At 38.3% G+C, this 144179-nt stretch overlaps 4 protein-coding genes across 7 annotated transcripts; 3 read left to right on the top strand and 1 right to left on the bottom strand.

The window, feature by feature from the left end:
* The first annotated feature begins 28110 nt into the window (after positions 1–28110).
* LOC131701533 (uncharacterized) lies at positions 28111–31043 on the top strand. Its single transcript, XM_059000111.1, has 6 exons — positions 28111–28225; positions 28679–28829; positions 29609–29724; positions 29846–29881; positions 29977–30055; positions 30278–31043. The coding sequence occupies exons 2-6, from the start codon at positions 28729–28731 to the stop codon at positions 30576–30578; spliced, it is 633 nt and encodes a 210-aa protein (XP_058856094.1). The 5' UTR covers positions 28111–28225; positions 28679–28728; the 3' UTR covers positions 30579–31043.
* Positions 31044–41912: 10869 nt separating this feature from the next.
* Positions 41913–102606, bottom strand: LOC117408535 (FRAS1-related extracellular matrix protein 1-like). 3 transcript variants are annotated; one of them, XM_059000101.1, is made up of 37 exons: positions 85000–85197; positions 81531–82027; positions 79775–79869; positions 78989–79299; positions 78394–78590; positions 77990–78313; positions 77648–77756; positions 77219–77350; positions 75865–76209; positions 75121–75263; positions 71969–72165; positions 71447–71537; positions 70693–70860; positions 70121–70329; positions 69620–69713; positions 67385–67637; positions 65256–65450; positions 64611–64796; positions 62884–63080; positions 62420–62645; positions 61970–62114; positions 61476–61617; positions 60783–60978; positions 54322–54586; positions 53474–53888; positions 52171–52372; positions 51381–51525; positions 50841–50970; positions 50206–50278; positions 49628–49777; positions 49062–49294; positions 48363–48410; positions 47233–47403; positions 46708–46839; positions 46364–46479; positions 45252–45337; positions 41913–44376 (listed from the first exon to the last, which is right to left on the bottom strand). In XM_059000101.1, the coding sequence occupies exons 2-37, from the start codon at positions 81762–81764 to the stop codon at positions 44174–44176; spliced, it is 6558 nt and encodes a 2185-aa protein (XP_058856084.1). In that variant the 5' UTR covers positions 81765–82027; positions 85000–85197; the 3' UTR covers positions 41913–44173. The 3 variants fall into 3 exon arrangements, with proteins under 3 accessions (XP_058856084.1, XP_033869495.3, XP_058856076.1); XM_034013604.3 differs by lacking the exons at positions 41913–44376; positions 45252–45337; positions 46364–46479; ... (24 more) ...; positions 75121–75263; positions 85000–85197 and adding an exon at positions 102469–102606 and having other exon boundaries at positions 75669–76209; XM_059000093.1 differs by lacking the exons at positions 41913–44376; positions 45252–45337; positions 46364–46479; ... (24 more) ...; positions 75121–75263; positions 85000–85197 and adding an exon at positions 82951–83125 and having other exon boundaries at positions 75669–76209.
* Positions 102607–115819: 13213 nt separating this feature from the next.
* On the top strand, positions 115820–122908 carry LOC117409128 (growth/differentiation factor 6-B-like). 2 transcript variants are annotated; one of them, XM_034014767.3, is made up of 4 exons: positions 115820–116144; positions 116876–117491; positions 118515–118607; positions 119809–122908. In XM_034014767.3, the coding sequence occupies exons 1-4, from the start codon at positions 115865–115867 to the stop codon at positions 119939–119941; spliced, it is 1122 nt and encodes a 373-aa protein (XP_033870658.2). In that variant the 5' UTR covers positions 115820–115864; the 3' UTR covers positions 119942–122908. The 2 variants fall into 2 exon arrangements, with proteins under 2 accessions (XP_033870658.2, XP_058856064.1); XM_059000081.1 differs by lacking the exon at positions 118515–118607.
* A 14456-nt stretch (positions 122909–137364) lies between these two features.
* On the top strand, positions 137365–143146 carry LOC131701526 (zinc finger protein 446-like). The gene is made up of 2 exons (XM_059000064.1): positions 137365–139088; positions 142889–143146. The coding sequence occupies exons 1-2, from the start codon at positions 138083–138085 to the stop codon at positions 142894–142896; spliced, it is 1014 nt and encodes a 337-aa protein (XP_058856047.1). The 5' UTR covers positions 137365–138082; the 3' UTR covers positions 142897–143146.
* Positions 143147–144179: the final 1033 nt, after the last annotated feature.

Genomic DNA, 144179 nt, shown 5'->3' with positions numbered 1-144179 from the left:
TATATATATATATATATATATATATATATATATATATATATATATATATATTTGCATGCCCCGGTAGCTAAATGCTTAGTTACGGCTCTGGGCAAAACCAAAGCCCATGGCCAGTATACAATATTTTTTTCTGTATGCATTCTTTTCTGTTGAGCACTACTGACACCGTTGAAACGGTGAGTCTTAGGTCGCCTGCGGATACATTAGTCCAATCAATGCGTCTGAACCTGGGGTGTAATCTCAAGGTAACTGCTCACTGTTAACAGGTTTGAAGACGTTAATTCACGTTTTAAATAATACAGTGTCCCCTTCAGACTTGTTAAAGGAGAGTTCAGAAATAACATTCAAAACTATGCGCGAGTAAATACCATCCTAACTCCTAACATCCAAAAAAAAAAAAAGAAAAAAAATAACATTTTATGCCCCTGTAGCTGCGATGTGTAGTCTTGCATGCCCCTGTAGCTGTGATATGGAGTCTTTCCATCCACCTCCGTTTGCTTCAACCGGAGGCGCATGCAATTTTTATATATATATATATATATATATATATATATATATATATATATATATATATATATATATATATATATATATATATATTTGCATGCCCCGGTAGCTAAATGCTTAGTTACGGCTCTGGGCAAAACCAAAGCCCATGGCCAGTATACAATATTTTTCTGTATGCATTCTTTTCTGTTGAGCACTTCTGACACCGTTGAAAATACAATCCTAACTACTAACATCCAAAAATAAAAAAGAAAAAAAGAAAAAAAATAACATTTTATGCCCCTGTAGCTGCGATGTGTAGTCTTGCATGCCCCTGTAGCTGTGATATGGAGTCTTTCCATCCACCTCCGTTTGCTTCAACCGGAGGCGCATGCAATTTATATATATATATATATATATATATATATATATATATATATATATATATATATATATATATATATATATATATATTTGCATGCCCCGGTAGCTAAATGCTTAGTTACGGCTCTGGGCAAAACCAAAGCCCATGGCCAGTATACAATATTTTTTTCTGTATGCATTCTTTTCTGTTGAGGACTACTGACACCGTTGAAACGGTGAGTCTTAGGTCGCCTGCGGATACATTAGTCCAATCAATGCGTCTGAACCTGGGGTGTAATCCCAAGGTAACTGCTCACTGTTAACAGGTTTGAAGACGTTAATTCACGTTTTAAATAATACAGTGTCCCCTTCAGACTTGTTAAAGGAGAGTTTCAGAAATAACATTCAAAACTATGCGCGAGTAAATACCATCCTAACTCCTAACATCCAAAAAAAAAAAGGAAAAAAAGGAAAAAAAATAACATTTTATGCCCTGTAGCTGCGATATGGAGTCTTGCATGCCCCTGTAGTTGTGATATGGAGTCTTTCCATCCACCTCCGTTTGCTTCAACCGGAGGCGCATGCAATTTATATATATATATATATATATATATATATATATATATATATATATATATATATATATTTGCATGCCCCGGTAGCTAAATGCTTAGTTACGGCTCTGGGCAAAACCAAAGCCCATGGCCAGTATACAATATTTTTTTCTGTATGCATTCTTTTCTGTTGAGCACTACTGACACCGTTGAAACGGTGAGTCTTAGGTCGCCTGCGGATACATTAGTCCAATCAATGCGTCTGAACCTGGGGTGTAATCTCAAGGTAACTGCTCACTGTTAACAGGTTTGAAGACGTTAATTCACGTTTTAAATAATACAGTGTCCCCTTCAGACTTGTTAAAGGAGAGTTCAGAAATAACATTCAAAACTATGCGCGAGTAAATACCATCCTAACTCCTAACATCCAAAAAAAAAAAAAGAAAAAAAAAAACATTTTATGCCCCTGTAGCTGCGATGTGTAGTCTTGCATGCCCCTGTAGCTGTGATATGGAGTCTTTCCATCCACCTCCGTTTGCTTCAACCGGAGGCGCATGCAATTTTTATATATATATATATATATATATATATATATATATATATATATATATATATATATATATATATATATATTTGCATGCCCCGGTAGCTAAATGCTTAGTTACGGCTCTGGGCAAAACCAAAGCCCATGGCCAGTATACAATATTTTTCTGTATGCATTCTTTTCTGTTGAGCACTTCTGACACCGTTGAAAATACAATCCTAACTACTAACATCCAAAAATAAAAAAGAAAAAAAGAAAAAAAATAACATTTTATGCCCCTGTAGCTGCGATGTGTAGTCTTGCATGCCCCTGTAGCTGTGATATGGAGTCTTTCCATCCACCTCCGTTTGCTTCAACCGGAGGCGCATGCAATTTATATATATATATATATATATATATATATATATATATATATATATATATATATATATATATATATATATATATATTTGCATGCCCCGGTAGCTAAATGCTTAGTTACGGCTCTGGGCAAAACCAAAGCCCATGGCCAGTATACTATATTTTTTCTGTATGCATTCTTTTCTGTTGAGGACTACTGACACCGTTGAAACGGTGAGTCATAGGTCGCCTGCGGATACATTAGTCCAATCAATGCATCTGAACCTGGGGTGTAATCCCAAGGTAACTGCTCACTGTTAACAGGTCTGAAGACGTTAATTCACGTTTTAAGTAATACAGTGTTCCCTTCAGACATGTTAAAGGAGAGTTTCGGAAATAACATTCAAAACTATGCGCGAGTAAATACTATCCTAACTACTAACATCCAAAAAGAAAAAAGAAAAAAAGAAAAAAAATAACATTTTTTGCCCCTGTAGCTGCGATGTGGAATCTTGCATGCCCCTGTAGCTGCGATATGGAGTCTTTCCATCCACCTCCGTTTGCTTCAACCGGAGGCGCATGCAATTTATATATATATATATATATATATATATATATATATATATATATATATATATATATATATATATATATATATATATATATATTTGCATGCCCCGGTAGCTAAATGCTTAGTTACGGCTCTGGGCAAAACCAAAGCCCATGGCCAGTATACAATATTTTTTCTGTATGCATTCTTTTCTGTTGAGGAATACTGACACCGTTGAAACGGTGAGTCTTAGGTCGCCTGCGGATACATTAGTCCAATCAATGCGTCTGAACCTGGGGTGTAATCCCAAGGTAACTGCTCACTGTTAACAGGTTTGAAGACGTTAATTCACGTTTTAAATAATACAGTGTCCCCTTCAGACTTGTTAAAGGAGAGTTTCAGAAATAACATTCAAAACTATGCGCGAGTAAATACCATCCTAACTCCTAACATCCAAAAAAAAAAAAAGGAAAAAAAATAACATTTTATGCCCCGGTAGCTGCGATATGGAGTCTTGCATGCCCCTGTAGTTGTGATATGGAGTCTTTCCATCCACCTCCGTTTGCTTCAACCGGAGGCGCATGCAATTTTATATATATATATATATATATATATATATATATATATATATATATATATATATATATATATATATATATATATATATATATATTTGCATGCCCCGGTAGCTAAATGCTTAGTTACGGCTCTGGGCAAAACCAAAGCCCATGGCCAGTATACAATATTTTTCTGTATGCATTCTTTTCTGTTGAGCACTTCTGACACCGTTGAAAATACAATCCTAACTACTAACATCCAAAAATAAAAAAGAAAAAAAGAAAAAAAATAACATTTTATGCCCCTGTAGCTGCGATGTGTAGTCTTGCATGCCCCTGTAGCTGTGATATGGAGTCTTTCCATCCACCTCCGTTTGCTTCAACCGGAGGCGCATGCAATTTATATATATATATATATATATATATATATATATATATATATATATATATATATATATATATATATATATATATATATTTGCATGCCCCGGTAGCTAAATGCTTAGTTACGGCTCTGGGCAAAACCAAAGCCCATGGCCAGTATACTATATTTTTTCTGTATGCATTCTTTTCTGTTGAGGACTACTGACACCGTTGAAACGGTGAGTCATAGGTCGCCTGCGGATACATTAGTCCAATCAATGCATCTGAACCTGGGGTGTAATCCCAAGGTAACTGCTCACTGTTAACAGGTCTGAAGACGTTAATTCACGTTTTAAGTAATACAGTGTTCCCTTCAGACATGTTAAAGGAGAGTTTCGGAAATAACATTCAAAACTATGCGCGAGTAAATACTATCCTAACTACTAACATCCAAAAAGAAAAAAGAAAAAAAGAAAAAAAATAACATTTTATGCCCCTGTAGCTGCGATGTGGAATCTTGCATGCCCCTGTAGCTGCGATATGGAGTCTTTCCATCCACCTCCGTTTGCTTCAACCGGAGGCGCATGCAATTTATATATATATATATATATATATATATATATATATATTTGCATGCCCCGGTAGCTAAATGCTTAGTTACGGCTCTGGGCAAAACCAAAGCCCATGGCCAGTATACAATATTTTTTCTGTATGCATTCTTTTCTGTTGAGGAATACTGACACCGTTGAAACGGTGAGTCTTAGGTCGCCTGCGGATACATTAGTCCAATCAATACGTCTGAACCTGGGGTGTAATCCCAAGGTAACTGCTCACTGTTAACAGGTTTGAAGACGTTAATTCACGTTTTAAATAATACAGTGTCCCCTTCAGACTTGTTAAAGGAGAGTTTCAGAAATAACATTCAAAACTATGCGCGAGTAAATACCATCCTAACTCCTAACATCCAAAAAAAAAAAAAGGAAAAAAAATAACATTTTATGCCCCGGTAGCTGCGATATGGAGTCTTGCATGCCCCTGTAGTTGTGATATGGAGTCTTTCCATCCACCTCCGTTTGCTTCAACCGGAGGCGCATGCAATTTATATATATATATATATATATATATATATATATATATATATATATATTTGCATGCCCCGGTAGCTAAATGCTTAGTTACGGCTCTGGGCAAAACCAAAGCCCATGGCCAGTATACAATATTTTTTTCTGTATGCATTCTTTTCTGTTGAGGACTACTGACACCGTTGAAACGGTGAGTCTTAGGTCGTCTGCGGCTACATTAGTCCAATCAATGCGTCTGAACCTGGGGTGTAATCCCAAGGTAACTGCTCACTGTTAACAGGTTTGAAGACGTTAATTCACGTTTTAAATAATACAGTGTTTGCTTCAACCGGAGGCGCATGCAATTTATATATATATATATATATATATATATATATATATATATATATATATATATATATATATATATATATATGTATATTTGCATGCCCCGGTAGCTAAATGCTTAGTTACGGCTTGGGCAAATCAAAGCCCATGGCCAGTATACAATATTTTTCTGTATGCATTCTTTTCTGTTGAGCACTACTGACACCGTTGAAAATACCATCCTAACTACTAACATCCAAAAATAAAAAAGAAAAAAAGAAAAAAAATAACATTTTATGCCCCTGTAGCTGCGATGTGGAGTCTTGCATGCCCCTGTAGCTGCGATATGGAGTCTTTCCATCCACCTCCGTTTGCTTCAACCGGAGGCGCATGCAATTTATATATAAGGGCGTCTTCTAAGAAATAAATAAATAATATATATTTGCATGCCCCGGTAGCTAAATGCTTAGTTACGGCTCTGGGCAAAACCAAAGCCCATGGCCAGTATACAATATTTTTCTGTATGCATTCTTTTCTGTTGAGGACTACTGACACCGTTGAAACGGTGAGTCTTAGGTCGCCTGCGGATACATTAGTCCAATCAATGCGTCTGAACCTGGGGTGTAATCCCAAGGTAACTGCTCACTGTTAACAGGTTTGAAGACGTTAATTCACGTTTTAAATAATACAGTGTCCCCTTCAGACTTGTTAAAGGAGAGTTTCAGAAATAACATTCAAAACTATGCGCGAGTAAATACCATCCTAACTCCTAACATCCAAAAAAAAAAAGGAAAAAAAGAACATTTTATGCCCGGTAGCTGCGATATGGAGTCTTGCATGCCCCTGTAGTTGTGATATGGAGTCTTTCCATCCACCTCCGTTTGCTTCAACCGGAGGCGCATGCAATTTATATATATATATATATATATATATATATATATATATATATATATTTGCATGCCCCTGTAGCTAAATGCTCAGTTACGGCTCTGGGCAAAACCAAAGCCCATGGCCAGTATACAATATTTTTCTGTATGCATTCTTTTCTGTTGAGGACTACTGACACCGTTGAAACGGTGAGTCTTAGGTCGCCTGCGGATACATTAGTCCAATCAATGCGTCTGAACCTGGGGTGTAATCCCAAGGTAACTGCTCACTGTTAACAGGTTTGAAGACGTTAATTCACGTTTTAAATAATACAGTGTCCCCTTCAGACTTGTTAAAGGAGAGTTTCAGAAATAACATTCAAAACTATGCGCGAGTAAATACCATTCTAACTCCTAACATCCAAAAAAAAAAAAGGAAAAAAAGAACATTTTATGCCCTGTAGCTGCGATATGGAGTCTTGCATGCCCCTGTAGTTCTGATATGGAGTCTTTCCATCCACCTCCGTTTGCTTCAACCGGAGGCGCATGCAATTTATATATATATATACATATATATATATATATATATATATATATATATATATATATATATATATATATATATATATATATATTTGCATGCCCCGGTAGCTAAATGCTTAGTTACGGCTCTGGGCAAATCAAAGCCCATGGCCAGTATACAATATTTTTCTGTATGCATTCTTTTCTGTTGAGCACTTCTGACAGCGTTGAAAATACCATCCTAACTACTAACATCCAAAAATAAAAAAGAAAAAAAGAAAAAAAAATAACATTTTATGCCCCTGTAGCTGCGATGTGTAGTCTTGCATGCCCCTGTAGCTGTGATATGGAGTCTTTACATCCACCTCCGTTTGCTTCAACCGGAGGCGCATGCAATTTATATATATATATATATATATATATATATATATATATATATATATATATATATATATTTGCGTGCCCCGGTAGCTAAATGCTTAGTTACGGCTCTGGGCAAAACCAAAGCCCATGGCCAGTATACAATATTTTTCTGTATGCATTCTTTTCTGTTGAGCACTTCTGACACCGTTGAAAATACAATCCTAACTACTAACATCCAAAAATAAAAAAGAAAAAAAGAAAAAAAATAACATTTTATGCCCCTGTAGCTGCGATGTGGAATCGTGCATGCCCCTGTAGCTGCGATATGGAGTCTTTCCATCCACCTCCGTTTGCTTCAAGCGGAGGATTATGCAATTTATATATATATATATATATATATATATATATATATATATATATATATATATATATATATATATATTTGCATGCCCCGGTAGCTAAATGCTTAGTTACGGCTCTGGGCAAAACCAAAGCCCATGGCCAGTATACAATATTTTTCTGTATGCATTCTTTTCTGTTGAGGACTACTGACACCGTTGAAACGGTGAGTCTTAGGTCGCCTGCGGATACATTAGTCCAATCAATGCGTCTGAACCTGGGGTGTAATCCCAAGGTAACTGCTCACTGTTAACAGGTTTGAAGACGTTAATTCACGTTTTAAATAATACAGTGTCCCCTTCAGACTTGTTAAAGGAGAGTTTCAGAAATAACATTCAAAACTATGCGCGAGTAAATACCATCCTAACTCCTAACATCCAAAAAAAAAAAGGAAAAAAAGAACATTTTATGCCCGGTAGCTGCGATATGGAGTCTTGCATGCCCCTGTAGTTGTGATATGGAGTCTTTCCATCCACCTCCGTTTGCTTCAACCGGAGGCGCATGCAATTTATATATATATATATATATATATATATATATATATATATATATATATATATTTGCATGCCCCGGTAGCTAAATGCTCAGTTACGGCTCTGGGCAAAACCAAAGCCCATGGCCAGTATACAATATTTTTCTGTATGCATTCTTTTCTGTTGAGGACTACTGACACCGTTGAAACGGTGAGTCTTAGGTCGCCTGCGGATACATTAGTCCAATCAATGCGTCTGAACCTGGGGTGTAATCCCAAGGTAACTGCTCACTGTTAACAGGTTTGAAGACGTTAATTCACGTTTTAAATAATACAGTGTCCCCTTCAGACTTGTTAAAGGAGAGTTTCAGAAATAACATTCAAAACTATGCGCGAGTAAATACCATTCTAACTCCTAACATCCAAAAAAAAAAAAGGAAAAAAAGAAAATAAATAACATTTTATGCCCCGGTAGCTGCGATATGGAGTCTTGCATGCCCCTGTAGTTGTGATATGGAGTCTTTCCATCCACCTCCGTTTGCTTCAACCGGAGGCGCATGCAATTTATATATATATATATATATATATATATATATATATATATATATATATATATATATATATATATATATATATATATATTTGCATGCCCCGGTAGCTAAATGCTTAGTTACGGCTCTGGGCAAATCAAAGCCCATGGCCAGTATACAATATTTTTTCTGTATGCATTCTTTTCTGTTGAGCACTTCTGACAGCGTTGAAAATACCATCCTAACTACTAACATCCAAAAATAAAAAAAGAAAAAAAGAAAAAAAAATAACATTTTATGCCCCTGTAGCTGCGATGTGTAGTCTTGCATGCCCCTGTAGCTGTGATATGGAGTCTTTCCATCCACCTCCGTTTGCTTCAACCGGAGGCGCATGCAATTTATATATATATATATATATATATATATATATATATATATATATATATATATATATATATATATATATATATTTGCATGCCCCGGTAGCTAAATGCTTAGTTACGGCTCTGGGCAAAACCAAAGCCCATGGCCAGTATACAATATTTTTCTGTATGCATCTTTTCTGTTGAGCACTACTGACACCGTTGAAACGGTGAGTCTTAGGTCGCCTGCGGATACATTAGTCCAATCAATGCGTCTGAACCTGGGGTGTAATCCCAAGGTAACTGCTCACTGTTAATAGGTTTGAAGACGTTAATTCACGTTTTAAATAATACAGTGTCCCCTTCAGACTTGTTAAAGGAGAGTTTCAGAAATAACATTCAAAACTATGCGCGAGTAAATACCATCCTAACTCCTAACATCCAAAAAAAAAAAAAAAAAAAGGAAAAAAAATAACATTTTATGCCCCGGTAGCTGCGATATGGAGTCTTGCATGCCAAAGGTAGTTGTGATATGGAGTCTTTCCATCCACCTCCGTTTGCTTCAACCGGAGGCGCATGCAATTTATATATATATATATATATATATATATATATATATATATATATATATATATATATATATATATATATATATATATATATTTGCATGCCCCGGTAGCTAAATGCTTAGTTACGGCTCTGGGCAAAACCAAAGCCCATGGCCAGTATACAAAATTTTTCTGTATGCATTCTTTTCTGTTGAGCACTACTGACACCGTTGAAACGCTGAGTCTTGTCGCCTGCGGATACATTAGTCCAATGAATGCGTCTGAACCTGGGGTGTAATCCCAAGGTAACTGCTCACTGTTAAGAGGTCTGAAGACGTTAATTCACGTTTTAAATAATACAGTGTCCCCTTCAGACTTGTTAAAGGAGAGTTTCAGAAATAACATTCAAAACTATGCGCGAGTAAATACCATCCTAAATCCTAACATCCAAAAAAAAAAAAGAAAAAGAAAAAAATAACAATATATATATATATATATATATATATATATATATATATATATATATATATATATATATGCTTGCCCCGTTATGTGAACCTTGTTTTAACTGCTTGAAATATTGCTACCTGTTAATATGTGAATGGAATTGTTTTATTATATCAGTGCCGTTTGAAACTAGGTGTTGGTATTGGAAGTTTACAATAAACAAACGCTTGCTAAAATGTATCTGATTTTCTTGGTGACCTTGTTCCTACATTTTTAGATCTGTTATCTGAATAAAAAGAACCTAAAGGATATTCTGTAATTTGTTCGGTGCCTTATCGCACTGAACTGGCGTAGTCAGGCTACATTAGTACTTTCACATTCAACACTTGCTATATCCTGTGATATTTTGGAATTAAAGACAGGTTTGTGGTGCGTTTGTACACTTCCGTGACCTTGCAGGTGTTACATGCCTTTTCCTCCTTACTTCGAGTCTCGGATATCGATTTTGCCACTGTGAATGCAATAGTTGAACATTTGTCTGCTTGACTTAGTTTCTTAGTTTTCTCTGATAATATATGATGGCGCGTTTGAAATTGTGGGTACATTAATCATTAGAAACTTGATTATAGTGCATCGCTGTATAGCGTTTATAAGCTTAGGGTGTGTACTGCCTCGACCAGCAGCCCAGGTGATAGGCTCTCAAACCAAGCATGTTTGAAGCAATTATTCAGACTCATTTTCATTAAGTGTACAAGAATACTTTTTTTCTGAATGAATGAACAGTGAGACTGGAGGTCAAGTAAAAACTGCAGTTCCAACCACATAACAATTACATAAAAATTGTTTAAAACAAAGGGTAAACTTGTACTTTTTGTCATAAGAAAACAGCAGTACTATAAAAAAAAATCATAGTAACACAATTTGACAACCATTCATTTTTCACAGGGAAGTCTTTGTCAATGTTTTCTGTCTTTCCCGTAGGTACTTGTTAGATCCATAGGAACATTCTAAACTGAAGATCAAATGCTTCTTAGACTGAAAGTTGTAAGTTTCATAAATTACTGAAACTTTCTAGTAGGATAATGGCAACACATAGGATATTTTATCTAAATATTATTATTATTATTATTATTATTATTATTATTATTATTATTATTATTATTATTATTACCATTTACCATTGTTACCATTTAACTTTATATTACACAGACTGTGTAATATACACAGGCTGGCATTTTATGGTGAAAAAATGTCTAATCCAGCAGGTTTATAATTATTAGGGTGGCTCTGCCACTGTTCACATAGTTTTATGTAAATTAAATGGTGGGACTGTCTCCAATTTATAATGTTTTAAATATTAAATGGGATGTAATAAATACATGTTTTTGGAGAACTGAAGGAATTAACCTTGCATTCTGTTTATTGTTTATTACCATAGTCTTGGTTGGACAAATATTGGGGATGAAAAACTCATTGAATTACTTGAGCCCCTAAGGAAGAACCAAACACGTAAGCAGATGTGGTAAGTTAAAATTTTAAAAAGACCATCTTGAGTAATATTTACAGCAGATACAATGGTATTCTCAACATATTTTAAGCAAAATGTACTGACTGAGAAGTGGCTGGGTGACAGAAAGTGGTAAATTAAAACAAACTGCTCAAAGCCTACAACTTAACTCCAATATCAACCTGATAAAGACATATTACTATGACTATAGCCTTGCAAATACTATACCTAGCAGCAAAAAGTGTAATCTCCCACATTACCAGGGACTGTTTTCTGGAAATGGAAGCAGACCAATTAAGGATTTTAACCAGCACACAATTCCATAGAATAGACATATCTGGAAGGGATAGACCAAGTGGTAGCCTAGATATATATGTGTGTTTTGAGAAGGAAGAGTGTGTTTTTTTTTCTATATTTTATTGAACCTCAAACTAAAACTGTAAATTTGAATTGTAACTGTAGATACATGTTCCCTGTTGGTTGGAGAGTGTGTTTTACTGCTATTTAAAAAACGATATAATAGAGACTTTTTTAATGATCTTAGGAATATATTAGGCATGTCATTTGAACTATAGTAAATTAAATCAATCTAAAATATGTACATTTCTAATTTTCTCTTTTTAGGGAGCCCAGGAGTGGATACGAGATAGATATAGATAGATAGAGTGCATGTTTTACTATCTTGTGGCCACAAGATAGTAAGTCATGCATCTTGTTTGTCCTTCTATTTGGGAATAGACTATTAATTCCTTCCTTGCTTGTAAACAGTGTATCAGCCAATTGTGTTAGTTTCGCAAATGTGCCTTTTTATATGTCAATTTAGAACTATTTTAACAGTAGAATACTTTAATATTTTTTTCTATCTTTTAACAGGATTGAAGGAAATAGCATCAGTTATAAAAGCCTTTTTAAATGTATTGAACTTTGTTCAAATAATACCTCTTTGAAAACAAGTGTAAGTACTGTGTAAATATTTTATTTGTACAGTTTTGAAACACAGTAGATTTTTATTCTGCTGGCTGTTATTTCTGGATTAAATGGGAAACTTAATATTAATTATAGTATTTAATTCTTAAAACAGAGTCCCAATACCATCTCAACAAAGAGTGAGCCTGCAGTTAAAGTTAAAATAAAATCTGTACAAGTAAATGCTATAGAGAAAAGGGTTGTTAGGCTGTTTTATGTTAAGAGGACAAATAAATATTTTTAGAGTCTTGTTTATTTAACACCTTTTAATTTACAGTATATCATTTTAGGTTTTGTAAACAGCCTATGTGTGAGATTCAAGGATGCCACACAATGTATTGTGCGATGTGTTTTTTTTTTTTTTAATTTGTGGCAAAAACATGTTTTGCCCTTGTTAGCGATCGCAAGTCATAACAGCAATGCACTGCTATATTTAGCAAATTAAACCTTTATTTTGACCTCACTGGAATAAGGTTGTCTGTACTGAAGTCTACATTTGACCCTGAGGTTAAGGGCCACACACATGCAAGTAGTTTCAGAGTTGAATCCTCTCTGAGGCCAAAGCTCATTTCATGGGCATCCCAGAACACCTAATCTTTGGCAACAGGCCTGGCCCTTTTAAGTATAGATGATTTGTAATTATTGCATTAACCATGCTATGATGTATAATCCGCTTGTGGTCCGTTTTGCCCTCCCAAAAATGTTCATGTAAGAACACATATCATGGGGCTATAAGTAGATAAAAGAATGAATATTGAGGGTATATTGTATTGTTTTTAATGTATATTGGGATTGTATAGTGCTATTTGGAATATTGTAAATGAAGAAGCAGAAAAGCTGAAGAGGGACTCCCCTGAGAATTTCTTCATCATCAGCTTCAGTGATGACAGTCTGTGGCAGGGATGGGGCAAGAGGATCCTGCAGAGGTGTGAAGAGAGCAATGATGAGAAGCTTGTCAATATTCTAGTCAAACTATACAACCCTGGTTATAACTTCAGCATTGGTTGGGTGCAGCAGTGACACACAACACTAGGGCAGCTGATAAGAACCAGGAGAAAGCATTGGAATTATGAGGATATAAAAAAGAAACTGGAAAAGCTTGAAAAAAAATTGAATTTCTGATCTTTACTTTGTTATCAACTCCCCCAACACACACACTTCTAGTTAAGTGCTGCTACTATAATGATCATGCTTATATTGATTAATAGTTAAACTTTCTGTTAAAATATAATTCTTTAGGAATCGGTTTACTCTATTTTACCATTTTATGTACTTTATCAGAAAATGGCCCTTACTATAACTGCAGTTCGTTTCATTGGCCTTTTACTTTATTTGATTCTGAAGCTCTTTGGAGATGGCTTTGCCATAAAAAGCACAACATAAACGTAATTTAATTGATTGATATTTCTCAAACACAGTTCTAGCTGTAGGATGTTTCTCCTTTATAATGTGCTTGCTATTATGTCACTGTGACTGAAATTGGGTGCTTGTATTCACTTTACATCAGGTTATATTACATATTCCAACTCAGTTATATTGTAGGATGCAAAACAGAAATTAAGATACACAGATGTTTTGAATTGGGTACAACTTTGTGAAACAATGTACCCTAATCTCTTTCCATGTTACCAAAACATTTAGATACAGTATCTCAAAATAAACTGTAAGTAATTTCAAGGTATCTCTAAATGACTTCCTGTGAAAATGCTCTATGTTTTGAATGGACTTCCTGTCCCCTTAGAGATATCCCTAAATGATGTTTGATTTAATGATTTTGAGATATCTTAAAATGATTTAAAGATACTGTATATCTGAAAATGCTAAATGAAAAAGCTCAATTTAAAAGATAAGTGAAAATAATTTTGCGATGCGGTACCTTTAAATATTTGAAGATACCTTAAAATATTTAGACATGTTTGGAAACGATTTAGAGATATCTTAAAATATATCGAGATATCTCTAAATGATAACTTGGCTTGCCATAGGCTTCCAATAGCTATCAATCCGTGACCGCAGAAACGCAGTTTAAAACTGTAAAACGCAGTTTGTAACTGTAAAATGGGGGAAAAAATACTACGGTTCTAATTTACACTTACAAATCTGCTTTCCGCTCGCTCGACACTTTTGAGAGTGAAATTGCTATCAAAAATACGAGCGCGCAGAAATGCAGTTTGTAACTGTAAAATGAAAAAAATACAACCTCTCAATTTTTTTTTTCAATTACGGTTCTATTCTGCGCGCGCTCGAGTCCCTTTTCACATTTACAGTTTTTTCTGCGCACGCTCGAAACTCAGTCTACGCTTACAAATCTTTTTGAGAGTGATTTCACGCTCCAAAAAAAAAAAAAAACTGCAAATGTGTAGCTCAGGCAGCCTAGTTAGTTGATTGTCTGCACTGTCGATCGGTCATTTATTGGTCATATTTAGTGATTTAATAACTATACGTTTAGCATCTATGTACATGTGTTAAAACTAGACAAAGCGCCACTATGCACACGTAAAGAAAACATTACATATAAAACCTTATGTAAAAAAAGATCGAAATAGGATTGTTTGTACCAGAGGCTGTGAAGCGTCCGTCGCTGATTCCTCCGCCAAGGGCTGTGTACGGTAGCTGTGATGAACAGTGACCGGTCGACAGTGCAAGTGTTTGCTGGGTGGGTGATACTTCAGGAGCAAGTTGGTTGCTATCATATTCAACGGCTTAAAATAAAACAACTTGCTAAGACACTGAAGTGATACTGTACTAAAACAGTAGCTTAATATCTGTATTCACTTGTTTGTTTCCACATTCTGCTGAATGGTTAATCTATGCAGCTGATGACTGCAATGAATTCAGTATGTTTATATTTTACAAATGTTGTGTCTCGAATTGGTGACTGTACCTGTGATTGTGTGCAGTTGTAACATGTGAAATAGCATGCTGCTGTAGCAGGACTACTTGATAAGGGGATTGTAATCTGTTTTCTCCTAGGTAACCAGGCTTCTTTCAAATGTTTTGTTGTACGTTGCTTTATTGCACATGTCGTTTTTTTTAATTGATTTAGTGGTGTCTTAATTAGATAATTGCCCTGGTTATTTAAATTGTTCCTTTGTTTGCGATGGGGAGAGGAAGTAGCATTAATAAGGCCTTACAGGGCATGCGACATTAAAGGAACACCGATATAGAACTGGAGTGCATGAGAATGGGTTATGTATGGAATGTAGTGGAAAGGAAACAGTGGAGCATCTGAGGGATTGCAATATTTCCAATATTTTTTTTGAAATGGTACAGGTGATAGAAAAATAGAAAAAGGTATTATTGGGTGTATTGCAAAATATATTAGGAAGACTCAAGAATATTTAACATACAGAGATTTTAAAAGGTTAAGTGTTCACAGCAGTTTTAATAGCCAAATCTGAACAGTAGGTGGTGACAATAAGTTTTGCTAGAAACTTGGTGACCATTAACAGAACAGAAGAAGAAACAGGAGAGAAGAAGGGACGGTAGGTGTGGGACTTGGTATTCGGTGTGCCGCTATAGAGGGGAGTGCTCGGAAGACGCATTTTGTCGGTGTCCTGCGGTGTTAAAGCCAGGTGAGTATAATTCTAAAAGTAAAGTGTTTGGCATTTGGAAATCTTGCATATTGAATAAAGCTCCAAGACATGTGGTTACTTCCCGGTCTCAGGTTGTGTTTTTGTTGGATCAAAGCATTAAAGCGGCAGGTTAAGAGCCCCATACCTTCTGTTTGCTTATTATTACTAAACGCTGTGTCCTTCTCCTCTCATCTGGTTTAAAACGGGGAAAGCCTTTTTATTTGATTTCGCTGGCCAGCAATTACGGTTGGGGAGGCATTTCTTCTTTGTCAAAGTAGGTCAGTCAGTTTGGGGCTTGCCTTCAGTGCACTGTAAAGGCCTGGTCTCGCAGGCGACAACAAGGTGGCCACACACTGGCGACATTTCTCCCACTTAGGACGGTGTTCTATTTTTCAGGCAACACGAGGGCAACATTTTCAATAACCGCCAATTAAATTTGATAGTAGTGTCACATGATAAGGCTCGACCATAACGTCAGACCGTGTATATGATGCATTCTGATTCCTGCATTTCATCCAATTAATTGTATGTAGTCTATAGATATGCATTACAGTGTGTATGTGGATAAGCGAATGTTAATGTCCACAATTACAATACATATTTAAACTATGAATACTATTCTACAATAATAAAATACACGTGTAGCATATTTTTTAAAATAGTTTTTTTTATTAATTTGCTGTGTATGCAGTTATTTAATTAAATAATAATAATTATTAAATTTGGCATGGTTTTGTTTGTAGAAGGTGGGTGTTACTAACTGGTGCGGGTGAGGACAACAGCCACCTAACTGACCTGCTAGTTAGTTAAGAACATAAAGTTTACAAACGAGATGAGGCCAATCTTGCTTGTTTGATTGTTAGTAGCTTATTGATCCCAGAATCTCATCAAGCAGCTTCTTGAAGGATCCCAGGGTGTCAGCTTCAACAACATTACTGGGGAGTCGGTTCCAGACCCTCAAAATTCTTTGTGTAAAAAAGTGCCTTCTATTTTCTGTTCTGAATGCCCCTTTATCTAATCTCTATTTGTGACCCCCGGTCCTTGTTTCTTTTTTCAGGTCAAAAAAGTCCCCTGGGTCGACATTGTCTGTACCGTTTAGAACTTGGAATTCAGATCACTGCGAAGTCTTCTTTGTTCAAGACTGAACAGATTCAATTCTTTTAGCCTGTCTGCATACGACATGCCTTTTAAACCCGGGATAATTCTGGTCGCACTTCTTTGCACTCTTTCTAGAGTAGCAATATCCTTTTTGTAACGAGGTGACCAGAACTGAACACAATATTCTAGATGAGGTCTTGCTAATGTATTGTAAAGTTTTAACATTACTTCCCTTGATTTAAATTCAACACTTTTCACAATATATCCGAGCATCTTGTTGGCCTTTTTTATAGCTTCCCCACATTGTCTAGATCAAGACATTTCTGAGTCAACATAAACTCCTAGGTCTTTTTCATAGATTCCTTCTTCAATTTCAGTATCTCCCATATGATATTTATAATGCACATTATTATTGCCTGCGTGCAGTACCTTACACTTTTCTCTATTAAATGTTATTTGCCATGTGTCTGCCCAGTTCTGAATGCTGTCTAGATCATTTTGAATGACCTTTGCTGCTGGAACAGTGTTTGCCACTCCTCCTATTTATGTGTTGTCTGCAAATTTAACAAGTTTGCTTACTATACCAGAATCTCTCTCTCTCTCTCTCTCTCTCTCTCTCTCTCTCTCTCTCTCTCTCTCTCTCTCTCTCTCTCTCTCTCGATTTGTATGTACAAATAATGTGATATCTTTTAACAATTATAAGTCGTCCTGGATAAGGGTGTCTGCTAAGAAATAAATAATAAATACAAATATAACTGGGTTTATATAATGTGTGTCAGTCTGCCAGTCTATTAAATTAATCATTAAATTAATCCTTAATCCTTGGGGACCCCTGTATACTACTGCTGACTTTTCAAATACAGTTGCTCTCCTGTGTGTGTTTATTAACTATTTGGTTTTGTTGAAGAATCCTTGCTGGGGAGATCTGTTTCTATCTATCCACCATCGGTCAATGAGAAATGCAATTGTTGCTAGGCCCTTGTCTAAGGACCCTTCCTGTTGAATACAGTGTATTTTTTAGCTGCCTTTATTTAAATGTTAAACCTTTAGGTAGAGTTCGGGGGGCGAGAGCTAGGGCTTTTCTAATTTCAGCCTGTCAATCATCATTAATCTCTATGTCAATCATCATCGAAATCCTATTTAAAGCTTAGTCACATCTATCTCCCTTTTCAAATGTTTTGCTTTTCCCTCCTCCTCCTTTTGTACCATGTGCCTCTGTCATCAGTCCCCGCTGGGGGGCAAGTGATCTCACTGCCCAACCTTGGGTCAGGCTATGTCACTATGTCACCCCCGGCCACACCTATCCTCTCGCAGCTCATGCGCTATTACTTAACTAAAATCAGAGGCTCATTCTTTCTTCATACTATTTGCTCAGGTTTTAGCCTGCTGTGTGCTTAGCGCTCAATGTCCCAACTAACCTTTCTACTTTCTACCTATTTCCAGATTCCCTGAGGGAGCTCTCTGCTCCCATCGCAAGCAGCTCTCCAATAAACAGGGTAACTACTTTTCTGTCCGTTCAATTTTCAGGTTTGCATCCACTACCTATTCCACCCTCAAGGGATTCAGGTTTGCATCCGCTACCTATCCTCAAGGGGTGCTGGGTACAGTCTTGGAGGCCACACCTCTCCTCATATAGCAAGACAACCTCTTTTATATTTTCTGTAGAGGTCTCTCTACCAACTCAAACTACAAACTAACAAACTATTCTTATAGCCTGGGCTCCTACCCGTGAACTGACTTTCTCTTATTAAAACTGTGATAGATTGTATTGTTTATTTGAACTGATTTTTATGTAACTGTGTGATTATTGTAATAAAACATTTTGGACTCTGCCTCTGCCACTCTGTTACTATCTCTGGTCACTTTACCTCTATTCAGCGAACCTGTTGTGTTTCCTGAAAAACGGACAAGGGTTGGAACTGGCCAAATGAAGTCAAAATGTTATAAGTTCAGGAGGCTCCCGAGTGGCACATCCAGTAAAGGTGCTCCATGTGGAGTGCAGGATGTGGCCTATAGTCTGGACATTGCGAGTTCGAGTCCAGGCTTTTCCTTTGCCGACCGAGGACGGGAGGGAGGGTTAGGTCAGCCAGGGTGTCCTCGGCTCACCCCGCACCAGCGACCCCTGTAGTTTGGCCTGGCGCCCGCGGGCTTGCCTGTAAGCTTCCTGAGAGCTGTGTTGCTGCCACCTGGTCTGAATGCCAACTCCACTTTGTTGCATTCACATTTTCATTCATTTAAGGGCTGCGCAAACTGATCTAATCAATACTATACAGCGCATTCTCAGCCACTGTCCAGACGGGAAGAAAAAAAACAACTAAGAAGCCTAAATACTACTAATACTGTATGAGCGAAATGCTATTGTTGTTTGTGTGTGTGTGTGTATATGTCTGGAAGTTCTTGGGAGAGGTATAACTTTTTTTTTTTTGCGATCGTGCCTTTCAAAAGCTGTATATTTAGTAAAAGTCAAGAACTGACAACGGTGTATCTTTTCACACATGTAGAGTAATATAAAAGTGAAAATCATCCAATTGACTGCTTTGGCACCTGTGTGTGTATATATACAGTGCCTTGCATAAGTATTCACCCCCCTTGGACTTTTCCACATTTTGTAGTGTTACAACCTGGAATTAAAATGGATTTAATTGGGATTTTTACCATTTGATTTACACAACATACTTAACACTTTGAAGGTGCAAAATATTTTTTATTGTGACACAAAGGTTAATTAAACAAAAAAAAGACATTTGTTGGTTGCATAAGTATTCACCCCCCTGAGTCAATACTTGGTAGAAGCACCTTTGACAGCAATTACAGCTGTGAGTCTTTTTGGGTAAGTCTCTATCAGCTTTGCACATCTGGGTCCTGCAATTTTTGCCCATTCTTCTTGGCAAAATTGCTCAAGCTCTGTCAAGTTGGATGGGGACCGTTGGTGAACAGCAATTTTCAAGTCTTGCCACAGATTCTCAATCGGATTGATGTCTGGGCTTTGACTGGGCCATTCTAAGACATTCAGGTTCTTGTTTTTAAACCACTCCAGTGTAGCTTTGGCTGTGTGTTTAAGGTCATTGTGCTGCTGGAAGGTGAACCTCCGCCCCAGTCCCAGGTCTCTTGCAGACTGAAACAGGTTTTCCTCTAGAATTTCCCTGTATTTGGCTCCATCCATCTTGCCCTCAATCCTGACCAGTTTCCCAGTCCCTGCCAATGAAAAGCATCCCCATAACATGATGCTGCCACCACCATGCTTCACCGTGGGGATGGTGTTCTCAGGGTGATGAGCAGTGTGGCTTTGCGCCACAGATAGCGTTTTGCGCTAAGGCTAAAAAGTTAAATTTTGGTCTCATCAGACCAGAGAACCTTTTTCCACATGTTTGCTGTGTCTCCCACATGCCTTTTGGCAAAATCCAAACAGGATTTGATATGGGTTTTGTTAATGGCTTTCTTCTCGCCACTCTTCCATAAAGCCCAGCTTTGTGGAGCGTCCGGGTTATAGTTGTCCCATGGACGGTTTCTCCCATCTCAGCTGTGGATCTCTCCAGCTCCTTCAGAGTTACCATTGGCCTCTTGGTTGCTTCTCTGACTAATGCCCTCCTCACCTGGTCATTGAGTTTTGGTGGACGGCCTTCTTTAGGCAATGATGACGATGATGATGATGATGATGACCTCAGAATAGAATGTTCATTCCAAATGGCTCCAAAGTGCCTAGTTAAGGGAGCAAAATCCTAATTTACTATCCATGATACTTTTACTTGCATTAGTAAAGGAATAGTATATTGCATTGGCTGCATCAAATGTAACAAGCTATATATTGGTAAAACAAAACGACGCTTGGCTGATCGCTTCGTGGAACATCTGAGAAGTATACGAATTAACACCTCTACCTTTCCCGTCGCCAGACATTTTAACAGAAATGACCACACTATAGAAGACATCACAATTTGTGGGATGGTTCAATGCTATGGAACTAATGCTGTCAGGAAACAAAAGGAATGTGAACTTATTTTCAAACTAGGTACTTTGGAGCCATTTGGAATGAACATTCTATTCTGAGGTCATCATCATCATCATCATCATCAACATTCTGGATTTTTTTTTAAAAGACTACTTGTTTGTTTTTTTATCAACTTCTTAAAGCAGTGTGCGCGTTAAGTAAGTGAGCCGCTCAGAGTGAGAACGCTCAGAAAGCACACTGAGCAGATTTAAATGATTTAACGCTCTGCTCCACGAGAGCGCTGAGCGACTTTTAAAAATGGTGAATAATAATTATTAATAGGTGATGGTAGATGAAATGACCCCGTGTGGTTACTGTCCCCTGCTGTACCTCGCTGAGTTCGGAGCTCTGTTTGGACTGAACCTCATATCTGGCTGTGTTTTATACCGACAATACCGATGTTAATAATGAGAATTATGAATAATATTAATACTACAAGCCTAATAATAATACACTAATAACTATAAAACAGCTCTACATTTAAAAAAAAAATGAAATTAAATGATACAAATTTGAAAACAACAATTTTTACCATCTTATTTAGCCAATTTAATACATAACTTCATAAGTCGAAACCAGTTCATCGTTCTTGACAAACGAATTTGTCAATCCTGCCTGTCATCTCCACTTGTTTCCTGCAGGTGTCCATTCCGTCCGCTCACTCTGATCACTGATGAAAAATGCTCAGGAGCGCTCTGAGCGGCTCAGCGGGAGTGGAACTGAGCGAGTCGTTAAGTTGATTTTTTTACTGAGCCGCTCACTTACTTAACGCACCCACTGTTTTTTTGTATTCGGCCGATGAAGGACTTGTAGTCCGAAACGTCCTGATAATTGATTTGTAATCAATTATTCTACCTTTTTAAGTACCTGAAATATCCTTTTCTCTTTTTTCTTTTATTATATATATATATATATTTATTTGCAGAAAATGACAACTGGTCAAAATAACAAAAAAGATGCAGTGTTGTCAGACTTCGAATAATGCAAAGAAAATAAGCTCATACTCATTTTTAAACAACACAATACTAATGTTTTAACTTAGGAAGAGTTCAGAAATCAATATTTGGTGGAATAACCCTGATTTTTCAAGCACAGCTTTCATGCGTCTTGGCATGCTCTCCACAAGTCTTTCACATTGATGTTGGGTGACTTTATGCCACTCCTGGCGCAAAAATTCAAGCAGCTCGGCTTTGTTTGATGGCTTGTGACCATCCATCTTCCTCTTGATCACATTCCAGAGGTTTTCAATGGGGTTCAGGTCTGGAGATTGGGCTGGCCATGACAGGGTCTTGATTTATTATTATTATTATTTATTTCTTAGCAGACGCCCTTATCCAGGACGACTTACAACTGTTACAAGATATCACATTATACGTTATTTCACATTATACAGATATCACATTATTTTTACATACAATTACCCATTTATACAGTTGGGTTTTTACTGGAGCAATCTAGGTAAAGTACCTTGCTCAAGGGTACAACAGCAGTGTCCCCCACTGGGGATTGAACCCACAACCCTCCGGTCAAGAGTCCAGAGCCCTAACCACTCTTCCACACTGCTGCCCTGGTGATCTGGTGGTCCTCCATCACACCTTGATTGACCTGGCTGTGTGGCATGGAGCATTGTCCTGCTGGAAAAACCAATCCTCAGAGTTGGGGAATATTGTCAGAGCAGAAGGAAGCAAGTTTTCTTCCAGGACAACCTTGTACTTGGCTTGGCTTGGCTTGAGGGGGGAGGAGAAAATATGTGCTGCAGGACTACATTTCCCAGAATTCCACAGGGTTACCATTTTAAAGTGAAGCACCTGAGGCTGATTAAGGCAGGGGAAACCCTATAGAGTAGGCGGATGGAGAAAGGCCATGTGCAGAGCAGACCTGTGTAAACAAGAAAAGGTTCTGCGTGAACATAGGGTGAACCTATTTGTGTGTGAAACAACTGGGTTTTGACTGGTAAACAGCTTAGCTGTCTGGTGTTAGTTAAAAGCTTGCAAAGTACAGTTTAGTACTCCACGTATTTTGTGTTTTGCTAGTTTATTTTCTGTAATTCATAAAAGTGCATGAAAGTGCCTAAAAAGTACTGTTCTGTGTCTTGGTCTGCTTTTAAAAGGGTGCAATGAATTTGAGCCGTCAGGCTTTGTTACTATATATACAGTGTATATATATAGTTGTAGGCAAAAGTTTACATACCCCAATGGGAATTGATCATTTCTAGAAATTTCTCAAAAACAAATAATTGCAGGAAAAATCTTTTGTAGCAAAAGTTTTTGCTTTTGTGGATGAGGAACAAGTTACAAGATTTCTACAATTATTTATTTTAGCAATTATTTTTTGCAAAATTCAAAGAATGCTAATTCAAAAGTATTCATACCCTGACAAGGGAAATGAAATTAATAGCTAGTTGAGGTACCTTTAGCAATAATAACCTATTTTAAACAATTAGGATATTTGTCAATGAGCTTTTGGCATTATTCATTAGTGATTTTTGACCATTCTTCAACAAAGCATTGTTCCAGTTCATTCAAATTTCGAGGACTTCTCTTGTGCACAGCCTTCAACTCATACCAAAGATTCACAATCGGATTTAGATTGGGACTTTGACTAGACCATTCCAGAACCTTGATTTTATTCTTCTTTAACAATTCTGAAGTAGATTTTGATGTGTGCTTTGGACTTTCTCCAAACGTAACGACTATCAGCATGACCAAATAGCTCGATTTTTGTTTCATCACTCCACAAAACATTTGACCAGAACTCATATCCATCATTTAAATGCCGTTTTGCAAACTTTAAGTGATTGTCCTTGTGACGTTTTCCTAAGAGTGGCTTTTTCTTTGGCCTGCGACTACTGAGACATTCACCATGCAATACTTGACCTATGGTTGAAATGGAAATCCCAGTCCCACCTGCAGCCAATTCACTTTGAATATCTTTGGCAGTCAATCTCGGATTGTTATTAACCTTCCTCACAATTCTTCTTCTTGTTCTTGGTGAAAGAACCTTCTTTCTTCCAGACCGAGGGAGCATTGTGACAGTACCATGAGTCTTGTACTTCTTGATAATAGAAACAATATTTGAAATTGTGATACTGAAATGCTTGGAACTATCCTTCTCCAGCTTTATGACAATAACTCATTTTCTTCAGATAGATCTTTACTTTGTCCCATATTGACTTACTGGTAATGACAGCAATCATCCTATGCCTAACCCTTTTATACTTTCTAAGAATGTTCACCTACAATCCAGCATTTTCTAGACTTTTCTAGAATTAGGTTCTTCATTATCATATTGAAATTTCTAGCACCTTGTAGACAATACTATCATAGCATCAAAGGGTTTGAATTAGCATTTTTGGAGTTTTGCAAAAAAAAAAAAAAAATCTATTTCTTGTAACTTTTTTTGATAATCTACAAAAATACATTTTTCCTAAAATTCTTTGTTTGAGATTCTCTAAAATGAATAAAAACACCATAATGGTACAACACTGGCAAGAAGCAGCTTGTTTAGAGGAGTTAGATTGTGGTTCTTTGCAGTTCTGTGTTTGTTTTATACTTAATTCTTCTAATGCTTTCAGAAAGTATGCTTTCAGTCATTGCCCTTTAGTCAGTCTTCCTGAGCTATAATGGATCTTGAACATGTGCAATAGAAAAGTGTTAAAAATACAGCTTAGTGTCCGATACATCAGCTTAGTGTCCAATACGAATAAATCATACGATAAATATAGAAAATGCATCTGCACCTTGGACTTTGGTATGTACTACATCAGTACGTTGTTATAAAGTGGAAAGGTGTGTCATTTTTTTCACAGTCTCTTGCGTTGGCTGACCTAGAAAGACAACCCAGTGCCCTCGGCAGGTTCTTATTTTTTGAGTATATAGATTCACTGGCTTCTAAGCAACTACAGAAGAGCAAACACGATTGGAAGTCTTCACTCCATAGCAAATATCATAGGTATCACAATGAGGATTTTGTTCTGTTTAGCTATCCTTCTGCACGCTGCTACCTGTTCACTATATGACATTGGTAAGATCGTCTATCTGTCTCTGTCTGTCTGTCTACTATATAGTGAGATTGTATTTATACCTTCAAGGGACAGAATATCTGTCTTTTTTTAAAACCTATTATACAATAATGTGCCAATTTATTAGAACACCTCGATTTGTCATTTATATCCTTAAATACCTACCTGCATGAAAACCTCTTTGTGTGAGACTTAGTAATTAGTGATGTAGAAACAATAGGCACTCTTGTGAAAATGCTAGATCACTTTGTGCTTTAATAGGCATCTTGAACAACTTTAAAAAAGTAACATGCATTTTACCATTTGTGTATGTGTGTTCCTTTTTATCTTATTATTTTTTAATGAATTCCACACATGGCCTATCATCAATTAAATCAGACAATTGCTAATTTGCTTATTTGACAATTTTCCAAGATTATCAGTTACAGTGGTTTGGATTTCATATGCACAACAAATCAAAACAACAGAAGCAATGGGGTGTTCTAATACATTTTCACACTACTGTAGCAATCTATTTTGATTAACTGGTATCAAACATTTACACAAGAGACACAGGATTTAAAGGGTTATCTGCTGTTCAGTTTAGTTTATTCACTTTTGGGCCTGCAGGGCCAGCACAGGTACAGCTCAATAGTGAAAGCATCGTGAATACAAAGAGACATCTAAATAAATATATTAGAAAAATAAAAACACATGATCACAGTTTCATTATAGCTTAAACAATTTCAAGCACAGATGCCACTGAACTGCAAATTTAAAGCCAGAGAGGCATGGCAATATATTTTAGTCTCGTCAAGGGTTGGTTTCGAAAACCCAAGTGTAAAGCAATACAGAGCTTCTCCACCTCCCTTTAATCCACATTGCTCCAGGATTATTTAGTACTGTACATGTTGGCTTGTTCTTTATTTCCATTAAGACATCTTTCTTTTTTTTCACCAGTTATTTCAGGGGTTTTTGAGTCCAGTATCACTACATTTAATTACACTCAATCCAGAGAGTACTGTCTGTCGCAGAATGCAGCTTTAGCAACCTTAGAGCAGGTGACCAGTGCTCAGAACACCAGCTTCCAGACCTGCAGGTAACGTATGCACTGAGAGTGTGGTTAGAATTGAACACATTCAGTACCATATAAATTTTCAGAATGTTTAATTTAATTTCTTACTTTTTAATTTGTCATTTTGTGTCATTCTCTGCTGTTTATGTTTGCACTGCTTATTAAATATTCTACTTCGAAAAGCTGAACTTCTGAAATGCAGCAAGTTTTCTAAATGGCCACTGGGGGTGTGTGTAAGTCATTTCAGCCACACCTCTGCAACTGATCTGTAAAGTCAATGGAAAAACATCTTTCACAAGGAACTGGAAATTAGAGATGCACACCACCCTAGTGGGTCAGAGTTCTCACTTCAGAAATTCAGCTTTTAGACAATGCTTGAAAAAAGCTGTGATAGTAATCCTGAAAAATAGTAATCTAAGCAGAAAAAAACTATAGAGAGTGATAGAGGTTATAGTAGGATATTAAAATGGAAATAATTGAAGTACTTACAAATGATTCAACCTCTTACATTGGGGTCTGTTTCACCTTGATTACACTATGTAACACAATTTTTGTTCCTGGGTAGTAAGTGTTATTTCCTAATTACTTCTGCCTCAAAAGCATAGAAAATGGCTGTTATTCCCCACAAACTTTGCTTTTGTGACCAGGACAGTGATATTTTGAAATTTACCTATTTTCAATGAGAAAACGGGCGAATTTGTGTCTCTTCGTTCACATAAAGTAAAAAAAAAAACAACATATGAATCCAAATTAACATGTATTTATACTAAAGTAATACAAAAATGACTACAAAAGATTTAGAAGTGAGTAGTTTTTCAAGATTTACGATTATACTGTAAATCACTTTCACGAATCAGCCCCCAAATGTAGTCTCCCATCATGTTCTCGTTATACTGTCCTTGGTAGTGGCGTTCAAAGTCCAGTATATCCTGGTGGAAGCGCTCGCCTTGCTCCTCCGAGTACGCTCCCATGTTCTCCTTGAATTTATCAAGATGAGCATCAAGGATATGGACTTTGAGGGACATCCTACAGCCCATTGTGCCGTAGTTCTTCACCAGAGTCTCAACCAGCTCCACATAGTTTTTGGCCTTGTGATTTCCCAGGAAGCCCCGAACCACTGCGACAAAGCTGTTCCAAGCCGCTTTCTCCTTACTAGTGAGCTTCTTGGGGAATTCATTGCACTCCAGGATCTTCTTTATCTGTGGTCCGACGAAGACACCGGCTTTGACCTTTGCCTCAGACAGCTTAGGGAAGAAGTCTTGAAGGTACTTGAAGGCAGCCGACTCCTTATCTAGAGCTCTGACAAATTGTTTCATAAGGCCCAATTTGATGTGCAGTGGTGGCATCAGCACCTTCCGGGGGTCCACCAGTGGCTCCCACTTGACGTTGTTCCTCCCCACAGAGAACTCGGTCCGCTGTGGCCAGTCCCGCCTGTGGTAGTGCGCCTTGGAGTCCCTACTGTCCCAAAGGCAAAGATAGCAGGGAAACTTGGTAAAACCGCCTTGGAGACCCATCAGGAATGCCACCATTTTGAAGTCTCTTATGACCTTGATGCCATCTCAGAAAAATGCAGATATGTATCCACTTAGGCAGCTGGAACTAAACTGAACTGGTGGGCTTAAGGCCCCTGTATTTAAACTACTATTTATATTACTGGAAAGTTCTAGAAAGTTCTAGAAGTTACTCCAAGTTTACTCAGCACTGAATCTATCTGAAATGTTCTGGAAAATAGGTAAATTTCAAAATATCATTGTCCTGGTCACAAAAGCAAAGTTTGTTGGGAATAATAGCCATTTTCTATACTTTTGAGGCATAAGCAATTAGGAAATAACACTTAATACCCAGGAACCAAAAAAAAAAAAAAATAAATTGTTACACGGTGTTACCATTATCAAATACATTATCTTGGTTGAGTCAATTGAAAATAACCCATAATCTGCACAACCCACATACCAATACATTGAATTCCGTTTACATTGCAATCGAATATCAATAAAAAAACAAAAAAAACAACATGTGTTTTGAAGGATCCTTCCACATTACAATTTGAATACATTGCTCTGTACTTGTAATATTCTCATATCATGTAAACCTAATTTTTAAAGCATCAGAGATTTTATACTACAATCTATTTCTGAACCACATTCAGTTTGACTTTTTTTATGGAAGTAAATGCTTTGGCTCACCCTTCATTTTCATGATGTAACTTTTCGATGGCAGGTATGGATGGGTGGAAGAGCAGTGAATTCTTCTTGCCCGTACCACAGCGATCAAGACTTGTGGCAACAGTAATATAGGCATCATTAAAAAAGGGCCCTGTGGATACTACACTGCACCCAGTGCCTACTGCTACAAAACCAATGGTAACCATCTCGGGTCTCTTGAGTTCGAGAGCTAGTGTGTTCTAGTGGAAATGCCTGGTTATTTGATTTATAAGCTGGTTAATTTAGTTTGTGTGCTTTACTGTACTGCTACACATGTACATCTTTGTAAAACACTTTCTTAAAAACAATTCTTTGTTATGTACAATACAGTAAATACCACAAAACACTAAAACAAATATTGCAAAGCTGATTGAGATTGGCGTGGTAAGATGTACAATAATACAATGTTGCTTGGTCTCTGCTCAGTTCCTTTACAAGTCTTTCATTTCCCAAAAAGATTTCTGTGCATCTTCCTGATCTAGTTAACTGTACAACCAGTTCCATGTATAACGCCTATTCAGAATTAAAACATAACAGCAAAGGATATGACAATACTGAAGAGGTTTTGGAATACAGTGGTAAAAATCAGTTCGGCTCTGTTTCTTCACACAGTGTCTTTTACAGATGTATACGTGGTCTATCCTCCATTTGGGAACAGTACCATGACATACAGTGAAGCTATGCAATGGTGTTTATCCCTTGGTGATAGCTTGGCATCAAAGAAACAACTGAGTAGTACATCCACACCCATCCCTGACGGCATGTAAGTAATAAAACTGCTTTTCATTGCGTGCGGGGCAGGGTGGGGTGGGGTGGGGTGGGGGTAGGGGGGCAGAGAAACTCCCTAAGGGCCTTATTATCTCAATGGCACTCTGCAGTGCTGACAAACCTTTTCTTTGGAACTAGACTGACACCTAAAAAATCTACAAAAACAATATACCACTATTTGTTTTATTTTTTGTCTTGATCTAAATCAGGGTTGGCCAAAGCTGGCCCTTCCACTCCTGGTCTTTGTTCCAGCTCTGTTCTAAATTGTTTAAACCCTTAAGGTACACTGGGATTTGAGCGGCTGTTGAAACAGTTTCTTCTTAAAATACATTTGAGAGTGACTCAAGTGACACAGGGAGGAAACTGACAATTTGGATGACCAGATCCAACCTGTCAGTACATTTTAAACCATGTTTCATGCGCCTCATTGCAAAAAAAAAAAAAAAGTTAGCATAATTTTATTCGTGGGACACATACTTCCTTTGTACCTTAAAGGGTTAATTGAACCAATTAAAGCTAGATCCAGACCCTGAAGTAGTTTACTATATAATTTTACCTGTTAAACCTGGAGTGGAACGGTCCTCGAGGACAGTGATTTGACACCCCTGATTTAAACAGTGGAGGATCTCATCCTTGAAGCTGGTCTATTACAGTCCAGCATACTTGTATTATATGATGTTAATCAGGAGGGAGGGAATCTGTGTGACATCAGTGGTATTAATATAGAGTTGAAGGTCGATCCCTCAGTATACTGCATTGTCTTTCTCCTTACAGACCTGCGTGGAGCAAAGACAAGGACGTGGTTCAGTTCTCCAGTGGAAAGCTGACAGTTACTCCATGTGTCAACAAACCCAGCCAGCTTGCTTCAGCCTACTGCTTCAACCCAAATAGTAAGATTTATTTGTAATACTTTCAAGAACTATAACAAATCCTACAGGATATGATATGAACTGTTTAATAGTTGCATAAAACAATTGGATTTTGAATCTTTTTTTCTTTTCTTTTTGGCAGTCACAGACTTTATTCCAGTAATCAAGGATGACAAATGTAAGCAGTCACTCCCCACTCAAATATAATACATTATACTCTCAATGTGATTTGCCTATCTGAAATGAACTTTTTTTATATTGTTTATATTTTAGTGTGGCTCAAGATTGCCATAGTTTGCATTATCTCCTCTATATTTATCATCTTACTCATGGCTGTCACCTTCATGAAAGGGTAAGAAAATTAAGCACTTTTTTGTGTCTCTGTGTTATTTTTCAATTTTAAACACACTGATAAATGCACCAGTTACTTTTCTTGTAAGGTATGAATTTGATTGTAGAATCTACTGCATTAAGTTACATAAGATATAGAAATTGATATAAGATAATACTCCTATACTGTATGTATAACAGTCAGTAACTAATTGTATTTTTTTTTGTTTTGTTTTGTTTCCAGGAATAAGTGCATCTGCTGTGTCAAACGTAAAAAGCCAGCGGAAGACTCTACCCTAGAGAGAGGCCAAGGCTTTGACACAGTCAGAGGACTGCATCGTGATAGGATTCCATCATACCAGATCAGTGGCGCAAGAACCAAGCCACCTGTATTGAGTAAGGCCTTAAACACTGGCTACAGCTCTCATTACTCTAACCATGGCTTTGAATCCACACCCGAGGCCAGTAAGCAGAACTTTGCCAAAACTTATGTGGACCATGACCGTTATGAGTACAGCAATGCTGCCTTTGATAATACTTATTAAGACATCAAATCTGACTTGACTCCGCGGTTAAGCAGTGATGACTGACACAAATCAGCGACCTCTGGAATTGAATGGACTTCCCCCCACTGTATTTTTTTTTAATGTGTTCTACATAAAAAAATAGTCAAAATGATTTTTTTTAGTTTGTTTTAGTATTTCAAAAAATTATTTTAGTATTTTAAACCCTCTTGATTAAATCTGAAAAATGGTGCTGCTGTTCTTATAGCAGCCAAGTAATAAATAACAAAAAAATATGATTACTACAGACTTTGTGCATTAAATAAATAAATAAATAAATAAATAAATAAATAAATAAATAAATAAATAAAAAGTTGTTGTTTGGTATTTTTTAAAAGCAACTAAAATGGAACGGGGTTCCAGGTTTTGCTATGAGTTTAGTCAAGCATATTGTATGGAAATAACGAGCTAAGGTGTGTCTGGGCAAGCTCATAAAAAACTGCAATGGCTCAGAATTCCATGTAATTGTAACCTTAATTCCACCCAACGTTTATGTTTGCTATGACTGTACAGGAAATGTGTGGAGTTTTATTACTAGGGTGTTAAAAACAAAATGTACTTAACAGACTATTAAGCTTTTTGGTTTTAGTTATTAATAATAATAATAATAATAATAATAATAATAATAATAATAATAATAATAATAATAATAATAATAAAAGTAGGTGTTTAAATATTGTAGGTGAAATTGGTATGTATATTTGGTAAGTTTTACTCGAGGAGCTGAACCTGAGGGTGGTGTGCGTGTGTGTGACACCATAAAGATAGCAAAGCTATGTTCAAAACTGGAATCAGTTATAACTTGTTTAAAAGGCTAGTATATGGTAATAGAAATAGTTTAGAGTTTACATGCTGCTATTTGTTATATAATTTATTGTTTTTTTGTCTTTTGTAAATGTTAGGCAATAAGGACTAAAATCTGTAAATTGTTTCATACCTTATTTCCTGTGGTTTAATTTCTGTTCCTGGGTGTGTCAGAGAACCTTTACCCAAGTCCTTCAAAACACAGCTACTGAAGAAAGGAATGATGTACAGTACTTGTGTCATTCAATCCTTGTTAAACTACTGGTCATAGCAGTAAATACCACAAAACACCAGCAAATGCTGTTATGCACAGTTTTATAGGCAAATGCTATGCAATGTCACTTCTATACATGCTGCATCTGCCGTTAGACACAGAAGTGACAGATAATTCCTTTAGGTCAGGCGAGGTCAAAGTTGTCTCTTCCATTCCTGGTCTTTGTTCCAACCCAAATTGTTTAATTGAACCTGCATCCAGACCAGGGCCGGATTAAAGGACATGGGGGCCCTACGTTAACCCATATTTTGGGGGCCCTATGCACATGGCGAATGGTGTTATTGGCATATTGGTTAATCCGGCCCTGCGTTGGGGACAGAGAGAGTGAGCGGAGCAGAGCGAGCCAATTATATATGGAGCGGGGGGAGCGGAGCGGCGTAGTTGCTGGAGTGGAGCGTGGTGCAGACATTTCCAGCCTGCTCTTTCACAGCACTGAGAAGAACTGAGCACGGTTTTGCTCCAAAACGAGTTTGCACCAAAAATGTAAAGAAGAAGGTGACAAATACAGATGCAGTCACTGTAAAGTATTTTCCATCATGCCTTTGCATGGTAACCATTAATTTTCCAGTTTCAAACCAAAATTAGGCACTTTTATGTTTTGCAGACTTGAGAATTGCATTTAAAAAAAAAGCTTTTATATTCAATGATTCGTGTTGCACTTTATAATTCATTATGGAGGGAAAAATATCTATTCTCCCGATTGTGGAGCTGCCATATAAAAATGTAAGTCAGTGTGTCCATCTGTCTGCAGTTATTACAAAGCCTATACTGTTTTTTACCGTTCTATATACTGTATGAACTATATAACTTATCTGAACACTTTATGTAGGCTTTTTTCTTTGCTGATCATAGCTGGGCATGAGGCTTGTTAAGCTGTGTATGCTTTTATTGCCTTGTACCATATGACAGAAATCACATGCGAGAGATAATAATTTAATCTCACTGTTGTTAATGATCATTTTAATTAACATTCAAACATCTGTTGGAACATACAACAAAAAATGATGCAATATGGATCACAGACATAAAAAAGCTTCTGTCCCAGACAGTAAAGTACAAATGCATTAGCAAGTTCATAATATAACTTAATGTTATATGGGTATGCCAAAGTGGCTAACAGTGTGCAGGTGCAAGTGATCAATGAACAGACAGACAATTATAATCCAGGTGCAAAGTAGTTTAATGCGTTTGTATGTCCAGTGCTGACGGCAGAACAAACAGTAAACAATAATGATGGTAAGTAATACAGTGGTGTGTATTACGGACTGTAATCCCCGGGTTTGTCCCGAAATAATAGTCCTGTTTATTGTACACCCACACGAAACACAAAACACATACACAAGTCGATAGTGCGTGAATTAGTGCTCGTGGTGACAATACAGTTATTTGTGATACAAGTATTGTGCTGTTCCGGGTTTGCGCTGGACTCTGGCAACAGCTCCAGAATGTGTTAGCTGTCTAATAATAACAAGTAATACTTAGACAAAACAAACAAACACTCATGATACGGATATTATATATATTGTGTGACCCTGAGCAAGTCACTTAACCTCCTTGTGCTCCTTCTTTCGGGCGAGACGTAGTTGTAAGTGACTCTGCAGCTGATGCATAGTTCACACACCCTAGTCTCTGTAAGTCGCCTTAGATAAAGGCGCCTGCTAAATAAACAAACAAATTATATATATATATATATATATATATATATATATATATATATATATATATATATATATATATATATATATAATTTGCATGCCCCGGTAGCTAAATGCTTAGTTACGGCTCTGGGCAAAACCAAAGCCCATGGCCATTATACAATATTTTTCTGTATGCATTCTTTGCTGTTGAGCACTACTGACACCGTTGAAACGGTGAGTCTTAGGTCGCCTGCGGATACATTAGTCCAATCAATGCGTCTGAACCTGGGGTGTAACCCCAAGGTAACTGCTCACTGTTAACACGTTTGAAGACGTTAATTCACGTTTTAAATAATACAGTGTCCCCTTCAGACTTGTTAAAGGAGAGTTTCAGAAATAACATTCAAAACTATGCGCGAGTAAATACCATCCTAACTCCTAACATCGAAAAAAAAAAAAAAAGAAAAAAAAGAAAAAAAATAACATTTTATGCCCCGGTAGCTGCGATATGGAGTCTTGCATGCCCCTGTAGTTGTGATATGGAGTCTTTCCATCCACCTCCGTTTGCTTCAACCGGAGGCGCATGCAATTTATATATATATATATATATATATATATATATATATATATATATATATATATATATATATATATATATATATATATAATTTGCATGCCCCGGTAGCTAAATGCTTAGTTACGGCTCTGGGCAAAACCAAAGCCCATGGCCATTATACAATATTTTTCTGTATGCATTCTTTGCTGTTGAGCACTACTGACACCGTTGAAACGGTGAGTCTTAGGTCGCCTGCGGATACATTAGTCCAATCAATGCGTCTGAACCTGGGGTGTAATCCCAAGGTAACTGCTCACTGTTAACAGGTTTGAAGACGTTAATTCACGTTTTAAGTAATACAGTGTCCCCTTCAGACTTGTTAAAGGAGAGATTCGGAAATAACATTCAAAACTATGCGCGAGTAAATACCATCCTAACTCCTAACATCCAAAAATAAAAAAGAAAAAAAGAAAAAAAAATAACATTTTATGCCCCTGTAGCTGCGACATGGAGTCTTGCATGCCCCTGTAGCTGCGATATGGAGTCTTTCCATCCACCTCCGTTTGCTTCAACCGGAGGCGAATGCAATTTATATATATATATATATATATATATATATATATATATATATATATATATATATATATATATATATATATATATATATTGTAATGGAGTGGGCTTTCTTATTTTAAGATATACAGGCTTTAGGACCCTGGGGATTAGGAGAGGACACTCCATCTTGGTAACACTGAAGTAACAGGAGGCCATTTTGCTAAAGGCCTCCTAATTGGGTCAAATTATTTGTTAATTGTTTTGGCAGTGGGTCTGATTGGGGTAAATTAGAGCCAGCTGCCCACACTTATGACTGTGGGGCATATAAACCTCACAGTTGGTTAAATCGGGGCTGTCAGGTTGGAGAAGGCAGTCAAGTAAAGTGAGTACTGGGTGTACTGGATTGTATGTTTGGGTCGGTAAGCAGCTTAGCTGCCCGACGCTCAGTCAGGGACTGTATTGAGTTTAGGAAGTACTCCTGAGAGGAGTTAGGTTTTGTTTTGCTTATTGTGTTTGGCTGTACTTGCAAGTAAAGATACAGGCACTGTCCTGTTTAACTGAGAACAAAGTGTGAAACTGCTTTATTTTGTATCAGAATACGGGGCTGGTAAGAGCGGACACCTGGAACAGTAAATACAGAGGGGTGACTTTATCACTATATATATATATATATATATATATATATATATATATATATATATATATATATATATATATATATATATATATATATATTTGCATGCCCGGTAGCTAAATGCTTAGTTACGGCTCTGGGCAAAACCAAAGCCCATGGCCAGTATACAATATTTTTCTGTATGCATTCTTTTCTGTTGAGCACTACTGACACCGTTGAAACGGTGAGTCTTAGGTCGCCTGCGGATACATTAGTCCAATCAATGCGTCTGAACCTGGGGTGTAATCCCAAGGTAACTGCTCACTGTTAACAGGTTTGAAGACGTTAATTCACGTTTTAAATAATACAGTGTCCCCTTCAGACTTGTTAAAGGAGAGTTTCAGAAATAACATTCAAAACTATGCGCGAGTAAATACCATCCTAACTCCTAACGTCCCAAAAAAAAAAAGAAAAAAAGAAAAAAAAATAACATTTTATGCCCCTGTAGCTGCGATATGGAGTCTTGCATGCCCCTGTAGCTGCGATATGGAGTCTTTCCATCCACCTCCGTTTGCTTCAACCGGTGGCGCATGCAATTTATATATATGCTCTGGGCAAAACCAAAGCCCATGGCCAGTATACAATATTTTTCTGTATGCATTCTTTTCTGTTGAGCACTACTGACACCGTTGAAACGGTGAGTCTTAGGTCGCCTGCGGATACATTAGTTCAATCAATGCGTCTGAACCTGGTGTGTAATCCCAAGGTAACTACTCACTGTTAACACGTTTTAAGTAATACAGTGTCCCCTTCAGACATGTTAAAGGAGAGATTCGGAAATAACATTCAAAACTATGCGCGAGTAAATACACCCTAACTCCTAACATCCAAAAAAAATAAATAATAATAAAAAAATAAATAACAATAATAATTATATATATATCTATATATCTATATATATATATATATATATATATATATATATATATATATATATATATATATATATATATATATATATATATATATATATATATTGCATGCCCCGGTAGCTAAATGCTTAGTTACGGCTCTGGGCAAAACCAAAGCCCATGGCGAGTATATATTTTTCTGTATGCATTCTTTTCTGTTGAGCACTACTGACACCGTTGAAACGGTGAGTCTTAGGTCGTCTGCGGATACATTAGTTCAATCAATGCGTCTGAACCTGGGGTGTAATCCCAAGGTAACTACTCACTGTTAACAGGTTTTAAGTAATACAGTGTCCCCTACAGACATGTTAAAGGAGAGATTCGGAAATAACATTCAAAACTATGCGCGAGTAAATACACCCTAACTCCTAACATCCAAAAAAAAAAAAAAAAGAAAAAAAATAACAATAATAATTATGTGTGTGTAGGATGTGTAATATCTATAAGCCTTGTGAATCTATTAATCATGAGGTAGTTGCCTTGATAATAGGACATACATATACAGTTGCGTGGTTACTCACCTAAATAGACCTATTTGACATGGTAATCAGTTTCAGTTAAAGTGCCCTAGTGCTATATAATAGTAAGAATCCTAAAGGATTTTTTGTCAAACCATTCGAGAATTCTATGTCTTGCATCTAGCCCATAGGCCAAAAGCTCTGGAACTCTTATCAAGTGAATGGGATGAAAGCAGTGGCTTAGACCAATCAATTCAACTTTGTTTATTCCATTTTCAGGGCTGTACTAGCAAAATATCAGCGGCCATCACTCATAGGTCTGCTTTAGATAACAGTAGGATAACTAATTAAAGAGTTTCAGTGTCCGTACTATTTGTTACTATTGTAATACATGTTTTTATTGGCATACCAGTTCCCTTGTCTGGATTAGCAGCTTGCATGTTAAATGGAGTTATCGCTCCCTGGCTGTGATAGCGGTCTGCAGTTTTAAATGGAGTTACTTTTCCATGTGTTCCATAACACCGTCTTGTTAACTTAATTGTTTACTTCAATATCTGGTGTACAGTGTACATTATGTCTTTTGTTGGGTGGTGAAAAGGCATCCATTTTGCAGAGAAGCCAACCTTTGTGATGCTAAATTATTGGATTTTGTAAATAATTATTTCTATTTAGGTCTACTCCATTGAAATGCATCAAATTAAAAAGGGTTGCGTTTTTTGTCAGTGCTCTCCCAGTAGATGTGATTATAAAAACCGTAAGCAATTAGCTAGAAACAGGCTTTTACTGACGGTTGTTTTTTTTCTGAACAATGTCTCCCCACTTGCCCTTCTGCCTTTAAACAAAATGTTTTACATGTTCATCAGTAGATATGCACATGCACCAGACACATACATGAAGCTAAATACAGCTGAACCATTGCAAGTAGATGAAGAAAAATACATAATAGTTAGAAATACACATTTCCTAACTAAACTATCAAAGACATGTAAATCCTGAGGTAACACCTTATTTTCATCATTGTGAGGTAACATTTATTAACACTGCTCCCTGCATACTAGATTTGATTTTAAGCTTCCAATCAACAATTAAGTCGGCAGCATTTTCCTCATCAAGGCATGATAATCATTGTTAATTAGCGTCATATTTGTTCTTTAAAAAATGCTGCAGTCTGTCTATGTGTATTCCTGGTGGTTGCATTTTGCAATCCTAAAAAAAAAAACTTCAGCTTTTTTCTAATAATATTTATGTTTTTAGCACTTTGTAAGTTTATGAAATTAGATCATACAGTAAATATATGGCGATAAATATTGGGCAAGGAACATTGTAATGCCCATATGTTCAGCTTTATTGTAGGAGACGGTTGTTTATCTGGATGTAGACAAATTTTACTATTTTCGTGCACTTGCCTAGCCTATCAGGCCTACAAACAAAACACAAATTTAAATATAAATATGGCTCAAAACTTTTAAAAAGGAATTTCTAATGCTTTGCTGCATACTGTCAAAACCAAAAAAGCAAAGTAACAACACGTTTTAGAAATACTAAGTTTTATTTATTGTTAAAATTTGAAACAATACTTTTTTTTTTTAACCTGAAAAAAAAGTTTATTGTCAGGTACATTTTTTCTACTGTTAATGACATCTACTCCTCATGAAGACACTGCTATTTTTATAGCAGCTTTTAAAAGGCACCAAATTACAAAACTAAAACTGTGTAATTATTTAATGCTAACACTGTATAAAATGCCCACAACCATCAGTGATGTCTAACATAGTTTGTTGTTTGTTTTGTTGGTTGTAACTCATTATTTGACTGTTTCTTTAAAGCTTTCTTTTTAAAAAAAATCAGTAAGGATTGTTATTCATAAAACTTTTCTCAGATTTTTTTAAAGAGGGTTTGGAGATTACGCTCCTGTTTCAAATCGCTCTCTGCTTTGAGAAAGTTTAGAAACACAGTGAAAACACGTCTAACTAAAGTGAGAGTTTAGTTAATTGAGAGAACATCAAAGCTAACAGTGATTTTAAATGCTGCATTTCCATGTTGTGTTTATTATGAAGATGCAGGTGCTAGTTACACCAGCCAATAAGATGTTACATAAGCAGCCCCTATTTAACAGCAGGATGCTAAAGTATTTTCTTAGGCTAAAGGCATTAATTGCTAGTCTGAAGCAAATGGATGTGGTTTCTTTGTTGTAGCATACTAATTAAAGGAGAAGAACATTGACAGTATACTGTGTTACAATTTAGAAGACATTCCAGTGGGGAATACACACAAATGTGACGCTTTCAAACAACAAACAGAAAATCACACTTTCTATCAAATTTAAATAAATACTTTTTGGGGGAGGGGGGGGGGTACTTCGATTGGGTGGTGATAAGAAAAAACAACTTTAACTGTAAGCAGATCATTTTGTTGTGTCTTTTAGTACAAAAGACATAACAGAACTAAACAAACAAATTGCTGTACCTTAAATGTAAATGTTGTAACCAATTTTAAAAGGGAACACAACAATATATTTTAGGAAACCACAGCCCCATGTCACAAAATCCCAAACAGCCAGTAACAGTCTCCACATAGCACATCTGAGCCCCATGTCAATCAATCAAGTTTATTTATTTATTTTTTGGGATTGTATGGGGTCATTTGAGTCTCTGTCCTAATTCATCAGACAGACAGACTCAATGGGTTTTAAATGTGCAAATGCAGGTTTAGGGTAAGAATATTTATGTTCATGAGCTATAGGAAATCATGTGTTTCACAAGCAACCAGTGGACTTGTATTATTCTGTTGTGTGTATATATAGACAAAAACAGCTAGGAATAGAAGGACATTTAACTTCTTGCAGTGTGGAATAGTGATTCATAAATACATATGTGTACTTTGATTGTTTCTTATACTCCCTATACTATTAAGTTTCCATCAACCCTTTGGTAGACACCGACAGCCTGGGTCTGTCTCTATTGTCTATTTTGGAGAATTTCTTTATTATATATTACAACATTAAGGTCTGGGAAATAATTGCATTCAGTATATTCTGCTTTCCTCAAGCTTTTATATATATATATATATATATATATATATATATAAAAAAATATCCTGTGCATGCAACTTATAGCAAAGTACATTTTAAATAAAGACATGGAAATTCAAGCATGGAATGATGGGAACTCAGCAAGATTCATACCAATAACAGATTCATTCAGTGAAACATTTTTTTAAAAGCACAAAATTGAAAATACAAGATAAAGGGAAAACAGACATTTCTCTATTTAAGAAAAAAAAAAAACATGGATAAAAAATATTAGCATCACAATAATATATGTCTCTTCTTGGTATATTATTGGGTGATTATATTTTATTTATATTTTATTTTTTTGACTGATTTTATTTATTTTTGTTCTATTGGGAACCTATGGAATAAACAGTTTATTCCATAGACTAAACCCACAAGCTTATCGTTCAATCCAAATTGAATTACATTATATATATATATATATATATATATATATATATATATATATATATATATATATATATACAGTGCCTTGCGAAAGTATTCGGCCCCCTTGAACTTTGCGACCTTTTGCCACATTTCAGGCTTCAAACATAAAGATATGAAACTGTAATTTTTTGTGAAGAATCAACAACAAGTGGGACACTATCATGAAGTGGAACGAAATTTATTGGATATTTCAAACTTTTTTAACAAATAAAAAACTGAAAAATTGGGTGTGCAAAATTATTCAGCCCCCTTAAGTTAATACTTTGTAGCGCCACCTTTTGCTGCGATTACAGCTGTAAGTCGCTTGGGGTATGTCTCTATCAGTTTTGCACATCGAGAGACTGAAATTTTTGCCCATTCCTCCTTGCAAAACAGCTCGAGCTCAGTGAGGTTGGATGGAGAGCATTTGTGAACAGCAGTTTTCAGTTCTTTCCACAGATTCTCGATTGGATTCAGGTCTGGACTTTGACTTGGCCATTCTAACACCTGGATATGTTTATTTGTGAACCATTCCATTGTAGATTTTGCTTTATGTTTTGGATCATTGTCTTGTTGGAAGACAAATCTCCGTCCCAGTCTCAGGTCTTTTGCAGACTCCATCAGGTTTTCTTCCAGAATGGTCCTGTATTTGGCTCCATCCATCTTCCCATCAATTTTAACCATCTTCCCTGTCCCTGCTGAAGAAAAGCAGGCCCAAACCATGATGCTGCCACCACCATGTTTGACAGTGGGGATGGTGTGTTCAGGGTGATGAGCTGTGTTGCTTTTACGCCAAACATAACGTTTTGCATTGTTGCCAAAAAGTTCGATTTTGGTTTCATCTGACCAGAGCACCTTCTTCCACATGTTTGGTGTGTCTCCCAGGTGGCTTGTGGCAAACTGTAAACGACACTTTTTATGGATATCTTTAAGAAATGGCTTTCTTCTTGCCACTCTTCCATAAAGGCCAGATTTGTGCAGTATACGACTGATTGTTGTCCTATGGACAGAGTCTCCCACCTCAGCTGTAGATCTCTGCAGTTCATCCAGAGTGATCATGGGCCTCTTGGCTGCATCTCTGATCAGTCTTCTCCTTGTATGAGCTGAAAGTTTAGAGGGACGGCCAGGTCTTGGTAGATTTGCAGTGGTCTGATACTCCTTCCATTTCAATATTATCGCTTGCATAGTGCTCCTTGGGATGTTTAAAGCTTGGGAAATCTTTTTGTATCCAAAAACTTCTCCACAACAGTATCTCGGACCTGCCTGGTGTGTTCCTTGTTCTTCATGATGCTCTCTGCGCTTTAAACGGACCTCTGAGACTATCACAGTGCAGGTGCATTTATACGGAGACTTGATTACACACAGGTGGATTCTATTTATCATCATTAGTCATTTAGGTCAACATTGGATCATTCAGAGATCCTCACTGAACTTCTGGAGAGAGTTTGCTGCACTGAAAGTAAAGGGGCTGAATAATTTTGCACGCCCAATTTTTCAGTTTTTTATTTGTTAAAAAAGTTTGAAATATCCAATAAATTTCGTTCTACTTCATGATTGTGTCCCACTTGTTGTTGATTCTTCACAAAAAATTACAGTTTCATATCTTTATGTTTGAAGCCTGAAATGTGGCAAAAGGTCGCAAAGTTCAAGGGGGCCGAATACTTTCGCAAGGCAGTGTATATATATATATATATATATATATATATATATATATATATATATATTATACCCTAAAAGACCATAAAGCCTAACTTTTCCCTGGTCCTTAAGTACAAATACATATTGCATGATTAAAGTTAGGTTGTCTCCCTCTAATCTAATGAAGGGTTATCATTAGCTTACGTATGTATATAATCAAATTTATAAGTGACTGTTCATTTGACTACTTTAAACTACTTTACCTATTACATAAAAAAAACACCAGAAACTAGTAAGAAAAATGTATATAAAAACAATATTAACACATCTTAAAATATTTTAGGTTTAATTACATTTCTATTACATTCTTAAACATTAATACAGTACATAACTGTAATATAAAAGTAACATACAACTTTGATAAATGGACAAACACATATAACAGACATTAAGCCAGTAGTTTTGCTGCGCAGCAAAGTTTACCCCATTTGATAAGAAACAATTTACAAATTAACCTTACAAGCAAACGCTTAGTAAACTGGGAACATCATCTCTGGCAAAACCTGATGAAAATGTTATTAATTTAGCACCATGTTCAGTTTCTAAGAGAAAAATTTAAAGGCAATATCATTTAAACAAACAATTGCTCTGGAAATACCCGGTTCTAACAAATATTTTACATATTCAGTTTCTTTAACCACAGTATACTGCCATAGGATAGTATTGTTGAGATAATGTACACATTTAATTTTTATTGGGTCCTAGTAACATTAGAAAGGCAGCAAGAATAGGCATTAAAAATGACAAAAAAGCTGTATTATTATTTTTTAAATTCAGAGATAAAAAAGCACATCTTCATGAGCCATCTGGTTTAGGTAATGTCTTGTGACATGAATGAGGATGGCATTCAATGAGAAATGTGTCTTTGCCACTCATTTGTTAGTGAGCCATCCTCACTTGTTTGATATTGTGTGTTATTATGTACTGAGGCATGCAGTATTTGCAGTTTATCTGCAAATCGGACATCACACTGTCCTGTCCTGTTTTTCTCTTCCCTTTTGTTTTTTTAACATTGACATTAAGCATTCTCATATACCCTGTGTATAATATCAAGCCTATGGGACAATGCTAATCTACATTTCCAGTCAAAAAGGATGATCTGGCAAAAGGACCATGGTAAGTTTCCAAAGAGATTTGTCCACTTCCAATGTGAAATAGTGTCTGTTCCAGAGGTGGACCAGATAGAGAACAGAGCTCTGCTTAACGACCAAACAACATAGTCATAGTCCAGCCACTCAATGTCTTTAGGTGCCATGACAATGCATATGCAGATCCGGATACTATCTTTATGGACTGTTCTGGGTCCTTCACCATTCTAGATTTGTAGTAGAAAAACTTCTTTGGAAACTTACCATGGTCCTTTGATACCAAGCATTAAAACTTAATAAATTACCATAATTCAATTACATACATACCTTTGTAATATATTGTCAAAACAAATGGTCTATACCAGGGGTCTCCAATCCTGATCCTGAAGAGCTACAGGGTCTTCTGGTTTTCGTTTCAACCAAGCTCTCAGTTACTTAATTGAACGAATTATTGGCTTAATTAGTCAAGACAAACATGTGTTCTTGATCTTTAGCCATTGCTGACCTAAAGACACCTAAAAAACCTGCAGGATTGGGGCTCTCCAAGACCAGTGTTGGAGACCCCTGAACTACAGTAACCACTCTGGTGAAAACACTATTTATATTTCTTGTGTTAAGTAACATTATGATGTTTGACAGACCAGAATTATCAGATTGAATTAATTTATCACAACAGTTGTAGTCATCATAAGGATAAAACCAGTGTTTCAGTACAACTTTGTAAGATGATAGGTATGCATGTGCAATTACAAATGTGACATATTTGTTTATTGTGAAATGAAGTTTATTTTGTTTCTATCTCATTCTTGTCATGTCCTTTATGAATAGCAGAGCTGTTTACTAAATGCACTGTTAGTACATCATAAATGCCCTCAACTGCAAAGTATTTTAAAATTTCTGTTGTTGTAACTTGCAATGCTTTTAAATCACAAAACCTAAAGCAGGACTGGACAGTCACCCTTGACACCAGGTTATAACAGTTATGAAGGCACCAGAATCACCAGCATACAAACACACTAGTTACACAAAGCTCTTCTTTTAGCATTGTGTGCTTGATTAAAAATAAATACATGTAGAATAAAATATGTACAATAAGCAGTTGTTATTTTATAACAAAATATTCTAGTTACCTTTAACCAAGCAGACCATTAAATAAAGTATAAACCCATTTCCTTTTTCTAAAGGGTGGCACTGGACACTTATGGATACTGCTATACACAGTACAAAAAGTATTCAAATTACAGACCGAAAGAAGGTTCTTCTTTGAGTACAGAATTAGTAACCCCATTCAAAATATCATACAGTTTATAACAATAATCACAGATAACCCAATAACTTAAAGGGGTGCCTGTTTTATTAACAAACCTTCACGTTTTATACTAGAAACCTGTATTGTATACTTAATGTCCTTCTTTTTGTGTCTCACAGATGGTCAGGTTTCCTCATGTTTTCACATAGCAGACATAGTTATGACTTTTTCCTTTTCTGCAATCTTTCACTTGCCACTTCCCTCTTCTCTGCACTAACACACAGTTCTTTCCAGCCTTCCTTGATGCCCGTGGGGGTCCTTTCCTCCAGTTTGTGAAGGACACTGGCTCTCCACCAAGCCACTCCCATTTCCCTGCCTTCACTCTGTCATTCAGGCCTGTGGGATACGTGAAAGCATTCATTATTGATATTACCCACAATTCATCTTATTGGTGCCAACTCCTGGACATTGTATTCATTCAAATAATTCTCAATAACAGTCTTTATTATGTTTTGATAGGTGGTTATATAATCTCTTATATTTCAGTTACAAACCACTTGTAAAAACATACATTTTAGGGATTAGATGATGCAGTGTGTTCTCTATCATTGTATGCTGGGTTTGTTTTCAGCTTACACCATATTTAAACATATTTTACAAGCTTTTCCAGCAAAATATGTCCTTTTTCAACAGCTTTCAAGAGAAGAATTTCTGAACTGAGGTGGTTAAAAATGACCACGGGTGTGCAGCTATAATTTCTGTCCCCTCACATTTTTGATGAGATTTTCCATATACTGCCTCAGTGTTGTCACGTGAGAATAAAATACAGCTGCACACTCCTAGTGGTCATTTCTAAAACTTCTTCACAGCAGTTATTCATTAGAATTGGTTGAAAAAGGCCATTTTTGCTATAAGCCTGATGATGTCAGCAAATACAGCAATACAGACTGATAGAGCACACACATGATAGGGTATTAAACAGGTACAAAATGTAAATATCAGCAAAATGTTGAAGCTATAAAAGTATCCCTTTAATGAACTAGGTGATTACCACTGGATGCCTGGGTTCGAAAGTGGCTCACTTTGTCACTGCTTATGCAAGCCATTTTTCTGCTCATAAAATGCTGAAATTGGCAGCAAATAAATTATGGATGGGATCTCGTGAATTTTAATGCATGACAGCATCTTTCAGAAAAATGTTTTGGTTTCATAATAATGTTCCGACTGACACAATATCTATTACACTCTACTCTATTTTCTGAAATTCATACCAATCCAAAATGGCTTCCTTCCGCTGAAATCCCACAGCCACGTCATATCAGGTTTTGAGAGGACACTAACCAGATTGCCACGATGTCTGTCCAAAGATAAACAGAAAATAAAGTTTACTAATTCAGGCAGGAGACCTCCACCAAAGATTGATTTGACAGAATCTTTATTGCGTTTGACAGAAGGACCAAGAGAACGTAATATAATTTTTGGCCCGTATCCTTGTCCATTGAGCTCTAGAGCTGCCAGTATACTGGCTGACGGATGTAACGGTTATTGATTAATGACAGTCATGCCAGCGGCAGGACCAGTAGCACTCTGGACCACCTTCCCCATGTAATGCTGAAGTGTTTATAATGATTATAAGCAGTTATTGCCAGCGGCAAGGCAAGTGGCACTTTGGGCGACGTTACCTCCCCTCGTGAGCTGGCTGAGCTGCTGAGGTGGATGCATGAGTATGATAGCTATTGCCAGCAGCAGGGCAAGTGGCACTTTGATGATTTATGGCAGCTTACAGTCAGTGGGCAGCAAGAGGCACCCTGGACAAGGCACATTGCAAGGTGGAGGCAGGGGAGGAGAACCAAACAAAGAAACAACAAGGAGGCATGGGCAAAGGACTCTTTATAGGAACATTCTGATTGCGTATGTGATTAGAGGCGGATCCTCCTTTCAGAAACATAACATAGTTTCCATTAAAATAATGAGTTACCATGAATTGTATGCTTTTGTACAATGCTGGGTCCTGCATTACATGCCAATATATTCAATAACTTAATACAACAAATGTCCATGCAAAGATTGATCAAAATCAGGCAAACTGTTCCCATGATACACTGTTTCAACACAATTTGATAAGCAGTTTTGAAGGTATGTAAAACATCTAAGTATGATAAAACCATTAACCAAACAATCACTAGCCAGAAATATGTAGGGCACCATGACCCTGATTCTGATACTCATGAATTAAAAACAGTGCTATTGCATCTCTGTTGCTGGAGATATACATCTGCCAGTGGGGATAATATAATACACAATCAAGGAACAAACCAAGAGTATCAGATTTTCAGATGCATATATTATATTATTTGCATGAGCAATGCAATGTTGCCTTTACATTTCCTTGCAAGCTCTTGCAGCTGAATTCCATGTTGATTTGTGGTCAGTGCTGATGTAGTAGCAATGGGTTCCATGGTAGATCCATCCAGGAGGACATTTTTTAGCATTGATGTCCTGAAATGAAAGAAAAGTCAATTTCTCTAAGTAGTATTTCTAGGGGAATGCATGAGAATGAACTGCCCCATATTTTTTTTAAACTAAAAACAATCCCATCAGTTTAATTTAACTAATCATCTCAATTGAATAATCTGTCAAGCTGTTCATGAAGCATGTTTCCATGGTGTATGAAAAGAAGGCAACAAGAAGGCAAGACATAGTCATTTAATGCAGAAAGGGAATTACATCACTGGTTGGCTTCCATGGTTTCCAAGAAATCCCATCACAATGAAACAGTTTTTGGGCACTTTGGTCAAAATGAAGAAGGCGTTTCAGGTCAGGTGTGCAGGGCTTAGGAAAGGATCTGCTGTAGTCATCCTACAAAGAAATCCCAAATCAGCTTTACTCTGTGTGCCAGAGTGTAATCAGTAATACATTTCTGTTCTAAAATCGCTTTTACCAAGTTCAAAATATCCTTGATACGCCACTGTCCATAAGTAACTACACTTGATGTGTGTATTTGTTTATTTGTACTATTGTGATAACATTTTAATGTCAAAATATGAAAAGATTACCTCTGTGGTACCAGTCTAACAAAGGCTCAGACCAATGTAGCTGCCATTGTGTGACCACTGTCCCTTAGTACAAGACGATTACCATAAAGGATTTGGTAAGGCATGATAATAAGAGTTTGCAATACAGAAGTAATGCAAAGTATAGGAGTAGATTTTGCAGTTTCATTCATGCTTAAAATTACTTGTATTTCAGTACCTGTTTTGTGGAGTGGACAGTGGCTCTGTCAGAATGCAGGAGCTCAGTGGATCTAGGAGAACCAACAGGATACCTCTGCTGCCCTCTACTGGTAACCAGTACCTTGGCTCTTTTGCCAGAGTTAGATGGAGAGCTATCATCCTCCACTCTGAGCGACATGATCCCATGGTACTGAATACAAAGAGGAAGCATTCAAGGGAGGACAATACAGTTAGAGCGATGATAGTGAATTAAGTGAGACGAGACAATAATACAGGAATAGTTACTTGGGGGCAGCAGAAATGATCTTGGTTGCAAATATATTTCAGAATGTGCCTTCAGATCTATGTGCACATCTGCAACAATGCTTGTTTACTGTTCCCACAACAATCCATATATTGCAATCAGAGCACCGACATTGCTGCAGGAATGAGCATGATCTGGATACAGTAAGATGCTCATAAGATACATTTTCTTTCTCCTGGCCAACTTCACTGTGATATAGTGAAAACACAGGAGTCAGTTATAACTGTAAACTGTAACTGCACTTTATTGTTGTTTTTCATACACTCTCTTAGCCGTCTCTCTCTATCTCCATTCGACCGGAAAACACTAACAACCTGGCTTACGACAGTCTCCTGAATCTCACGACACTCCTTAAAGGCGTAGCTTCAATTTATTAACTAAACAGAGGAACCCTGAACATAACATTCACAACGTTCTGAGATGAATCAGCTACTAGGAACCGAACAAGCTTAGATGGGCTAAATGGCCTTCTCTTGTTCGTGCTTTTTTAAATGCTCTTATGTTCTTATGAGCACTGCAAAATGAAAGATGAATTTCCAGCTAATTTATGACCCATGATGTGTGAATAAAAATATGGGCCAAAGCAAGAAAATCTTCTATTTTAATTTTAGATTGTATTTTATTTTTAACTCTTTATTTAAAACACCTGATGATTAATGTTTTAGTTAATTGTGTTGAACCCCGATCTAATTTAAATATGGTTTTGTATTGTACATTGTAATGTATCTTTAAAGACAATAATGCCCTCAGACAGGGCATGGAAAATTTGCAGTAATTAGAATTAACCTTTAGCCATGATCATGAATAATATATAAAAATAGTATAACCCAATGAAATTAACTTACTGTAAACACTACATCTGTCCCATTTCGTTCAACATATGAAGGATGGACCTGTTAGGAAGAAAGAAGTACTTCAGGAAGATGCTAAATAATGGAGTCAAAGAAAACATTTGTAATCATTTCCAGGTGAATTAAGTTGAGTAAATATAACTTTTTTTAACTTAAAAGCTATGGTCTTTACTAATATAGTACTCCAAAATTCCTCGTTTTATCAAAAGTTATTATTATTATTATTTTTAATCAATTTTCACCCACAATTTGGCCCTCTCAAACAACAACAAAATCCATTATAATTCATTAGCAACAGCTGGTGGAATTAGATGTAGGCTTAAATAATGCATTTGTTGTAATATTATATTACAGGTTTTACCATTTTTTCTTAAAAGCTGTGAGTATTTGAAGTTATGGTTGATAAAACAGCATAAACATGTACATTCTGGTTTCCTCACAGTCCAATTTTAGAAATATGCAAGCTTCTACAGCTTTATTAATATCTTGAACATTTCCCAGTTCATACTCAATATCTCCCCACCCCCATGTTTACCTAAAAAATACAATCGTTATATTGATTTTGACCATTTTTATAAAAGAATATCTCATCCTGAAATACAGTAGGAATTGTTAACTTTTGCAGTCACCCAAAACGTTTTTGAAAAACACACACATTATGCTTAATGCCATCAATTGTTGTTAGTTCCTTACCGTTTTCCCATTTCCAATGACCCTGAGTCTTTTCTTTGGTGGAGGTGGGTTGTATTCCTGTGATACATCGCCTCTTGTCCACCCAGTGCCCTCTACAGGGGTAAGTGAGATTTTCTCCACTTGGATTACACCATGGCTGGGGGGAGGATACTCAGCAGTGACTGGGGACGGCTGACCTCTTAGTCGAGGGACAGCTGGGACCTGGCCAGTGTTTTTACTGTTACTACACTGACCTGTGTGCAAAAAACAAGATCCACTGGTTCAAAACACATTCACATACTGATTTTATTGTTACCCTATAACCCAGCTCCAAAAAGTACAGTACTTCCAAATTAAAATACATTTCTGATTATTTTATTTCTCCCTAAATAAAGATGGCTGATTGTGCTGAACTACAGTACATAATGGAAATGAATTACACTATCTAAAAATATAGGATAAAATATGGTGGTATTTAGATCTGTCACTGTTTCAATCAACTGCATAGAAACCCCATCGTCCTCTATACCGAGCACAGACGGTTGCAGTACGAGTGATTTCACAGGTGTCTTCACATCAATTCATACCTTTCCTTGAGTCAGTGATTCTCACCACTAATTTCGTCTTGCTTCCTAGCACAGTGTTAACAGGGGAGTTGAGAACCACCTCAAACACCTCCTCAGCTTCTTCCAGTCTGTGACTTGTAATCCCTATGTTCCAAGTCCTGGTCGAAACCCCTGGGAATGAAAGAAAAATACATTGACTCTCAGCCACATCATCCCAGCAGTACCTGTATAGATAAAAAGACACTGGAGGTCACTGTAAATGACACCTGTCAGCACTTTCTGTGTTTATCGTGGGAGAATCTGCTAGATTGCAGCAGCAGATTATCTTAAAATTCAAAGACTTTTTTTTAGATTTGTATGACATTTGAAGGAACATCTTTGAATGAACATCTAAACAGACCAATCCCACTGCCAAGCCAATTGACTCTTTACACCCATGTTGGCAAGCTGGAGAACAAAGGCCAGCCCTGCAGGAGTCCACTCTGAGCTCAGCAGGCGCCTAAGAAGAAAGACTCTTTTGCTGACTTTGCCTCCCAGATCCAGTCCGGTATTTGACAAATCTACTCTAGAAATGAAAGTGAAACACATTAATAACATACCAGGATCAAACTGGATCAAACTGGAGGGGCTGAGAGTAAAATCCTTCCCGACAGAAGCAGAGATCTCATTGACCTAAATAATAAAATATAAACACAACAAGATTAACAAACAAGAAGCTTTATTTTCTCTGCCCATTTACAGTACATACAGCCATGCTTGCAATGTGTTTAAGGCCTGTACGTGAGCTATGTGAAAATTACAATAAGTGTAAGCAAATTTAATTGAAGTTGAGATCTCTGAAGTCAAGATGGAAAGTTATATCTGTGGATATGATTGCTCTTGTTAATGATAACCTGTAGTTACACTAGTTATCCACTAGAGGAAGAGTCACACTGTCTGCATTCGCCGTGCAATTTCTGTAAGAATCTGAAGGTAATGTACATTTTTATAAAGTAACCGCTTCGAATTTACATTCATTTCATGGAGGCCTCTTATTTTATATTGTGTGTCTTTGTCAAGCACTGTTTATTTTACCTGTAAAATTAATGCTAAGCAATTATGAAGCTCATTTCAATTGTATGTTGATGCAAATATCAATTAGTTGTCACATTAGTTTTGCATTAAGATAACAAATTGCACTGAATTGAAAAGATTTATTCTCTTGAACTGTAAGACAACTAGGATTAGCATTTACCTTGATTCCAATGAAAGAAGACTCCATCGCATAGCCCTCTCTAGTGATTGGCAATGAAAGTGTCCCTACATCTTCACACACCACATACTCAGACTGGGAGAACTCGATTCGAGACCACTTCAGTTCAAGCCTGCAGAAAATTCAGTAGAATTTAATGTGAACAAAAAAGAATATACAATGTATATTTTATTATTGTTAATAATTAGTTAAACATACTAATTTTAGGATGCCGTCCACCTAGCCTCCAAAACCTGCCTTCATACTGCAGCAACAACACGATGATAATGTGATTTTAAATTAAATTTATGTTAGTTTTATTGCTCTTAAAACGTTGTAGACTGAAGTCTCTTTGTCCACGGAGCAGGGATAACACAAGCAGTAACAGTGTTTGCTTACTCTGTCCTGGACGAATACTACCTGGAATCTCTATTGGTGACTGCCTGCAAATGGGCTCAAAAGCCAATCGTAAGTGATTGTTTGGTAATTTTCATTTTGATTAATAAATAAATAAATAAATAAATAAAAATGAAAGTGTCTTACATTTGTGGAATTCCAGTATTTCCTGTTGGGTCTGAGACCAAAAACTCCAGGCTGTCAGACAGGGCCTCCAGAGATGGATTGATGACATAAAGAATATGTCTTCTGTTTAAATCCTTCTGAGTAAACCTCTGTCGAACAAAGTCTCCTTGAAACCAATAACACTTAAAATTACTGTCACACTTCTTAATATTTCATCATACTTCCTTTATGAAACTCATTTATATCATTCTTAATTTGTTAATGGTTAGTTGTTTTTTTTTATATATAAATTTAGTCGTTGCCAATTATTTTTATTATTTTCTCCCAATTTAGAATGGCCAATTATTTTTTAAGCTCAGCTCACCGCTACCACCCCTGCGCTGACTCGGGAGGGCGAAGACAAACACACACTGTCCTCCGAAACATGTGCCGTCAGCCGACCTCTTTTTTTCACACTGCAGACTCACCATGCAGCCACCCAGGAGCTACAGCGTCAGAGGACAACACAGCTCTCGGGCAGCTTACAGGCAAGCACGCAGGCGCCCGGCCAGACTACAGGGGTCGCTGGTGCGAGGTGAGCTGAGGACATCCTGGCCGACCTAACCCTCCCTCCCCCCGGGCGACGCTTGGCCAATTGTGGAATAGCCTGGACTCGAACCGGCGACGTCCAGGCTATAGAGAGCATCCTGCACTCCATGCGGAGCGCCTTTACCGGATGCACCACTCGGGAGCCCCTCGTTAATGGTTAGTTTCTGTGATAACAGATGATGAGGAGAGGTGGGTTTTCCTGTTGCAACCTCTTGTCACTTACCTGTTGTCGCGTTTTCCAGGTAACCAAAATCAGGAGGCCGTAGTATCTGGAAGATGATCTCCTCATCCTTGGTATCGGCATCTGTTGCTTTCAAGTCTCTGGAGGAGATGTAGCTCCCGTAACGGCCGTCCTTCAACAATTCCACCTTTGATACGCACTGGAGGTGAACGATTCTAGGAGAAGACTTGTCTAGTTGCTCTACCTAGATGACAAAAAGCAAATAAGCAGGGGACTGGTGGCTTGGGACTGGTTGGGTGCTACATTGCTTTAAATACAGAATTTACATGACTATAAATTATAGGTGTAATTTGTAAATATATTATATAGATATGTACTGTATAAATTACTCAAAATGTGCAACCATAATATTATATTTAAATGTTTATAAGCTATAATCAACTACCAACGGTCATTGGTTTTACAGAAACCGATATTACACCACAGACAATAATATGAATCCTATCTTTTATTTGTGTTTATTTACCATTAATATTAAAAAATACAGAAATTGACAATATAAAACACTATCTTCAATGCATTATTTCTTGTGACCCAAAAGATTTCTGTTAATTGGATTTCATTCCCCTTTGAACTATTGATAATTGAGACCCAAAATCATTTCTTAAACTTTAGGAAACAGTAATAACCAAATGAAAAACTATTTACATTATAAATAAAATAACCTAAAAAAAATAAATAAATAACTTCCCAGTGCAGGTGGGCAATGTCCCTCCTTCCCGACTTTTACCTCTCATTGATTCATTCTGAATACTTTAAACCCACCCCAACTACTGAGTGGCAGCAAATTCCTACCTTTCTACCTTTCTATTGGAGGACTGTACACACTTGCGAGACTTAAAGCTATGTTACAGTTCGGTAGGAAGTATTTACACACTCTTGGAATTTAAAACAGAATTGCAAATTGTGGCAAAATGTAAAACAATGCCTACACATACAAAAACCCCAGAAGAATATGCCTGTGACCATAGGGATTTTGTTATGGAAGACAGCAAAGGAAACAAGGTACAACTGAAATGTGCAAGTGCTGTTGAGATACTATACATATTGTGACAGAAAAAAAACGCCAAGAATCTTGAAAAGTAACTGAAAACAAAAATTTCATACAGTATATAAAAACCAGATTTACACAAAAATGAAATTAATAAAAACCAAAAAACAGAAGCCCTAATTATAATGCACACAGGGTCAGGATGGATTATAATCATTGTAATACCTCGTTACTGATACAATGCACATAAATCAGTTACATTGCTACATTAAAATGATGGATTTGTGCTAGTACCTGGATAGTGAAGAAAACTGGCTCTGTCTGCTTTTCCCTGTCAATGAGGAAACCGTGGTTGGTCCCGTCAGAAGCCACAAAGCTGAAGCGGTCTATCTGGGAGTCCCCTCCAGTGTGTTTGTAGGCCAGGTCCCTGCTGTTCACATCGAGCTGGGTGAAGCTGTGCTGAAGCAGCGGGGCACCGCGCCGGGAGAGCTGCCCGTATCGTGGGAGCTGTGCCAGCTGGAAAGTGAGGCTGTGTGCCGGGGTGTCCGGGTCAGAGAGCTGCAGGGCCTCGGGTGGAATCACCATCATCGAGCCCTCCAGCACCAGCAGGCCCGTATTGCGGGAGACCGTAGGCAGGACACGGTCAGCAGTCTCCACGGCAATCTCCATCGTCCCATTCTGAGTGGACAGGCCGTTGCTGACGACAAATCTGGCAACGAGAGAGGCAAGGCATGCCTTCAGCATGTGTGTGTGTTCTTTTCTCGCCCCATCTACAGAAATGAAATGATAATGCACACCTATTACTATAGGGTGTTTGAGTCCTGTGTCAGCCATGTAACATTCTCAAAGCAGCCAGGGGCTCTGTCCCAGTCCTGGTCCTTTTTAACAAGGCATATAACTGTATGATGTGTTATGATGTGCTACTACTGTGAAACTATTGAAATGTGGAACAAATTGAAGATCTGGTTTCTAGTAAACCTTTAAGTAGGTTATTAAATAATGTTGTGTGTATGCCCCTTTTGAAAATGTGTATATGTGTCAATGTAAATAAATACACCTTATTATCTTTACAGTATTTTGGCAGTAATACTTCTCATTTTGATAGTGCCTTTAAATTCCAAGCACATACCCTGCAGTCTTACCTCAACACCTCCTTCAGTGAATGTGCTCTGTTGTCATGAACAAAGCAGACAGTCTGTGCAGCGATATCCATCTGGCTGAAAGTGGTGATGGGCACCCCGGGGTAGCTGACATACTCTATGTGGCCACCGGCAGGCGGAGAGGTAATGACATACATCAGCTCTTCAGGCTTGTCAGTGCCATCCACGGAAAGCAAAGTATCAGTGGTCAACATCACCTGCTCTCCTTTGGAGATTTTGAGGGGTTTAACAAAAACAGCAATGTCTCCTGGAAGGAAGCATAAAACAGGGTCACTGCACAGTTCATTAAAGCGCAGCAGTGTTTCTGTTGCACAGGAAAATGCTACAGTAATCAGTGCATATGGGACCCACAGTAAATGTTTCCCACTTTAGGAAGCGGGATTCACATGAAATAGATGTGCCAGCACAGCACAGCAAACACCAAGCAAACTTCAGTTAGGTATGATCACAATGACTCATTCTGGTGTGAAATGTATTCTGATTTGCTTTTTCTAATTAAGACACCAATTAAACTGAAATTAATGTCTTAACTGAAATAATAATTAAAAAAAAGATCTTCCTTTGCTAGGTGGATAATGTATGAATCTCTCATTCACTGGAGCTCTAGCACAGTATGTGTACTTTTTATATGTGCTATTTATTAGGTAGGCTAGCATAGTCCATTTAACATTTTGGGCTGTGACCACACAAGTACATCCCACATTACTGTTGCTGTGGGTTCGTCCAGGTTCACAGCTGCTGTTAAACAGTAAGTAGCGAGGTGCCCAAAAATATAGTGTTATACACTGGGGCGCCTAACTTTGTTTAAAATATGTTATAATATGGCTTGTTTATTGATAATCGACACATGTATGTTGACAGTTAAAAAATGCCTTGCTCGTCTTTGTTTTAAATCCAGTGCTGGATGCTAGAGAATGTTTTTCATGTTTTGTCATCAGACATTGCTGAGCTCAGCTATCACTGCGAATCCAGCTACTATGAGATTTTCAGAAACCATCTCTATAGGCAACGCTTGGTGCTGATAGGTTGAAACAATAAGCACCCGCACTCACACGGCAATGCTAATTGGTTAAAACACCTTATTCATGACATTATTACAGGCACTGCAGATCAACCATACATTGCTCATAGTACGTTAACAAGAGTACAGTTGTGTTCGGCAGCATCCTTAGGCACCAAAATAAATAAATAAATACAAATTGATGCGCCAAGTATGTGAAATTTACCTGCCCCGGACCAATGGAGTTGATGATATATCATGAGCTACATTGGTAAATACTGAGTCACATTTTTTATCAATCAGCATTTCTACATTTTTTTGTCATTCAGGGACATAATATATTATTAAACGTACACACGTTTCGATATGAAAGCTGAACATTAATATCAGCAAAGAGCAACTAAGTTACAAGTTTTTAATGAAAAAATAATTGTAACCAACTGTGACAGAAATACGAGTTCTGGTGATAAATCTTCCTCCCGACCTGTGAGGGCGCTAAAGAACGGGAGGAGAAGTATCTGGAAGGGCTGGCCTAACAGTTGGTTTCCGGGACCGGGAAGTGGGTCAGCCTGGAAAGAAGCGAGACTCTGTTGTAAGACCATATTGATTTGACAGGTGAACGAGGGGCAGCTGCAAGTAATAAGGCAGCTGCAACCGTTTACCTAGATATCATGCGGGATTACATATAGGTGCCAGGGTAACGCTGTTCTTTTCCTTCGTTTGGGTAAAGCTCGAGAGAGAGAGAAGGACTGAGAGAGGAGCTCTCAGTAATAAAGAAGAGCTGTAGACGTGTTACGTGTTTTTGTGTTGTGTTTGTCTGTGTTGTAATTGTTTGTGTTTTTTACATCACCAGACAGTTAGAGCACATCACCGGAGCTGTCGCCGAGGGTCAGCACAATCCGGAGCACCACTGCACTACCGTCACAAAAAAATACTTGTGTTTGCACTAAGCACCAGCACGACTGCACTCACCCAGGACTGCACTCACCCTGGACCTGGATTATAAATAAAGCACCTTTTCCACTGTATACCGTTGTCTGCCTGTCACTCCTGCATCGCATCACCGCTGCACCTGTTCCCCTTCACTAGCCACTTTGCCACACCAACGTTTTCACTAAAATAAAATCAGGCTTGTATAATTTTGAAATACCACTTCTTGATATATTTACTACTGCCTAATCTAAGCTAAAAATAAAGATTTTGGTGGGAATTGAACTTAAACTTGTTCATGGGCCCTATCTTCCTTACCTTTTTTTTTCATTCACTTAACGTTTTTCTTATTGTTTGCTAACATTAGCCACGGTGCAGACCTTGTGTCAAATCAATATGTTTGTGTCGGGAGAATTTATTGTGATTGTTTATAAATGTGGCCCATCCTCTGAATACTTTTCCATTTTTATATTTTATTTTAAAGATTTTAAAATAATGGAAAACACAACAAGGTATAATAAATATATAATGAACGAAAAAAGTGTAGAGGAAGAATATATAGTCGCGTGTCCCCCCCCTATTCAAAGTGCCCCTTCTGCCACATGGGTTAGGCGCCTATGGTTAGACATCCCCACGTGTCGCTAGAACTGTTTAAATAACGTACCTGTAATTTTTCTTTTCATTATTTCATTCTTTTCATTCATTAACATCCTGACAACTTTATAACTTATAACACTTATAACTTTAAACTCTGTTTCAAAGCTCTTCTCATCGCTCTGATGCACTGGGGTTTGAGATCAGTTCTCTATATCATTGTAGGAAGAGTGATTAAAAAAAAAAAAAAAAAAGAATACATAACAAGTGCTATGGCTTTTCTGTTCCCTATACATCATTGATCATTATTGCTGTGTCACCTGTTTCACAATGTGGGTAACAATCCTTACACATTTTGAAAAGAACTTTGAAACATTCTTTAAAGTTAGTGTAAAAAATTGTCAGGATGGTAACACTGAAAAGAAACAAATACAGGTACTTTATTGTGACAGGGTGCTCGTGTCACGTGTGTTGGTACAGAGCCATGGGATGTGGAATTGAAACACCAACACAGGCGCGCAGGATTTATTCACAAAATAAAGTAAATAAACAAAGGGATCATGTGACGTTACCTGCGATGGTAAAGCACAGAGGACACACAGCAAGCTGTACAAAAGGCAAAATAAAACACAGTACAAAAACTACAAAGAAAAGGTGCCACACAGGGCGAGCGCTAGTCTTATAATGAGGTGTCCCGCTCCAGGAACCGGCTACACTATGTAACCCTCACTGTACATCACTTGGGATCACTCTACCCTAAACCAGTGGTCCCCAACCCATGGTCCCCAACATAATGATAATCCCTACCTACCTCCCTGCCCATTACACAGTACCAGTTGAGTAGCAGGCAATTTATAGAATCCGCTTTAGGAATGTGTTACGTCACGTTCCCATGACAATGGTTCTTCGGCTTCTGAACTGTATTTCCTTGCGCGCAAAAGAGAAGTACGGAGAGCTTTACATTTTAATAATGGCCGAACTTGACACAGGTCCTCCACAAAAGAGAGCAAGAACGTACACATACAACTTTCACACGGAAAGTGTGTGTGCTTAATTTGTCACGGACATGTCAGTGTGGCGAAGAGATGCAACATTGAACGACATTTTACCACACACCACAAAACGTTTGCATGTGAGTACCCGCCGATTAGTAACTTAAGGAAAGTAAAGGTGAGAGAATTGAAGACAGCCTTGATCTCTCAACAATCTATTTTTAAGAAATGTTAGTAAGTCTAAAGCAGCTACGATTGCGTCATTCAAAATTGTGCATGTTCTTGCAAAGAACAAGAAACCATTTGAAGACGGTGAGGTCATCAATCAAGGAAGCCATGCTTGTGGCTTCTGAAACCTTGTATCAAGACTTTAAAACCCATTCTGAAATTGTGTCTGCAATTAAAGATATTCAGCTCTCTGGAAATTCAGTAACAAGGAGGACTGAAGCAATGTCAAAAAATGTGACATGCATGCTAAAACATGATTTAATGCGCTACGAATTTTTCAGCCTACAAGTTGACGAATCAACAGATGTATGCGACACGGCTCAGTTATGCAGTTTTTGGGGATTGTAGTGTGAAAGAGGACATACTGGCTGTTGTACCATTGAAACAAAACACGCGGTGAAGATATTTATCAGGCTTTTAAGCATTCTTTACAGGAGATCGATGCCCCTCTGCAAAAACTTGTGTCAATAACAACTGATGGTGCACCTGCAATGCTAGGAAAGAAGATCGGCTTCATTGCTATGTGCAAAAACGACCCTGACACTCCCGATCACTGCATCATCCATCTGCAGGCTTTGTTCGCAAAAGTACTCAATTTTCAGCATGTCATGAGCATAGTTGTAAAGATTGTCAATTCAATCCGAGCCAGGGCACTGCAACACAGACTGATCAAGACACTGCTGTCTGAACTTGATGCACAGTACAGTGACCTTATTTTGAATTCAGAAGTGCGATGGCTCAGCAAGGGAAAAGTTTTGGAGTGTTTTCAGGAACTCCTTCCAGAAATAAAAATGTTTTTGGAAGAAATGAACACTACCAAGAGCTCAGTGATCAACAGTGGCTCACCGATTTAGCGTTTCTTACTGATTTGACTTCTAAACTGAACACCGCGAACCTTGAGCTTCACGTGAAGGATATAATTGGATCAGTGAATGCGTTCCGAAGGAAGCTTAGATTGTGGAGTGCTCAGATCAAGAAGGGAGTTCTCACACACTTTCCTGGCCTAGCAAAGAAGCATGAAGAACATGATCCCTAATGTAGTTGCCAAGAAAATAGAAACGTGCATTTTAAAACAGAAAGCAAGTGTTAAGTTGTTTTCAGTACATATATCCTGTATTTGGCTTTCTAAAGATGCTTCTTCATGAAGACAGAGTGATCTAGGAAGATGGTGCCTGCAGCATGTTACATTTTTAATATTATTGCCCATGGGTCAGTAAAGGTTGGGGACCGCTGCCCTAAACTAACCAATTTATGAGCCGGTATTCATACGATGACTCTTGCTGCTTCATAGGGCCTTGGCTGGGCATTGTCTTCACAAGCACCGCTTGTCGTTTCAGGGTTGCGCAGCTGTCGTTCCTGCACAGCGGACGCTCTCCTCCTGAGTATACGCAGATTCCCCTCTGTAGCATCACCGGATGTTTTTAAACTGACGGACACTCGGTCGAGACCCGTCCCACATGCTGATTGAGGACCGGCACAGCCAATCATCCACTGCCCCTCCTCTTAACCAAACCCAGCAGGAAGCAGTCTCAATCAAGCCCCTGTCTGTAAATAATCTATTAAAATCAAACAAATCAACTCCAAAAAGACACAAAATAAACCAATTTCCACATATAAAATTACACCAACACTAATTCCCACCTGTGCAGGGCAATCGCCCTGCCACAGTTATTTAAACAGTTGTAGGAACACGTGGGGATGTGTAATGCTATACAGTCAGCACTCACATATCCAACACTAAAACATTTTGACTTCGGTGACTGCGTGTGACGCATATCTGATTATTTCATTTTGGCCCATTCCAACCTTTGTCAGTTTTTCAGGGAACATAAAAAATATACAATATCAAAAATACATATCTGAAAGTATGGTGTTTTAAAATAAGTTGGCTTCCATTTAGATGTACTGTATTGGGTTTGTTGGTACAGTACTATATTTTCAACAGAAGTATTTTAATTCAGAACGATATGATTCTGAAAATATCAAAACGTGTGTACTTACTAATAATTTAAACTCACATTTGTTTAATAACGACCAAACAGCAAAATGAAATCTAAATGTTACCCATGAAAGGTAATGCTTAGCAAAAGATTAAAAAAAAAAAAGTTTCCACAATTAAAACAGTATCCAAAGTCAGTATTCAAACTTGCAGAATATAGTGCTCGATAAGGCCCTAATGTCACAGTTCACTTGCAAATGCATAGATGCACAAAAACATAGATTAAAAAAAAATACATCACAGTATCTAAAACTGTTTAATGATTAACTGTTACATTACTGTAGCTTGTCTCTTCGCTTTGTTTCAGCTGCATTTTCGTCATGTGAAACTGGGTGAAGCGCTGTGTAACCACAAAAAAAAAACTAAAAAAAAACCGCGCGCTGTTTGAAGAGATGGACTTTGTATCAGAAAACTGGTGACGGAGTTGGAATCACCTGTGACGGATAAGTGCATTAATTTGTTATATATATATATAATGGGGATTGATTTTATTGTTAATACAAGGGCGGTGAAACACAACTGACGTGTATCTGGGTAACGGATATCCGAGTGCTGACTGTATTTTTCGGAACCCGATACTTACTCTTTAAGTTGAATAGAGGACTGAAGGCATCAGTTTAGTACCAGTATCAATACACACACTGGGCAGGCTGAGTAGGACCATGCCAGTCTATTTAAAAGACAGGTTATGTTTTTCTACCTTTCTCCATGTCCTTGACTGTGATGTAGAAGTGCTGAGCTGGAGACCGGTTGCTCCCATCCCATAGATGAAAGCTGAAGGAATCCTGGCCTAGGAGTCCTACAGCTCCTGTGTGCGTGTACCTCAGGAGGTTCATATCAATGTCCTCCTGAGTGCAGTTCATCCCAGCAGAGACAGCAACCCAGTCAGAGCCTACCTGAGAGAACGATAAGAAATAGGCTTGTTGCTATAGTGACAAAACTACTAAATATATATATATATATATATGTAAATGGAAACAGTAACAGTTTTTTTTGCCTCGTTCTTGACACTTGCTTTTCCCACTTGTGCTAGCAGGCACATTAATGCTGAAGACAATATGTACAAATAAAACAAGGGGGCGAATTCACAAAGCTTATTAATTTTTTTTCTCCTGATACCACCTTTATGGTCATATTAGTGAAAGTGGGCTAACTCATTAGTAGGTTAATATTTTTTATAACAGTTTCTACAACTATACATAAACACAAAAATATGTTTGCCTTCTATATAGATCTGAATAATACCTCAAATAGTTTTCCTTAAGGATATCATCTGCAGGAATGGTTGAAGACCACAGTAATGTTGTGTGAAAAACCCTTAGAAAACAGCTTCACATCATCTTAATTATACCCTTAAACTGCACCCTTTCTGTAGCTCTCAGCATTCACTGACCTTTCTCTGAAGTACTCCTTGCTTTGGAATGCCATCAAACACAAAGTAGAGATGCTCGCCAGGAGAGTCATTATCTTCTGCAGAGAGGGTTGCACTGGAAATAATCCTGGATTCTCCCATCCCCACATCCAATCCATTGTTCCTAAGCAAGTCAAAACAGTGCAGTTGTTTAGATATAGCATTACTAGACACAATATTATATTATACACATTTACAAATCAAGTAGACACAAAATTCAAGTAGACCAACAACTGTATAATTAAGTTCCTAGTCTTGTGGACCAAAGTTTTATCAAACGTTTTTGGTATAATTACACTGATGAAAGCATTAGATGAAACGTTTCCCTATTCTGGGAATAGTGTTGTCATGTGAGCGTAGCTTTATGTACAAGACTGCAAGGCTTCATAAGCTTGGCTTTTTAAGTATTAATCAATTATTTATTAAGTAACACAAAAAGAACTACAAACTAGACAGAGAAGATAAAATAAATGTACTTTATAACTTGGGGTTTCTCATCGTTGACAGGAAAGATCTTGACCGAAACAAATCTGCGGACATTGTGTTTTCCATCAGACAGCTGAATCGTGAAGCCATCATCCATATTCTCTGAGTCATCATGTATGTACATAAGCTTCATTCCTGGACAGTGAAAATGAAAAAGTCTGTTTTTCCAAGCCTAGTCATAGTCCAACAATTGTTTGCCCATGTTATGACAAACAAATACACTGAAAAAAACATCCAGTCAAAATGTTTGTCCTAGAATTATGCCTTTTGGTATCACTAAATATATAACTTTTGAGTGTTTCTAGTCATGGATGCAGTGTTTAAAGGGAAAATGAGATCCAGATTGGGAGTCTGTCTCGTGTTAAAAAAAATGTACTTTGCTTGTCAGTGCCCAGTGTTATTGATTAGAAATTGATTGATTATAAACAAACAAACAGTACCGTGCTTCAGGTCGTCCATTGAGAAATCATGCACAGGAAGCTCATGATTGTGGTGACCATTGATATGTTGTTTATAGCGTGTGATGTCATTTCCATAGATTCCATTCATAATCATTCCATGCTGTGGCTGTTGAATTATGGTGAATTCCAGGTTGTCTTGGGGGATATCTAAGTCCACTACGTTGATTATAGATGGGCCCAGTTCCTTCATTTGGCCCTCTTGCACCTGCAGGGCAGTAAAACAAGCATGTCAGAAACATACATCCCCCGCTGCTAATACAAAATTAGAGCTATCAGTAACATGAAAAAATTACTCTCATCCATTGTATTTACATGTGAACAAATTACACAGACAGATGGACAGATACCTCCACATACCCCCATAGTATGATACTCCCAATAACCTGTGGTATATAATTTGTCACAATAAGTAATTCATTTCAAAAACAGCCTCTCAAACTTACAGTGATGTTCCTTGCCAAAAAATGTGGGACTTCATCATTAGTTGGGTTGATTATGACGTAAAAGGGTGTTTCAATGGAACGGTGTTTGCCATCTGTGACATAGATCATGAACTGGTCTGCAGTGGGTTCGGTCCTCTTGTGTCGAGACTGCACGTAGTTAATATGGCGTTCCTTCACGTGTTTCATGGTAAATGAGCCTAGCAGATACCACAAGGAAACAATATGCAACAGTGAGTATCTACACCAGAGCTGTGAAAGCCAGTAGATCCTGGGTTTCAGTCCCAGTACAGCCACACAGTTAGTGATGCTGGGGCACCTTCCTGTGCTTTGGACCCACTCCAGCTGTAAAACCGGTTGTATGTGGGGATTTAGCAAAAATAAATAGATTCCATTTCTACTTTACATATGATGTGAGATATTACAAATGGCAGGATTTCAAAATGTAAAAAGTCATAAAATAAGCAGCTAATGAGGTTTATATTAAAGTAAATGTAGCTAACAAGATTCAATAAATCTTAGTCATTTTGCAATTCCATGAGCTACATATGTTTCAAATGTGCAGTTTTAAAAGAAACACATGTTCTAGCACCTATGTATTTTAATTTTAAAACATGATATCTGATGCTACTTTAGGTTAAAGGAAACTCAGTTTCAATGCCTTATCTTTGTGTTATCTGTTTGCACTTGCACTCACTGGGTCATTTCACCTCAGCAGTGTCTTCTGGGTAACGCATGCTATTGGCTGAAAGCATGTCAGTCAATCGGGGAAACAGTTGATTGGCTATTGACAGGAAAGAAGCCAGTGGAGTGGTGACAGTTTTACTCTCCAGGTGAAATTACCTAGGAAGTACAAGTAAAAAAAAAAGTGTAGTACCAGATATCATGTTATGAAATGGAAATCAATGTTTGCCATAAAAAGTTTTTCTGTCAAAACTGCGCAATTGAGACCTATAGATGAATAATGTGCAAGGCGGAGAAATGTATGTAACTATTTTGTTAGTTACAAGTACTTTAAGATTTATAAATTGGGGCTGTCACAAAGACGGCCAGAGTGGGTGGCGTCAGACCAGAATGGAATACACAGACACAGACAGTGGTTGTGATGAGCTGAGTGCAATGGCTGCACTCAGCGTTTAATAACAAAATAAAAGGTTTAAACAACGGAATACAAAACACAGGACACGGCACTACACGCCAAAATAAAAGGACAAACAAAACGTACTAACACACAAACGGTGGATGCACAGACAAACAAACAAACACGGTGAGTGAAAACACTATTTTTACGTTACGTTCTTTTACTTTATTTCTCCTCCTCTCTCCCGTTCTCCACTCACCGAACACCCAACCCTGAGTGCAAGAAATGTGCGTCTATTTATACTGTTGTGCTGGGATTCAATTACTAATTAATTATTCACTTGAATCCCAGCACGTGAATTAATTCTGTGCAACCCCGTGCTCACATATTACATTTAACCAGCACGTGAAGTGATTTGTGCTCTCCTCGTGCCTAAATACAAATCTACACTTTTTAAATACACGTGAAACACAGACCCGTTTATATCCCGTGTACCAATCTATACACCAACATTTACATACGCACGCATACATACAAACACAAATGCACACAGGGGCGGGGCGCTTTGCCACAGGGGCGTATTCATTTAGTTAATATTCCAAACACATTCCTAACCAATGGTTCACATCACATTTTGACTCGCACTTACCTATGCTGATGCCCATATTACTCTTTTCAAACCCTGGAGTTGGCAGAACGTTTTCTATGTAGCCAAACTGTGGAGGAGAAGCCAGGACACACTCTAACTCTTCCAGAGGAGTATCAGCATCGCTGACACTCAGGTGGTTGATAGTTATTGGGGCTGAAGATCCTTCATCAACAACAAACATGTCCCCTGCAGAAAACAGTCACAAGGGTTTATCTACAGGGATGACCGATTTTCTATACTAATGTTGACTGTATGGTTACTACACAAAACAGCATATGAAGCCTTCACTAGGTGTCACTGTTGCGACTGTGCATCTAAATGCCTCCTTTTATAACAAACCCTGAAAAGTCACCTTGCAATGTTAAGCTTTATATTAGCAGCTGTTTCGTAATCTATACCCATATATAATCTGAATAAACCCTGTCACTGATTCATGATCTATTTCATCCTCAGCTCTTAATTCTTCCTTCAGGCAATTTGTCCATGACAATGTCCAACATTGTTCTCATACGTTATAAAAGTGATTAATTATGGCACCAATATGATATATATATTGCATGTTAATGTTAAAACCCTTGTTACTGGTTCTTTAGATACATAAAAGACCACGATCCCCAAGGGTACGTTTGAAATGAAGACAGTTACCAGTGATGATGGTGGGAGGCTGGTTATCAACAGGAAAGACAGTGATTTTAAGGTCGTACACAGGAAGCAAATCATGAAGCCGCACTGCAGGTGGAAGAGGCCCATCATAGCAGCAGCTCTGATGCGTGCCGGCTTCTTCATCAGAGATAACAAAGGTTATGGTGTCAAACTGGGGATTCAGTCCAATCTCCCCTCCTAGAACAGGAAATTAACCAATAAATATCCCATTTATAAGCTGCCAATTGTGTTGTGACTGCTAAGTGAATTTATATATATATATATATATATTACCGGTCAAAAGTTTTAGAACACCTCAATTTTTCCAGTTTTTATTGAAATTTACGCAGTTTAATGTCTCAATGTACTCTGAAATTAAAGCATAGAACAAATAAACAATTGGAGATAAAAAAAAGAAATCATGGAATCGTTTTGTTTAACAAAATTTAATCTAAATTTTTGACTCAAAGTAGCCACCTTTTGCAGATATAACAGCCGAACACACTCGTGGCATTCTTTCTACAATGGAAATCAAATATTGTTCGGAAAGTTCTTCCCAACACTGTTGCAGAAGTTCCCACAAATGTGTTGCACTTGTAGGTTGCTTTGCTTTCACCCTTCTGTCCAGTTCATCCCAAACCAGCTCGATGGGGTTTAAGTCTGGAGACTGTGCTGGCCATTCCATGATTTGAAGCCTACCGTCATGTTCTTTTCTTCTAAGGTAGTTCTGACATAGCCTGGAGGTATGTTTTGGGTCATTATCTCGCTGTAGGATGAACCCCTGACCAACTAGGCGTATACCAGAGGGTATTGCATGGCGCTGCAAAATGCTGTGGTAGCAGTTTTGGTTCAGGGTGCCACTCACTCTGTGCAAGTCACCGACTCTGGATCCAGCAAAAGAGCCCCAGACCATCACGCTTTCTCCTCCATGTTTGACAGTTGGTGTCACACACCGAGGAACCATCCTTTCGCCTACTCGACGGCGTACAAAAACCCTGCGTGATGAACCGAAGATTTCAAATTTTGATTCATCGGTCCATAAGACCTTCTTCCAGTCTTCAGTAGTCCACTGGCGGTTCTTCATGGCCCAGGCAAGCCTCTTTTTCTTATTTTGCCATCTTAGCAATGGCTTTCTTACTGCCACTCAACCTGTCAAACCTGCAGCTTGAAGTCTTCTCTTCACAGTTGAAACTGAGACTTGCTTACTTCGACCAGTGTTAAGCTGTGCTTGAAGCAGTTGTCCTGTGAGCCACCTATCACGCAAGCTGTTGACTCTCAGAAACTTGTCTTCCAGAAACTGGGTCTGCCAGACCTCTTCCTGTCAGAGTTTCCTCCAGTTTCCAAGTGCCTTTTGATGGTGTAGGAAACTGTACTCACAGACACCTTGGCTTTCTTTGCAATTTCTCTAAAGGAAAGACCTACACTTTTAAGGGTTATAATGGTCTGTCTGTCTTCCTTTGTTAATTGCCTTTTTCTCGCCATTATGAGAGCAATATACTACTTCCTGCAGTACAATACTGTCCAAATAATGCTTAAGAGGGTGTAGTAACACAGTCTGTTCCAACACTGCTTTTATACAGACAGAGGGTTTGTAAGTAATCAACAAAAGTTGGGACACCTGTAGGAATTGTTAGCATCAACTTTCAAGGCTTAATTTACTTCCATTGCTGCAGAACAGCTGTAAGTTGTTAACCCATTACTTGTTCCCTGAAAAAGGCCTTTTTGTATAACTGAAATGTACATTATTTTTCAGTTTTTGGTAACCTAAACTTTTTTTTTTTAACCTCTGGCAGTTTACCGCTTACCTTTGCACCATTTCAGGTTATTCACTGGACTTGAACTGCTTAAATTTCAATAAAAACTAGAAAAATGGGGTGTTCTAAAACTTTTGACCGGTAGTGTGTGTATATATATATATATATATATATATATATATATATATATATATATATATATATATGAAGGAGTACATATTTATATGGACAATAATGAGGTAGAAATCCACCGTGTATATTGCAGTATCTCAAAAATCTTTGTCTAAGATAGTAATTTAAATGTTAAGCAACAGAAGAACTGAAGCTTCATGTGTTAAGCAACAGTTTCAATCCTTGTACTTGCCTATATGCACCTACCTGTATGCCTGAATGTGACAGTCCCAGCAATAATATCAGCCTGGATGAACCGATCCACAATGTTACCATTCTTACGCACTACTCCATGGTATGGCTGACGTGCAATCATGTAGGTGAGCTTCTGGTCATCACTGTCACTGTCGGTGGAGTAGATGTATTTGGAAGTGATAATCACTTCCTGGCCCTCTGCGCAATGCAACATGGGATTAAGGCCTGGTTTTACCACCGGCACTTCATCATTAACTGGCAACACCTACAAACAACATGAACATCATATAGAGATACTGAGCTGGATTTTCCACTTCCTCCTATTAAGCTGTGTTGAAAATGTCAATTTATTTATCTTAAATCCCGTGAGCCAGATGAGATCCTCCCAGTAGTACTCATAGAAATGAAAGAAGTTATTTTCGAACCACTAACCAAGATCATGCAACAGTCTCTTGACACAGGGGTTGTACCGACAACCTGGAGAATTGCAAACGTAATACCAATCCACAAAAAGGGAGACAAAACCGAACCAGGTAACTACAGACCAATAAGCCTGACTTCTATTTTATGTAAACTATAACACTGTGTAACAATTTTTTTTTTTTTTGGTTCCTGGGTAGTAAGTGTTATTTCCTAATTGCTTATGCCTCAAAAGTATAGAAAATGGCTATTATTCCCCACAAACTTTGCTTTTGTGACCAGGACAGTGATATTTTGAAATTTACCTATTTCCAATGAGAAAATGTCTTTTCGTTCACGTAAAGTCTGAAAAAAACAACATATGAATCCAAATAACATGTATTTATACTAAAGTAATACAAAAATGACTACAAAAGATTTAGAAGTTAGTAGTTTTTCGAGATTTACGATTATACTGTAAATCACTTTCACGAATCAAATGACATTTAATAGAGAAAAGTGTAAGGTACTGCACGCAGGCAATAAAAATGTGCATTATAAATATCATATGGGAGATACTGAAATTGAAGAAGGAATCTATGAAAAAGACCTAGGAGTTTATGTTGACTCAGAAATCAATGTGGGGAAGCTATAAAAAAGGTCAACATGATGCTCGGATATATATAGTGAAAAGTGTTGAATTTAAAGCAAGGGAAGTAATGTTAAAACTTTACAATGCATTAGTAAGACCTCATCTAGAATATTGTGGTCACCTCGCTACAAAAAGGATATTGCTGCTCTAGAAAGAGTGCAAAGAAGAGCGACCAGAATTATTCTGGGTTTAAAAGGCATGTCATATGCAGACAGGCTTGAAGAATTGAATCTATTCAGTCTTGAACAAAGAAGACTACGCGGCTATCTGATTCTAGCATTCAGAATTCTAAAAGGTATTGACAATGTTGATCCAAGGGACTTTTTTAAACCTGAAAAAAGGTCCAGGGGTCACAAATGAAGATTTAGATAAAGGGGCATTCAAAACAGAAAATAGGAGGCACTTTTTTACACAGAGAATTGTGAGGGTCTGGAACCAACTCCCCAGTAATGTTGTTGAAGTGAAAACACAGTGAAAAACAGTGACATACGCTTATCTCAAGACGTAATAGCTTAATTTTAAAAATGAGTAACAGTAATAAGAAAAAAAAACAATATCAAGACAGGAGAGTATTGTTTAACTGATAACATTTGTATCGTCCGTCTGACCTTCACAGATTTTACAGCTGCCAGGATGCCTGTTTCCGGTTTCAAAAGGTGTGTTTGGTTGACAGCTCGTAATTGTGGGGTTTGAAACTTTGAGGTTCTTCTGTTGTTTGCTCACTGTTCAACTCAAACATAGATTCTATAGTAAAACTACAGTAATTTGAAATGAACAAACATTTCTCCAAGTGTCTTTATCTGAACAGGTTTTAAGTTACACTGTGATTATAATATTAAACTTTTAACCTTATAATTAAAGGCAATGGGAAAAGGTAAATCCAGGTAAGATCTTTGGTAATTGAAAAAGCAGATGTTAAAAAACATTATTTAAATAACTAAAGAACTCTATGGGGCAATTAACAAGTTTGTTTTGATAAATTAAATACAATTAGATATTCATGAAGCTGTTCAAGGAGCTCAAATAGCTGTGGACTTACAAAGAAAATCTAGGTCATGTTCAGTTCTAACCATTGCCTTTATTAGAGTGTTTAAAAAATAATATTGAATTCATGGGATTCCTCACATAATTTATACAATATGGGATGGATCATTCACTAGTTAGTAGCGATTAAGCAACAAAAGCCTTGAACTGACCTTGACTTGCAGAACAAAATCTGCAGAATTGATGCCATCTGAAGCAATAAAGAGAATGTCATCCTGAAGCGTCTCAGAGCTGTCATGACGATATCTGTGAGAGAAAAAACAGCCCTTATAAAATATTGACAACCTTGCCTTTTAACCTTCACTGGTCCTTTGGGGGGTAAATGTAGACCTTGGCAACTAACAGTTACAGTATGCCAGCAATCATCGTCTGACTTCTACACATTATTACACCTACCATTTCCTAAGGGTTTTTCTTTGCAGACACCACACATGTCAAGGGCTACCAATGTCTTCTCCAAGAAAACTTTACAGTTTTTTCTGAACAGCTTATCTGTACAGACTGCAGTAGGAACACTAGTATAATCATATTTCAATGTGTCTTATGCATTGACCTACCCTGCCATTGGCCATGAATATATTTGATGTAAGAATAAGCTGTACAAAATGTATATAGAAAGGAAGAGAGGTCTGAAATAAATTTAAATGCCTGACCTAACTTTTTGGTTTTTGATGTCCTGCAAGGTGAAGGTTCCCCCCTCCTTGATGGGGAAGCCATCCAGCTCCACCTCCCCGTGATGGGGCTTTCTCTCCAGTCGAACCCGTATTGTCTCCTCTCTGGTGTCCCAGTCCGTCACCAGCAGGTGGTCCACAGACACTAGACACACCCCTCCTTCCTCCACCTTCAGCTGGTTGGTGAACACCTGAGAAGACAAACCCCAGGTTTGGGGTAAGACATTTATGCAGGTAATATCCACAATAAACTTTGTTATCAGTGCTAAATGTTTTTTCCCAAAAAGGAATGTAACAAAATAAGAAAGCATTTTCTAGATTATTTCTATTTTACTTTCAAGAAAAAGAATGCTTACAAATAACCTCATTTTATCATAGTTGTAACTTGTTGCTATGAACCTCTGTCTTTTTAAAAATAAAATAAGCAAGAGAAATACGTTGTAAATGAGCAATTCCTGTCCCAGGTTCCACAGAAATCCGTAGCTGTTTCTGGATTTGCCAGCAAACCCTGGTAAAGAGCCTAATGATATAGTTTGTGACCTAGTTTGGAGTACCTCAGGTGGCTGGTTATCCACTGGCAGGACTGTAATGTTGAAGCAGATGCCAATTAATGTGCCGCCATGTTGGTTAGTGACAGAGAACACAAACTGTATGTGCTGAGGGTCGGGTCCTATATCCTGGATTGGAGGCATGTAGGCCACCTTCATGTAGTTCACAGCATGCTGGAAACAAAAAATGAAGCACATGATACAGGGGTATAAGAGTTAAAGAGAGTTTAAAAGCTTCAGTGAGAGAGTTATTGGTCAACAGTATCTGAAAAAACCTGAACTGTGGTGACAAAGGTGTCTTTGTCAAAAGAGTTTGTTTCAGTATTACTGAAGCTCTCACAATTAAGTGTTTAATGTCATGGATGTCAAAGATTATTTTTATTTACTCCCCTTATTCAATGTTCTACCTACATCTCACAATGTATATATTCACACATAAGTATAGCCAAATGGGCCAAATTCTCAGTTATTTACTATCAAAACGCCATTAGTACTATTCAGGAAGAAAAAAACTCCAATTACATTTCTAATACAATTGATAAAAAACAAAAGATGACTAACATGCCCCAAACTTAAATATCTGACTTGTTTCCTGTAACATTATTGGGTGCATTTTTCCATTCTGAAAAAAAATGTGCTAATAACGATTTGGGGTAAAGAGTTTTGAGAATCTAGCCCTGTAAGTTGTCTGTTCTTGCTGAGTAATTCTGGGGCCATGCTTTTGTCTGTTTAGCTGGAACTGAAATCCAATAGCACCCACCTGTGTAAACAACCTCAGCATGGGAGCAGCCGGATCTTTTGTAAATTTAGGGATGCTGTCGACCAGGAACAGTTTTCCAGCATCAGGTCTCCTGCAGAACATAACATCTTGAAATATAATCACAATTGTAAAAGTTAAACTCAATTTGATAAAAGTAAAAAAGCTAATCTTTTAAGGACTTATTTGATATGCAACCTTCAATTTTCAAAATGCCATTCATGATAATTTGTACACATTTGTATTACCATCATTTGCAAAAAAAACCAAAAACTAAATATTGGTAAAAATAAATAAATGTTAGCATTTAAAATCCTGACCCTGTGATTAGAATTGTGTAATATTTAGGAAAAGTGGAAATTCAGTAAGGGCTCCCTTTGGACTTGTGTGACAGGTTTGTACTTGCAGGTAGAGCAGCCAGTGCCCTATTTACAATTAGTTCTACTCTTTCTGTGAAATTGGAAATTTAAAACTCCCAAAGATGTAAGCACTTTTCTTATGTTGCTAAACTGGTAAAAGACCCACCCATAAACAGAGGTAAAGAATGGAGGGGTGGTGATGGTGTAGGTGAGCTCTCTGTCAGGTGACTCTACATCTGTGAAGTGTAGCTGCTTCTTGGTCAGGTGCACAACCTCTGTCTCCTTGACAACCAGATACCGAACAACCCCAGGTGCTTCTTTAGGCAGCTGGTCATCCACAGGAGTTATGTGCACTATGACGACCTGGAGAAAAAAAACAAAAACAAAAACCCCTAAGCTATTTGAGTTGCATGAGTTTTTTTTTATATATATATATATATATATATATATATATATATATATATATATATATATATATATATAAATTTATTTATTTTTCACTTAAGGCATGGCAGAGTCACAGGCAGTAACGCATGCTCATAGTAGTTGTGTTTGGAGCTTTGGGAATGGGTTGGTATAGGGGCCATTATATGGGTATTAGAGTGAGGGTGTCAGTTGGTGTAAATTAACAGTCTGCTTTTGCTATTACTTCAAATAATTGTAGCTAACAAATCTTAATTCCACAAATGTTACCAATTTTGCCCTTCCATCAGCTACATATGTCTCAAATGTGCAGTTTTTAAAGAAACACATGTTTATCAAACATGTATTTTCATTTTAAAACAGGATATCTAGTATTCAAAACCACTGTTAGCAAGGAATGCCATCCAGGAAGTCTGTTACTAATGTACTTGCTTGGTCATTTCACCCCAGCAGTGTCTTCTGGGTCAAAGCATGTTCCTGACTGAAAGATTATCAGTCAGTGGGAGAAGCAGTTGATTTGTTATTGATAAGAAATAAACCAGTGAAGGTGTGGAGAGAATTTCACTCTCCAGGAGAAATGACCCAGGAAGTGCAAAACAATCTAAAAGCAAAGAGAGATTTATTTAACCTAGAATAGTACCATATAGCCAGGGGTTCACATAGCTTTTATCATTAGGTTCTCACGTGAGTACCAGCAGAAATGGTTTGGTACTCACCAAAATTAGGGGTCATCATCCAAGTCTCTGTCTAGCTCCACCTCCTCCTCCGACAGTTTAAACAATTGGGATGTCAAGGATCTGGGGTGCAAATTTGGAGCTAGATTCTAGCGCCATGTTACCTCAAGTCTACTTGTGGAGCAAGTAGACTTGTTTAATTTATTATTATGATTATTATTTATTTATTTATTTATTTATTTATTCATTCATTTTATTTGTTAGCAGCCATAGTTTCTCATTGGGCCTGGGCTATTCAAATGATCCACCCACACCCACCCACATACACAGGAGAGAAGGTTTGTGTCGTGTGAGAAGTTGTAAGAGGGGCTTGATTAGGGCGGTATTTAATAATTTACCGCCAGTAGGCTCCCTGGTGCTAAACTTTCAAAACAGTTTTGCATCCCTGTCAAGGATGCTGGCTTCAGGATCAAAGATTTCAGTGGTCATCTTGCACATATGAACATGCTTCAGGATAGAAAGAAGTGAGTTTTTTTTTTTTTTTTTTTTAATTTTGACACGTGGAAACCCTCGCTCACAAGCAGCACTGCTTAATGGCAGTGTCAGAGACAACAATAGTTTATGAATGTTTAAGAAGGAGTCTGGATTGCTGGCTACTACAATGTTTAACAAATCTTCACACATTCTAGGAGGCTGTGTGGTCCAGTGGTTAAAGAAAAGGGCTTGTAACCAGAAGGTCCCCGGTTCAAATCCCAGCTCAGCCACTGACTCATTGTGTGACCCTGAGCAAGTCACTTAACCTCCTTGTGCTCCGTCTTTCGGGTGAGACGTAATTGTAAGTGACTCTGCAGCTCATGCATAGTTCACACACCCGAGTCTCTGTAAGTCGCCTTGGATAAAGGCATCTGCTAAATCTGCTAAATAAACATTCTCTGTTTATTTCAATAGCTTACCACCAAATTCCAGGCCTGGGGATTCAAAAGCAAAAAACAAAACACTTCTTCACTTTATTAGTGTTGTTGAACACGTTAGGTTGACAGCACAGCGGTATTTATAGTACGATATAATTGAGAGAAAAAAAAAATATTAGTATAAGTAAAAAGCTTAAGTAAATGGATTTTTTAAAAACTCACATTTAAATGTAATGGCTCTCAAACATCCACACCTCCCTGTCACCCGCGCTCATTTTAGGAGTGAAACGTAATCGAGCTTCCACAACGCTACTCCTCGTAACTACATCCCTCTTCACTGAATGGACAGCTAAACTGAGATCCCTGCTATCATTGGTTGCTTCAAGTGTCCATTAAAAGAAAATGATTGATGTTATGAACTGGAGTGATTCCACATGTCGCTCTCCATATTTTTTTTTTTTTTTTTATAAAACCTTGAAGCAGCCTATAAGTACTAGCAATGATGGACTTTTTAATGTATTGGAACCTTAAGTGAAATATGAGGACTGTATTTAATTATGGCCAGCAAAAATAAGCTCAGTTACCCAGAGACCAATGGCAGATTCTGGAGACCTTGAGACTCAATAGAAAATCTGGAGGTTAGGCAGGTATGGGTCACAGCCAGATAATATGCTTGACCTTGTAAGCGTGAGCACCCTTGCTGCCTACATGAAAAATGCTTTCCTGTTAAAAATGTACTGACAGTACGCATTTGCTTCTTAAAATGTATTTTTTATTGGTGCGCATGCGTACCTGCGTACCAGTTATATGAACCCCTGCATATAGCTTCAGTTTTAAAATGAAATGAAAATACATTCTAAAATTCTTTCAAAACTGCACATTTGAGAGCTAAATAATTAATGTATGGAACTATTTTGTTAGATACAAGTACTTCTTTATTGAATAAACATCAGGGGTGTGTTGCTTAAAACAGTATGTAAAAACTTTGAGGACTGCTATGAGGACTTCAGGTGATGGACAGTTTATGATGCACTGCCATTTGCACCCCTGTAGGTATAACAAGGTTATAAGCTTTATAACTGCTTGTGGAAACAAGCCTAGTTCTTTTGTGCAATGGTCATGGTGCTCTCTTTGGGAGTTGACAACCATGTCCAGTCTCTTGCTGTTACTGTATATTCAGCAATTAATATCTTGGTAATTAACTTTTTTATTGTATTTGTTTATTTCAGTTTTGTCTGAGTGACCCATGCTTTGTGTGATGCAAAATCCACAGCTGTAATAAAAACAATGTTTTAGTGCCATCTGTGTACCTGTGGTTCTGATAGATTGGGTGGGTCATGGCTGTCTGAGAGAATAAACTCAAAGGAATCCTCAAACACTTCATTTCCCAGATGCTGATAATGCACAATGGCGTTGAACAGATCTCTCTGAAGGAACCGACCTACAGGATAACCTGGTACAAAAATAAAAAGGAAAGTCAATTCAACAGTAGATAGCAATTAGGTTTGAGCCTGAACTCGAATTTAGCTTCAACTATCACTTTAGGAGATTTGTTGCATTTCCCTTACTGTTTTTATGACAGCTTCCATATAATGTGTGGTCCAGTGGTTAAAGAAAATGGCTTGTAACCAGGAGGTCCCCGGTTCAAATCCCGGCTCAGCCACTGACTCACTGTGTGACCCTGAGCAAGTCACTTAACCTCCTTGTGCGCCGTCTTTCTGGTGAGACGTAATTGTAAGTGACTCTGCAGATGATGCATAGTTCACACACCCTAGTCTCTGTAAGTCGCCTTGGATAAAGGCATCTGCTAAATAAATTAATAATAATAATAATAATAATAATAATAATAATAATAATAATAATAATAATAATAATAATAATAATCCCAGATTATGACACACTCAATAACTTGTGCTACAGAATGTCCTTGCAAGAACTGGACTAGAGGTACTTGAGATATATGCAAAACTGTCATGTGACTTCACTATATTCCCCAGCGTGGATATGTATCCCTAGCGGGGAATAATAATAAAAAACAGTCCTCTGATTCTTGCCTATGACTTCAGGGCTTGGTTTCTTCAGGATCTCCCCGGCCTGTGGCAGGCGGGTGATGTTGAAGACAATGTAGTCATCGCTGGAGTCCATGTCAGAGGCCTGCAGCATGGAGCTCTGAATAAGGGCGGTCTGGCCCTCACACAGCTCCAGCATCACATTGGTGATGAGGAAGGGTGGGCTGTCGTCCTTCGGCAGGATGTTGATGGGGAACTTGTGGCGTGTGCTGTGGCGCCCATCGAATATCCTGAAGACTACAAAGTCTTTAGTGGTATCACTGTCATCATGGTGGTAACGCACAACCCCAGCTTTGATGTCGCTCACGGTGAACATAAAGCCTTTTCCCCCTACAAAATAAGCAACCAGTAAGAAATATTTTCTCAGAAACAACATGTATATGTTTTTTTCAAAATATTCAATTTCTTGCCAAACAGCTGTACAAGCAGAAATGCGATCAAATACATAATCATCTGCCAAGCAAAAGCAGAGCAAAAAGACTTGATGATTAAAGCAAAAAGGAAGAAAGATACTACAAGGTATGTATAGAGTTTTGACATAGTTATGATTTCCCTAATGACTTGGTTATTTCTGCATTACTGGCACTGTTGTTATATTTTATGTATTACATACTTGCAAATCAATACTTGTAAATTAAATGACTTTGCTTTCCATAGACAGTTATGCCAAAGACACAATTTGACAATTGGAATAGATGAAGTGCATTATCCTGACTAAATGTTTGTGACATGATTTACTGCTCATGTCTTTCATCTTTAATGTGAATGGTGTCTGTATCTAAAGCCCCTTTCACACTGACACTCGTACCCGGATCCAGACCCGAGTTCTGACTACCTGCTTTGACCCGGGTTGAGTGAGACAAAATGCATGACGGCCATTATTAAGGCGATGAAATAACAAACAGCCATGCCTGCATGAAGGTTTCACTTCCACAAGGAACGTTTTTATTTACTCTGTTTAGCTATATTTTTGTTGCTTGAGACACACCATGAGCCAGATTTCAGCAGGGATGAAGAAACGTTTGCTCTAATCATCATTTGGGCAGGCGGTTCAATCCAGAGAAGCTTGGATAGAAGTGTCTGTAACAAGCTGCTTTATGAAAAGCAGTGTGAAATCGCATAGCCGACCTACATGACACAGGGTTCTGACCTGTGTAGGTTCCGACCCAGGTAGAGCATGCCAGTGTGAAAGAGGCTTTAAATACATCAAGGCAATACATTCCTAAGATTAGCTGTAAATTACCAGGTAATTGTTAATGACATTGTGCTCTCTGCTTACATTTTATACAAATGTACTGTATATAAGCATTGTATATATAAGTGAATGTTAAAATGTTACCTCTTACAGTAAGCCTGCCATGCTGTAGCCCATCCACAGTGATCAGACGAACCACTTTTATGTTATCGTTGTCTACAATCTGAAACTGGTCCCAGGTGATTGGGCGGGACTGTCCTTCTAAGAGAGCAAGACCTGCAGGGAAAGTGAAAAAAAACAGATAAACAACAGAGATGTCCGGTTAAATAAGGTCAATCAAATTCAAGGTCCATGGTGCTCTGTATTTTACAATGCAAATTGAGCAGCCTCAACCTGGACTTTGATTTGGGCTTGATCCATGATGACTTGGACTTAAACTTGAAATGCCATTGATCTTGAGGCAGTGAGTTTACGGTGAGTGATATGTAAAATATAAGTAGAATACATATATTCTAATCAGTTCAAGGAAATGCAGTAAAAAAACACTTCAGGAAAGGAGCAATAAAAACTCACCCATGTTCCAAGAAACTCTGGGAGCATTGGTGTCTGCTGTTCTGATTGAGATATGCACCATAATCGGTGAGCTTCTCTCAAAGAAGAAATCATGGACCTCAAACTCGACCTGTTTGTGAGATAACACAATAGTTTTGTGTTTCTGAATACTGGGAAATAAATGAAGTAAGCCCAACCTGGTTTGGATGACTACTTTGAAAGGTAATGTAATTTTGTAGTTCCCATCATCCCTCATATCCCTCAAGACTGCTGTTTTTTTTATACTTGGCTCTGTATGAAATCTATTGTACCATCTTAGCATCAATAAACTTTCCTAAAAGATGAGCACTGTTTATTTGCTACCTCATAGTTCCTCCGCTCTGTGTGACTGCTGTTTGGGGGCTGGTAGGCTATCAGTATCTCATTGAGGTCATTCCAGGTGAAGGATGAGATTGGTTTCGTGTGGTCAGACAAGTGGGTGATGTAGCCCTGAGGCGGAGGCCTGGTGATGTTGAAGATGAGCAGAGACTTGGGGGTCTCGCTGTCTTCAGCGTCTAGTGCGCCTGTAGTCAGAGGGGTGAGAATGAACTGATCCACCTCCAGGATGAACATGGACATGAAGGCCGGTTTGGGAGACTGGTTTGGGATTGCGTTCTTGATGCGGACCGGGATCCAAGCATGCTCGGACTGGAAATAAGAGAACAAAAATTGTAAAAACATTCACCAGAAAATCAGGAGAAAATACAAAACTAGAAAGATGAGATTACCTTGTGAATATTTCTGCTTCTGGAGTCAGTGAGGTCCAGCCTTATAGCAATATAGTCAATATCAGGTGAGGGTGGATCCAGGTGCTGGTACCTCAGGCCCATCAGTAGGAAGTCATCACAGTTCACTTTGGTGGTCTGAACCAGTTTCAGTCCCTGCCGGCAGATCTCATCTTTACACTTCACTCCTGCCCTATTCACTGTGGAATGCAGGGATACATGGTTTAGCGGACGTTTTTTTTTCTTTTTCCAGTCTCAGGTATTTCAGTCTTTGCAGTTCAGTTCCCCAGATTATGATGTCCCAAGATTTCCCCATGTCTTTAGACTCATGAGATTATTGTTGTATCTTTTTCTTATATAAGTACAAATCAGGGTCTGAGGATGTTCGTAGAGTTTAGAAAATTCTTTGGTTTGGCCTTGGGTCACAAAAAAGAAACAGGAAACAGTCATTATTATTAAGAGTTTATTTGAAAAAAGCATAATGTCTTGACCATTTTGCCCAGTATACTATACTTTCAAACTGTAAACGGTAAATAGATCTAATGATGTAATATTATTATTAAATCAACTTGTTGTTACATAAAGTCCAAGCACTTACTTATTCTCTGGGCTATGGGGACAAAGCTGTGTGGCTCATCTCCTCGTGGCTCTGTCCTTTCTGGTTCCCCGATGACCAGCTGTCCGTGAACAGGAAGAAGAGTCTCCTGAGTGGCCACCCTGACTGTGCACTCTAAATTCAGCTTCCGGTCATAATTGAAGGACAGCGAGTTCCTATCAATAACGTTGGAGATGCCATAGAACTCCGGCACCTCCAAGGACTTGGGTCCCAGCGTGATGATGTTGCAGTCAGGTTCAATCAGCTTCACGTGCAGGTGGAACATTTCTGTGAATGTCTCTGTCTCAGTAAACCTGAAATCAAGTCCACAATATAAGCACAAGTTGTACATCTAACCTTTTTAGTAGAACTCTGTTGTAACCCAGATACTAAACCGACCTTGTCTCCAGTCAGCAAAGCGAAAGGTTATGAACTGTGAACAGAGTTGTGTCTAGTTAAATTTGTCACACATTCCAGGTAAAAATGAAGTGTGCATCCTGCAACATGTGTGAAGAAAATATTAAAGGGATACTTTATATCATCTAAAATTTCCTAAAATATATAATTCCTAACTTGATTAATATCCTGTTATGTGTGTATTTGAACAATTCTCTATTGTTTCTGCTTAGATCATTATTTGCTGTGCTTTCAAACTATTAGAACATACAATCTTTTTAGGGTTGATTGGTGTGCACTGAAGCCCAGATGCTTCTTTGGTTCACTGTCCTAAGATTTAGCTAAGCCCTCCCCAAATCAAAAAGTAATTTTTTATCCCTCTGGTATAAATACCTGTAAAGCCGAAGTAAGATGTTGTCTTCATTGAGAATTGGACAGCCATTGTGGACATATTTCACTTCATCTGGGAGAAAATGACAGTCAAACACCTGCAACATAAAAAATCTCAGGTCACTACCCAATAACTCACCTACCGTCATGTTACCTCACTAATATAACTATAATATTAGCTATCCAATACATGAAAACAGTGCTTTCTTTGCTAAAATTAGAACAAAAATGTACCACCTTAATGTGTGTGAAGTTTGTATCTTTTTGCAAACTAGTCAAATTTCAACTGTGCTTACAGACATAATTCTGCTACTACAAAATAAGTGGCGGTCTTGCTATTAACTAAAATGTAGACTTGCTTGAGGTTGTACCCAGAACTTCAAAACAATAAACAAAACAACACAAACAAAAAACCCCAGACATTTAAATGTTTCTGTCCAGCTGTAACATTTTAACCATTGAACAGAAAGCAAGTTATGGTAGTGGTTTATCAAAACAATTCTAATTAAAGAGTAATCTGCTTCACATTGAAGGGAAAGCCTTCAATGAAGAAACTTTGTACCTACAGTTAAACATGGAGGTGGTTCAATCATGATATAGGGGTGTTTTAGCAGTTCAGGGACTGGAGACATTCATGTGATTGAAGATCGAATGAATGCAGCCATGTATCAAAACATTCTACAAAGTACAATGACACCATCTGCTCGTAGGCTGATTGGCCAACAGTTTACCTTCCAACAGGACAATGACCCACAGCATACAGCTAAGTCAACTGGAATTCTTGAAGAAAATTAAGATAAAAGTTCTGGAATGGCCTTCGTAATCACTAGATCTCGATAGGAATACTTTGGACTGATCTGAAAAATGCTGTAGCCAAGCATTGTGGATCCAATCTGTCTGAGCTGAAGGAAATATGTAAGACAGAATGGGCCCAGATTTCCCCAACAAGATGTAACATACTGATAAAGAATGATCATAAATGTCTGAAGCCATAATAAAAGCAAAAGGAAGACACACAAAATTCTAAAGCAGGGATGCCAATACTTTTGTCATGAACACATATTTGAAACTGCTAAAGTGCCTTTGTTTTTTTTCGTTTTTTTTTTTATAAAGATTGTTTGTTAAACTACCACCTTTGTGATTTTGGTCTCGGTTATATTAATTAGTAGATAATGTTCACTAAATGCCTGTATTTATAATGTTTTCTTGAATTATTACATTAAATGTAGGGAGCCAATTCTTTTGTCTGCAACTGTATATGTTGTAGCAAACATATTTTTTTTGTTGTTTTAAATGGTGATATCTGTAACTCATTTCCTATGCAATTCTCTAAGGAAGTCTGTTACAGCTTCACTTTGTAAGTCATTTCACCTCAGGCGTGTCTTCTGAGTCAATGTATGTTACTGACTGAAAGTATGTCAGTCAATAGGGGAAGCCATGGGTTGGTTAATAGCAAAAAAAAGCCATTAAAGTGGTGGAGACAATTTTACTCACAAGATGAAATGACCAAGGAAATGCAACACCACCAATAGAGATTTATTTAACCTTATGTAGTACTGGATATCTGGTTTTAAAATAGTAATTAAAAAACTGTTGGCTTTAACATGGTTTTTCTTCCAAAACTGCACATAAGAATGGAAGTGCACAACAAGTTCAAGAATTGACTTTAAAGCAGCAAATGTTTAGTCCATTTGTGGTCAAATTTGAGGTAACTGAAGTTACAAATGTACCAGAAGAATAAGAAGCCACATAGACGTACCTGTGGTGTTAGCCTGCCCACCCGTTGGGTGATGGGCTCATTGGTGACCACCTCTACCTTGCATGCGTCCTTCTCTTTGGGGATGTCAAACTGTAGGTCTTCCTCTGCCAGGAAGGCTGATTGCCCTTTCATTACCTTCAGCCCTTTGTTGACTCTCAGAAAGGTGCCCTCCGCCCAGCGTGTGGTGCAGAGCAGACACACCAGCACCTCAAGGCTGGAAATCAGTGTCATCATGTCAGTATCTCACCAAGCCTCCTCGTGTATAGAAAAGGCAAAAGGGAGACCTCCTTTTGCTGCAAGCTCCCTTCCAGTTAAGGCCGTATCTAGCTGAGCTTGTGTTTGTTGCTCGTGTGAAGTGGTGACATGTGTTTATAATAACAGGGCTTTCTTCACTGAGGTCACATCAAGGAAATCTTCATGCGGTGCTTGTGATTATTGTGATATGTCTCTCTGATTTACTGGTTGATGAGAATGGCTTTCGAGAATCACCAGATAGTCTGCAAATGAAACAGTAAACTACAATCAGTTTTCTTGGATATATTACCTCATCATCCCAAACATTTTACTAGGTCCTGGATTTAGCAGGACTCAGATTGACAAATTAGCTTATGATGTTACTACCATAAGGCATTATGAGTATTATAGAAGTTATTTCGATGATGTCACAGGAGACATCTTTCTAATCCACAATACCACCTAAATAGCTGATCAAGTCCTACAAAAAAAAAAACAATAAACATATAGCTATGTATTTAACAACTGTAGGGAGGCAAATTTTAATTTAAAGCTGTAAAGTATGTAAAAACAAATAAATTCACACCCAAACATAATGCTTTTTTGTTGATGGCAATAAAATAAAAATAAAATGAAATCCCTGTTGTAAATTTGTTTTAAATTTTGATACAACCCCAGAACATATACATTTCATTACCAGCATTGCCAGATTCTTGGAAGAAACAAGAGCATCTTTCTTGTACCCTCATGGTACTGTACTGTAAATTAAAATGTACAATACATGCATTCTACAAATGCTGTAGAACTGAGGTGAATGCTGTACACAGGTATAAAGCACCTTTTCATTTAAAGAGGGGTTAAAGTACCACAGAGTAACAACCCAGCATTTTTTAATGAACTGTATAAATTGTATGTGACAGGTGGTAGCAGAGAAGACAGAGCTTGTTTGTCTTTTGTTATGAGCCATTACAAAACTTTAATGCAGTCTCCTTGTGGGCTCCACTACAGCCTCTCAAGTTACTGCCATAGCATTTTAATTACATTCATATGGAGTTATATTAAAAAAAAGCAACTCTTTGTGAATCCACAGGAGAAAAGATACTTGGATAGACTGCACATACTGTAGGGGTGCAATACTGTCTACAGAAGTAACATAGAGTTTAACACTAATCATAAGTCCGCTTACATAACAGGGCTTGTAACCAGGAGGTCACCGGTTCAAATCCCACCTCAGCCACTGACTCATTGACCCTGAACAAGTCACTTAACCTCCTTGTGCTTCGTCTTTCAGGTGAGACGTAATTGTAAGTGACTCTGCAGCTGATGCATAGTTCACACACCCTAGTCTCTGTAAGTCGCCTTGGATAAAGGCGTCTGCTAAATAAATAAATAAGAAAAACAGAAGTAACATAGAGTTTAATTTTGTAGTAATACATACATAGAGTTTAATTTGTAGTAATACATACTGGTTGATAATAGCTGAGCATTGCAATACCTGGACAAAACACTGAAGACTAAAAAAACGGATATTTAAAAAAAAAAAGTTAATTAGACTGTCTTAAACTACAAAACACCTGTAACATGTCACGAGCAACAGGTTCAGCCCACTTCAAAGTATTATTTTTTTTCTGACTAAACAACTTAGGTAAGAGCAGGTATAGAAAGTTTTGACCTGTTGCTTGCTAGTTTTATATTAATACAATTAAAAATAAAACAAATTAATCTGACATAAAGGAATGCGTGATCAAGACGAGATCCATGATACTAGACAAAAAATATTTTAAGGAACCTCAATTGTTCATCTCAAAGTATTAACGTTGGCTAAGACTGTTTGCAAAGTCTAGTCATTTCATGAAAAGGTTTTCTGCATGAGCCTTTGACAAATAGATTTTTATTGTTTTCCATGCTTATATATATGAATTAAAAAAACAACCAAGAACCAGTGTGAGAGGCACAGTTATTAAGATTTATTTACATCAGTAGGGCAGCAGTGTGGAGTAGTGGTTAGGGCTCTAGACTCTTGACTGGAGGGTTGTGGGTTCAATCCCCAGTGGGGGACACTGCTGTTGTACCCTTGAGCAAGGTACTTTACCTAGATTGCTCCAGTAAAAACTCAACTGTATAAATGGGCAATTGTATGTGAAATAATGTATAATGTGATAACAATTGGAAGTCGCCCTGGATAAGGGCGTCTGCTAAGAAATAAATAATAATAATAATAATAGACGTAAATCTAAGCTGAAAATCTGTTGAAACAGTGTGCCCTGCAGAGACAAAAAAAGTAAAGCTATTAAATTGCAATTATTTTCCCCACTGGTCTCCAACAGCCACTCATTTGCATGTTTTGGGGTGTTTGAACATAAGAACATAAGAACATAAGAAAGTTTTCAAACGAGAGGAGGCCATTTGGCTTTTTTGGTTGTTAGTAGCTTATTGATCCCAGAATCTCATCAAGCAGCTTCTTGAAGGATCCCAGGGTGTCAGCTTCAACAACATAACAGGGGAGTTGGTTCCAAACCCTCACAATTCTTTGTGTAAAAAAGTGCCTCCTATTTTCTGTTTGTTGTTTAATAGGGCCAACAAAAAGGTTCCAGGTCATTCTGGGGATTCACAATTGTTTTTGCATTCGTTTCAGGAGTGATGAAAGCAGGCAGGATACATCTCATGCCTCACTTAAGAGATTTACAATCTTTACACCCATGGTTGTAAAATGGTCTGGTTTACTGCAGCTTTACTCCTACTTACTTATTAAAGAGTCAATTAAGCAACTTCACAAAAGTCTCACATCCATTGATCTTTCCTTTTTAGTTGGTGTCAAGGTCGAATGTGGTCTGGTCATCCAGTGCACTTCGAGTGTTTTTGTTTGCTTGTTTGTTTTTTTAATCCACAAAAATATCAAAGCAATTGCAAATAATGTACATCCATATGTGGCAACCAAAACCACAGAATGAATACTGTGTCACTGACAGTTTCCTCCAAAACCATTATCAAAATACAGTAATCAGTTTGTAAAAATGGATTGTACTCATTTAAATGAATCATCTATTCTTATTTTAAAGATGGGGTGCACAGGGAATAAAAACCAATTATTTGGTATCTTTTAGTATGAGGCAAAGTGAAGTATTAGCAAGACACCAACAATATGCAATGTAAACTGTGATTACGGTAAATGGGTTGTTTTTTTTTTGTTTTTTTTTTAAAGGTGAAGTAAAACAGAATAAAATAAGTTACTCACACACAAGAGCAGTTCCCAGACAACACAGATAGACAGATCCCAGTGATGAAAGGATAGGTTGTGACCAAGCAGTAATATCTGGTTTGAACAGTCTTGCAAAAATGACAGAGAAGGGAGATTGGCTATAAAGGGAGCTGGAATTCCAGTCTTTCTGGACAGCTTGGTTTTGAACCTCCTTTGTGTTTTACAAAACTGCTTGTTATCAGCGTCTGTGGGATGGGTGACTTGAAGCTTTCCAGGAGGTAGGGGGTTCTGAACTCCCTCAGATAACTGCAACATTTTAAAGATGCCTTGGCTTGCTTGTTTACACAATTCCTGGTTTCCTGGCAGACACCCCTAAATCGTGGTCATGGATGGATGTTTCCCACTATGAATGGTTGTGGGTCATAGTAGTTAAGTGTTTGGAGGGGGGAGGGGGGAGGGGGGAGGGTGCTGCGAGTTAATTTTGTAAAAAAAATATATATATATTAAACACAGAATGCTCTTAATAAACCTGCTCTGGGAAGTCAAACTGATTGCACTCAAAGCACCTGAATTTAAAACATCCTAAGGAAAATAGTATTTATTTTATTATGATGTACCCTTTTGAAATCTTTTAAACTTAAATAGCTGTAACAATTGTAAGTTGCTCTGGATAAGGGCGTCTGCTAAGAAATAAATAATAATAATAACAAAATAGCCTTCAAATATATTTATAGTGCAATTTCTATATTATACTTTAAATATACTGCCTACACTTTTTGTCTCATTATATCTTTTGTGACATAAATGTACAAACTCATAAACACTGAGGTAAAGTCTGGTGGACAATTTGGTTCTCTGGACTTCGTATTTATATTTTTAACCTGTAAATGATGACCTCTATAACAATCATCAGTGAAACACAGTAAAGTCTATAATAATGAAAATTCCTGGTGTTTTTCCATTCTTTTGGTGTTCCCCTTGTCATTATCAGTCTGCACAGTCTCATTGCTTGAAAAGCCATTGTTTATTTATTCCAAGCTTCTTTTTTTGGCATATATCCCTTTGGCATATATAACAACCCCCCTCTCTTCCTGTAGTCTAGAAGGATGAGTTGTTCTTTCATTTGGGAGGCCTGCTAGTTGTCAGTGCTTGTGTTGTCCGTCTCATTATCAATTTGTGTTCTGGTTCCAGAAGAGCCTTGGCCAAAATTAAACAACTAAAAGAAGTCATGCTTCACACACAGATAAAATTATGGTACCGTTGACATCCATCTTTCTATTTAATCCAAATTGGAGCAGTAGTTTAAATTAGGAATAACTTTGCCTGCTGAATCTAACCCTTTGTATATTAGTTAATATAAGGTTGATCCTGTTTTTTATGGTATGAAGCACAGCATACAAGACAGAAAGAGAATATGTTTTGCAGAGCAGCCTGGAGTTTTCATGCTTCTCGGAACATTTTACTGACATAAAAGATCCTTTTAGTATGTGATTCTTTGCTTATGTGATGCATCCATGATGGATGCATGATGGCAACTCCCACATGGTTTTGACACCTCCTAAAACAAACCATGTTATTTAAAGGCCACAAAGGGTGAGATCCAAGGAGTTTTAATTGAAGTACTTGTAATTTAACAAATATCACGACCTGTTGTTTCAGTTGGCTTTGTAATGTTGACTATAGCCCACTGAGGGTTAATTCTAGATTTAAACCACTGTGCCACCAAGATCCCTCCATCCATCTAAAATTTATTTAGCTTGGTCACTATGGAAAGCAGAATTACATGGAAAACTAACAGCTAGGAATACATAGAGAATTAGTCCAGAAAATGCTATTATAGCTGCAGTGCCTGTTACTGACACAGTCCTGGTTCTGGCTGCACTGGCTGTTCTGCATCATCTGTAAGGTTCTTCAATAACCCGTAAATCCTTCAGATACCTTCAGGATGTCACGGATAGCTTGGTGGTGACGTCAGACCAGAAAGTAAACAGACACTGCGGCATGAAGCGCTGGTGTGCTTATTTATTACAAAATAAGAGGTTTTAACACAAAACAAACACGGAATATAACAAAAGGCATGATGGCCAAAACAAAGAGGTAAAATAAAGCAACAAGCAGCGCGCTGGTGTAAAGTCAGCACAAGTAGCAATTGTTTATACTTTGCAATCACGTCTCTCTCCCGTTCTTTCTCCCTAAACACCCAACCAGGTTCCTGCCTCTTTTATGTAGCTGTGCCTGAGCTCGATTGTTTGTCAGTCATTCAGTCGGGCTCAGGCACATTCTACATGTGAAGTGATTTGGCAGGGAAGGCAATTAACCTTTCCCTGCCAAGCTAAAAACAACAGTGCACAAATACATACATTTAAATAATAATACGACAACAAATACAAAATATGCACAGGGGGCAGGGGGTACCCCGCCACACATCTCCCCTCTTGTGTGTCGCATACATGGCCTTAAAGGCAACCTCCCCCCTTAAAGGCCCAAAAGTCTCAGTCCGGGTCCTGGCACTTAAACGGCGGTACTAATGGGCCCACAGGCTGACAGCGGTGCAAGGTCCTCCTTTATTGTTAATGCTGGCAGCGGAAAGACTGACAGCAGTGTGGCACACTCCGGCAGCGGAAATGCTGCCTCCTCTGGACGTATAGCTAACAGTGGCAATGCTAACAGCAGCAAGGCTGGCTCCTCCAGCAAAGGCAATCCTGGCAGCGGAAATACTGGCAGCAGCAAGGCTGGCTGCTCCAGAACTGAAAGACAGGACAGAGCAGGACATGTCCCTCGGGAGGCACTGGCAGGCGCTGATCCTTGGGAGATGAAGGCAGGAGCTGTAGGTAGTCTCCCTCTGGTGGTGGAGGAGGGAGCAGCAGGCCGACTCTCATATCTGCAGCCAAGTATTTGAATACCATGGCTGCAATGTCTAGGAGGGACGCGGGACAATATCTCTGCTCCCAGGCTTCCCATTGCGAACCATCTCTGGCCCACAGCAAGTTGATAGCCATCAGGAGAGACTCCTTGATTCTCCCCTCAGGGTCCCACAGCCAGTCACATATGTCCCTCGAGGGCTTTGGATGCTCATGATACCCTATCGTGGGTGTTGGACACTCGTGCTTCCCCCTCATTGGTGCTGGACACTCGAGTTCCCCCCTCGTGGGTGCTGGATGCTCAGGCTTCCTCCTCATGGGTGCTGGACGCTTGGGTTCCCCCCTTGTAGGCACTGCAGCTTGCACCAGCTTCTTCACCTTCTTCCAGGGACGGATGCTCCTCCCCTTCTTCCTCTTTTTGGCAGGTAGCTGGGGTTGAGTCTTTTCCCTGAGGAACCAGTCCTCTGCCGACTCCACTTCACCCCAACCACGGGCTTCCCAGAAGAGGGGGTTTTCGTATGGGAACCCATTCCTGACGTGCCCATACAGTCTGCATATCACACACCACAGGGCCTCCTCTCTCTTCAACTGCCACCAACTCTCCAAGTTGCTTTCCCTTTCCTCCCAAAACGGGCATTCGCCAGTGTGGTGTTCCATAACCTCGCAGTGTAGGCACCATGGATCCTCTTTAATTCTCCCTTTAAAAAAAAATCACAAAAAAAGTACCCGCAGTACTTCTCCTGACCATATGTCATGGATAGGTTGGTGGTGACGTCAGACCAGGAAATAAACAGACACTCGTACTGCAGGATGAAGCGTTTATGCACATATTTATTACAAAATAAAATGTTTTAACACAAAACAAACACTGAATAAAACAAAAGGCACAATTGCCAAAACAAAAAGGTAAAATAAAGCAAAAAGTATTGTGTTGTTGTAAAGCCAGCACGACTAGCAATTGTTTTAGCAATTGTTTATATTCTTCACTCATGTCTCTCTCCTGTTCTTTCTCCCTGAACACCCAACCCAGACTGAGGGATTCCTGCCTCTTTTATCCAGCTGTGCCTGAACTCGATTGCTTGTTAATCATTCAGTCGGGCTCAGGCACATTCTATACATGAAGTGATTTGGCATGGAAGGCAATTAACCCTTCCCTGCCAACCTAAAAACAACAGTGCACAACAAACATTTAAATCATAATACAGTAACACATAATACAAACACAAAACACGCACAGGAGCAGGGTGTACCCTGTCACACAGGGGTTAGCAGCTTCCACTTTTATGTAAAATATTTCTAGCAAAACCCATCCCAAGTATTGACCAATCTTGCTTGACTTCTGAGGTTTAAAGGGATCAGAGCTGATACACTGTATGGCTGCAGTGAAAACTATTTCAGCAAAAAATCTTCCTGTCACAGAGATATGTAGCACCACCATAATGGTTGACAAACATCATGAAAACCCCGCTCCTCAATGTTTATGTTTTGCTCTTTCGTAAATTCCACCCACAGGGAATAGATTTTCTTTTGGACGTCTACATGGTCAATGTTTGCTATATAAACACAGCATTAGTCTTTCCAAGCACCAGGTCCAAATTTTGGTCAACCTAGTTTGTTTGGAGGGATTTGCCAATGCTTACCAAGACTGATAGAAAGGATGACTACTTTGAAAAATAAGGAAGGTATTTATTTATGAAAATACACTGTAGCCCCTAGTAGCGATAACTTTTTCAACCACCCTCACAGATGCCTATGTACACTTAATCATTCTACTCTGTGAAGGGGTCTCATTCATGGCCATCTGTTTTACAACATGACATTCATCTTAGTCTGTAATGGAAACTTTAAAACAAAAACTTTACAGGAGATGATTGATGTGATTATCCTGAGATTGAGAGGTTATTTTAGGCATTGGAGAGATGTCAGGGATGGCCATGTGTGGTCCCTTTTTGATCTTGTTGGGAAGATGAAATCTTGTGAGGCAGGTATAAAATGCAGAAGGACAAGGTAACTGCAAAGGCTTATCTGAGGATTATTTTCCAGAAATCTACAGACAATACTGAAAATAGTAATAACTCTTCTAGTATAAAACACATACAAAATCATACAATATATTTTTTATGTGCAAGTGGAATTGACAGCACTGGTTTCTAAGACTGCCAGCACACACAGTCATAAACTCCTATGCTACAACAGATTTCAGACTTTCCTTCCAAATTTATATCACAGTGTTTTCTTTAGATTATATTCAAAATTTGATTTTGTATCAGATTCCAGCTTCATTCTCAAGTGTAAATATGCCACAGGCCTTTTTTTTTTGCTTTACTTTTCTGTAGAAATGTCAAGCACCCTCTTGAAGCCTTGTGTCCGGCTCAAGTTGGGAGTTAGGAAGTAAAACAAGAGAGAGCAGTGGTTTACATCAGCTAGATCTATTGAAGTGTAATGCAGAATAACAATCAATTAAGTTTAAAAAATACAGAAAATTGACTTGTAAGTGCGTGTTTTTTGTGTTGTTTTTTTTTTAACCAGTAAAACCAGTGTAAGCCACAGCAGGAATTTCTAACTGTCTGAAGCATACTGTTTCATTTGCATGTGCTTGTTTTGATTGCTACAGCTCCTTTGGCACAACCTCAGTCTGGAAGACATGATGTCAAGGAGATAAAAGGAGTAGGCATGTTTCCTGCGTGGTCTTCTGGTGATCGTCGTACAAGGACAGCCCAAATTAATCAAAACATTTAAAAAGAACACAGTACGGGTACCTTTTGTATATTAATGACCATGCTCTCAGGTTCTCCTCACTAAAGCTGCCAATGAAAATACAAAGACCACAGGAAAACACCAAGTCCTACATCTGAGGACCTTTCTTTATCTTATTTTGTTTACATAACTCATACACATCAGATTAGCCATAATGATGATTCAGAAGTTATTTATTTACGATATAAAAATCAGGCTATTGTACGTCTCCCAACATTGATATGATTGTTAAATGAAGAAGCTGACTCTACTTGACAGCAATCTTCTTTCAGTGAAAGACATTTCCACATAAATAAAATACACAAATTCGTATTTGTATGCCCAGAGTATGAACAAAGATGATACCTTGTTTTTCTTTCAATCAGTTAAGTTAAAAGACATATAGCTTCACCCCTCTCTTTTCTCAATAAACAAGTGCCAAGAACATTTGCCTGCAAAACAAATAGCAGCCCCTTATTACAAAATAATTCAAATCTCAGTATTGGAACAACAGAAATGCATTCATTTAGAATAAATGCAAACCCCAGAAAAAGTGCTAGCCATCGGCTGCAAACCACAGCAATGTGTAGCCATTTAATAAAATACCTTTAAGTAAGATTTGAACTTGCATAACCTTGTGTATTTTCAATTAACAGTTATATAAATGTGCATGAGCCCACTGCATGATTAGATATAATTAGAAACAAAAAGTAGGAATTAGAAGTGACCAGGAGAGATAGAGTATGGGAAGGTGCCAGGTCAAGCAGTACCTGGAGAGCAATTATAATGAAGTAAGGCTTATAGAGGAATGGTGTAACTACAAGCAGTGATAGTGAGGAGAGGATTGTTAAAGACCGATGTAACCAGGTTAGGTATGAAATATTTTTCAAACATTTTGAAAAGAGCTTTAAAACAGACTTTAACGTTGTAAGTGTAAAAAGTTGTCAGGATGTTAACAATGAAAAGAACAATTGCAGCTACGTTATTTAAACAGTTGTAGCAACACGTGGGGACGTGTAACGCTATATTTTTTGGAACCCCGCTACTTTTTAACACCATCTTTCAAATACATCTATCATTCCAATTGGTTTATTAATCGTATGCCATAAGATGTTAGATTTGTATGATTGATGGCAGGGAAGGTTTTTTAATCAATGCATTCACCAAAAGGAACAAAGGTCAGAGATAATGTAAAGCCGGAAGGAACTTATGAATGTTTAGTTAAAAATGTTCTGGAAATTAACATTGCCCAGAGAGGAATTGGACTGAAAACCTTTTCCTTAAACTATAATTGAATTATTGCCTGCCAAGGATCCATTTCTCTGCTAGGGTATATAGTGGAGAGACCTACTACAGTATGTTACTGTTTAAAGTTTTGCATATCTGGAGAAATGTTTGTCCATTTGTCAGGAAACTTGTTAAGGACCTTCTCTAGCACAAAGTATTGAAAGTATCCCAATGACAGAGTGTTCAGTATATAGGCTGTCTGTCTATTTGTCTCACACTTACATATTATCTTGAGAACCGCTTATCCAGTTGTAATTAAACTTATTAACAGTATCAAAATCTGGGAGTACTGTATAATGAGGCTCCATCTGTCTGTATATCTCATGGCTGATGGCCGCAATTTTCAATTTACAATTGTGATTAATGTCACTGGCATGCTTGTTCAGTGAGGGCCCTACTCCACAATGCTCTGCCAAACCACAGATACAGGAGATTAACCTCCCATGTCTGAAACCAAACTAAAAAAGGTACTTATTATTATTATTATTATTATTATTTATTTCTTAGCAGACGCCCTTATCCAGGGCGACTTACAATTGTTACAAGATATCACGTTATTTTTACATACAATTACCCATTTATACAGTTGGGTTTTTACTGGAGCAATCTAGGTAAAGTACCTTGCTCAAGGGTACAGCAGCAATGTCCCCCACTGGGGATTGAGCCCACAACCCTCCTGTCAAGAGTCCAGAGCCCTAACCACTACTCCATAAAGGAAGTGCATTACACAACTGAAGTGAGCTGAACCCCTTTTTGGGGATATCACTGTTTCTTCAAGTTATTTTCTTATTATATTAGAAATTCCAAACTACCTAATGAAGTTGAGACCTTTTATTTACTCTTTGTTGTGATGACAGACTCAACAACAACAAGGCGAGTATACATGTAATTATACAAAAAAAATAAAAAATAAAAAAATCTGCTAAATCGAAATCGAAAAATGAAGTCTTTAAAGTTGAATAGAAAAATAAACAGGAACAAAAACTCCCCTTATCTGTTGAAATGGTTCAATCAGCTGTGCAGGTACTCAGCAAGGTAATCAATTAATTCATGCTTTTTGACGTTCAGAAGGAGGACAAAACTAGTACACAGTCAGTATGATATTATTTGTTTTATTGTGAAAGAATGCCAAACGTTCTTTTTTTTTTAATCTCGACTTTTGCCCTGGAATTATAAATAACGTCTTTTAGCTGCTTATGTGGAATATTCAATGTGTTAAACCTTTCAGTTTTTTTTTCTTTTTTTTTGTCAGTGACACTCTACAGATGAATGCAACATTTAAAGAAAAACACCCCTTTCGTGCCCCTCATAGACTCCCAGGCAGCCAATGTATTTTGATCTTCTCAAATCCGCAGCCAGAGTGCCAAGAGTAATTACATGGAAGGGAGTTACACAGACCGTATCAAAGAGCTTTACCTGTGTGACGGCCCAGCTCTAGCTGAGCTGTTCTAATTATACCGTGCAGTGAGTTTCAGTGCTCTGAGGAGGAGGAGGATTAAGAAGTGTGTGTAATAAAGTCAAACAGTGATCTTATCTATCCCAGGAGGGGATTATGAAGATGTAGACCCATGCCTGGTAACACCATCCCTTCCTGTTGACAAGGTGTGCTACTCAGATTTAATAGAGATTTATGTAGGAAAAACTGTTTTGTGGTTACAGGACTATCTGTACCCCCAGAAAAGTTTCTGTCTGGGATTTGTTTCCATGTTCTATTCTGCTGGAGCGATACAATGAAAATCTTGTAAACTATTACTTTTAAACCACCAGTAATTGTTTTGTTTTGCTGCTAACCAAGGTTTAAAATCACTGTTCTTACCTCCTATTTGCACTATGTGATTCTTTGCTTGTATTTTATACTACAAATTGGGAGTTTGCAGGTATAACATGCTATAAGCTACAAAGTTGCAGCTTATTCCTCATGCCTAATCATTTCATGTGTTGTGGTTCAAATTCAATCTGGCTGCAATCAGATCACAATACCTACAGCAAAGGTACAAATATGAAGCAGTTTACTGTATTTGAGAGATTTTCATATCCTGAATTGACAAGGGAAGAACTAAACAATAAAAGTGAACAGTAATAATGTCAATACAGCTTATTCCTTTTAAGCACTGGTAAGCAATTCTTTAAGAATCATAGTCAGAAAAAAAGTAATCACTGTCAACTCCTGACATCAGTTCATAATTCAAACAGGTGTATAGTGTGGTGAATAATATGGCCTTCCTGTTCTCATTCATAATTACAATGTGGCAGGGAGCACTGGGAAGGCATTAATCCTTCCACAGTAACACATTAAATAAAACTCCCTTGTGGTAAAATGAGCTACTAAAGTTGCATTACTTTGGCGGTTCAAATGTGAAGAGGATTAAACTTGTTGAATTGAATTTCCTCAAAATCTTGAAGAGATTTACAATTAATCCTTTCCCACAAGTTTTCCCCACGACCCCACAAAAACAACACCTGATGTGCTGCTTGCATGCATCTTCTGGTAACATCTGTTTGTGGGAATGACATATTAAAGAAAATATATATCCAGGATTGATGATATCAAAAGAAACAGCTTTCTTTTCAGTATGGAAAAATGTCATTACAATATGTTATCTGGAACACAAATAAGCAGAACAATTAGCAGACCCCAGCATTACTAACAATAAGAAGTGTAGGTGCCGTTTGACAAAGGGTCACCCTATAGAATGAACACATTTTGCTTCATAAAGTCGAATGAAACCTGCTGAATAACGTTACGTTAACATATTTAATTACTTACCACTTTGTAGTTTTCCTTATACTTAATGAAAAACTGACAAATTAAAAATGTGACATTTTTTAAATTTAACATGAAATACTGTACTACTAGTATGGCTTCCGGTAGAGTATTATGATATCATTTGGTAGTTTCTTTGATTACATGATGTTAAATAAAAAATCTAAATTATGTTCATATAGTTTTTATTTTTAATTTTGCCTCAATCCTAAAATTCTAGGTGATGCAAAACTTTTGGCCATAGCTGTAAATGTGTCCAATAAATAAAACTTGGAAACACTAAAACTAACTATATTTGTAATTTAATAAAACCTAAATAGTAATTGCTCCAAATTATCCCAGTAGTCTGTTTTATGTAGTACAAATCACAACTGAGATGACTAAAATACCACAGCAAGGAGATATTTTTCCACCATTCAGTGGGTGGAGAGCAGATGTTCTGAAATTAGCAAAGCACTCCAAGGCTGCAGATGTTTAGAGACCCACAGTCTCACCTCGCTCAGCAAGTGTCTTATTAGTTTATTTACCAAGAGATTAAGCAACTGAAAACATCTCAACATGTCATATAAGATGCCAACGCAAACAGCAGATGGGACCAGAGATTAGAGTCTACAAATCAAACAATCAGCATTGATCAGAACTTTGCAAATTTTTAATCCTATTTTTTTGTTTTGTTTTCCTAAACTGGTGTTTGCCACAAAATATTTTTTATGATGGCCTGCGATCAACCTCTGGTACACACATGATAAAAGATGTGCCTGTATCTGGGAGCACTCAGTGAGTGATGGGGATTGAATAGTACAAAGTGATTTAAGAGAAAGTTTGAGGTTTTGCCAGTAAAAATACCATAATATTTGCAGTGGTCCGATTCATGAGTGGACTTTTAATGGTAATTTTGACAGCAAAGCTTCTATACCTACAGTCCTGGACTATATGTGTATTGAACAATATTTTATTTTGTTATGGTCAGAAATACATGCTGTACTCTTTTGACCTACACATTACACTACACAACTGAATTCTAGATGTTTGCTGACAGAATTTCAAGCAGTAAAAAACAAGGCATGCTGGAATAAAAACCTATTGGCTGTAACTCAAAGGGACTCGAGGGGAAATAAATGACCCCTCTGTATGTGTGGCAACCTATTTATTCGCCAAAGTTTTTTTTTTTTTTTTTGGTGACAAAATGTAGCACATGGAAAATGACTTTGTATTACCTTTTCCAGAATGCAATGTAATACAAGCCTACTGATAAATAAAAAAAATAAATAATCGTAAAAAAATAAATAAATAATACCGGTAATATAAACACATATACCCACATAATGCAAGACTTCTAGAAGGATATCCTACAGTTTGGATTGGAACATTTAAAAGGATGGTCAGTGGGACTGCAGGGAACTTTAAACCCCATAAGATACAAAACCACAGATATCTACCAAACTAAACAAATAATACAATGACTAAATCCTGTCAAACGTCTAATCCCAGCTTTCCCAGCTGGGCTTGGAACTGCAAATTGTCCAGTTGTTATTTCAAACTCCATAGCCTTAAATCCATGTAAACCGGGTGACTAATGAATGTGTAACACTAAAACACTATTTGAGCATTTTGACAAATGGTGTGATCTTGGGAGAATAGCAATTAGCTCTGTAAAACAAACTCTGATCAATTAATGCATTATCCTGCCTAAACACATAAACTTTGTCCAGTTCAGCTGTTCCTAAGGCTATACATGTTTCCAAAACAAGTAAGTAAATACATATTGTTGTTTTTTACTGTGGGACTACGATGCCTTTTTTGGTGAGAATAATCCTTAGATAATTGTACGATATCAAAAGTATGGCAGAGTGTAATAAAGCATAGTGAAAGGATGGTAAATAAAGCATAGGGCACCGTGAAGCTCAAAGAGGAAAAAAAAAAAAAACATGACAAACCATGTCCTAAAACTTTTGTTAATGTATAGTATAACTTTGGGAAAAGCATAGGAAAACTGCAAAATTACAATTACTGACCTTTTTATAATAAGAGGTTATCCTACAAAATGTAAAAATCTATACAAAAATGTAACACGATTTAAAATTTTAATCCATCTTTAGGGCAGTTTAGCGACTTTGAGATATCCATACTTTATCTGAAGTACAGTAAATAATTACTTTGTAACAGATATTTGGTTATGGAGAGTAAAGTATTTTGTCTTTAAAAAGCTGATAATTCTAAAAAGTAGAACCTTAAAAATAAGATTTGTCATCATTGCTTTTGAAAGGTCATCCATAACCTTAAATCCTGATGAATCATAGGACTGCATTAAATCTTTTGACAGTCTTTGTCAGTGTCTTCATTGTGGTTATGTTATAACGATACTTGATCTTGATGGATGCTGGATCAGAAGCACTGGACACCAAAGCAGCCTTGCTCAGTAAGCATTCTTCAGTCTGCTCTTTTGGTAGCATCATGTTTGACATTGAAGGACAGGTTCAGTCTTCGTGACCATCAAAACCTTTGAGATTGTCTGCCAAATGTGCTAAGTGGTGTGGTGGTCCAGTGATCAAGTTAAACCCTGATTAGAATCATAATCCATTTTTTGGTCTGTTTATCTGAACATTGCCTTTCGGAATGTTGAACTGACAGAATCCTACTTGTTGCCGCTGTGAAAAGACATCTGTTTCTGAACCGATAGTGAGCGAGGCCAGAGCTTTGTGCCAACAGCAGCTGCCTCTAGCCGCGTACATTTAATGAAATCAAGAAGGATTGTTTTCAAATATTTTTTTTTTACGTTTTTATTTGTATGATATTGTAATGAATCACCATCTAGTGGCTGATCAGTTAATAATACTGACATCATCTTAAGACACTTCCATCTCCACGACAGAACTTGTGGAATGGTAAGGCATTCATCTTTGAACCCTCCAGTTCATGTCCAGCCCTTGCCTTTCCATTCAATTCAGTGGGCTGAGATGCCAATTCATTACATAAGAACATAAGAAGAACATAAGAAAGTTTACAAACGAGAGGAGGCCATTCAGCCCATCTTGCTCGTTTGGTTGTTAGTTGCTTATTGATCCCAGAATCTCATCAAGCAGCTTCTTGAAGGATCCCAGGGTGTCAACTTCAACAACATTACTGGGGAGTTGGTTCCAGACCCTCACAATTCTCTGTGTAAAAAAGTGCCTCCTATTTTCTGTTCTGAATGCCCCTTTATCTAATCTCCATTTTTGTGACCCCTGGTCCTTGTTTCTTTTTTCAGGTCAAAAAAGTCCCCTGGGTCGACATTGTCTACACCTTTTAGGATTTTGAATGTTTGAATCAGATCGCCACGTCGTCTTCTTTGTTCAAGACTGAACAGATTCAATTATTTTAGCGTGTCTGCATATGACATGCCTTTTAAACCTGGGATAATTCTGGTTGCTCTTCTTTGCACTCTTTCTAGAGCAGCAATATCCTTTTTGTAACAAGGTGACCAGAACTGAACACAATATTCACACAATATACTATAAATTATGAAATGAAAAAATCTCAATATAAACAATGTTTTAATAAAAAAAAATCTAACAAAAACCTGATGATTAAAGGAGGACAGATTAAGATATCATGAAGCAACAAGCTTTATAACATCTTAATCAGATTTAGCTATGTTTTTTAAATAAAGTAAAAAAAATAATTGCTTTGATCATCAAATTTGGATGAAATGAACTGGGATGGGTTCAGGCATGCTCTAAGCATGCCAGTATATAATCACAAGGGAAGCAACAGAGATATTTCTGACATTTTAAGCCTGACAATGGGTTAGAAAATTCAAATCTTACCCAATCAGATTGGATGAATTTAAATTGACAACAGCACTAATCTGACATGAAACTACACATGGCAATAATTGACTAATTTACAAGCTAGTTTTCTAATGTTACAATGGTGTTTTATTTTTCTTTGAAAAAATGGTGTCGCTTCAGACAGCGACACCTTTTTCACTTTGTTGATGTGTGTGAATATGTCAGTTCCAAACCCATTATGGCATGAACCATAAACAAAGAATGAAAGAGTTAATAAATCTGTGAATTAGTACTGCCTCAGTCAGTGATGTTTCAAGTCACCTAACACAGGAGATATACAGTATAAATACTTTTAGGGATGGTGCAGTATACATTCATCAACGAGTGGCATTCCTAACGCATTTGTGCCATTTGCAGCAGAAACGTGTGTGTCGAGAAGGACTTACTTGTCAACAGAGACAAGAATGTTGCAAGCAATTACCAAATCTTTGAACCAGGAAGGGACTATCAAGATGCAATTCACAGAGCAGAATGAATGATTGGCCTAAAGTAGGTGACTCTTATCTGACTGCTCTGCTATGGCTGTGTCTAAAGAGACATGGATACTGCAGTAACATTCTCTTAATAAATATCTATATAAGGAAATGCAGTTGCAATAAACAGTAAGATCTGTCTTTCAGTTAAATGCCAATGTTTGATCATTTGTGCTTTTTTAAAGTGTCATATACTGAAAAAGACATGTGTCTACAAGACAAAATTACCGATAGTTTTATTTAGACATGTAATATGCATTGACTGTCCCATTAGATAATGGCTTTGATAGCCCACACAATGTGTATCTCCCAAAACATAATGCGAGTGGAAACAGTGTTAAGCGTTGAAGGTTTTTGTGACTCCGGTCACTCTGGCCTACCTGCTGCTTGTCACTGAAATGATCATTCTGCTTTCCCATTATTGTTGCTGAATAGTTGCACACAACACTTATACATCTTATATAGGTCTAGTGGATCACATGATATGTCCACATAAATTGACATACATTGCAGGCTTGAGGATTTTCAAATTTGACTTGCATTTTCAAATTTTTTGACCAATAAATTTGGACAGTAGTTTCTAAAGTTCTAGTTAATGCATTTGAAGTACAGAGGCAATGTTGTATTTAATCTGGTTTCTTGTTTCACCTTTGTGGTTCAGAAAACTTGGCTTGTACTTTACTTCCTTATTGGAGAGAAGACCAGAGCTGGATGGTGTGTGAAACAAGACATTAGATCTCAATCTCCAGCAAGCGACCTAAAGGATTCCCAGCTGTGCATCAGGCTGTAGTAAAAGAAAATCCGGTATTTTTCCTACGAGACCAAGATTGTATACCCCAGTGGTGTAGGCTGTAAGAACACATGGTGGTTGCGGAAATTATAGTTTTTTAGCTTGCTTTGAAGCACCACAGTAATAATTATTATAATAACAAGCATGTTATGTATCATAACAAAAAGGATTTGGCTTCATGTCTTGGGTCCCCTGAACATGATCTTTGCTGAAGATTATGAGTAGCTGGAGGAAATATCAGAGAACTAATCTTATAATCGGTGACAATAATGTAAGAAGCCAAATACTTTGTAGTTAGTGATTGCTATCACAGTTTTCTCTAATGAAGAATGCTATGCAGTGTAGCCATTGCTGTTTCCAAACAGGATGTAATATGTTTACTATATAATATGAAAAAACATATTGATTTTAGATCAAGGAATATGAGTAATATATGGGGTATTGACAATGTCTTTACAGTTGAAAGTATAGTGGGATTTGTATTTGACTCTTTTCCTTATTTTTTTTTATAATGTTTTCAGTTATTCCTAATGGTTCAGAATTGTAATACTGGTGAATTGGGGCTGGAGAGTCCCAGGGGATATTCCTCCCCAAACTAGGGGTAGACCTGATTTAATCTCTGTGGTGCTTGGCTCCCACCCACTCTGAATGTTCCAAACCAGGGCCTTGCTGGGCCCTTCCACAGTGAAAGTCCTGAAGCCAGTGTTAGGTAATACTCTGATGGAATTCACCCAGGTAAAAGGATTTTGCACACCCAAGCAAAATAAATGAAATATGACAGTTAATCATATTATTTCTTTTAACGAAAAGACAGATATCATGTATGTTATTTTCTTTCAAATGAAGCCATTTTAGAATATATTTTGTATATTTCATTTTGAACTTTAATTTGCAAAAAAAAATATAAAACTACAAAATATCATTGGTGCATCATAATGAACAGTTACCAGTAACCTGATGACTGCCGACCTAAGCGCTCAGCCAATTGTGCGCCGCCCCCAAGGAACTCCCGGTCACGGTCGGCTGTGACATAGCCTGGATTCGAACCTGCGATCTCCAGGCTATAGGGCACATCCTGCACTCCGCGCGGAGCGCCTTTACTGGATGCGCCACTCAGGAGCCCCCTAAGCAAAGTGTTCTTATAGCCGAGGTGTTCCCTAAAACGGGGTTAGCCATGAGACAATATGAATCAATCAATAAATAAATGCATATGTATTATTACTTGTCATGACGCACGTGCATCAACATATGAAATGAACTGAATAAGTAAAAGCAAAACAATACAGCAAGTATGTTAATAAACTATAATAATAAAGTAACAGACAAACTAATGTTAATAAAACTAAAGCAAAACAACACAGTCAAAAAGCTTATCGCTATGTACTATGAAATTAACTGGCGGGTGTGTTTTGGGCTATCACAATGGCAGAGACAAAAATAATGGGTGTTACTTGGGGTTAACTTAACGTTAATAAACTGTGAAACTAAATTAACACAGCACCGCTACACACGTTACAAAATGCAGCAGTAATATACAAGACATGCACATTATTTAACTGAATGGTGAAGCAACTCACCAAAAAGGGAAACATCAAATTGCTCTGCGACTTGTGTCTGATTCAGGTTTTTTTTTTCCCAAGTGATCGAAAAATCTGTTTCACCACAAGGGTGTTCCCTGAGGCGAAGTGTTCTCTTAGGAACTGCATTGCCACTAGTGATATCAGATTACTACTGAAACCTTACTGAAATGATGGAAGTCTATTCAAGTGATCTAAATACAGCTGCTATTAAAAAAGGAAAAAAAACATTAACTTTTAATGTCTATTTCGAAACAATCGTATAAAGGGATTAAAATGACTTAAAATGACAGAAATTTGAACAACAATGCAGTGATTTATGACCAAAGTTACATGAAGTACAAATACTGTTAAATGGCAATTCAGACATAAGTGCATTCTTTAAGTATCTGTCATTATTACAACATTTCTACAAAGCCCATAAACCATGCACAGCTGCATTAATACCATGGTCATACAGAACATAGTTTAATTAAAACCAAACTGAGTAGTAGGCTTGCAATGAAACTAAATATGTTTTACAGGGATCTCTTATTTATAGCAACAACCTTCTTAAATATGTAAAAACAAATGAGACACTGCACCTTTCAAAAGGCAATTTATCCAGTATTAAAATCATATTGCACCTGAAAGAGAATCGTAGGTATTGCAACACTAAACGGCAGCAAACAGACAAAGAATTTACTTTATAAGCATTAAGTAGTTTGTATCCCTTACCCACAATAACCTCCCACTACTACTAAGCAGTAGCCTGCGAGTACATCAAGTTCACAGACAGTTTGTACCATCCTGTATCACAGATGACAATTTGTAATTACCATAGAATAAACCACAGCAATAATCCGCTAGACCCGCTTCCACTTTTAAAAGACTCGCTTTACTGTATCATATAATACATGACACAAATAATTATCAGAAATAAAGCAATTCTGATATTTTTTTTCTTTTCCTACATACACATTTAAAGAGGTATCCAAACCAGTACAATAAATGATTTGTACAGAATACATATTCACTGGGTATTCTACTGCATATAATTACCTCAAATTGAAATATAGTTAGTCAAAAACATATTCAGTATGTACTGGATAGGATAATGATAGATTGTCTTACCATTAAACCACACTAATAGGCAACATACACCATCATTTATCTATGCAATACCTCCACTATTTACAGACTCTTACCTGGTCACTGCACAGCTGCCACAGGAAAAACATGAATAAGCCCACACTCTGTCTTTGAGGAGAAGAAAAGGAGTAAGGTGCAGCCTCCCTTTCTCCAAACCTGGCTTGTTATGAGAAAGCCTTGCCCTCACAAGACCAAAATAATGCATGGGGGCTTCCCACACTGAGTGAATCAGAGTGTAAAGAAGTAAAGATAAACAGCAAGGCCCCAGATCAAAGGCCCCTCCTCCCTTTCTTTGAGAGCTCTGGGTTGTGACAACACCTTCACCACTTCATAAATGGAGGCACACGGGTGGTGACTTTTATCTGATTTAGTTTATAGGTACAGGAGAGGGAATGGGAGACGGCATAACTGAGTCAGCTTTTAGAGTGGGTGTGCATGTATGGTCTCTGGCTTAAAGAAATATTCATTTTTCATCCCCCACTGTTTGGTGGGAAACTTTGGTTAATTTTGTAAATGAGACAACCCTACTTTTGTAAAGTCATTATCTACTCACCAAAGACATTATCCAACTGAACACGGCCACTGTAAGCATCATAGTTTTTCTACAGAAATGTTCTTTCCACTTTTTGACCCCCAGACACATAATATAATCATTATAAGATTGTCGAAGTTTTCTTCCCAAACGAATAAAATACATTTTTCAAACATCATTCTTTTCTAATCTAATCCAGATCCAGAATCGTCAGCATTCATTCATTTTTGATTGATAGCTCATTGTTGTCCAGTTATTATATCGACAACACAGAATTGCATTCTATTATTTCTATAATAATTATTATTTATTTCTTAGCAGACGCCCTTATCCAGGGCAACTTACAATTGTTACAAGATATCACATTATTTTTTACCCATTTCTACAGTTGGGTTTTTACTGGAGCAATTTAGGTAAAGTACCTTGCTCAAGGGTACAGCAGCAGTGTCCCCCATCTGGGATTGAACCCACAACCCTCCAGTCAAGAGTCCAGAGCCCTAACCACTACTCCACACTGCTGCCCATTATAATAATATAATATTGATATTGTAATGATCTGTGCATTTGTGTTTTTGTACTGTAATTCCCGTACTGTAATACCCACTGTAATTGTGTTCCCCCACTCTGTATTTCTGTGTCAGCCTGCGTGTGCGTGGTCTTACACAATAGGATGTGTGTAAGCTCTGCACCCTGATTTGCATACGTGGGCGGAGCTATGGGTATAAGAAGGGGCTGTGCCCAGCATTTGTTGCTGTTGGTTGCCATTTTGAGTAAATGTTCCTGTATCCTGTGTTGTATCTTGTGAAGCTGACAGAGCTGTGGACTCTGGGTGGGTGCTGAGCGAGCATCCAAATAAAGAAAGGATTTGGAACAAGAACAAGCATCTCTCCGTTTTCTGCTTCTTGCATGTATAGAGCTGTGCTGTGTGTTTTCGGGTTTCAATTTGACTATTTCGATTTTAGATTCTTGTAATTTCTTTAAATTCCCAATTTCTTTTTGATAGTGGTAAATACGGCTTTATTTAAATTACCAATAGTACAATATTGCAGTTCTCGCAGAATATCATTTAAATACCATAAAAAGCATGGCAATTTAGAATGGTACAGTACCAGAATGCATAGCTGCTCTATAAACTCATTGTCTTTTACACAGTGGATCGGCAGAAAATAATTTTAAGGTGGTACACTACAGTATTAGATACATTCTGGTTGACATTTACTGTTTTAAAATGTTACATTGCTTACATATGCATTTATATGGAAAGAAATGATTAGGCAATGTTATACATGAAAATCAATGGATTTATTTTTCTAGCACATTTTCGGCGTATGCAAATGTTGGTATTAGTTCAGCAAATGAAAGGTTATTTTCATGTGTGAAAGGGTCAAAACATACCTGCGTACAGCTACTGGGGATGAGAGATTGAGCGATCTTTTGGTTATTGTAAACCAACTTGACAAAGTAAAAACATTAGACTTACAGGCCAGTGGGGGACACTGCTGTTGTACCCTTGAGCAAGGTACAAATTTCCCAAGATGAAGGTGAGACGCTACTCCCTTTATTTTAGTTTATTTGTGATTATCCGTGTAAACATGTTATTTAAAACGTTTCTACATATTTATAATTTAGACATTCACAGGAAGTTGAAGTTTATTTAGCAGTTTATAGCCCCTTTCACACTGGCGTGCTCTACTCGGGTTGGAACCTACCCGGTCAGGACTCGCTGTCGTGAAGGTCAGGTACTCGATTTCACTCTGCTTTTGATAAAGCAGGGTTGACCTGGGTGACAGACGCAAGTAAATAATGTGCATATCAATGCCCCGGAAGCAGCTTGTTTCTGACGCTTCCATCCAAGTTTCTCTAGATCGAATCGTCGGCCCAAATATTCATTAGAACAAATGTTTCTTCATCCCTGTTTCAATCTGGTTCATGGTGTGTGACACCATGTGTCTCAAGCAACAAACATATGGCTAAACAGAATAAACAGAAATGTTCCTTGTGGAAGTGAAACCTTCACGCAGGCGTGGCTGTTTGTTATTTCGTCAAAGCTTGTCGACCCACATTCTGAGGTAAGTCGCTGGGTCCGGGTCAACCCAGATATGAACCAGGTAGGTGGGTTCACACTACACGGATTGTAACCTGGGTAGGAATGCCAATCTGAAATGGGCAGGTTAATTGGTTTATATTTGATACATAGTGTCATTCTTGGTGGAAAGCAGGTGATATGTATCAAACTTAACTCGAGCTTGTAAGTACAGTATCAAATCAGGTGAGATGTATTCGGATGGACGCTTAAAGAGTTAAAGATGCATTCTTACCCCTGGCTCTTTTTGTAAAGCCCATGCAATACATGACTTTTTTTTTTCATTTTTTTCAATGATCTGAAATAAAGTAGTCTAATGTCCCTAGCAGCTACTCTAAAATGAATTATATGAATTATATTGTACCGCTATTTGTTTCCATTCATACTTAACCGGGATATCAAGCTGACAGCAGAGCAATTCGGTTAGCGTTAAAGCGTCCACCCACTTTTAAAACACAAACATTCAGTGAAAACGACGCCCCTAGCCTTACACACTTTATTACCATTAAATCAGACTTAGTGGAACAACATTTTCGAGTTTGTTGTAAACCAGTAGCACGCTTTAAAATACTTGCATTACACAATTTGTATAATTTATTTTAAGACTAAGAGCGATGTTGACAAAGCAAGTACGCTATCTCGTTGTAAACTGGCCCAATTACTGCCTATTTTTTCTGTCATTCATGATGCTATTTGGGACAAATAATGTTCAATGCTGACACAACTTCCACCCCCCCCCCCCCCCCCCCCCCCCCAGCATTTTTCTGAAATGAGACCCCCCTAGATGGAATAAAACTAGCATAAAAGTAAGCTGCATGAAGGTATGGTTTAAGTATTATACACATGGAATTCAACAAAGACAAAGTACGCTGTTCATATAAACACAGCAGGGTGTTCTGTGATTCTTATTTGAAGTCTGAAGTCTGTTTTAATGGCAGTCAAATGAACCAAGCAGCTGTAAAGCCTTGTTGAGTTTATATAGGGTAACAGTAAAGGAGAAATGTTTGTATGATAGGGGGTGTTTGTATGAAGATTAATACTGTATATTCTGGTTAATGCTCCTGCGATAGGTGTTGGTGTGGAAAGGGAGAGCTGGCGGAATGTGTTTCTTGACTGGTTGTTTCTGCTGGGGATTCAGCTTCCAGGGCTGTTTATAACACGTGTGAGCGCCTTGCTGATGAGGCGTGTGGGATAACCTTTGAATAAAGAAATAATGCATCGTTGGGACTTGAAGTCATCCTCATTACTTCATAACCTGCAGTCAAAAGTCAGTAGAGAATGGACTGCTGGTGCATATTTGAGGTGAAAGAAGCTGTGAAGGTTAATATTTCACAAGTAAGATATGGCAGAAAGAGGACTGGAATTATGAAATTGTGTATGGCCAGATATGAAGTCAGTTTGACAATACAATTGCCTATAGTATGTACCAAACATGACATTTAAAACAAACAAACTTTGCTGTCTATGTGATCTAGCAAAAAATACATATTTTGTGCACTCATGGGGGCCTGTATCAGCACCAGGTAGTCAGCATTAAAATTCAACGTAACTATTCAGCAGGTTGCAGGTGTTACTTTATTACACTTTGCTGTGCTTTTCTGTGGTACACCTGCATTAGGGATATACCTGAAAAAATCACATTCAAGTCTTATTCAGGTGCAAAAATATATATGATACCATGTCAGTATGCCCTTTCAAAAATAAATAAAATATAACTTAAAATTGTAAAATAAGTAGTTAATACAAAGAGGGTGACAATTTACAGGGTTTTTTTTCCTGTAAAGTATAGCAATGAAAGCTAGAAGTAATTGAGTGTTTGGTTATAACATTTTAAATGAATGTTAATTTGTGTGAAATCCAGAAATCGCTTTTACTTATATGTAGAAGTTGAAGGATTATGCAGCTATGTGTGATCCCCAGTCATGGGTATGTGCCCACAGTATATAAGGAACTGATGCTGTTTAATTAGCTACAGCAGGGATGTCTTGTTGCAAAGTTAGTGTGCGAAGAGTTAAGTATCACCCTTGATGGCCCATGGCCACCGAATCTTAATGTCCATAAGCATTTGGTGGCTCCACCTGCCGAGTTGTATTGCTTTGTGGTGAATTATTACCCACAACAGCAATAACAACTGGCCAACTGACATTGAAGTTGCACCTTATTTTCAGCAAAATTAAATAATAAGAACAAAGGTTCAAACCAGTCGTATAATATTATTTGGAGAATCACTGAATTTGTGAACCCAATTGCTTTTTAAAAACTAGAAGATCCGGATGATCTATACATTCAGAGATACCAAGATATGTAATAAGCATGAGGACTGAGTGAAGTAATGTCAGCACCAAATGCCCTACCCCTTCTTTTTTTCTTCAAAGTTAAATTCTATAGAATGTTTTGAAATATGGAAAGTGTACACATGTTGGGCCACTTTGAAGGTATAACCTTTTCATGCCATTATCGCATTTTGTAAAGCAAAAAAAAGGGTTATAAAGTTTGTGACAAGCTGTGATTGTAATACTAGCTAATAGGTAATACTGCTCAGAGGGATTTTATATTTTGATACATGACACAGTTTTAAGTCTAAGCAACCAACTTCGATAACTTGGGCTGACTGCTTTTTTTTTTTTTTTTTTTTGTCAGTGAATAGAATTAAAGAGTAAGTAGTGGGGTTTAAAAAAAATATAGCGTTATACATCCCCACTTGTTGCTACAACTGTTTAAATAACGTACCTGTAATTTCTTTTCATTGTTAACATCCTGACAACTTTTTACACTTATAGTTTTAAGTGTTTCAAAGCTCTTTTCAAAATGTCAGGATTATTGCCCACATTGTCAAACAGAATAACGATCCATGATGTGGTACGGAACAGAAAAGCCAGAGCACTGGTTGTTACGTGTGTGTTTTATTTGTTTTTTTTTTAAATCGTTCTTCCTGCAGTGATTTAGAGGACAGATCTCCAACCCCAGTGCACTAGAGCGGCCATTTTGAAAAGACCTTTAAAACAGACTTTAAAGTTACAAGTGTAAAAAGTTATTATGATATTAAGAATGAAAAGAAAAATTATAGGTACATTATTTAAACAGTTGTAGTAACATGTGGGGAGGTGTAACGCTATATTTTTCAGAACCCCACTACTTACTCTTTAAGGATGTACTTTAGAAACTCATTAAAACTTACAACAGCCCTTTCACGTTTGATGTATGCTTAACAAGCACAATTACAGAGCAGAAACAAACAGTGGGCCATTTAGTCATCGTGGTTTATTTTTCCTACTAACTGGTAGGAGGGCCAGCATTTCATCAACACAGACTAATTTCAGGAGACAGATGGTTCTTTTCAAAGTACTGTATGCCATTCCTTTCAGTGGTCTGCACTTACTGTGCTAAACAGTGTATATTTCTTCTGTAACATGTGAAGATAAGTTTAAAAGGCAGTCTTTCATAGATCATGTCTATCTGTAATTGTTTCCTTTTTAATTTAGTGCTTCATGTTCCTTGAATTGGCCCCATGTTTGTTTCCAAGTAGGTATCCTTAGCAACCCCCTGAACCAATGTTACGCTCTGAAGCAACGCTAATCCCTCAACTGGCTAATACAATGCAGATTAATGATTAATACAGATTTGGTTAATGTTCATTACTGGAGCTGAGTTTCTTTTCTCTTTATTTTAAATATACTACAACATTTATCTTTTTTTGTGTTTTTTTTTATACCAGTGCAACTCTGAGCTTTACAATGTAAAACCAAATGTTTTAAGAATGAAACACTACCAATGTATTGTAGGCCCACAAAAAAAACGTGGTGTTCCCAAAATAAACAGTGTAAATAAACACTAAGCTGTGTTTAAAATCTGTTGCATAAGATTCATGTTCAATGTTTATTAATGGAACCCATGGTAATTACATTGTCTTGCAATCTGCAAGTCCTTTACTGAGAGTAGCTAGCACAGACTCTGTACCCAGTTCGTACTTGTATGTGCCTTACAGAGTTTACACTTACAAGCCTGACCCAAAGCAGACTTAGCTTTGGCTAGCTCCAAAGATTCTTATCAGTTAAAGTGGTCATTTGCACTTACCTGGATTCTAAGCTGCATATGGTCCTGTACAGCCAGCTAAAGTTGTTCTTTTTCTATGTTTACAAATGATTAAAACATCCCTTGTCCATTTTACAGTTAACTAGGGGTCCTTATTTGGCCACAAACAAACTATATATGATACAATTGTTTTCCTTCTGTTTTGCTGCAGCCTGGCAATATACCTGTACAACTTATAGGTAGATTTATTTATATTGTGTAATTAAAATGGTTTTATTAATCCTACTCCTCCATGGGAGTATGTTTTATATTAACAGGTTTTCATGTCAAATCAACAATTGTACTTGTTGTGTTAGTACTATTAGCCTTAAAGCCACCGCTCAGAGTAAGCCAACTTTAGGTCATAGTTGGATGGTTATGTTTAAACAGCCAAAAGAAAGCTGTCCTAAGACCTAAACCAAATGTAAACACAGTATATGAAAGTCCTAGATCTTAAAATCTCAGGGAGCTCTTTACTCCAAATGGTCAATAGAACAATCTTTTCAGAAATGAAAAATGCACCCAATAAAGTTACCAAATCAGAGACGCCTCTTAAATAGTTCTCTATTAATTTTATAAATTGAATTGGTGTTTTTCCCTTTTAGAAATACTGCGCAAATAAAGCTTTGAGAATTTCATCACTTATTAATACAAAACATATCAGTAAAGTACCATCAACAATCTCAACCCATTGGCTCACAGGTCACCCTTTTGCAAACACAGGGGACCTCACTTGTCAACACTTAGCTGCAGAAAAGAGTAGGTGTACTGCATTAAGGCTCCTGCAAGACTGGGTTTAGAAAGGCTCCCCGTTGATCATGTTCTTCAAAAGACCTGATGGAGCTTGTCAGACTGTTCTGGAGATAATACATTTACTTTTTAAAAGCTTCCAGGTGTCAGAAAAGACTAGCTGGAAGGGAGCGAGTGGTGGGGTGGTATGCTTGTGAAAAGTCAGTGAACCAATATGGGTTTTTTTCATTAAAAACCTGTCCAAACAGGAACAGACATCCACAACAAGAATGTCGATACTGTACATCCTCACTACAAGTGACAACCCTTGTTGAAGGTCCAATTGCTGCTAATAGCGATGTTTATCAGTGTACATAACGGGGATTTCATTTAACATAAAACTGCTATGATAGACATAGCATCATGTTATAAACAATATAATATAAAGTTGGATAATATAACCAGGCTTGAATAAATTACAGTTATGCAAGGTCATCTCCCATATTGGCCTTGGGGCAACAAACAGCACTCTCCATAGTTTCTCGTTGACTAGAATGGGATGCACTGCAAGTTAAACATACAAAACACTATTCTTACATTTAAATAAGCAATATCAAAAGAATGCATCTATCATTTAAAATTGATCAAATGCATTTCTGTCCTTATATTATGTATTAAATATCACATATATGTTTTATCATATATGGTACTTTTATGTGAAAAAATATGTGGACATTCATACAGTAATATACTATAATATATAAAAAATATATATATGAACTACTACTTCAATATATATTACAAATATATAGGTCTTTCATATGGGTGTCAACCCAAACTGCCTGCTAAGGTACATAGGCTATATCTATGTGAAAAGTGTGCATTCCATTTCGCTGTATCGGTATGAGTTTCGCTCACTATAGCCAGTGTCCTGGATCCACTCCAGACTTCATATTGCATTGAAAACCCACTTATCCATCAAGGTCGCATGTATTTCAAGAAACACAACTGTACATGTACACTAACTTCATGGAAGCAGCCAGCTATAGAAAATGGATTGTACTATAGGCACTGTAGATGATGGGGGTAGTGGATGCATGTTATTTACATTCTTCTTCCAAAGGCAATAATCTTTTTTTTTTTGATGAAAGCATACCACAGCTGTTGAAATTTGCCTAACCTGCGATTGTCACCCAACCATTAGACCCTGTGCTTGCTTCACAGCCTGTTATTTGTCTGCTTGCGGTGTTGAGGAAAACATTTGATAGGCATCTGCTGCCAATGGACCAACAAGACGAGAAAGGCAGTCCTGCCCTTTCTCAGTTCATAATCTTATTACATACTGTATAACTGAACAAAGTACAACAGGTGCATTTCTTCACTGTTCTGTATTCAATAGATAAGAACTGCAAGTCAGATTATGTTTTGAAAGATGTAGAATTTTTTTTTTTTTGTTACATTAAGTTTTAGACTTGAATCATTTTCATAATTTCATAGCTCATACTAAAGTATTTCAAAATGTTGGGTTTGGAAACATGATCCTTGTTTGAATACTGGTTTTGAACATAACAAGAACAGTTAAAAACTGACAGGTAAAAAGGGCCAGAAACTTGTACACTCCACTAGAGGGAGTCATGGTGCTTAATGCTGCTGTGGAGTGTGAGCTTGTAAGTCAGGCATCGAGTTGTGTGATTGTTTTTCTTTATTACAGTAATAAAGAAGTTTGTTTTCAAAACTTGTAGATGTTATATGTTCCTATTCTGGTAACAATAACAAAAATATATTGTGTCAACTGAGAACTAAAGGGTTTAAACTGTCATGTTGTCACTGTATCCAAGGGCAAATGATCCAGGAACATTAGCTTTCCCAGAGGCATCTACACATAAACCCAATTCTGACATTAAATCACAATTTACCCCAAACCCTTAACGTAAACCTTAAAGCCACACCATACTTTAAGTAATATTCTTTATGCAACAGATACAGTGATCCATTGAGATTTTTTACATTGAATGCCTTTTACATAGGAAATGATTGAGACACTGGCCTTTTGCCTCCCTCTCACTGTTGTGGTAGTGTCACTGAGCCGACGAGAAATGTGGTCTCAGTTGAGTTGCTAGCTGCAATTCATCCCTAATCAAAAAACACCAGAGCTGAGACCATGCGATGGTGGTCCCAGGTCAGAGACCACATACAGGATGGAAAATATGCAGAGTAAAGCAATATCCGGGTGGTTTCACAACAAAAGTTCCCCTGGATTATGGCTTTTTTCAGTCTTCAATAAACATGTTTCCTGTTCCCTCTTATTTATGTTTTTCATGTTTTATACATGCTTTGTGACAAGGGCTTGTGAAAAGTAGTAGGCCGAGATTTGACCGGCAACTGAAAGTTGACCATAATTGTGGTGGTGGTTTTATGTGGACATATTTCATCCACTTGGAGATGGGCTTTGACCACCTACTGCAAGCTTACTTCATCCAAAACATGTACAGTGTCAGATTTAAAGGCACATTTCTAATCATTCTTAGGCTGGGCCATAAAACAAAGCAACTCAAATGAAGCAGAACAAATTATTCTCAAATGATGATGTCACACACCCAGGCCCAAGGTGATGCACAGGACATTTGCCTTTTAGGCTGGAAACAGCTACAAAGCAGTGTTCTGAAGACAGCTCAATGCTTTTGCCTAAAGATATACTGAGGTAATGTTCTGCAACATTTTCTTTCTTTTTTAGAATATTTGTTATTGTAATAGCACTCATCCAAACAAGGGAAGAGAGGGTATCTGACAGCTGCATGTCATAGATTACTGCAGTTATCATGCATTTTACTTTACATAATTCAAATTAAGTGCCATGTTGTCACGTTTTCAAGTGTTGAGTAAGCAAATGTGATTGTTAGACAAAGAATGACTTTATTAGGCCAGGAATATTGTAGTTCAGATTCACCAAAATTTCACCCATGTCTACCAGTGCTTGCTACAGGTGCTACATTACAGTGTGTTTTATCAGTGGCAGGGGGACATAAATCCATATTAAAATCACTTCAGACTTTGTTGTGGTATTTTTACAGGAATTGGAGAAGACCCCCTGCTTACAGTATATTGCTGGATACGTTTCTTTCAGCAGGCTATAAAACAAAGCAAGCCTGTCAGCCCTATTTTCTAGAGATGCTATATGTTATACCATAAATATGTCTTGTCTCTTGCAGATATGAAATAAAGCATCTCATTTTCAATAATAGTGGTGTATTGAATGCCTTGCATATAAATGTAATTAGTGTTGATAATTTAGACTGCAATTTCACCCCATTGGTTTTTTCATATAGGTTTTCTTTGAGAGCAACTGTTTTATAAAACAGACAACACAGCAGGTCTTGCGAACCAAACTCTTCTATTCGGCTGAGGTAATGCACTCTTTTTATATGACTGGGCAAGCCAAGACCCTGTACCACTCTTTCACAAACTAACCTCATTTGTCCCTGTGATATACTGTTCCAAATACATTGGAAAGGTAACAGACATGGGCAGGCCATTCGGCCTACACATTGCTTGCATTGGTTCCTATTAGTTAACTGATCCTTTAAAAAGTAAAAACACTGTTATTAAACCGCACCTTGATTTGACACTTGGTTTAATAATGTGTCATAGAAATATACTTAAAAAAAACACTGGCCTTTATACATTTTTTAGCTTTACATATGAGTCATCATGAGTTCTCCATTTCGCTGAGGATGAACACAACCACTCAGAAGTACTTTACCCCAGCATACATCAGTTGGACCATATGGTCCATACTGCCTGTTAGTAATAGTGTGTGAATTTGTTTCTACAGTTAAAAAAAAAAAACCTCTCTCCAATATACGAAAATAAAATGTTTTTTTTAAATGTTGCAAATTTAATTATTTAAAGTTTTAGCCTGTTTAACAGTAAACAATAAATCCACAGATTAAAAAAAAAACAAAAAAAACAAAAAACAGTTAAAGCTTTGTGAACAGGGCACTGTGGTTCAATTTACCATTTGAGAGGGTTAGAGCGTGCTTTACACCCTGGACCCTGGGTGAGTATTTAGAATGATTTCCAAAAGGTAAACTGTCTTCCACAGGAATGGAAAATCACAATGTATTTCTCACTTAAATGAAAGGTAAACTGGTATTGTGGAAATAAGTTATGAATATGATCTCATAACTGTGGAAAATGCTGTTAACAGATGTTAGAGTGAAATTAAAACAACTAAAGAAAATATGTGGGTACAGTATGGCTTGGTTTCACAAACGCAAACCAAAAGTTTGAAACGACAAGGACTAACTGCCAACGACTCCATCTAGTGGTAAAAGGCGTGTAGTGCAACAGTGATTTAACAACAAGAACGTGATCTTCATGGAGTAAACAGAATAAAATTTCAACACAAATACATTTCAACTATACAAATACTAATACCAGTGCGACCACTACTAGTTTTACTAATAATATAAATATTCATGATTTCAGTTTGTAATGTCTCCTGAAAGATAAAATTGTGGTTGAAAATAAATTATCTACAACAGAAGTCTAATACTGACATCTAAAAAATATATATATTATATAAGACCAGATAGAAGTTACAAATATATCACTACCTGCATTTTCTAATGTTCTGTGACAGCAATTAAAACCTTTTTATACAGAGCAATTGCCTGCTCCCAACAACTTTTAAGCCCTGCTGCAGAACTTTCGAGGCTTAAACTGGAAAAAGAAAACTAAACGAATCAAACATTAAAATTAATTACGAACATATGAGGTATTCATCGGTATGTCACGTTTTTAAAAAGGGCAGTCCTGATACTGATCGCTGCACCAGTGTCTATGAATGTCAGTGCAGGCAGGCTTACTTTGATAAATCTATATGATGGCTGCATATATATATATATATATATATATATATATATATATATATATATATATATATATATATATATATATATATATATATATATAAGCATAAACTATTGTGATATATTTGGTTAACAGTATTGAAAATAGACCCTTTCTTGGATTTAATTTTAGGTATGATGGGACTGTCCTTTTGATTATCTACAGCATCATGAAACATGCATCAATTTTCAATTTATATTAAATCGATGCATCACATTTTCACAAACTGTTAACAGTGAAATAAATGTAGTACAGTCTATAAGTTTTGAATATAAGTTTTGCTGTTTTTTTTTCTCTGGGAGGCGGCTGTTTACTAGTCCTATATAATGCCTGTGTATTAAACTGGCTAATGAACCCTAAACCACATCAGCATTCCCTATAGATATAAGGTAAAAAACTGTACAAATGTTAGGAAACTATTTACAATACAGACAGACAGCCTGGTGCAAGGTTCAGCACTGAAGGTCATTCTAAGAGGGGGAATCATTATGAAATAAAACAGAATTCTTAAAGATGTATTTTAACATTGAAAGACACAACCATTTTCCATGTGTAGGAAAAAGTATGAATCACTCCAAGTGCAAACAACTGCTTGTAGGTCACTATAAGTACTGGGAATTTTACGGCAAACTGACTATAAAGGAGGTTGATTAACACACACACACACACACACACACACACACACACACACACACACCAGCAGAGATGGTATTCATTAAACCCCTGAACTCAATAAGGGAGGCCAGCACCTCAGGCCCCACCTCTCACCCTGTTGCTGTGACGCAGCTTTAATTCAGCTCAGTCCAGCACGATTCATCTTCAGTCAAAACACAATACGAGAATCCTGCAGTATATTACTTTTCATGGACCTTAATTATCTTCAGTAAAAAAAAAAAAGAGAAGCCTTCATTTTTGGGTGAATGGAGTGTGAAATTCCAGTAACCTTCTGCGTTACCGGTAATTGGTTCTGAGTCAATGGACCTGTAAGCATTTACAACTAATTAGCAGCAGCCTCCTGGCTCAAGATTATAATCCCCCCCCCCCCCCCCCCCAGCTTTTACAGTCATGAGGCACACACAGGGAATCGGCTCAGAGCTCCTCAAATTCCACAATCAAAAACATAAACATGGGTTTGGGAAGCACCGTTTTATACATCCACTCAGGGATTCTGCTTTTTCTCTATGGCCCGTTTCTAGGAACGATGGGAGATGAAATGAATGGCTATGGGGATGAACAACTAAGCAAGGCCATCCTGGAGATGCTACATATTAACAAACTGACAGTGCCTCACAGGACCAGGCCTCACCCCTACATGAAACTAGTGTACCAGTTCCTTGACTCATCATCTACCAGGGATTTAACAAACTCGGAAGGAACCCTAGTCCAAAGCTTCAGAAGTATCCAAGGTAGGAGATGTCTTTTTTCATGGATATAAATCTAGACCATGACAGACATATTAATGTTACCACCAGCCATTTTAAAAGGGGAAAAGTAAAATAATGTAAAGCATAAACAAGAGATGCTTTACATTATGACAGCCATCAGTAGTTTGTAGAAACTGCTTTTCACAACGCTCTCTCCTAAGGCTTGTACTTTATAGTTTTAAAAAATGTCCTTCAAACAACTCATTACTGAATTAAAATGAGTCACCTGAACTATATAAAGGCCCCCATTAAATCCTGTATTCTGTTAACGTAGCCAATTTAAAAACACTTTGTTGGTTTTGCAAATAAACACTCTGCAGATGAATCTAGTATGCTTGGTAACTGTTGAATTAGGAAGAATGCACAGATTTTCATGTCAATTAAATGTATTTCATCTGAAATATGATGCATATAAATTGTTGTACTATTAAGACAAATTGTATCGCGCTAAACACTAAAAATAGACAAATATGAAATGTATATGAAATGTATTAATCTACTAAAATCTTAGAAAGTGTTTTGCTTTGACATGCTGTTTCAATTTATATTGAAATTGTGTCCTGAATTGGATTATGTCAGAATTCTTTGGTGTCCTACATAGAGCATTTGAAAAACATGTTCTGTTCCTCACCGCTACCTTGTTATGCTTTTAAATCTTCAGTACAATTATGTTTTTACAACAATTGCATTACATTACATAATTTGCTTTGCAGATCCAAAATATGGTACCCCAGGCTGGATTTGGTTCAATGTCTCTTGCCTGAAACCTTCAATGAAAATTGCAGAGTTGGTGCTGTTGCGTAAAACCCTCCATCCGGAGCCTCTGACAGTCAGCGTAGCTGTGCACAGCATCTTCATGGTGGGCAACAGTACAGTAAGCGAGTCTCTGGATGAAAAGGCATTGACTCTGGACGAGCTTCCCTCATCCGGTTATGACATTTTCAACGTCTCTGCGGTCCTTGGTCAAAGAGTCGATGACATGGTGGGCTTTCAGTTCCGCTACACTGATGAAAGTGGGAGCTTAGTTTTGCACGAGGCTTTGACCCGGAGCCTTTACTGTCTGAACACAAGTTCTCAGAATGAACCCCTGCTGGTTGTCTACCAGTTTCATCAGCGTAACCCTAATGGAACCCCAAGAACTCCTGACAGGAGGCAGCAACAGCATTGCAGAATAACCAGGAGAAGTAGAAGACAGCTGCTCCAAGAGCCTGCTTATAAAGATACCTCTTCCCAAGAGTGCAGACTCCTTCAGCACTATGTCAACTTCCATTCTATAAGGCTGGATCGTTGGATACTTGAACCACCTGGGTTCAATGCAAGCTTCTGCAAGTAAGTGGATATGTACAGTATTTACTTCAAGTAGCTATCAAGAAGAATTTGGATAATTTAATTTACATTTTAAAGTAGGTCCAGGCTTAAGAGCATATTGGCGTGGGTGTGAAATGTCAGAATAAGCTTAACTAATGCATTTTTTCTTGTCGTTGACAATCATCACATCTTGGAGGCTTTTTAAAAAAGAGTTTAAAGCACCACTGTGGGCTGAACATAACAAAGACTTCTAGTACACCATGCTGTAACCCTTAACACTTGTACGAAGCACATCAGTAAGAAATGCCACATAGAACAAATGTGGTATTTCTTAAATAGGGGGTACAGGTTAATGGTTACACTCTGATTTAGCATATGTACTTGAAGTGTATGATTCTGAGAGTTATATTGAATCCACATGAGTGCTTTAAACTCGGTAGAGATTGCTCAGTCTAGAATATTTGTTTTATACTGGGCTAAAAATATATTGTTTGTTTTTGAGAGGCACTCTTCAATTCCAACAGGATAAAAGGGATTAGGGGTATTTGTATTGTGTAGTGTTTGGGAGGGATAAAATCATCTGGCAGAACAATATATCTGATTACACAGGATATCTGATTAATTTAGTTCTTAGTTTCTATGCCTTATTCTCAGGATACCTGTCTCACTTGCTCTTTTTGGGTCATTTCACCTGCATTGTCTGGTTTAAAGCATGTTACAGTCTGAAAGCCTGTCATTCAACATGGGAAGGAGCTGATTGGTTAATAGCAGGAAATAAGCCATTGATGGGGTGAAGACTATTTCACCCACCAGTTTAAAAGACCAAGAAAGTGCAAAAACTGAAAGCATTGTTTGCGAACAGAGATTTATTTAACTTACTGTAGAAGACCTCTATTCGACATTTGAGACCTATATAGTCTAATGACTGGAAATGCACCACAGGTAGGAATTATGGAATTATTTTGTTACTGTAACTACAGCAACGTGAAATACCTCATGGAACAGAAACCAAATCAAACTGATATGTATTTCAATGTCTTTCAGAGGTTTTTGCTACCCCACAAATCCTGTAGCAAACCAAGGTGCTGAACAAGGCATCCACAGGACCGCAGGCAGTGTAAATTGGACTGCCAATGTGTAAGTTGTACATTAATCAGCATGGATTATGTTATTAGGTGTAATAACCAAAGATCTTTTTTTAGTCCATTCTTTTTCAGCGCATCATTCCCCCCCCCCAATACCTTATATATGTTTTCATTCAGTTGAAGCACGTTTTATCTTGCCACATCTCTCTAACTGTTACTTGGACAGACAGCCTTTTGAAAATCACTTGTTAATTTCCATCAGCAGCAGATCAAGATAAAACTGATTTCAATTGGCAGCCCCAATTAGGATTGCAGGTCCGAGTCTGATCTCTCCAACGCACGCTGATGGTGGAAGCTGCCAAATAAGCGTTCAACGCAAAGGATACGCGAGGCAGGTTTTAAATCTTGGATCACCGGAAGAAAAAAAAAAAAAAATGTTGCCAGAACAGGGACATAATTGGATTGTAGACTGCAGGTGGCACCAGCAGCAGCCCCGATTTGATATTGGAACAATATGAGATTGAGTCTTACACCGGGTGCAGATGGAAATGTGTCAAGTTTCTTCTGAGCATTTCATATGCAGCATGTTTAGCACCTCACCTGATCCCACTTCATTGCACTGCAAAGAAAGTGGATGGGTTTCTAAAACCTGTCCCACAGGATGTGTTTTCATTCCATTTAATTTAAGTGAACAACTATACAGTCATGTCACAATAAACCCATGGTTATCCCTAAACAACATATAGGCCTAGCTAATATATATATAATAAAAGGGCATTTGGACCTAGTTGGACTATGTTCTTTAAATAGCAACTTAAGGATGGGCTTGAGAAATCAGAGTTACTAATGTATTCTTCTTGTTGTTTTTGTTAACACATTTTCTATTTCAGCCATGACATCGTCATGAATTTAAAATGTTTAAAGCACCCCAGAGCCTCGGTAGAGCTCTCAGAATCATGTCTAACCCCCAAGTACGTATGGTACACCAGAGTGTCACCATGAACTTGGCCCTCTGCAACATGATCCTGAGAGCTATACCTAGGCATCAGTGGTGCTTTGAACTTCTATTAACAAGTCACAAAGATGTGGTGACTGGAACAGAAAAAGGATACAAAGTCAATCTAAAAAACAAGAATGCATTAGTTAACATAACTTTGACACTGTGTTTCACATCCCTTCCAAGTTGCTCTTACTGATGTTATTGTTCAAACAAGAGCTAAAAAAAGAAATGCTTTCTTCATTTGTTTTTTTAGGCCTCACTGTACCCCACAGGGATTAAAGCCAGTAAGTGTGATGTATGTCTCAGAATCAGAAGATATCGTCATTGAAAACCTGAAAGATATGAGAGCAGAAAGCTGTTTATGCAAACTACAGCCGCTTCAGTGATACCTGAGGACACCATGTCATGACTTAAAAAGAAGTGGCTTTTTTTCTGAACTGCTTGAAAAATAGATCAAATTGCATTAACAATTTCTGCTGTTCTTAAATTTAGAAAAAACGGTTCTTTGTTGTACCCGTGAACTTTCAATTTCCCCTTCTCATGCACTTTCCCAGTCTACTAAACATAAACAACAGTTTTATGCCATTTGATTTAACTTCATGAGTTATAATCTGTCATGCACCTGCCATGTCAATTTAAATACTGCATCAATCTATCTCAGTTTATGACATCTTCTGTCTACAGCTTTTGAATTGTATATATAAACACACAACCCCCCACTCAACATTTATACTCATAGTTTATTATCACTTTATAGAAGCTTAATAATGTTTGTAGCATTATGTTATGGAGTATATTGTAATAACAACATTTGCATTGAAAAGCTCTGCTCCTTTGTTAAACACACGTTCTCTGGTAAACAATCACATTCTGTCAGTTATTCAATATATAATTTTAGTACAATAAGAACTGGACAGTAAATTATATGGTATACAGAAAGTGTTACAACAATACTGACTGAATTGGCATAAAATGACAACACAAAGTCAGTGGGTGGTCACACTAAATATAAGCACTCATATATTATGTCTACAGTATATCTTTATAGGGACACTGCTGGGAAGGAGGTTGTCTTTTCAAAAAAAATCTCAAGTACTTTTCCAATTCATAAGAAAAAAATCTTTATTTGTGCAGTACCACTCAGAGCTACTCAGAACGATTGAAAATGTCATAAAGAGCGAAGGGAAAGTTTAAAACAAAAGTCATTTTAAAAGGCAGTATGCCCCAGAACCATATGGTAATTTTTCACAGAAAAATATTATAAAACTATGATAGTTTTAGTTGATACAATATTACAATATTTGTATTCCTCAAAGAAAGTTAGAATTTGCTCTAACTTCAAACTAGGCCGCAATATATTTACTTGAACATTTTACAGTGGGGTCTTTGCACCTCACAACCCCACAATAGAAACACAATCTAGTATCTTGATCATCGCTGAGCATTAATATACAGTATGGTGCTGCAGGATGAGTGGTAACAGTAACCAGTAAGTAGCATTGATAATGCTTAAATAAGTAGTCAATTGATACCCATTTACTGAAGTTCAGTTACATGTTCATACACAGTCAATATATATTTAATAGGAGTGGTTGTGTGTACTCAGCATTATACTGCCACTACACATGCATACCATGCATGAGGTGTTGGAAGCTCACTGGTTGTGGGATCGGAGGCCACCCACTGAACCGTCAGGTCTCCTGAGCTGTGTGGGGAATTGCTGCGGTGAGAGGAAAAAAAAAATTGGAAATTCCAAATTGGAGAGAAAATTGTGGGTAAAAGAATTGGGCACACTAAATATTATTGACTCTTTATTAAGATGTAACCGAATGACAGATACAAATGTATTTTTATACAGAAAGGTATATGGATAATCTAAACGTTTAATATTGAGAGGCCCTGGCCTCCCGCTACAAACTTGTTATATAGTTGGTAAAACTGAATAAAAAGAAAAGTGGCTAAACATATACTTTTTTATTTACTGTTTCCTGAACATTTGCATCACTTCAGCAGGAGAATCATGTAAAGTCTGCATTTGGAGGCAAAGGCCAATCCAAAGCGCTTGCCCTTGCCAGAAATGGGAGCTTTGTGATGTCATCATGTCAGTTCAAGCACCAGTCAACAATTACAGTGCGGCTGACATTGTAACTATTGATCAGATTCCTTTGACACTGGGTAACTACACACCCAATATTGATTATAGATAATATGATCAATCTATATCCCTCACATGTCATCTGGGTATTAAAGATCCATTTTCTTTTCTTCTTTGTAGTCTTTTATGTACAGTGTGATTGACCAGACAAATCCAGTTTATAGTTTGAATCATTCCGGAACAGCATGATAGGGATTATGTTAATATGATTTGTAATTTCATACAGTATATAAAGGAGATTAAATGGGTTCTGTGGGTTTTTTTTGTTTTGTTATGTTTTTTTAAATATCAAAATATAATTTTTATTATATTTGAGAATAAAACAACAGCTTTTTTTCTTCTTTTTTTCTAGAGCTAATTAGGGTTTAATTTTGAGACCCAGTATTTACTAGTGTGAGTGTGGCAGGGATTACATTTTAATTTGGGTGTTTCTTTGAAGTATATAAATAACAACTACAAAACTATTTGCCATAATAAAAACACAACAATCCTAGCCTGTGGCAGGAATGTGTTTACTCCTCCAGATGAGATACGGTTGTCCTCTTTTGTGGTAACTTAGATGTTGCACTCCAGTGCCTAGGCAGTTTTTCTGAAAAAGAATAGTCAATGATCTGGTCATTTTTTTTAAAAAAGAATTTGTTTTTTTAGGCTACAATGGCGTTTTGCTTTAAAAGTGGCCCAGCAAGGCTCTTTCAGTAGTTTTCGGTTTTGCAAAGCGTCCTGGTTATTTTCAGTGTGTGGGTTATCCAGAAAAACACTCGCCATTAGTTACTTGACGTTGAACTGTAAGTTTGGTACAATGACGCAAACATTTATTTTTTTGAGGGGGTGGGGTTGTAGTACTGTACTTGGACATTCCCTCACAATAGTTTTAATTTAAAGAGTACAGTTCAGTGGTTATCATCTCTTGTAGGTAAGAGTGGTTTGCCAGTAGATGGCACAATGCACACGCACATACCAATGATTTCTGATGAGTTGTTTTCTTAAAGCAAACAAATGATATACAGCTATGGCCAAAGGTTTTGCATCACCCTGAAGAATGAACATATTTTGCTTCATAAAGTCAAATGAAACCTGCTGAATAATGTTACGTAAACATACTGAATTACACACCGCTTTGCAGTTTTCCATATACTTAACTGACAAAAATGTAAAAATGTGACATTTCTAAATCTAACATGATGTACTGTACTGCTATTCTGGCTTCTGGTAGACTTTTGTGATATCACCTTGTAGTTTCTTTGACTACATGTTCAATAAAATATCTAAATTATGTTCATATAGTTATTTTTTAAATTATGTCTCAATTAGTAGTTTGAGAGATAAGAACTCTTGTGAAAACAAGAACTTTTACTGCCTGTAGTGCAAAATGCAGTGCCTCAACAGAAACTGGTATAGAGATTCATGTTTTGTAAACTGACAGTTAATGTGGGCCTGGTTAATATTTTTTATACAAAATACCTGAAACAGAAGGATTTTCCAAACCGAATCCATAATTATGGCAATTTTGATGGTGGGTGGGGCTCGTTCCATCATGACCTTCATAAGACCAGGGTAGTGGTGGTGGTTGCCATTGCAGGAACACCCAGTAGACTGTCCTGATGGACAGTGGCAAAGTGGTGATTGATTACAGGTGTGTGCAGTGCAGAGTGGATACAAGAACACACAGACAATGATTCTTCAGGTGCAAGGGTGTTTATTGATTTATTATACAATGTCCAGAGCCTTATGGCGAACACCTGTAAAATGAATGATGGACGTGATACAACGGCGTGTATCACTTAGTTTGTAATCCTCGGGTTTGACCCAAAATCAAATAACAAAAGTCCAAGTTCTATTACACCTACACGAAACACAAAACACAAACACAGTTACCAGTGAGTGATTATTAGTGCTTGTGGTGCAAGACAGTTCTCCGTGAACAAAGGTTAAAGTGTTGGTGTCTGGGTTTGATGCTGGCTGAATAGCGACAGCTCCGGATCTTTAGTAGCAGTCTAAAATAACAAACAAACGGTTTTTACTCAGACAACTAAAACACAACACTCACGTTTTTAGCAACACAGGATACTCCTTCTAGGTTTGTTCTTACATTTTACAAAGGAACAGATCACTTACACTATGTCCCCTATTTATACCCTCGCTCATGACCCCTAGGTTAACGAGCGCATCCGCTCCTCCAATCTTATGATGCCACTCCGTTTACCATCTGGGTCATTGATTTTGGGTACCGTAGCTTCGCCCCTTTCCTAAATGACCGACTTCCACCTACCCTAAGGAATAAATTGTCGTGCCATTTAGTTAAGGGTACTCTGTTCCTTTTACACAGTGCCCTCACAGGTCGAGAGGGAGATCTAACACCAAGTGCAGTGCATTACCAAGGAGACAGAACATAACTAAAACTCAAGTTTGCTTAAATGTTTCCATTTCTCGTACTGGGCATTCGACAGAACATGTGCAATGCAATGCCTTCTTCACAGTGATTTCTGCCTCACCAGCCCCTACCTCTTCCACTGTGGGAGTCAGGAAATCTTGCAGATGATATTCATAAACTCCTGCTGGTAGGAATGCATTTTAGTTAGTAGGAGGGACCTGCATGTTCAGTTCACAGAGTGGCAAAGTGCCAAGAAGATTTTGCAAGGGGGAGAAGGCTTGTGTGTCTACAACTCAAATTACTGTATCTTTAAAACTGGGTAGCAAACAGTCTGCTTTATGATAGTAACCAAATACAGTGCAAAGGGAAGAGAACTGTGGATAAATGTAGGAAACAGTCAGACAATTAATTAATTAAACAAATAATTAATTAAGTAATTATACTAAAAGTAACGGAGAAATTCATTTATTAATTATACACACCTCAACTGAATGCCCTGTTCTAGTTGCTTATTTTTCTTTTAATACCGGACAGTAAGTACTGAGCAACAGGCCTTTTGACAAAACTGCAAAACATCACGAATGTGGCACCTTAAGTGCACTGGGTTACTCACTGCTGATCTGCTTGGGGTCAGTGCTAATCCCCTAAAAGATGTGGACCTGCTGCTTTTGTTTAATAAAGCCGACGGCGATTAAAATAAGATTACCGCTCATCTTCTGGCAATAATAGCATCAGCACCTACAAATTTTTTTCTTCTTTCTGCAAAACACTTTGACATGATAGGTAATTTACTTTGTCATTTACACCCTATGGGCTTTATACATGTAAAAAAAAATATATTTTTTAAACTGTAAGTCCCTTGGTAGTTGCTGGCAGTATATATTGTAGTTGTGTTTAAGTCACCTTTGTAGAAAGGCTACACATGCAGATTAACCTTCAGGAATTTACAGTGCATCAAATGGCAGAAGGAAGGCGAATGCTTCTGTGGTTGGCAGTGTTCTCTGCTTTTAGATTACCCACAGATGTGAAGGATTTCAGAGTTCAAGATCCAATTGCAAGTCAGCATGTACAGTAAGCCAACAACAGAAAAATGCAATGTCAAATGTCTTCATTTCTTTTATAGATAAAGTCCCATAGTATGACTTAAGCCTTTTATCAACAAATAATCTATTTCTGAACACATTTGTTTCTGATTGATAATATCCCTTTAGTTTGGAAGTAGCATGAAAGGCTACAGTACATTAGAGATATGCCTTTGCTTGAGAATCTAGCCCATTTACCATACCTGAGGTCTTTGAAAAAATTGAAATGTTGACAAAATAAAAATAAAAAGATTTATTCCCCAAAAATAAGTATTTATCAACATCGGTAATTAGAACAGACATACACAATATGAGGTGTGGGTTCTGATTTTAAACAAACCAGGAAACTTGGAGGCTGTGTGGTCCAGTGGTTAAAACAAAGGGGCTTGTAACAAGAAGGTCCCCATGTTCAAATCCCACCTCAGCCACTGACTCATTGTGTGACCTTGAGCAAGTCACTTAACCTCCTTGTGCTCCATCTTTCAGGTGAGATGTAATTGTAAGTGCCTCTGCAGCTAATGCATAGTTCACACACCCTAGCCTCTGTAAGTTGCCTTGGATAAAGGCATCTGCTAAATAAACAAATAATAATAATAATTAAAAAAATGTTTATTTAGTAACATCAGAAAAATATAAGTCCATGAAACCATTCCCAACTGTTTTTGAGAGGTCTGTTAGTTTATAATAACGTAATACATTATTAGATGTCACCACAAATTAATTATTACACCTTACTGTGACACTCGATCAGAATTAATTCAATAAGAATATGGTTTAGCCAGGAAGCATAGATTGTTTATTTTCCTTGACAAACATGAAGATCAGTGCAATATTTGTTCCTATTTCTTTGTGTTGCCATTGCTGGTAATGCTGGTGTATATACCCACAGCCTTAATTAATTAGAAAAATGGATGCAAAGTACAGTAGGAAAAATTTGCTAAATTGCAGAAGTTGGCCTGCATAGGATTTGATACACATGGAAAAATAAGAATGTGGCAGTACACAAGTTCATTCTGCAAATACATCTTATGGTAGTTCTATTCAATTTTCCTCTCATTTGGTGCACTGACATTTTTACTGCTGTCCTACCATACCTAGGCTGTAAACTGACATTTAAAATATGTTGAAAAACTAGCAAATGCAACAGATTCGTCATATATACATGACCTAGAAACTAGTCCACTGAGGAGGCTGTGTGGTCCAGTGGTTAAAGAAAAAGGCTTGTAATCAGGAGGTCCCCGGTTCAAATCCCACCTCTGCCACTGACTCATTGTGTGACCCTGAGCAAGTCACTTAACCTCCTTGTGCTCCGTCTTTCGGGTGAGACGTAATTGTAAGTGACTCTGCAGCTGATGCATAGTTCACACACCCTAGTCTCTGTAAATCGCCTTGGATAAAGGTGTCTGCTAAATAAACAATAATAATAATAATGTGTTGGACGTGCAGGGAGGTGGGCCACATTTCTCAGGATTGCCCAATGATGGATTGTGACCTCAGCCCACCACCTAAGCAGGTTTGTTATTCCTGTGTCAGTGGATAGTACAAAAACCCAGGCTCTCTTGGAATCAGTGTGTGGTCAGTCCCTAATGCAGGAGAGCCTAATCTCACCGGGGCATAAACAAATATTGGGACGGGTGCATATTAAATGTATTCATGGGGATGTACGCTCTTATCCCAAGATTGGTATAAATATAACAATTGGCCAGCAGATGAGGCGATTACAGGGGATAGTTCTGGAACAGGACTGTGGGCAGTTTAAGGATTGGTTAGCTGCTCTGACAGCCCCGTCCTCCCTATTGGCTAAGAAGGAGGAAGTAATTGGGGGCCGCTAAAAATGAGTGCTGGCAATGGAGGGAGTCTGAGAAGTTTCAGTTGGGGGCAATTGGTGAAGAGTCTGGGGGGGAGGCCGCGGAGCCAGCGCAGGGGTCTGGCTCGGCTGCCTCTGCTCGGACTGACCCGATCCCAAGCTGATTTTTTAGCTTGTTCCTGTGACTTTCGAGCAAGGGCGTGACAATGTGCTGGGCAGGCTTTGACCAAGCAGCTGTGGTTAATGGTCAGCCACTTTCCAGCCGATGATGGATCGCATCTTGCGGCCCCATCAGCAGTATGCCGCTGCTTACATAGATGATGTGGTTATCCACAGTGAGGATTGGCCGAGTCATCTGTGTAAATGAACGCCGGTGCTGCAATCCTTGCAGGAGGCTGGGCTCACTGCTAACCCAAAGAAATGTGCCATTGGGAAGAGTAGGTCGGAGTATTTGGGGTATCGAGTAGGGAGTGGCCAGATCAGACCGGATGAAGGATAGCAATGCCAGAATCATGCGGTGGTACTTGGCCCTGCAGCCCTATGTCTTCAGGGTTGTCCACCAAGCAGGAAAGCTGCATCAAAACCCAGATTTTTTCTCTTGGGAAGGCATGGGGGTGTAGGATTTTCAAATGAACCGGTGGTGCCATTCTGAGGGGAAAGATATGTAACGGGGGAAATCTGTGCTGACTTTTCTGGTGCATCCATATCTGTTGTTTCCTCATCTCGGCCCCTGTACGACGAAACAACGAACTAGCGGAAGCTCTGCTCCAGGACCGAGAACGGCCGAAAAAAAGAAAACCAAAAGAAACCAAAAGATAAGAAAATTAAAAATATTGATAGCGGGGAAATCGGGCTGACCCCATAAGTGTATAGGAAGCAGGCTGAGGGAGCGGTAAAGTGTAGGACGGAGATCCGTAGCCGAGTGCAGCACCTTTTCTTTGTAGTTTTTGATTACTGTGTTTTATTTTCTCTTTTTGATTTTGCCTTTTGTTATTATTATTTGAGAGCACCTGTGAGTGCATCAGTGGGTCTGTTTACCGGTGGGTATTTCTGTGGTCCTGTCTACCATCGCTGGTATTCAGGCCACGGACAACAGCGCCCTCTGTGGGCTAAACTAATGCACTTGAAAAATAAAAAGTAATAAATAAAACTGGGCACCTGTGCGGTGTTGTCAAATACACTCTTCTGTCTCCCGTGTCAGTGAATACCCACACCCTTCCACAATCACTCACAGTTATTTTTCTTTGGCAGTTACATAGATAAATTGATATACAATTTCTCACTGTCAACATTTTCAGAAGCACAAGTCTGCTTTGCTTTTGCATTTCAACTGTATTTTTTGCATCGCATTCTGTTTCCTTAATTCAGTTTTGTTGTTTAAGTAAATTTGTGATCTGTTATTTCAGCTCCAGACTAGGAGTGGGCTGATGCTTGTATTTTCTGAGTAATTGCCTTTAAGTGGTATTTTTGGCAGGTATTAAATAACTAAAAACACACCTATTTATTTATGTGTTGATTTCAAGCAAAAAAAAGCTGCCTATCTTCACAACCGAGTACCAATCAATGGCAATTAACTTCTGCACTAAAAGCTGACTGGAAGTGAATTTTCCTCTCATTTGGTGCACTGACATTTTTACTGCTGTCCTACCATACCCAGGCTGTAAACTGACAATGAAAATATGTTGAAAAACTAGCAAATGCAACAGATTCGTTACATAAACATGACCTTTCCTTAACCCTAACATGAGCTACCGCTGTGGAAACTGGGATATCTATTTTTTTTTTCTTTATCAGTTTAATCAGAGATAATTTCATAACAAGAGTTTTAGTTAGTTTGATCATGACAGGTTCGATATTAACTAATACTATCAGATTGTAATTGATTAATACTCAATAATTGTTTAAACAAGTGAAACTGAGGGACCACAATGTTTTGTGCTGAGAAATTCACTGATTTTATTCCATTTAATTAATACCTACCTAACAGCTTCAAATTTTGTAAAGGCAATTACTTGGAAAATATGTGAGTATCGGCACACCCCTACTCCAGACTTCATTTAACTCGGCATAGATATCAAGCTTTGAAAATATACACCATCATGTATAATATGTAGATAGATCAGAGGTCGCAAACTGGCGGCCCGCAGACAAATTTTGTTTGGCCCGCACAGTGTTTTTTAAAAAAAATTAATTAGTTGCCAACTTTTAAAAATCGCAAGATTTCACATAAAAATCCGGATTTCCGGCTTCTCTTGAAAAATCGGAAGATCTGGCAACACTGGGCCCAAATTCTCGCATGGCAACAATCGGCTGGAGCCGAGTAGCGTCTGCCGCCTTTAGACAGGGCATGCGCTCTCCAGTTCGCCAGTCTCCACCACTCCCTATTGTCTCCCTGACACTGAGGCCGAGTGTCAGTTGCCATTTATCATCGCGCTTGCACTGTTGTTTTTATTATAGTAATGATGAAAGTTAAATATTTCTTGTAACCATGTCTCTATCAAAAGTGGGAAAACGCAAGTTAGACCGAGAGGGACGCGTCTTTCAAGAAAAGTGGGAGACAGCATATTTCTTTGTGGAAGTGAAGAATATTCCTACGTGTTTAATATGCAAACAAAGTGTGTCTGTGCCAAAAGAATACAACTTAAGACGCCGTTATGAAACAAACCATAGTAAGAACTATGACCAGTATACGGAAAAGATGCGTGATGAAAAACTTAATGAACTGAAAAAAGGACTGAAATTTCAACAGGGTTTGTTTTTGAATGCGAATAAAATAAGTGATGCTGCTGTGAAATGCAGTTATGTATTAAGTGAAAAAATTGCCCGGGCATCAAAACCTTTTACAGATGGCGAGTTTATAAAAGAGTGTCTATTGAGTGCAGCAGAAATTATATGTCCCAAACAGAAACAAGCATTTGCAAATGTAAGTTTAACCGGGAATACTGTTGCTCAGCGTGTTGAAGATATGGCTGAGAACTTACAGGACAAGTTGTGTGAAAAAATTAAATCATTTGTGGCATTTTCTATTGCAGCTGATGAGAGCACAGATATAAATAATACCACCCAGTTAGCTATATTTATTCGTGGTGTCGATGAGAATTTTGATGTGACCGAAGAACTTTTGGACATGGTGCCCATGACAGGCACAACATCAGGAAATGACTTATTTTTATGTGTTGAGAAAAATCTTGAAAAGTTTAATGTAGACTGGTCAAAATTAGTAAGCGTAACTACAGACGGTGCTCCTGCGATGGTCGGTGTTAACGTCGGACTTGTTACGAAACTTAAATCCAAGATGACAATGTTTTGCAAGGACACAGAACTTAAGACCATTCATTGCATCATTCACCAGGAATCGCTTTGTGCTAAAAAGTTAAAAATGGAACATGTCATGGGCGTAGTAATTAACACTGTGAACTGGATACGCTCTCGTGGCTTGAACCACAGACAGTTCAATGCTTTGCTTGATGAATTGGATGCACAATACGGTAGTCTGCTGTACTACACGGAGGTTATGTGGCTTAGTCGTGGTGTGGTGCTGAAGAGATTTTTTGAATTGTTGAAAGAAATCGACTTGTTCATGTCATCCAAAGGAAAATCCCCACCTCAGCTCACCAGCGAAGATTGGATCAAAGACTTGTTGGTTGACATTACAAGCCAGCTAAACACTTTGAATATTTCTCTGCAAGGGCATTCACAAGTAGTTACACAAATGTATGATTCGATTCACTCATTTATAGTGAAATTGTGTCTTTGGGAAACTCATTTGGCAAGGAATAATCTGGCCCACTTTCCTACACTGAAATCGGTTTCCAGAAATGAAAGTGATGGCTTGAACTACATTCCCAAAATTGTTGAGTTGAAGACTGAATTCCAAAAAAGGTTCTCTGATTTCAAACTTTATGAAAATGAACTAACATTGTTTAGTTCGTCTTTCTCAATTAATATTGATAGTGTGAATGAAGAGCTACAAATGGAAGTTATTGAACTGCAGTGCAATACGGTACTGAAAACTAAATATGACGACGTTGGAATACCAGAATTCTACAAATATCTCGGGAGTAGTTACCCTAAATATAAAAACCATTGTGCAAAGATTCGATCCATGTCCGGAAGTACCTACGTTTGTGAACAGCTGTTTTCCGTTATGAAACTGAATAAAACTAAACATCGCTCCCAGTTAAAAGATTCAAGGCTGAATTCTGTACTGCACATCGCAACGCGAAATACAAGACCTGACATTGACATCTTGGTGCAGAAGAAAAGGTGTCAGGTTTCTGGTTCCAAATCAAAGGAGTAGCGAATTAAGAAAGAAAAAAATAATAATTAAATATTTCTGTTTTTCAATTTGTATCTTTCAATTTCGAATTTAAAATACAATCTCCAATATCATACATGGTTGTATTATGTTAAGTGCATACACCATAGTTCAGTAAAAATAAAGAAAGTTTGATTGCATTTTTGGCAGTTGATTTTTGTTACACCCGGCCCGCTTCACTCATTTACGTTACCTGCCTGGCCCCTGTAGGCATTTGAGTTTGCGACCCCTGAGATAGATAAAATGTAAGATATTAATTAGGAGGTATATTGTAAACTGCACTAAGATCTTTAGGAAACTGTCTCGCAGAGCTCTATTGATCTTCATCCTATTTTATATACTCCACCCAATCAGGCCATCAGATGTCCATAGTCTTTGCATGTAATCAGGCACTTTATTTAAAAGTAGGAGAGCCACCTTCACTTTGAGGCTGTTCCCGATTACTAGCATTTAATCCAGTTACAAGGTCAACAAAGTGCAATGTTCACATGCCAGGTCACGGTGCACTGTTTATATGTCTCTTCTGAATGAATAAAAAAGAGAACACTTTTAAGATGAGCACTGTCTGAAGGATTTTCTTTTTTTTTAAAAACATTAGTTTTGGTTAAACAGTGCTTTGCAGGTTTTAAAGGGATTTTGTGAACTGAAAATGTGATTTAATTTTTTTTTAAATGGGCCTTAAAAAATAGTGCTAAACAAAACATTCCACAAAACAGTCTGCAATAAACTAGCATCTCAGACCATTGAATTAAAAAGCTGCAGAAGAACTGCAAACCATACGGTTCAAAGACAAATGTCTTACCATTCAACTTACCATTCTGCAGTCGTTAGGTATGTATGGGTCTTATGCTGGACGAAAGAACTTAATAGAAAAAATCAACAGGAACACAGATGATTGACAAAGTGAAATGTATGAAACTGATGCTAATTAAACTGAAAATAGAAATTGACAATAACATTCATAGCCAAACTGAAACTAAAACCAGACCTGAAAAATGTTATAAAATGGAATAGAAATACTGTAGATACTGAAATAAAAAATCACAACTGAAATAACACTGGTTAAACAAAGGCATCTGGTGAACTCCATTATTTTTGCAGATGGGTCATTCCAGACCACAGTGGGAGATGTAGTGGTTGCTCAAGCATCAGCAACAGGAACATTGTGATTTCTGGTGCATTAGTAGGAAAAGCCCCGATAATTATTATTTTGTTTATTACAGATTCCATTAATTTTCTATTTTTGGAATGGAACAAGCATTTACCAAAAAAATGTTAAAACAACAACAAAAAAAACAGTATAGGGTATTGCTAAAGCTAATCAGTATTAGATTTCTGTCTTTACGTTTGTATAACAATTGCCTACAATATCAAACCAGACATGTATTTGGTTAAAACACATATTTGTTCCATAGGCGAATGCAAAATCTTATTGTCAATTTCAATTTCACTTTTTTCAGAAGTAATGACCAGTATTCTACCTAAGAACATACTTTTATTTGTGCTTTTTTATTATTGAAAATGTTGTCATGCACGCACAATCATATTTATATAAAGAGCTGAACTCTTCATGTCAATGCACAATTGGATTTTGAACAGCGCTTTTCTCTTTGTCTCCCAGCTGAGCAGTGCTTTCACAGCCCAAAGCTGCCTACCTGCTGACAAATCCACATAACAATAACCTGCACAAAGCTTGGATTAAGTTGTTTGCCCAAACTGGATTTCAGATTACTTTAGTTCACCCAGGATTTCAGACATATCAATAAACAACCCATGATGTATCGTCTCTTTTATGTCAGGGATGCAGCCAGAGCTCTGACTCATTCAAAGGAAACAAAACTACCCTTTGTTTAAAACAGCTGATCTGCAGGCACCTGATTTGATGCAGGTGTTATCAATGCCATTACAATTACACATCAGTTAACAAGTCCATGAACACACATGAATGTATTTTTTTGTTCCACTGTATATACTGCAGATTTTCTTCACTGTACTGTAGATTCTTGATAATCTGGACCATTTAGAACCAGAAACTGTTCAGTTTAGTGATTTGTTAAAAATTCCTCGTCTAGTCTTATGTTGTGTGTTTTTGATCATTATTTTTAATGTAAATATCAGTTATTGCTATTTTTTTATTATAAAAAATTAGACAGAGTACAGATATGAGTATCTTAACTGGTTCTCTGTCTGTATCAATATGCAAAACACCAGGGAAAATATTTTGATTTGCTTCCCTTTAAATCATAGGTAGCATGTGCAAGATCCTCAAAGCTATTTATTTAGCATATTGTTTTTTTAATGTGGGGAATGCCTAGAGGGGGTAAGCCAGTGCCAGTTTGGTAAAATGAATATTCTTTCCATGGGTCCTGTAGAGTAGCAAAATAATTCTGAAGTAATGAAGTTCTGTAATCGACAGCTAAGATATGAAAGGGAATGGGACTTCGTTCAAAATGATCAATCCTTCATGATCGCCTCTTGCAGACTGAATTGCTTTACAAGCAAGAACTAAAAATCAATCAATCTACAACTGCTACAGTTGTAAAAGAAAGTTATGCTAGTACAACAACATTTCACCTATTTTATACTTCAAAATGATTTGTATTGGTCCTGTATCATGTGGATGATGCACAAGAAAGACTGAAGGTAAAGCAGATAGGGTCTTTGTACAAGCTGTTGAGTGAATTATAATCTGGAGTTTATGGACGCTGTCTGTCTGCCTATCTGTATGTCACACTTACATTCTTCTCACATAGTGAACCGCTCAATGGTGATGAAACTTGCAAAGGCAATTCTTTAGCACAGGTCATTGGCTCATTAAGGACAGTAGAAAAAATAAATACATTGAAATGTGTTAGGTCAAGATCACAAAATGACCTCAGGATCTTGACATTTCAAACTATTATGTCAAGCTCCTGCTGAAAACAACTATTCTCAGCTGGATAAAGAAGCCCTGGCCATTGTCTTCAGTGTGAAGAAGTTCCATCAGTATCTGTTTGGACATCACTTCACAATCTGCTCAGATCACAAGCCCTTGATGAGTCTGTTCAGGGGAAACAAGTTGATTCCACTGACGGCTTCAGGGAGAATTCAAAGGTGGGCATTGTTACTTGTGGCTTATGAGTACGAGTGGATTTGGCAGAGTTGAAGCCTTACTTTAGAAGGAAGACTGAGTTAAGTATCCATGACGACTGTCTACTTCGGGGAAGCAGAGTCATTGTACCACCGTTAGCCAGGGAGAGAGTCACTGAAGCACATCCATGTATCTCGTGCATGAAGCCTAGCCAGAAGTATGGTTTGGTGGCCTTCATGTCTTCTTCGACTTCACAAGCTACCATCAACCAGTTAAGGCATACGTTTGCAACGCATGGACTGTGGTGATGCTAGTGATAGACAACGGTACAGCATTCACTAGTGAAGAGTTGCAGCAGTTCTGCAAGAAAAATGGCATTAAACATGTTAGAATATCACCTTACCACCCCATATCGAATGGACTGGCAGAGAGAGCAGTTCAGACGGTGAAGAAGGGGTTAAAGAAGATGAAGGAGGGGACAATTGACAGCAAGTTGTCCAGGTTCTTGTTCCACTACAGAATCACACCCCAAACAACAATAGGATTGTCACCAGCGGAATTATAATGAGTCGTAGACTATGCTCACGCCTAGATTTGCTTGGACCTGAAGTGGGAGGGAGAGTGAGAGATGCACAAGCGCAGCAGAAGTTTCAGCATGATCAAAACGCCAAAGTGTGGTTATTGTGTGTAGGAGACAAAGTCTATGCAAGTGTCTTTGGAGTTGAAGATAAGTGGACGCAAGGAACCATACTGGAGAAAGTGAGACCAGTCTCATACAGAGTGAAGCTCATAGATGGAAGAGTGATCTGCTATCACCAAGACCACTTAAGAAAGTGCCATGTACAGGATGTTTCACCAGTGGAAAGGCCAGAGGAGGACCAGGTGCAAGGGGAAGAGGGCTACATTGTTGCACCAGTACGCCCCGAAGCTCAAGTAGAGGTTCTACCACCAGACTTACAGCCTGAACCAGCTGTAGCTCTTGCACCAGAGCTGTGCCGATCATTAAAGGCGCACAGGGCTCCTCAGAGACTGGACCTGTAGTAATATGGGTGTTAAAAAAAACAGTTTAGTGTAAAGTAAAATAGTATTTGGACTTTGGAATGTTGATTTGAAATTAGCTTACAACAATATATATTATTCTCATTCACCCAAACGGAAATAGACTGTTGTAAGCTAATTTCAAATCAGCATTCCAAAGTCCAAATACTATTTTAAGTTACAGTAAGTTAGTACAAATAAGTATAACATCGATTGTCCTTTTATGAGCTTTGAGGCGAAATTACTTAACCTACAGTACATTTAGTTGACTGAGTAAATTATCTTTCATATTTTCTTTTTTAATCATTTAGTCATTTTATTAGGGGAGACAGGGGCTAATTGTTACAAGGGGCATGTTTATAGTGCTATTTTTTTTTTACATTAGCATATGATCTTGCTCTGGGAAGATCTGATTATGAAGTAGTATGCAGAGCATTTTATGGATTATGTTCTTTTTTAATATAAGTGCTATATGAACACGCCCCAGTAAAAACTTACCCCGGTAACTGAAAAAAATATAAAATTAGGAACATTGGTATAAAGGTGGTATACTCACAGAGATCTCCAAGTGCCAGAGCCATGCAATCCTTGCAGCTATTTTTATATTTTTAACTCCTGAAGGCTTAGTATAATAAATTATTTCCATAATAGTAGGGGGGGAAAAAAAAGATCAAATGAGATGACTCAATGGGGATTGAAGTAGTAGACTCCAGGTATATGTGGGTGCAGAAAATATTATAAAACTTTGAAGAACAGGATCCTGAGGACTCTTCCATCAATGCACCAGACCAGGGGCTCCCCAGAAGCAGATCTTGCAATTTATTCCTTTGAGTCATAGAATGCTACTTTATTATTTAACAGTATTTGAGATTGTTGATAAGGACTGGAAGGTCAAGTTGTTGAGCACACATCTGTAGCAGTTTAAAACATTCTATGAACAAACAAGGAAATGAAACAATGTAATTTAAAGTGGAAAACCATATTGAACATTTTATATGCATGCCAAATTAAACAAAAAAAACAAAACACCCGTCTCATTGAAAATAAAAAGGCAGACACTGCCCCAGTGTCGTGAAAAATAGTATCCCTGTGAAATATCCTAAGTTCAGCCTGATTGGTCAGACTATGTAGTGACGCCATGCCACCAACCTATTCACCACACCCCTAACCCTAACCCTAGGACAATATTTCATGGGGACGTTCTTTCACATGCAAACTGGGCACAGTCCATTGGACAGAAGCCAGGGTGTGCCACATATTAAACCCCCTCAAAACTTCCCCGCTGTCCATTTCCCACATATCCCGGGGCAAAGTCTTTATACAGGGTCCAGCAATATCCGCACTCCGTAATGTGGAACTTGGCACAGTACTCCTGAATGTACTCCCTCGTGAACATCTTCCAGTTTACAACACCTGTTTGAATTGTAAGAATGTTTAATGAGCTATTTAATGTAGTTGCAGTTGTTTCGAGGTACTTAAACAATACAAAAGACATACTTAGCAGATTTCTCAAAAATAATATTTGAAACAGTCATATGTCTCTTTAGCACAATGGAGATTACAACTTTACTTATTTTCCATCTAAGTTGAAAGCATAAAAATATGACATACATTTAAAAATAAAAACTTTAAACATAAAGCAAACCTTTAAGATGGACCTCCAGGTGCCACCTTACACTATCTTGGTCCCTTGGCTTATATATAGACAGCTTACAAAAAGGACAGTGATACAACTGACATCATTGTGAGCAGGAAGCTCTCCTGCCTTCAACAGTGATATGTAACAGAAATAAGAGGGAGTTTGTTACGCTTAAGTAAGGAGCATAACTGTAGTTACACAATAGCTGTTACCATTAAAAATGACTACACAACCTAATTAGGTCCATACATGTGGGCTTCACGTCAACCGTTTTAAAATTCTATGCCCAACTGTGACAGAAATACAATGAGTTCTGGTGATAAATCTTCCTCCCGACCTGTGAGGGCGCTAAAGAACGGGAGGAGAAGTATCTGGAAGGGCTGGCCTGACAGTTCGTTTCCGGGACCGGAAAGTGGGTCAGCCTGGAAGGAAGCGAGACTCTGTTGTAAGACCGTATTGATTTGACAGGTAAACAAGGGGCAGCTGCAAGTAATAAGGCAGCTGCAACCGTTTACCTAGATATCATGCGGGATTACATATAGGGGCCAGGGTAACGCTGTTCTTTTCCTTCGTTTGGGTTAAACGTTTGGAGAGAGAAGGATCGAGAGAGGAGCTCTCATCGTTAAAAAGAAATAATTACGTGTTGTGTTGTGTTGTGTTTGTCTGTGTAATTGTCTGTGTTTTTCACCACCAGACAGTTAAAGCACTACTCCGGAGCTGTCGCCAAGGGTCAGCACTATCCGGAGCACCACTGCACCCCGCACTATCTGTGTTTGCCCCAGCAATACTGCACTCACCCAGGACTGGTGACCGTCTGTTTGTTTTTGTTCAGGACTGTGCCTTGTTTATTGTTATCCCCGTGCGTTACACATCGTTGTGTATCGCCGGGGATTTAGTTGCTTTGCGGTCACCAGACCTGGAAAAAAAGAATAAAGCACTGTTTTCACTGGAATACCGTTGTCTGCCTGTCACTCCTGCACCGCATCACCGCTACACCTGTTCCCCTTACTTACCACTTTGCCACACGTGGTGTCAGACTACGGGATCATGGACCGCAACGCACTGGCGGAGCTGCTGCAGGCGCTGGAGAGCAGGCGCGACGCAGAGGAGAGAAGGAGGGAGGAGCGCTACACGGCGCTCATTGAACGGGTAGGACTGGCCGTTGCTGCAGCGACGACCCCTACCACAACACCGCTGATGTCGCCCCCGAAGGCACGGGCAATGAAGATGTCGGCGGAGGATGACCCGGAGGCGTATTTGGTGGCGTTCGAGCGGCTGGCTACCGCGGCGGCTTGGCCGCGGGAGTTCTGGGCCAGCCAGTTGGGACCCTGCCTGATTGGGGAGGCTCAGGCAGCCTACCAAGCCATGAGCGACCATCACGCCACCGATTATGACCTGGTCAAGCAGGCTATCCTCCGCCGGCTGAACATCACCACGGAGACCCACCGGGCGCGATTTAGGGAGTACCGGAGAGCCCCGGAGACACGCCCCAGGGTGGTTGCAGAGCGGTTGTGCGACCACATGGTGCATTGGCTGACCCCCGGGAAGAAGACCGCCCAGCAGATGGGGGAAGCCATTGTGGTAGAGCAATTCTGCCATGTGGTCGGCGCCGAAACCCAGGCGTGGATACGGCGCCACAACCCCGACACCCTGGAGGAGGCGGTCAAACTGGCCGAAGACTTCGAGGACTCCCTGACCTCTGCCCGGATCGGGATCCTGTCGGCCCCTGCCCTTCGGAGCAGCCGACCTCTCCCTCCCTCTCCTCCAACACCACCACCACCACCCCCCACGTTCCAGGGACCCAGACCTCCCAGAGCACCGACCCCATTGGGCCCCCTTGCCTCCCCCCCATGGAGACCAAGGTTGGCCCCCAGCTGGGGTAGAGGTGCTGCCCCTGCCCCGTTGCCATACCAGCAGCGGGACAGATTTCTGACCTATGCCCCCTCTGTCCCTCCTATCTGTTTTAGGTGCCACCAGCCGGGACATCTGGCCAGGTCATGCCCCGCTGCCATGGAGTGTGACGTGGCCGCGTGCAATTGGGCACCTGAAACTGGTAAGCGTGGGGAATATGGTCGGGAGGGGCCTTGTTTGATTAATGTTGTGTTAGGGAATGTGAAAACCCACGCATTAGTGGACACAGGGTGTGAGCAAACCTTGATTAGGACAGCTCTCCTGGGCGGTGTGTCGTGGCGGCCACGAGGTCAGGTGGCCATCTCCTGTATCCATGGAGACACGGCGGCATACCCCACATTAAAAGTATATTTATCGGTAGGACCGATAAAACGTCACCTTGTAGTCGGGGTGGCGGAAAGGTTGCCACACCCAGTTATTCTGGGTCGAGACTGGCCAAAATTCAAAGAATTGATGCAAACAATGGCAGTCTCAGCCACACACGTAAACGTGGCAGAAAAAAAAAAAAAAGAGGAACAAATTGGTGATGTGTTTCCTTTTCACACTGAAATGTTTTCCCCTCTTTTCCGTCCTAGAAAAACAAATAAGGAGAGACGGACCGCGAAATGGGAGGGAGCATTTGTGAGACAAGGCTGGGGTCTGGTGGGAGAGTGCTGCAATGGTAACAAACGCCAGTCGAAGGGAGTGGGAACGCAGTGTGACAGAGAGAGCGAGGTTACTGGACCGACTAGAGCAGAGGTTATTCCAGCCCCTCTCAATGTACCGGACCCGTGGTACTCAAGCGCGGACCTAGTGTGGGGCCAACAAAACGACCCGTCACTGGTGCACGCTTGGGGGCAGGTCCGGTCCATTGAAGGTAAGGATGTTGACGGCGCTGGGGCGCTAGTATATCCACATTTCAGTATCAAGGGGCAATTACTATATAGGGTAAACCTAGCCGCGGGCACAGGACAGCCTGTAACACAATTGTTGGTTCCCCCGTCTTGTCGGACCCTTTTGCGGGGCACCTCGGAGCCGAGAAGACGAGGGAACGGATATTGGCTCGATTCTATTGGGTAGGTCTTCAGAATGATGTGTCGAGATATGTAGCCACCTGCCCAGACTGCCAGCGAGTAGCGCCGGGTCGAGTGCGCCCCGCCCCTTTGGTCCCACTGCCGATTATTTCCACTCCTTTCGAGCGCATTGCAATGGACATAGTCGGCCCTTTGCTACCTTCTGACTCCGGGTATACGCACATTTTAGTAGTGGTGGATTATGCAACGCGATACCCGGAGGCAGTTCCATTGAGGTCCACTAGTGCCGCTGCAATAGCCACCGAGTTAGCACAGATTATGGCCAGAGTAGGGATCCCCAAGGAGATTTTGACCGATCACGGAACTAACTTTTTGTCCAATACGTTACAGCAGGTGTACAAAATATTAAAAATACGTCCCATCAGGACGTCCGTTTATCATCCACAATCGGACGGTCTGGTGGAACGTTTTAATCAGACCTTAAAGTCGATGCTGAGGCGATTTGTGACACAAGAGCAGAAACATTGGGCATCACTTCTCCCCTACCTCCTTTTTGCAGTGAGAGAAGTGCCGCAGAGTTCAACGGGGTTCTCCCCCTTTGAGCTCCTGTACGGCCAGCAGCCTCGCGGCATTCTCGACCTGCTGAGAGAGGGGTGGGAGGAGCACAAAGGCTCGTCTAAAAATGTAGTGAAGTATGTGCTCCTACTCCGAGATCGCCTGGATTTGGTCGGTCGTTTGGCCCAAGACAACCTCAGATCGGCTCAGCACCGACAAGAGCAGGATTATAACAAAAATGCACGGATTCAAACCTTTCGACCAGGGGACAAGGTAATGCTGCTACTTCCCTCATCAGAGTCAAAACTGTGTGCTAAATGGCAGGGGCCGTATGAGGTGATTCGGGCTATAGGGAAAGTAAATTATGAAATTAGACAGCCCGATCGCCGGAATGAACGTGAAATTTACCACATTAATTTGTTGAAGCCCTGGCAGGCAAGAGAGGTCTTATTTATAGCCCCAGGCAATATGGAGGATGATTTAGGTCCCTGTCCAGAGACCCCGAGCACAAGAGCGATTTCAATGGGGGAACAATTAGTTCCGGATCAGCAAAGAGAGCTGCGTAAGCTTATTGAGGAGTTCAGCGATGTTTTTTCTGATGTGCCCGGCAGGACGAACTTAGTTGAATATGACATTATCTCTCCCCCAGGTGTCACAGTGCGAGAGAGACCGTACCGGATCCCGGAAAGTCGACGAAGTGGCGTTCGCAAAGAGGTACGGGATATGCTCGAGCTTGGAGTGATTGAACCTTCCAGGAGCGAGTGGTGCAGTCCTATTGTAATAGTGGCTAAGAAGGACGGCACCAACCGCTTCTGCGTAGATTTCAGAAAGGTGAATGCTATTGCCAAGTTCGATGCGTATCCCATGCCTCGGGTCGACGAACTTTTAGACAGACTGGGAAAAGCGAGGTTTATTTCCACTCTGGACCTGACGAAGGGATACTGGCAAATCCCTCTAACCCGCAGCTCCAGAGAGAAAACCGCATTTTCAACACCAGAGGGGCTGTTCCACTTTAAAACCATGCCGTTTGGGCTACATGGTGCGCCCGCTGCCTTTCAGAGACTGATGGACCAGGTTTTACGCCCACATCATGAATATGCAGCAGCGTATATTGATGACGTGGTGATTTACAGCTCCACCTGGCGAGAGCATTTGGCTAGGGTTGCAGCCGTTCTTCAGTCTCTAAGGGCAGCCCGGCTGACAGCTAACTTGAGGAAATGTGCGTTTGCCAAGACAGAGACTCAATATTTGGGATTTGTAATGGGAAATGGAAGGGTGAAACCTGTGGTCACCAAAATCCAGGCTTTGGTTGATGCAGCGATCCCCAAAACCAAGACTCAGGTGAGGTCACTACTGGGCTTAGCCGGTTATTACCGCCGCTTCATCCCCGAGTACGCCACAGTGGTTAACCCGTTAGTCGACCTCACCAAAAAGAGTGCTCCAAATTTAATTAAATGGTCAGCTGAGTGTCAGGGGGCGTTTGATACGATTAAGCGTAAACTTTGCCAGGCCCCCACTCTTATTACCCCAGATTTCACCAAGAGATTCATCCTCCACACCGACGCCTCGGATGTAGGTTTGGGTGCAGTCTTGTCCCAAAAAGTAGCTGGAGTAGAACACCCGATATTGTACCTGAGCAAAAAAATGTTACCTCGGGAGCGTAACTACTCCGTAGTCGAAAAAGAGTGTTTGGCCATTAAATGGGCTACTCACTCTTTACGATACTACCTGCTGGGACACTCATTTGATCTTGTCACAGACCACGCCCCACTCCAGTGGTTAAGCACCATGAAGGACAGCAATGCCCGGATAACTCGGTGGTATCTGGCATTGCAGCCCTTCATGTACCATATGGTACACCGTGCGGGGAAAGACCACCAAAATGCGGATTATTTTTCCCGGGAGGGGGGAGCAATGGGAAAGGTAGATTTAGCCGAGTGTTCCTTCGGCTCCACTCTGAGCGGTGGGATATGTGACAGAAATACAATGAGTTCTGGTGATAAATCTTCCTCCCGACCTGTGAGGGCGCTAAAGAACGGGAGGAGAAGTATCTGGAAGGGCTGGCCTGACAGTTCGTTTCCGGGACCGGAAAGTGGGTCAGCCTGGAAGGAAGCGAGACTCTGTTGTAAGACCGTATTGATTTGACAGGTAAACAAGGGGCAGCTGCAAGTAATAAGGCAGCTGCAACCGTTTACCTAGATATCATGCGGGATTACATATAGGGGCCAGGGTAACGCTGTTCTTTTCCTTCGTTTGGGTTAAACGTTTGGAGAGAGAAGGATCGAGAGAGGAGCTCTCATCGTTAAAAAGAAATAATTACGTGTTGTGTTGTGTTGTGTTTGTCTGTGTAATTGTCTGTGTTTTTCACCACCAGACAGTTAAAGCACTACTCCGGAGCTGTCGCCAAGGGTCAGCACTATCCGGAGCACCACTGCACCCCGCACTATCTGTGTTTGCCCCAGCAATACTGCACTCACCCAGGACTGGTGACCGTCTGTTTGTTTTTGTTCAGGACTGTGCCTTGTTTATTGTTATCCCCGTGCGTTACACATCGTTGTGTATCGCCGGGGATTTAGTTGCTTTGCGGTCACCAGACCTGGAAAAAAAGAATAAAGCACTGTTTTCACTGGAATACCGTTGTCTGCCTGTCACTCCTGCACCGCATCACCGCTACACCTGTTCCCCTTACTTACCACTTTGCCACACCAACACAGAAATAGCAAATCGCTACACTCATACTTATGTCATGGGGAAAAAATAAATAAAAATCCAATTAAAAATGTAAACATTGCATCCGTATAAACACTGTGCATAATATATCAGCATTTTAACCATACAACGAATATATATCTTAATAGTACTTATGTGTATAAAGCTTAATTAAACTAAACATTATTACTATTACTGAATTTAAATAGATTTTGTATTTTAATCCAAGTCATACCGAATACAATTCGCAAGTAGCAACGTGATTAACAGTCCATTTATGTATATTTATAAGTCTGTTAATGTAACCAAAAAACAATAGGTGAAATGGTCAAATATACATTTCTTTCTTTCTTTGTTATCTAAGCATTTATCGCTTACCAACGTTACTTAGGAGCTGCGCACACATGACTACAGGACTGGAGCCATACGGCTGGAGCCTCTGATCTGCAGAGACACCCTTCTCCACATTTCTGACAAACCGCACTACCTGATGCAATCTAATTTAGAACCAGACTCGAGACTACCCCCTGAGGTGGTTTCGAATCTGGTTCTTGAGTATGGTATTAAACGCTACGTAGTGTAGACGCTAACTGTATTTGGCACTTGTAAGCCATTGTTACAGGCTGATTCACACCCCAGGTGAGTTCTGTCCTAGGCTAATCCTCATCCTGTCAGGCCAATTCTCATCCCAGTACTCTTCTGGGAGGGTGAACATTAGCCCGGGCCAATTCTCACCCCAGTACTCTGTACATAGCATAATCGTTTTCATTGTTCGATAACAGTTGTCTCTAGAGACCGACGAGCTTGGATTGTGTTTCGCTGTTTGCAGCAGACAGGAAGAAAATAGCGATTTTGGTAAGTACAATTGAATCCTTGTTGCTGATGTAACTACATTAGCTGGTTGAAGGAATTATTTTTCTGAAGTATTCAAAGCTGTGGTTGATTGAAGTGAATTT

Source organism: Acipenser ruthenus, chromosome 2 (genome assembly GCF_902713425.1).
Source record: "Acipenser ruthenus chromosome 2, fAciRut3.2 maternal haplotype, whole genome shotgun sequence".
Classification (NCBI taxonomy): Eukaryota; Metazoa; Chordata; class Actinopteri; order Acipenseriformes; family Acipenseridae; genus Acipenser; species Acipenser ruthenus.
Note: the sequence above shows the minus strand (reverse complement) of the source record. Positions and strands in the feature narration are given on the sequence as shown.

Excerpts from the sequence above, each read along its gene's own strand:
- LOC117409128 (XM_034014767.3), top strand. The coding sequence starts at position 115,865 with ATGGGTTTGGGAAGCACCGTTTTATACATCCACTCAGGGATTCTGCTT. Across the intron at positions 116,145-116,875 it reads AAGCTTCAGAAGTATCCAAG|ATCCAAAATATGGTACCCCA; the intron begins GTAGGAGATGTC and ends TTTGCTTTGCAG. Across the intron at positions 118,608-119,808 it reads GTAAATTGGACTGCCAATGT|GCCTCACTGTACCCCACAGG; the intron begins GTAAGTTGTACA and ends TTGTTTTTTTAG.
- LOC117408535 (XM_059000101.1), bottom strand. The coding sequence starts at position 81,764 with ATGATGACACTGATTTCCAGCCTTGAGGTGCTGGTGTGTCTGCTCTGC. Across the intron at positions 71,538-71,968 it reads TTCTTTACCTCTGTTTATGG|GAGACCTGATGCTGGAAAAC; the intron begins GTGGGTCTTTTA and ends TATGTTCTGCAG. Across the intron at positions 45,338-46,363 it reads GCAAGAGCTTGCAAGGAAAT|ACATCGTGGCAATCTGGTTA; the intron begins GTAAAGGCAACA and ends ATCTTTGGACAG.
- LOC131701526 (XM_059000064.1), top strand. The coding sequence starts at position 138,083 with ATGGACCGCAACGCACTGGCGGAGCTGCTGCAGGCGCTGGAGAGCAGG.
- LOC131701533 (XM_059000111.1), top strand. The coding sequence starts at position 28,729 with ATGACATACAGTGAAGCTATGCAATGGTGTTTATCCCTTGGTGATAGC. Across the intron at positions 28,830-29,608 it reads ACACCCATCCCTGACGGCAT|ACCTGCGTGGAGCAAAGACA; the intron begins GTAAGTAATAAA and ends TTCTCCTTACAG. Across the intron at positions 29,882-29,976 it reads AGTAATCAAGGATGACAAAT|TGTGGCTCAAGATTGCCATA; the intron begins GTAAGCAGTCAC and ends TTTATATTTTAG.